We start from the raw sequence: 125,136 nt of genomic DNA, 5'->3' as shown, positions 1-125,136 counted from the left end.
CAAAAGCACTCCTACTACAAGGATAGTTGCAGTGAGGCATACATGTTGAATGCAGAGGAAAACTAGAGTAGAAGCTCCTTTTCAGTTTGCTTTTTCAGTGAGATTTCTTGAGTACAAATCACTTGATTTGTAACTGGAGCCCCATCTCTTGCTCCCATCTTTCCTCAGATCAGAGTAATTTTAGATGATTGCTAAGATAAATCCTACAGGCATGCTCATAATGGGTCCAATCAGTGCAGAATAGGAGCCTATGAATTAGCATTATAAATTAGAAAATTCTATTTAATATAGAACATCATCATCTCTACTACAACAGAGGTATTCCACACAACATCCTCCTATGGGATATATGTAGTCATCCATCTGTGCTATAGGCTCCAGCTGAGAGCATCTGAGCTTAGAATTTGGCCCTGAATTGGAATCTTGCATATATACTAACAATTTACAGTGGGGAAGTTTGCCTGGAAGGTTCTTTGGTTCTTCTGTATTTCTCAGAAATAAAATCCGTGGTCTTAAATATTTGAAAACATTAACTTGCCACCCTTGTGTATGTATTATGATATGGTCTACTGATGCAGTAGTAGAATCTTCCATGTGATCTTGGCTTCCTTAAAAATCACTAGATGAACATCACTCAATGGATCAAGTGAAGCAGATTTGTTGCCGTAGATGACTCCCTCACTTGCTGTAGAAATTGGAGAACATGGAATGAAGAAGGGACGATGCTGGAAGAGTGGAACGAATGCTAACCTGAAGAACTAGAATCTAATTCAGTCTTTCCCAGACAATTCTTGCATGCCACCTGGCAAGTTATTTAAACCAATTTTTTTTACTACATAGACCTGTTTGCTTAAATTAGAAGTCCAACTCCTTCTCAGTTACAGCTGAGGAAAAGAGGCCAGCTCTGTTCAGAGCACACATGCTGGAGTCTTCCCATCTCTACGGCTAAACATCTATCCTCAATTTCGAGATTAAATGCATAAAGATAGAAAGAATATAATGTCCCATGGCATGTTTCTTCTAAGTGGTAAACTCAGAATGTGTGGAATGAGATTGGCAGATGCCCTGAACACTCAACTGAAAAGCATATTAGCAAGCCTTTTGCTCTGGACACGTGTCATGGTTTAACCCCAGCCAGCAACTAAGCACCACACAGCTGCTCACTCACTCCCTACCGGTGGGATGGGGGAGAGAATCGGAAGGGTAAAAGTGGGAAAACTCATGGGTTGAGATAAAGATGGTTTAATAGGGAAAGCAAAAGCCGCACATGCAAGTAAAGCAAAACAAGGAATCCATTCACCACTTTCCCTTGGCAGGCAGGTGTTCAGCCATCTCCAGGGAAGCAGGGCTGCATCTCGCGTAACGGTGACATGGGAAGACAAATGCCGTAACTCTGAACGTCCCCTCTTCCTTCTTCTTCCTCCAGTTTATATACTGAGCATGACGTCGCATGGTATGGAATACCCCTTTGGCCAGTTGGGGTCAGCTGTCCTGACTGTGTCCCCTCCCAGCTTCCCGTGCACCCCCCGCCTTCTTGCTGGCAGAGCACGGAAAGCTGCAAAGTCCTTGACTGCTTAGCAACAACTAAAAACATCAGTATGTTATCAACATTTTTTTCATCCCAAATCCAAAACATAGCCTTATACTAGCTTCTATGAAGAGAATTAACTCTACCCCCGCTGAAACTAGGGGAACACATAAAGCAGTAAACACTCTGAAAACACCACATGCCAATCCAGACCTAGCAGAAACTTGATAGACTGGGCTTTTACTTCTTATTTCCCAAAGGTGTAAATGGAAAACATTCAGATATGATGGCGATAGCCATACAGACTACACAGAAACACACCACAAGGAAATTAATTCTTTACTCAGCGCAGATGCATCTCTGAGGCAGGCAACTGGCATGGAAAATACCAACAGAAAGCATCAGAATATATGCTAATTAATTCTAATACAGGGTCTCGGCTTAATAAAACCTTTACTAGAGGCTGGCCTAGCAGCTCTGTGAGTTATATGCCACCTCTGCAGCAGGCAGAAGCTTATAGCTGCATGCGTCTGTGCATGAAAGTACGTTACAGCACATTAAATACCACAAGCACATTTCCGGCAGCATGTTGTCTCATTAACAAATCTATTTCCATTTCCTGCATGGCCTCTGAAAATAAAGGTCACACACTTTTCAGTGTTTGATCATAGCACCACAAGCAACTCCTTTTACAAGGTTCAAGATTCTTCTCTAAAAGGCAAGATGCCCAAGATGAAGGACAAAAATTTAAAACTAGACAAAAGGCCTAGAGCAAGGACCTGTGACAGTATTTAGAACATAAGACTAAAGCATGTAAATAGGCATGACTCCCTTCAAAGCATGTCCACAACACTTCTGTACACATACCTGGAGGGGGCAGTGTGACACAAAGTATTGTGCAAAGGTACCAGGTAGTGCCAAAGGGCCAAAGTGTTCCTCATTCCCCCCCCACCCGCATGCTTACACCGTCACTGTAAGAAGTTACCGGAACTTCTGCTTCCATAGGATTAATGGTTCTCTCCAGTGCTAAGGAGGGATCCCTCATTTCTTAATGAGTTGCATCTTGTGGGCAATAACGTCAACAATAGCAGTACAATTGTATTAGGCTGATACAGATTCCATCAGAACAGAAGACTGTTGTGGGGTTTTTTTAAGTCTAAGTCAAGTCTGTATCTGAAGTCTACAGAGCAGCAGTGTTCCCTAAAACACACAGAAAAGAAGGAAACTGGCCAAAGAAATTGCATGCTATTGATAGGATCCATGTGGGCTGGACTGTGTACAAACATGCACACACACTTACGTATATATTTTTTCCTCCCTTGTATCTTTCCCTCTGTGTGCGTGTATATATGTTTCTCTAGAAGGAAGTTCCTTCACACAATCAGAAGTATGGGTCAGATTCCCCAGGTGGTAGACACTGGAGTTGTTCTACTAACTTGCGTTCAGACTAGCTGAGAAGCTACCTTTGTGTGTTTCTTTCAAATGAAGTCAACAGGTTGTTTCACTCTCCTCTAAGCCCATGAGTCAGAGTGGGCCAAAGGCACCATTTGTTACTGTGCTATTGTCAGAAAAAAAACAAGTCCTTTTCCACAGTTTATGTTTGCCCAAAGAGATCGAGCATTTTCTCACCTCAACAACAACCTGGTATTCCATGAAGTCTGTTGTAACAGACTTTGCTTTTCCCATTGCTGGGCATACCTGCAAAATCCAGTTCCTAGAAGTGGACATTTTGGAAAGCATACTTTGAGGTGATGCAGTCCTCTAGGCTAGATACTCCCCTGCAGGAACCAAACAGTACCTTAGTATTAAAAGCTCTCCAAAATAATCTTGTTTGCAACACTGTATTAAGAATGCTAAGTGGGAATGCAAAAAGTGGGAAATCTGCTGCAGCCTGATCTCCCAGATGAGTAGGTTGAAATCCTGAGGACATGGCTCTAGTTCACTGTATTCTGAGAGCTGTCGCTGGGGAAAAGAGCGCAGTAGTAGAAGGAACAGAGCAGTGCAACTGACCAGCAAAGAGCTGTGGTCTTTTTACCAGAATTCCCATTTTCAACAAAAATAACAGACATTCATATGAGCTTCTAGTGCTTTGATTTCTGGGAGCCTACGCTAATTTTACATCACTTTTCCACGGATTCCAGAAGCCTCTTATTGAACAAAGGCAACGCTTTAACTCTGATCCAAACTTTGCCTGGTCTGCACTCTCACAGCTTGGTCACAATGTAAGGTATAAATAAAGGTGAATATGACTATCCTGTGTGGTGGTTTTTTTGAACAAACCAAGGGAGATGTGAAAAATAAACAATGCAAATAAACTGAATGCTTTTTAAATTCTCCACATTGTTTTCTTAAGGTGTTACTTGTACAGATGAAGGGTTATTTTTAATTTATGCTTTAAACAAATGCCTGAAAGTTCTCATATGTCTGTCAGCTTTCAACATCAGCTTCATCAATTGTTATACTGTCCCCCAGAGTAATAATGCAAGTGCACCAGGGTGACATCCAGCAATATTAGTTCATGTCACTGGCATTTAGCTTTTACTGTAATCAGTTATGTAAATTTTATATTATTTCCAAATGCAGTCTTGAAAATATAATAATGATTCTGTACTTGTGCTTAAGCTCCTTTTAAGATCAGCAGGCTTTATTTCACCCTATCTTAATCAAAATAGAGTATTTTATAGCCAACATAACTAATTTCTCTTCATCACAACTCAACAAGACTTACTAATATTTGGCAAACAAGGGAACTACGGGTAAATTTAAAAAAAAATAGGCTTCTTAGTTTACATACTGTGTCAGAGCACAGAGGAGAACTCCCATGCACCCTGTTGAGAACAAACCTAGTACTACCTATTTGCCTGGAAAATGCAATAGCTGGGACCAGCCTATCGCCCTATCCATTCGATCAAAAAAGGGGAAACTATTCAAAAGCACTTGAGTAATTCCAGAACCTAAAACTCACTAGTACTATTTCTTATGCATGGGGCAAAACCATAGATGCTTCTAAGCCACAAACACTACATGTTTAAATGACATGCGGGTTTTCAATTTCACCGCCATGATTAGCTTGTTAACAATCTAAGGAAAACAGTCACAAAAATTAAAAGAATTACTCTGATGATAATCTGGGAGGATTGGGAAGAAAATGAGTTGGTACCAAATTATACTATTTCAGAGAAAACTCAGGAATCAGAATGTGAAATCTATTCGCCTGTGAAAAGAATGTGTAAAGAAAATATTGTAAACAAGTGTTTAAATTCATTTTAAAACTCCCATTCCAAACACTTAAAAATGGTATGATGGGAAAGTACCAGGATGAACTGGGTGAACTACTATGACTTTTTTCACCTCCAACATCTATTATTTCCTTATAGAATATTACTACAGTAAAAGTATCATATGTATCTATGAACTATAACCGTACACAAACAACATCACTTTTCCCTCTACATTAAACAAGACTGTTGATAGCCAAAATACTCTACAAGCTATTTTTGCTTCTTTGTTTGCTGTAAGCTATGAAGGCATCCCACCTGTCTCTCTGCTGCACGTACTTGCTTCTAGTTTTGTACAAAGAATTTTGTATTGTATTGCACACATATTAGATCTTGGTTCTACTTTACTGACCACAAAGAACTGTAAATATTAACACCAAAGGTGCCAATGTCTCAGGGCATTTTGATTCTGAACTGTTTCGATTCCAAAGCAAAGTATCCCTGGGAAAAACTTGCCATCGTACACAAAGACAGTACATACATTTCACTGATAACTGAGCTGAATGAGACTTGTGTCAGCTCACAAATGGCAGCATTTTATCCTGTTTGGAGATCAGCTTATTAACAGGGAAGTAGGAATTTTCTTGCCATGTCACTTAGAATATATTATTTATTATTATGTTATTCTTCAGGCTCAGTTATTCACAATGTTAAGTAGCAATCTGTGTTGTGAAAAAGGAGACCGTTGGTTCAGATTTGCTTTCCTCGCTCCCTTCACTTAGCATCTGCTAGCTGGAACTTGAAACTGAGATGGTACAATACAGTGAGAGGCTGATATTCAGCTTGTTCTGAAATAAGAAGCTACCGGGATGCCCTATGAGCAGTACTAGATCCTTCAAAGCAGTCCTGCTAAGCTCCGAAGACCAAACTGATTTACTCATTATAGCAAAAGGTCAATGTGCCAATGGCTATTCAGTGTGGTAATCAAAGAGCTTCTATGAACTGCTGACACAAGATAGCCCTGAATTTTGCAAAACAGAGATAGCTGAGTTTTCTGGGATTTTGACTTGATTCACACTAAAGGTCAACACTCAAATATATTTTTAATCATTTAAAGGCATTTTGTAGATGGGGAGGATCAAGAAGCTAGTACATAGCATGATACAATTCAAGTTCAAGAAAACTATCTGAAGACCTTTTATGGAATTTTAGATCTGCAATGCCTATTGTTTCTTTCACACAGAGCCTTGTACAATTAGGCTCAATATAACTAAGGCAACTATTTAAAAATATCTACTGGTCTACATTACTACGTCTCTACCTGCTAGACTCTAGAATTTACCCAGGTTTATTTCTGTAATGCCTGTGTGGCCAGGGATTTATGGTGCACCATGAAAAATGGTTTATTGGCACTTCCTCAGGAAGTGCTTAGTAACTCATCCACACTCATATGCAACCATTCCCAATTCACTGTGACACTGTACCACGTTAACATGCATTTCCATATGTCCTGAGATCTGTGTGTCTAAAAGAATCTAAGGTGACACATAACTGCAGTTAAAACCTTTCATTACTATGATTCCCTTTTGTTAAAAGTGTGCTTTAATAGCAGGGACCAGAATAGATGTTCCAGTCAGTAAATGAGTAAGGCCTGCTTGGTAAGACCTGCTGCATTTTGTGGTCCCTCCTTGCCCTATCACTAGTCACTTCAAGATAGTTTAGCAGCAGCTGCATAACTACATTCCGGTATCTTCACTGATTCACATATCCCTATCAACATCATTCCATATTTCATTTGAACCACTTCCCATGGTTCACACATACAAGCAGGGTAAAATAGGCTAATAACAGGTATCTATCCCTACTGCATGTTAGCACAGTTTTGTAAAGTAGCAAACAGGCGGGAAAATGATGCAGGGATCTCATCATAGTGATCTTTTCATAAAATTATTATTGTTTCAATAGAAAATCACTTTGAATATTCCACCATGTTCTAAAAATTACTGAAGCCTAAGCCATGTGAGACTTCATTGCTGTACTGTCTCTATCCTAAGCATGGTATTTAAAGTAGGTAGAGATTCCCAGGCCTGCCTGCATTCAGAGCATGAGATTTTACTCTTGTAAACATGACTTGAGTATCCAAGCCCAATAAATTATTAAACTTGTGTGGTGTGTAGTGTAGTTTAAAAAAAGAGCTTTTAATGCAGGACACTCAGTTCTCCTTTGTGCCCCTTCATGCAAGCCCAAGGGAAAATGGCAGACTCAACATCTTTCAGGTACATAAGGGCCAAAACTTTGAAGTACAGGTTAATCAAGACATGCTTGCTGAACATAGGATAATTTTCTTTTGATGGGTAAATGTAACAGCTGTAGTAGATCAAAAGGCTGATATAAATAGCCAGCACATATAGGTACTCATAAGCACGGCATGTAATCATGAATCTTGCTCCCAGATTCGGGACTTAAGCTTTACACCATTGCTATCAGTATTTCTGCATGAAGTTAGAGATTCCCAATACGGTCCTGCTCTAAGGAAACAGAGGTTAACAAGCCTGAATTCTCATTACAGTTTCTCATCTGCATAGACAACACTGCATTTTGCCATTACAAGGATAAAAGGCTGGGACGGAGCCACTCCAGCCATGAAGACAGGAAGGAAAGAAAAAAAAACCTGAAAAGAGCAACTTCAGTTGCTGGGCTGCTGCTCAGTCTGACTCCAAACTTTGCCATACTCATCCTGTCTCCTTCAACATCAAACGTAGCCACAACCAGACTCGTCTAGAGTTGTGGCCTAGGCATTTCTGCTGCCAGCAAGCTGCTATTCCAGGCAGTTATTTTGCTAATGTCTAGAGTCAACCCTGACTGTCAATGTCACCTTGTCATGTGGGAAAATGAGCAGATATTGCTGGTGGTACTGTAAAACCATTAGCAATATGAAACCACAATGTATGTACAAGGAAGGTAGGACTTGGGACTACCTGCAGACTTTACTTCTTCCTGCATGCATGTGCACTGTGTTCTTTTTGTTATTGGCACATGCTGCTTCTATTGTTTGCAAATTATTCTGTACTCGGAGAAACCTACAAACATTTCAGAGTTTTAGCAGTTTGAGGTTATATTTACTTAGCTGGCTGCAAGCCAGCAGGGATTGTGAAGATGCATCTCTAAGGGCTGAAATTAAGGGATGAAATGAAAAGTGAAATTAAAAATCCATCTGACTTACCGTAATCTGGACAGATTTGTGCAGCTAATGTGGAAAAACTCTTCATGCATTGCCTGTCAGTGAAGAAGTCATTCCCGTTCCCAGCAGCACCTTTGTAAGCAAACGGTTTTCAGCAGTTCACGGTTCTGTAATAGGAGAGGCTATTCAGGAGCGCTTACAACCTACAGTGGTTATGCTGGTCCCCTTTTACCCTATTTGCTGTGATAATGTGGCTATCGCTAGTATGAAATATCATATTGCAGGTCTGGACACAAGACTGCTGCAGTAAACAAGATGGTGGGAGAACTCCAACAGCCCCGTGTTCCAGGGACTGCATGAAAAATGCCCTTGTGGGGAGGTTTCAAACCAGCAGCTATACCACTGGTGCCTTCCCAAAGGGAGTACGGGCCAGAAGAGCTAGACTCTCTGCATTCCTGCATGACAGTTAATAGTTTTAAAGATTTTTGAAGCATATTATTAAAATAAAAGCAGAATACATTTCATTTAAAACACACCCATTTTTCCTAACTTCATGCAAAGAACTGGCCCCCATTTCCCTCTCCCTCTTCCCCCACCCTTAACTCCCTGGCTTCTGCAGTTACTATTAAGAGATTTACATTTCTGGAAAACTACAACACTGACTTCTTTCACATTGGCTTTTAAAGCCAACATATGACTGGCAAAGTGTCTACTAGCAAGACAAACCAAGCAAGCTTTTTATGTCTCCAAAGCTAATAAAATACTGCTTGGAGCACAGCTTGCCTTGAGTTTCTGCATGAGCAAAGCTTATTCTGCAAAGCCCAGTATGAGGAGCCGGCTATTTTAATCATCCCGTAGTTACTTAAGCATAGGTTCTCCTGTTGACTTAGAACAGTCTCAACCCAGAACACTAAGCCATAAATACATCTGGAGCTGAGGTTGAAGAAGAGTTAATATTCATCTCTCTACTTTTATTTTAAAATATACCTTTAGATCTCTTGATGTGTAGCAGACATCAGTGAGTCACTCCAGACAGCTTAAAGGTATTTTGGAAAAAGCTGTAAAGTGAGTTTTTGGGTTTGTTTTTCTTTTTCTTTCCTTTTTTTTTTTTTTTTCCAGTCACAAGCATACTTGGCTTAGTTATTTCGTTTTGTTTTGTAAGAGAAGGAGAACTAGAGTTACACGGAAGTTAATGAGCACGTAACAGCCCTCAGCCCCGTAGACAGGCCAAGAGAAACAAAAGGACTTCTGGTCTGACTCTAGCCAGCTATCATGTGTTGATGAAGCTAGTGGAGTGGTGACAAGGAGCCTTTGCATTCATCCTCTGTGCAGCAGCATCAACCGCAGTGAGCCTCTATGCTCAGAGCAAAGAGCACAACTGCACCAGTGGAAGGAGGTCAGTAGTGAGGCCTCACAGCAGTGAGGCCAATTTTTTCCAAACTTCCCCACTTCACACTGCTTTATGGGTCTGGCTGGCTGCAATGTGGAAAGTATGCAGTACCTACAGATATTTGCAAAAGTGTAGAGACAGAAAGTAAGCAGAAGGAAGTCAGTCACACAGTCAGCAACTGAAATCCAGCACGGGGACTCCTGGTACTCTGTCCAGATCACGCCCTTCTACCCTGCCAGCTTAGAACCTAGACAAGGCCAGAACTGACAATGTCAATATCCGAGTGCCTCTCTCTTCCCTATAGCAAGACTTTTGTCTGGCTACTCCTTCAGTGTCTCACATTTAAGCTCTTGAGCCAAGACCATGGCCATGTGTGGTCAATGAAGCAGACAGAGCAGAGGCCAGCAACAAAAATGATCCTGTTATTCTGAGGCGTATTTCTGGCAGGATCCATGAGCGTGAAGCAATGAGGAGAAAGCTGTGTTCCATCTTTAGCAGAATGCCTCACTTTGCTGTACTCCGCTTCTTGACTTGTTTTCTTGAGCCTTTTTTTAACCACACTTTTGGGCTTTCCAGTGTGCGCAGACAGGACAAATATAGTGACTCACAAGCGTACACCTATTATTTGGTTGTTATATAAAGCCCACCTGAGAGCACCATAAATTCACATTTTAGGTCTGCTGGAAACTTTTGCTGGACTTTTGTTCTGGTCTGTTGCCACCTTACAGGGATCCTTTCTCATCCTCCCACACACAAGCAAATCCTCAACATGTTTTTCAATGAGTACAGAGAAACCCTGTTAGTCACAGCAGTGACCACAGAAAAGGTTTTGCCTTTGAGATTCTTTTATTATTTCATACAGCCTTACTAGGTAACCTTTCATAACATAGGATACCATTTGTGCTGTTCATGTGGTGGCAGTGGTCACCACCCTGGCAGGTGACAAGGAAATTTGGTGGAGCCTATTTTAGATACCAATTGTCATTGCACATCATTCATTTAGTCATCACTCCTCCTCCATTCCCCCATTCAGTGACTTAGGTTCTCAGCTGCATCTAATGATAGGGAAAGATCTGAGTCCGTGATAAAGTGGAACCTAGGACAGGCTGATAAATCAAAGATTGTTACCAAAAGACGTGAGGGATCTTTCTCTAGAGGGGTAATGCCATTATTTGGATAACATTTCATGCTTCTCCTCTATTTGCCTTACAAACCCCACTTTAATATGCTTCAGAACACAATCACAGTGAATTATTCTCAACTTTATGCCCCATCTTTATTGCTCAGTCAATACCACAATACAGCACCTCAGAAGAAATACTGCTCTGCACCAAAGACCAAAACAAGATGCTTCTGCTTTACAGAGAGCTCTGCAAATTCTTGCATCTCCATGCCATCAGGCTGGAAGAGCAGAGAGGTACGGTTGAGTGAGCTCCCCTCCCTTCTGCCCCAGCCATGAGGTAAAGACGAGTCGCATAATGTAAAAAGAACCTCTGCTTTTTTTCCAAAAAGGAAACTAAATGGTCATGCCTAGCACTCCCCCCCAAATTTTCATATTATTTTCTGGAAATTCTGCAAAGAATCTGGTATCCTACTGAGGCATGGTGGAGAGGGGGAAAGGGCAGCCTAGAGAATGCACTGATGCAGGAAATGGGAAGCAGGAAGGTGGGCGCATGGCACCCCAGCCCTTGAGTTGCCAACAGCTGGCATTGTAATGACTGGCTCAAGCTCATTAAAGAAGCTTCTTATTGAATTCCTGGCAGAGAAGCAGGGAAGCACTTTGCTGTGCAGAGTGCTGATTCTCTGGCCATGTCTTCAAGGCCCAGGATCCTCACGGGGCTGGCTGCCCTGTTAGGGATGGGCTGCATTTGGTTTAAACTGTTCTGTCCTCAGCGTTCCCCGTCTAGATCTAGGCCTTCAGCAAATCTCACATCTTCCTGTTTTCTTTGCCAAACGATAAGAAGGCAAACATTGAAACGTTGCAGGGATGTAGCACAATATCAAAACACAGATTTCAATAGTAATGACTCAGGCTTAATGGCCTGTCTGCAGAGCTCATTCTCCTCCTGCCAGCTCCCTCCACCCCTGCAGTTCACAGTTCCTAGAAGGTTGAATGGGTTTAGGAACCAACAGTATATTCAAAAAGGATGACTTTGACTACAAAAGGCTAGCGAGGCTATTATAATTATTTCCCATTTTCAAGGAAAAAATCCCAAATATTGTTCACTGAAGATAGACAGCCAGCGGTTTTCCACAATCTTTGGGAAACTTCCCACAGCCCCACTGCAGACTGCTGCTGCCCTAGGGAACGACGCACCTAGGACCAGCATCAGTCACTCCCCCGAATGGGCGCTGGGAACCCACTCGCATACGAGGTGATCCTCATATCCTAAAAGTTATATAGAATAAGCCATGCCCTGTCAGAGCATGCAGCAACCGTGGCCAGTCCCTACACCTATGGTTCATTATAAAGCCGTGTATCTACCTCATCCCTGTGACTGAGAATCTGTCTGTTAAGTCATATTATCTATCAGCACCAAAAAGGTTAATGTTTAGCTTTGTATATACTCAGTTTATTATTCATTGCATATAATCCCCACAGGCAACTAAGTGGATACTTGACAGGTCTTCTTCACAGAAACCGAATGTAATGCCTCGAAATTAACTGGCAATATATTTGGACTTTTGACTCACATGGATGCCAAGATTAGAAATACTTCTCACTGGTTATAGTTACAGCCACTGTAAATAAACCATTCAGTCTGCTGCTTTTATGGGTGCTGCTTAACCTATTCTAAGCATCACAGTTTAGTCTACTATTTAAACACAAGTTGAGTTTCCCAACAGCTGGGACTTGAGGCCAAGCTGCTTTGCAGAAATGTTTTACTGTAATAGGTTAAATTCAACGCAGCAATTCAAGAGAAGTGAATCCTTCTGAAAATATACTCTGAACAAACCAATACATAGACTCAGAAGGAGCCTGATGTGATCTCACATGCTCCCGTAAATCTGTTTGAGAGCTGACTTCAGGGAAGACAGGCTCTAAATCTGAATACTAGTTTGAACAGAAAAAGAGGAGACTGATTCGGATTTGTGCAAGCGGCCACACACAGTAGTGCCTGGCCTTCTCATACAGGAAATGCTGCAGTGCTGCTCCGCTCAGTCTGCCAGTTCCCAGCCCATTTAGCATATACTTCAGAAGACACAAGAACCCTTGAATGTGACTTCACTGGGCTATTCTGCCATAGCAGAAATATTTTTGGGAGAGCAGATGGAAAATCACTAACATATAGGGAATTTCAGAGACGTAGAATATAATTTAGAGGGCAGGGCACTGGATTTATGAATTCCTGCTCTAACTCTGTGGCTTGTAATGACCAGTGATCAGTATCTTGGTTTTGAGCATTATCCCCAATATGAAGGACTTTTTAAAAAGTAGTTCTTACCTTCCAAACCTGCTGATGTAATGAAAATGAGGCAAGAACAAAATGAACACACAGCAGAAAAAAATCCACCATTATGCATTGTGCGTCAGGATACACATTCGGTGCCTTTGCCAAGAAAGAGAAGATTATCTACTGTCCCCACAGTTTATCTAATACTGCAAGGTTCACTTCAAAGCTTGATCTCTGACAAAAAGGAGTTAATATGCAGGTTTTTTAGTAATTATTTTATATCTTGATGTATTCCTTCAAAAAAATAAAATTGATATGTCAATCTCCTCCCAGTTCTTTTATTACATATTTATCATATATATTTATTCTAGGACACCCAAAATACTACTAACAAGTTGTTTTTTTAAGGGCTCCCTCTCGTATACACATTTTCTGGGATCTCTATGTCCTCAACTAGCGATCCCTAAGGTGCGAGTCCTACAGCCAAGAAAGAAGAGTCAATACTAATTCCCAGGGATGAAATTACACCTATTCCTAGACCCCACTTTCCAAATGCCTTTTGAAGAGTCATCTGATGCCAGCAAGACCTAAGGTTTGGAACAGAGCAAAACATCTGCTGTTTCTGCAGGCTAATGGTTTGTCACTGGGAAACAAATGCAAGACTCAAAATGAATTTTGGGCACTTCCACTAAAATTCCTTTTTGTCCCCACTGGAGTGCTTCTGGGTTTCATTTTTAAGTCAGTCAGTCACACTGAACTGCATAGAGACATACACATGCCTGTGCAACACTCAGCCATAGGATTCAAGCCACAAAAGTGCAACAGTAGAAACTTCGTCGCTTAAGCTTAGATGGCAGAAAACAGACCTAAGATCTAATCAGAGTAAGTTGTGGATTTCCAAGAGAGCTATCCCATGGCTGGTCCTGTGTCTCCAGCTCCTTTCTGCCTGGCTGGTTGTGGCTCACCAAAAAACACCAGAATTCATCTCCCAAACTTGAGATGTGTAGATCCAGGGCTTTGGGTTAGTCTCTTCTGAATTTAATGGACCACAAGCCCCTCCAGCTCTCTTAGGTATGCTTCTATGGCCAAACATAAGTAAGGTTCGGGCCTTTGCACTAGGAAGGCAGGCAGAACTGGGATGGCCATACATGATGATTGACAATATGCAGTCCAGCATTTCCATCTATTATTGCATATAATTCTGCTGCTCTCCCTATTTGGAGACCCTCAGCATATTATTTTGTACATCTAAACTGCTCATTAAAGAGTAACAAGTGGTTCAGCAGCTGTCTGTGTTTTCATACAAAAGAACCTGGCTATTGCAAATTGCTTCTGCCAGTCTTGGATCACCTGTAGGAAGCACTTGTAACCAGCCCTGTGACTGGAGCCAACTGGTGCAGGATAGCCCTACGGTTTTCACCTTGCCTGCACGCAATGTTGCACTAAGGTTTGGCTGTGAAAGGCAAACGGGCACTACCTAGTCGGATTAACTATTCTCAGCTTAACCTGTTTGTCAAACAACTAACTGAAAGTATGTGATCTTTCAGTAGGGTAGATATGATATACGCAAAGATACCGAAGAATTTCCTGCATTGCATAGTAATTTAGAAATGCAGTTTTGAGAGACTGGAAGGTCTGAAGGAAGATCATGTCAAGGAAACAAGGAAGTTACCTGAGATAAAAATGCCACTCATAAAATCCCATAACCCGGAAATGGCCAGTTTAACAATAGAGTGACCTTTCTAGGGGAACCAGTGTCAAAAAGAAGACAACAAATAATGAAGCTCTGAACAACCTGTTTTATCTACACTACTAGAGACTCTGAGAGGATGGATTTAATGGCAGTGTGCACTAACATTTCAAACACAGACATCAAGGTTTATATTCCAGCATAGCTCAAACATGAAAACAGGACTCAGTTTAGATTTCTGTCTTGGGACACTGATGCAAACTGCCCGACACCCAAAACTCCTCTCAAGCATTGTTAGGGTTTCTGAGACAACTAGGCTACGTCCACCTGTCAAGGCTGTGCCCTTGGTCTCCAAAATTCCTCAGACAGTCCTGGGGTTAAACTTTTTGCCCACACACAGCAGGTTACCAGTAAACCAGCATAGGTCTGTATCTTTTGTGCCAGAGCAGGCTGCAACGGAGCCTTGCACCTGCCCACTCTCACTGGGCCTCGTTGCCAGCAGTCACCCCAACACCCGCCAGCCTCACAAACCTGGGAGGTGGATCGGTGAGACCCCTCTAGGTGGCACTATGACCCAGACTGATTTTAGTGATTGCAGACGTTGAGTTAATTTCTTATTTTGGATCCAACTGACCACCTTCTTTGCTTATAGTATGCATGGTGCTCCATAAAGAGTCTATTTGTTATGGTCACTTATCCATATGTTTGCTAAAATGTTTTTTTAAAGAAAAGTACCCATTCAGTATCAGCATCTCCCCTGACCTTTAACACTGCCCACATCAAAGCCTTCTTTTCCATTTTATTTCAGCTTCATCTTAGAAGCTAAACACACCAGGAGGAGGGAGTGAGGGTGGTCAGTCAAATCATCACAAAATTTGCAAGTGAAAACTCCAAATGTACTCTCTTATGAGAAGGGCTCATCGCATCCATTTAATGGGCAGGGAGTATCAAATATTTAATAGTGTCACTTGTGCATACTGACTGATCAGCATCCAGGCTAACCAGCTTGCAGTAAGATAAAAAATACCATTCCCATTAACTTTGCAGAGGGCTCAAGTAGGCACTAAAAGTTAACTCTCGTATACCTGCTCATCAACTCATGTATTGAAACTCCTTGAAGAACATGTGAAAGCCCACATTCCCAAACCAATTTCCTGCTGGAATAGATGACTCTTCGTTTGATTCCTGTGTAACTGGGATGATATGACCCTTTCCTGTGCTCTAGCATGGGAAGCACTTTAGGAATTAATTTGCAAAAAAAAAGTCCACAAGATATAACAAGTTATATACAGTAATGGCTGAACACCATGTATCCCGTGGGAAAAACACAACCGGGCAAAGCACAGTGAAGACAGGAAAAAAAGCAAAAGAAATTTTGTCTGAGCATATATTGGATGATGCTGTCAAAACTGTGCAAGCAAGGCCAAAGCAATTATAAAGATACAGGGAGTATTTCCAATTTCTTGCAATCTGGAATTGCTGGAAGTGTATCGGCTTCATTTCTTTTTCCGAAATTCTTGAGTTCACCATCGTGAAATGTGTCTGTTTGACAATGGCAGTGTGATTTAGTAAATAAATTTGGCAATTTGCATGTCAGAAATACGGCTATTCCTGGCAGCCTTGAATCTCAACTGCAGAGCTAATTTAACTTTTTCCATACGGTTTGGAAAAATGCCTACTCTGGTTCATTTATAGTACAAACAGCTTCATAAAAAGACCTACACAACCTATTTCGTATATTGTGTATATACATTAAACATGTATTGACTTACTGCAAATGGTGACAGCGTCACTCGTTACCCACATTTTTCATTTCTTTTTCCTGTGTCTTGTTCTTATACCTATGGTGATCACAGTAAAGGGCATTGCTATGATGAAGTAATTCTTAGAATATCAAATACAAACAGAGTATTTATTAATCCAAAAATTAAGGACAAATTAGAAAACATGAGCTAATAGGAAGTAGCTTCCCAATATGGGAGCCAGGTGTCATTGCTGTGCCTGTCAACCTGTACTTGGAGTTTGGAGTTTGTTCTCTGTGTGGTATGTTATGGACTGGACAAAATTAATAAATGGGGATGGGCTGCTTTTAAGGAAACACTAAGTGGGGACCCAGCAGTCTTTGCTTTTGTAATCAGATTAGCAGACCTCAAAGGTAAGCGAGATAGGGCAGAATTTCCTTTGCTGATGAACTGCAGAACATGTGCTGGCCAACTAAATGTGCATAGCCATTTTGAAAACAAGGATATTTACAGATGAAGATGTTTACCCATGTCCATCTTCTTGCAATACTTGACCTGTTGTCCACTGCAACTGCTACCATACCAAAAACACAAACATGAGCAAGGAGCTGCTCTTTTTAGCATACAGTGCTCTGCCTGAGCGCTGCAGAAAGCAGCACTAGTAATCTTGGCTGGTGGTCATAGCAGTGCCAGTGTACTACATTCAACAGAACTCACGAACGTATCTCGAGGGACAGCACATGTTCAGATGTATCATGGAAAACAACAGAAGAGTAAATTTTCAAACTAAATTAGTATTTTGCCAATCTAAGTTACTCAGGAAGATGGTCTGCAGTGAGATCATTTCATATGCCCTGAGGCATAGGAGAAACACATAGCTCTTGAACAGATGTGATAAGAGGGCTGACTTGGTTATGGACTTGGTTGTGGCACTGCCCAGGTCTAATCATAAATGTCTCCATGACAAGTGTGTTCCCTAATTTTCCTTATCTAGGCCATTTACCCTATCATTGTCTAAGTTCTACAGCACTAAGCCCTGGGAAGCAATGTCCCACCTTTTTTTCTGTTCCCAATTTTACACACAGAGATGGGGAGGAAAAATCGGTACAGAAGAATTTGACTGAAGATAACTGTGGTGATAACACTGCATTTTCTGCCCTTTGAGATATACCTCAAGAAGGAATTACCTGTTTTTAAAGCAGTTCTGTTCATACACTGTGAGACTGAGGTTGTGTTTAATACTTCATTGTGTTTGTCATGTTGAGGTGCCATAGAAACTAAAGTTTCAGTGTAATTTGGAGAAAATCAGCCTGTACTGCAAACTCCTGGTTAGCTAGATCACAGCTGGATGGTGAATATATTTTGGTACCATTGCTACAGGGAACTCTTGCAGCATAAGCCAGCCAAGCTGCACCAACTTCTTGGCTGAGAACAGTAGAATTGAAAGTTTTGCAATGAACTGCTCTGGAGAAAAACAAGGTAAACAAACCTGAGGAACAGAAATAATGGAGCTGATAAGCAAATCTGTATTCAGACCAGATAGCACCCTGCACTTGATCCTGCTTTTAAAAAGGATTCATGATCCTTAGTTGCATCAGGTGAGGAATGCTGCCTGCTAACTGGGGCAGGACCTCAAACTCTGGGGGAGCTCAATTTTTCCTCCAACATTTGGGCCATTAGGCAACCTATCATTCACCCCTTGCATTCTTTTGCCCCAGCTTTAAAATGGGAAATCACAACTAAGAAGAAACAGGATATGGAATCATCTTACATTACAGTATAATTGCACTTCTGCAGTTCCATTCACCAGGGAATCTCACAGCAATACTGAGTCTCCCCTGAAGCCCATGGTCCTGATGGGTGGTTGTGTTTTGTTTTTTTCTCTATTATCCACATTATCTTTCATCCTCCCTTTTCTTAGTTCTACTTACTGCATACTACATTGTAAACATGTATTTTAGTATGGCAAACACCCACAATCACGGAAGACGCTTTTCAGCATAATGAGTTGCCTTAAATTTGTCCTATGCACTTGCCAGGAAGATTACCACATTATTCTGTACGTTACTACTGCCTTGACAAACACCACTAAAGTTAGGAGACAGTGCAAGTTAAAGATTGATAAACAAAATTTCAACCTGACCTTTCACACTGAGGATCCAAATCTAGTACTTCTCATAAGCCCCACCAATCCATGAAAACGCTGCTCTGTCTCCGCCTTGAACTGATGCTATGATGAAAGCCAACTGCTAGCAACCCAGAAGTTCTTAAAGATAAAATAAAATTGCAAGCCCTGTGTGGTTTGTGCAGAATACAGGGAGGTAACAATGTCAGGGAGCTTTTTCTTTTCTTTTTCTATGGCTTGTATTTTGCAATCAAAGAGCTTTCTAAGCAGCTAGCCTTGAAAGCACAAGCACTGCCTGGAATTCCTCCCGAGGGTGTCAAGTCAAACTATAGCAGAAACTGGGGAAGGAGAGGTGTAGGTTGTGAAAATGCAAAAAAGAGCTGAGGGAGATTCTAAGAAACAGAGCATACTTCAGCATGATGAACTTTCCAAGAACATTGGCAGAAAAGAGGAAGGAAAGAGATATGAAAACACAGTTTGGCAGATAGCTGAGTCCACACCCTCCTACACAACAGGGTCTTTTTGTAGAGGAGGTAATTTTCAACTGTAATTGATACCAGCCTTAGCAGCTTGTCAGACAGGTTGCCAGTTATGTGAAGGCTGATGACAAAATAATTTCTTCTACAGAAACCTACAAAATTATATTTCCAAACTTCCGGCAGGTTATGGAAGGCCCTGCATGCCTGATAGCCCACATGCTTCAACACACTCAGCATGGTCCTCTGTACAAACATGGTAGACAGCGTCCCTCTTTCTTGGACAATGGCACTTAAAAAGCCATGCTAAAAACATTTTCACTATAGCTCATGCCCTCTCCCTCGAGATTAAATCTGGCTGAACCAAAACAAGCAGAATTACAATCTAGGTTTACAAAATACTGCCTCTGCCTAGCTGGGAAGGATAGGGCTACAGATGAACAGCGGCAATAGGCCAGAATCATGCTCTACAGCAGGTCCCTACATGGGATCTAGGCAGAAGTGAGCCACGCTCCAGTCAACTTTCTTTTCCCTTTATCAGCCTCATCCATGATGGTAGGAAAAAATAAGCAAGTCTAATAACGTTGAGCAATTAAACAGCAGTTGATAAATAAAGATGCTGAGAATAAAGTTTGACCAATCAAAACTAATACATGCTACAAAGCTGTTGCTGAGATATTATAAGCAGTTAATAACAATTGTAACGTACTCAACTAAAATCAATAGCCTCTCCAATCCCACCTTCTGCTCTTCATCTATCCATGGTGCACTCAGTTTAGGAGGTTATTACTCAATCACCTTCACACTGTGCTCCTCTTTACCCCTCTCCATACATGTCCTGAGCATAACATTAGACTCTGGGGCTTGTTTCTTCATAAATTTTCACTCCTCCCTACTTCATGTGTTCCAAGAGCTTTCAGCTTACAAAACCCCTTCTTGACAAGTTGGACAGTTTTTGTGGGAAGTGTCCATGGTCCCTCTGAGTTATGAACAGTCCCACACACAGCCTCACTCCTCTTCACCTCCCTCCAGTCCTCACAGTGGCCCATTATGCTAAATCACACTGATCCAAAAATGGGAGTTGAAGGAGGCACTCTGAAATAGGCTAGAAAAACTCTACTGTGGTATGGCCCATAAGAGGACAGCTTTTTTAAGCATTTGTGTCTCTGCTAAATAATTTCTGAAGTTCCACATTTAAATTCCCTCTCTAAGTGCTGGAGTCTGCCCCGTGAGGACCTCACTAAAACTGAGGTAATGATCAGTTTTCTGAGGGTGCTGTGACCTAGAGGCAGGTCTGATTACATCATTTGTTTTGGGTTGAGTCTCAGGAGCTTTATAAAAAGCAGTCCTAAAAGGAAGGAGAGAGACAAGGGGAGAGAAGGGCAATAACTCATTAGCAGAAGCTCTGTATGTGTGCATTCCCCTACTTGCCACATATCTACCAGGGAGTTTCTTCAGAGTGCCGAGAAACCTGTGAACTGTCGGAATATTACAAGTCTTTCCTTGAGATGTCAGCCAAGAGCTTCAGTATAGTCACAGTCGCTACTGTGCTTATTTTCTTCCTGAAGATACAACTCTCAGTGCAAGCGCCGTTGAATGGTAAAGTCTTTCAGCTTTCTATTTGATTGTCACTTGTAACTTAGGGCAGCTAATGTATGCAAAAAACAGACACTTTTAATTATTACTACTTCAACAGCATGTTCAAAGTTGTATATTGTTGCAGTCTGCAGTTGTTTGGAGTTAGTGTCCTCATTTCAATTTCTCAGAATAGGTATTCTGATATACACAGGAAAAAGAAATTTGTCCTCTGATTTAGTTTGCGATACAGACTTCTTGCATGCTCAGTATGCCTTGCTTTGTGACCTCATAGAACGAAGCAGAGACTGGCCTTTCTCAGAGTTAGTGGAACCATCACACCTTTCCCCCTGCCCTGTTTATTTTTAAACCAGAGGAAAATAATGCAATCCCTGTGAAGCGCCCCATATACCAGACCTCATTCTCTTATATTTAAAAAGGAACAGTTTCAGGAGGTCAGCACTACCCACTCTCTTTTTAGGAGTTAATGTTCATCTATTCAAGTTGATTATAATCAATTTTCATCCATTCAAGCTAATTACAATCCAGCTAGTGTGATTATAAGATATGAGTGAGAATCATTGTAAAGGGTTGTGTGAGAGGACTTACTCAATGCATATATTCATGGGACGAAAATCCTGAAGGCTCAAGCGTAATCCAGAGCAGTCAGCTTCATACAGAGCTCTGCCAAGACAAGCATTTTAGTGTGTTTTTTGCATGAGCTACATAAGTGGTGGAATTCAAACTTTTAAGGCCACCTTCTTATTTTGGGCATATATCCTCTGAAAAATGGCTGTATTCTCTAGCATAATCTCCCAGCTGAAAGGGCAGAGGTTCCTAGAGCTTGGTGCCTTCCAGAATAACAGAATAAAGCTTGGTCCTTTCCAGGTGTTTTCTCTGACAACACAGAAGGTTTGGAAATGAAAGCATGTGTCAAAAAGATATGTCTTACAATACGTCCTGAAGGGAATGCTGGAGAATTCCTGTCTTAGAATTAGGCACACAGCACCACTAAATGGTAAGAGCTACAGCATCTGCCTGCCTCTGACATCTTCCCAAGTCAGAGACACAACTACCATAGACTATCACAACTAAAACCATTCCCACTTTCCCAGCTCCCAAGTGACATTAGAAACATATTTGTTCCCTGGATATTATCAGTGAAACAAACACACTGGCTCTAGGAACCTCCTCTGTCATGCATGGGCACGTAACTGTGTTACTCATCAGCACTCACCCCAGCATGAACAAAGAGGCAGGAAAGTGCTCACAAGTACAGAGCTGTTGAGAGTTACCTTCTAGATGTGACAGTCTGCCTCATCCTCATTTCATTATCAAGTAGAATAAGGGCAACAGCAACCTTGCTCACAGTCTGAGGATGGCATCAAATCACTTTTGCAGCTCTACATGTTCATGCAGACAAAAGCAAGAAGATTCTGCCATCTGGTCATCTGTTCATCTCCTAAGTTAGATGAAATAAGCATTAAATGTGCCTCAGCCCTACCTACACTAGTTGCTGTTATTGTGCTCATCAGTAAAGTCATAATGGTTGTGAATTGCAGATCGTTAAAATGCTCACAGGTGAAGGAAAATTTTACGTGGCAAAAGACCTTAAGCTTTCATTTATTTTTGTTTCAATTGCCATAACGCCCAAAATATTTAAAATCTTTGAAATATACTGTTTTAAGTTTGTTCTAGGTTATAAAAATCATAATTTTGACACTTTGTACACATTTTAATGGGCAGTATGAGCATGAGCAGAGAGTAGCTATTGTAGTTAAGCCACTATTTCTTCAAATCCTGCTCAGATGAGGATGTGGCTATTTCTAAAACTTGTTGACAGTCAGTTGCTATCTTCATGCAAGTTTTACCTACAAAACATGCAGACCAGAGGATACAAGCACCTCCAAAAAAACTCAGTAAGACATAATCCCCTGCAGAAAGAAGGGGAAGGGAGAATGAGGTTTCTCATCTTGAAATCTAAGACAGTGCATGAATTCTTCTATGCAAGGAACCTGGGGACTTCAGCCAGGATGATTACACAGACCTCATTTTGAAAATCCCAGCGTAAAAGAACAAGGCACACTGGTCCTAACAAGCTGGAAGCAGAGAGCTTAGTGTTCCCAGCACATATCAATACGAAAGAGCTAAGTGCAGCTATTTTGCACATCTCTCTAAAAATTAATCCCAAACATTTCACACAACATTCTTTGGAGAAGAGCTGCATCTGTGACCACACTTCAGAGCACAAGAAATGCAGCCAAGAATCATGTACTGAGCAGACATGTGCATGTAAGGATAAATATTGGCCTGCCTGCATGCATGCACACACAGGCACACTGAGTGTTTGCAAGACTCATAATTCAGGACTGTTTTCTAAGCAGAAATAAAATTAAATTTGCGAAGAGTAAAGATCTGCATTAGCCTGATAACCAAAACTGTTCAGGTCTGTCAGAACAAGCATCTGTAATTAGACAGCAAACTTAATGACTGGAAGTAGGTTTCAGGACCAAAAAAAAAAATTTCAAAAAGAGCATTTAATAAGTCAATACATTTTCAAAGACACGCAGAAACACTTTCCCAAGTTCAATGCCTTAAGCAACAGATGAATATTGATCATTTTAACACTCACTCAACCCTCCAGGGTTCTCTGAGTTACATTGGTTCATGTATCATACTCCCTTTTTTCAAAGTCCATCTATTCCTGTCTGATTCAGTTGGCAAATTCCAGAGCCGCTACACAGAAATGACTGTCCATCATTTCTCAATGTAGCAACTGGCAATCCACTGATGTTTGTCAAACTCCTCAACTAGGCATGACAGGGTTCATTATAGCTACATGCCATTTATACTCCTTAGTTTCCTAAACAGAAAAAAATCAGGGATGCACCTACGTACAGAGTATGTGGCTATTCCACACACACACAAAAAAAAAAAAAAAGATTGACAATAGTTTCACTCCAGGATTTAAGTGACCACAAGAAAGTCAAGCCCTATGAGCAGGATCACAGAAACAGATAATTCTAGTTATAATTTGGGTGAGAAGGGTTCATAATCTTTGAAAGCATCTATGTTTTGCTCAACAACTTGGGCTAGAAAGATAGATAAAAGTATTGCAAAATTCAGTACATGGGTTTAAGTGGCAATTTGTTTCTTTACAGAGTAAGATCAATTTCAAATATTCACAGTAATATTTCCTTTGCCTTTAAACAGGGTCAAAATGGTCTTATATTGGTAAGTACTAATTTGTATATACTAAGCTGTGACTTTGTTCTGTATTTTAAGGACAACACGCCAAATGTATTCTGGTGAGAACCTATTGGGCTCACTATCTTTACCCAGGTTTGGATCTGGCCCATTGTCTTAAAATTTGTTATTCATCCATCAGCTTTCACATCTGGGTGATTGAAAGTTAGTTATCGTGTTCTAAATTGCCTTGCAGAATGACAGGATCTTCAGCAGACTAAGATTGGCCCTACAACTGCAGAGGCTCCCCAAAGCCCTTTGTGTCCCCATCAGTCACAGACCAGCAGCACATTTCAGCCTATTTCTGCAAAGAGCACACCCCTCCCTACCCACATGCGTCTTCATTTTTAAGTAGAGTCAGAGTTCAGCAAGTCAGCTGTATCATGTTGCTGGAGACTTAGCTCCCTGAAAATCCCAGCACTGACAAGGTAGAATAAATGATATTCAGGAAAGCAGTGTTATTTTGGACACTAGCCCTTTATGTCAGCTACTAACCCAGAAGGATCTGATGGCTGCTCAGGAAGAAGAATTAGCTGGAGATTTTATTTTAATTGATCAAATCCTCTGGCCAGTTATTTCATCATTCAGACTAGCGTTTTATATGCCAGTTATTTCATCATTCAGACTAGTGTTTTATATGCCACATGCCCACAGAGAAGTAGGCAGTACTGAGAATCTAAGCAAAAAATTCTTGTTCTTAAGTCTTTGATGCTGCTCCAAGACAACACGAAGAACCTGAGATTGAACTTGCTGCTAATAACTGCTCCCTTTGGCTGTGCTCCAGTTTACCCGACTCATGTCACATAAGCAAAAAGAAAACTGTCAGCTGCATGGCTATAGGTATTAATCTAACTGCCAGTATGCGTACATATACTTCACATTCTCATTAGGAAAAAAAGGCTTGGCACAGTTTGAATAACAAAAGCCTGGGTTTTCTACCTTGACAGCAGCCATCAGATGAACCTAACCCTGCTGGGTAGTAAGGAAAGCAAGACTTCTTTTACTACCATCAAAGTCAAAGTTTTGCCCTCCTTCCCAGCGTAATGCTTCTTTAAATTAGTTATTTCTCTCTTTCTGGGAATTTGGGTACCAGTGTTTATTTCAGAGTATGTTATTCTCAGTGCCCAATTTCATCAATTCCTGTTAAGCGCTTTCATACTGCAGTCTGATTTCTAACATGTACTGGAAGATAGAGAGAAGGTTCACAAAACAGATTCTTATTTTTTTCCTTCAACCACTGATCTTCAAATATATCTAGAAAAAACATATAAAAGCAACTTGAAAAAAATTAAAGTGGCAACTGAACTTGTACAGAATAGTTCTCTTCATATACCTGGAAAAAAGCAGAGGTAGAACATCAGTCTGCACAGAGAAAAACAGCGATTAGACAGACTGCAGTCAGCCAGAAAAGAGCCTCTCCATACTCTCCTACTGAGAGCAGCAGCCTACACCTTCCACCATTTACCTTTATCCCTGCAACACTTTGCAGTGCTTCCCACTAAAATTAAGTCAACAGGAAAGGAAAGGAAGTCAAGCCATTATAATCACAGTGCAGACTAATGTCAAGATGAGGGTCAAGGTACAAGATTAAGGGTGCAGAGGAAATCCGAGTGCTGATTGTCAATGAAAGTTCTATTTGTTCAGCACAGCAATATGTAAAACTGAATGTTGATATAGCATTAGCAGCTCAGGGCACAGTGGTAAAGCAAGATGACACTGAATGTGACCAGCCCTTTTCAGCACAAGCTTTCCAAAGAAATGAGCATTTGGCTTGGCTATCATGGAGACTACTGCATTAGACACAATAAATGTAAAGGCTAAACCTCTTTATTGGCCTCTTCCTTAGCCAAACTGCAGCAATGCTATTTGTTCTTCCTGATTTTGCTACTCTTGTATATTGCCCAAGAAAAAGTGCCTGGAAGAAACAGCACAGGTCAGTCAGCTGGGGTATGAGCCCTCAGTCCCCTCTGACAGACGCTTGCTTTGTGTCCTCTGATGGGCTGCTTCACCTTCTGTAAAATGGACAAAGTAGATGAAGTGTACCCTGAGAAAAGATTTTTCAGTTAAAGAACTAAAATAATTGTTGTGATGAACCATAGCTCAGGACAACATGTGCATGCAGCTTTTGGCAATGTTGCTGTGTGGCTGGAAGGTGCAGGCCTGAAGTCCTCTGCCCCAGAAGAGAACTGGTAGAATTGGAGAGTTGGGCTTCAATTCTTTGGATTCCAGCTTTCTGCTTCTGTTAACGTAATGAAATTGGAATGAAACCAAAGCAGCACAATCACTCCTTGAGAGTGGACAAGTAGCTACAATGGAGAAAACTAGCTTTACAGCCAAGTTTAAAGCAATAGTGCCAACAGGATTATTAATGTGCTTTAGAATGTGAGAAGGCAACTTCATGCTACAACGTAGAAACAAGAACTGTTGTTAACAGACATCAGGCTAATTGAACTTGCAAACTCTTTAGTTTTACTGTTGCCAAATACTCTTCTTCAATTCAGTGAAGTGCTGAGAACCTGTGCTAAGATCCCTCCGCTTCCCCTTAAGAAATGCCAGCTTTAGTGAACACACTGGAACATGCCCAGAATTTCTCATACAGCACTTGAATGGAGTAGCAGGAACAGCTACACGCCTTGGCAATTCCTCTACCTCACAAGCTTCCCTCTGGACATGTATGCAGAAAATACACACATATTGGATATGTGTACACAGAATGGTGTGACTGAGCTCTGCCTGTGCTCTGAGCAAAATGGAAACCGTGCGGTCACATTACTGTGGCAGGGTGCCTGGACTCGCAGCCTTCACTACTAACTCCGCCCTGGGCTCACGGCAGCTATACAGCTTCCAGCTGGCTGAAAACAGGGCAGTGCGCTCTGCTTGGCTGCAAAAATACCACAGACACTCCCTGTGTTACAGACCCAATGTGTTTTACTACATTAGTTTACTTCAGATCAAGAGAACTGGGATACACCATGAGAATCTCAAGCAATGTGAATATTAATTGGTCATCAGAGCAAAAGTCTGTTGGCAACACTGGTGTCTCATAGGCCTGTTTTCTTCTTTTTTTTAAGTCAGCCAGTGTACACATTCTGGGAGCAGACATCACTGTTTTTCCTGTCCTGCATCACCAGCAGCGCTAGGGTGCGGGGCTGGTTGAAGGCTTAGGCATGGAAAGCTAAAAGCTATCAACGGAGGTGATACGATGGACGCATGCAGCCACAGTGCTGAGGGCATTTTGCTCAGCTCACTGTGCAGCTGGGCAGCAAGACTATGCAAAGAATTATTACTACTTTATTTACAGACATCTTTTATAAAATAGCCATGAGGGCACAGCCAGGCTCAGGGTTATTTACAGCGTGGCAGAGACACATGGTCCTGGAAACTTATGGACCTGTCCTGCAGCAGCCTACAAGCTGGATTTGAGCAACCTGAGTTGGCACTCCCTACAGCAGGGAGTGTTCATGGCTGCGTTGGGAGTGATGGAAGTAGAAGGCGTCCTACTTCCACCCATACCAACAGCTCCATATCTTAATTTGCTCACTCTAACAGCTGAATAGTAGTGTTGGGTGGGTAGGACAGGCCCATGGCACAATTATTGCTCTGCTGACACAGTCCTGACGGGATCCTCATAGCAGCAAACATTGTCTGAGATGCCTGGGTCTTTCCCTTTGTCACAAATGTTGTCACCAAAATTAACTACTCAGATATTTTTGCAATACTTCTTATGTTAATACATTTTGGGACTTGTAGTACAGGCCAATCTTAATACACCTACGTGCTATTCTTTATTCAGTAGTGATCAGACAGAGCCTTTGTAAACACAATGTGATTTCCACTGAGTTTATCTGAATGTACTGGCACCGAAAAAGGAAAATCTGGTTCACAATCAATCATTCTTTTTCAGCAGAGCTAGCTGAGAAATGCCTTCCAGCTGTGTGGTTTATCTACCATGGAAATCTCAATTTCACATATGCAAACCCAAGTTGCAGTGAGCTCAGCTCTTTGAGACAGGAGTTTTGAGGCACTGAAATTAGGAAGACTATGTGACAAAAGGCAGAATTTCTAGAAAAACTGGTTTGGTACCAAAAAAGGGTTTTTGTTTGGTTTGGTTGGGGTTTTTTTGATCGAGCGGGAGTGAGGAACAAGCAAAAACTGCTGTAGCTTAGAGGCCTGTGAGTTGCAGATTTATGTCAAGAAAAGGGTAACTCCTAGTAAAGATCAAGGTGCCTAAAGACGCAATAACTACAGCATTTTACGGAAAAGACAAAAGTTTCCCTTCTGGACTGCTGATGCTGATGTGGAACTTCCCATACTCTGTTGCCAACTCTTAAGGGCATTCAATTCATCCAAACATAGCACTGCAAAAGTGAGTGGTACTTCATGACATGGTTTCCACGGGCTAGGACTAGACTTCTATTTTATGCATCAATTAAAAATTACCTATTTAATTACCAAGTCTCCAAACCTATGACATGTAATAAATTAAAGTCTTCTTGCAAACTCACTATCTTATCTGTGCACAGAAACCCCAAACCTTTTAAAATTACTGAGGCCTTTTTACCATAAAGGCTTCTCAGCAATTTTTCTGACATTGCTGTAGTCTTAGCTCCCTGGAAAGTGTTAAATTTCAGTGTCATTGTCTTGCACATCTAGTTTCAACCTCAAGAAACTATAACGTCCTGCTATATCCTGATACATATTTTCCTAGGAAATACTCTTGAGTGTGTATATCCCATAGTATGGAATTTATGCTCTTCTGGATGGATCTGTTATTTGCCAAAAAATATGTAGAAGACAGTAAACAGTCTTCTATAATGTTGGCATAACGTTTATTATTTTAAAAAGAATTTCAATAACTTTACGATAGTACCATGAAAATCTAAGAGGAGAGAAATTAACATGATTGGCAGCAAAGTGGCATCAAAGACATAAGTAACAGTAACATCAAAGCCTACTCATACTGAAAAGCACTGATTGAGTCTGAGTATCCACACTGCAAACAATGTCATGTGTTAACCTATGTCCTGAATAATCTTTAAGAGCTTTAACAAGGAAGTAAGTCTGTCTTCAAGCACCAGAATTGAACTTTCCAATTCCGCCACATGCACTATGTTTAAATCAGATTTACTTCCACTATCCATATCCTTGGAAACTGTCTTTCACATTAAAAAGTGTGTTTTAATAATATTCTCCTGACTGTTAATTTTCCTTCAGAAAAGATCTGAACTTCCTTTGCCACTGATGGCCCAATCTAACACTAGATTCTGGCATTCATGATTCTTGGAAGATGTTAACATACTGGAGAGACTTCAAAGAAGCCACAAGCAATGTTACAGGTTTGGAAAACAAGCTTCTAAATAGAAGACTCACGGAACTCAATCTGTTTCATTTAAAAGAAGTGAGAAACTATGTCCTCTATGTTACAAGTACTTCTATGAGGATCAAAAGTGTGCTAACAAGAAGCTCTTCGAATTTCTAAGCAAAGGATTAAAAGCAATCACTATCTAAGCAAAGTCAAAGCTAGACAAACTCACAGTGAAAAGTAAGCTGCCAAGGAGAGTAATTATCCATTGGGCACTAATGAAGTATCTTTTACTGCAATGCTTAAAGGCAGAGTAGATGTGTTTTCCCTTCTGAAAGATATGGCCTCACTGAAGTAAAAATTAATCCAGGGAGGTCCAATGGCCTGCGTTATACAGATGAGGCTGGGTGATCCCAAAAGACCATCCTGCCTTAGAAGGAATCACATTGCATATTCAGAGTCAAGGATAAACACAAGTTGCAAGTACCACATCTGGTATTTAAATCCAAATGGTCTCAGCTTACAGCTTGCAAACAGCTGCTAGCTATTAATGTGTAATTAAATCAAAGGCACAATTAAAAATTTCTTGATATTATCTATTCTTTGTAGATTCTGCATAGGGCAAAAGATGTAATGAAGAAAAGTTTTGACAGAGTTTGAGCAAGTTATGGCAGGTCAAATTATCATAACACCTTCCATTTCTGCAAAGTAGCTTTTCACTGTGGGCTATGCCGTCTTGCTAGATAGAGCCAGACAGTTTGTACAGTAAGGAAAAATTTATAAAGGTCTGGCTTTCTGTGTACTGAAAAGTATGGAAACTTTCCTCTGTCAACATGAAGTCACTTCTTTCAGCAATTCTCTTCAGAAGGCTGGAATAGCTGTGTTACTGTGCATATGCCTGTTACTTCCATAGGGAAAAGTAATTCATGTCAGTAAATAATCCAAATACTGTCACATATCCAAACACTACTTGTCACGCTTGTGGGCTCTGAAGAGAGACAATACCGTCACGAGAGGGTCAGAAGCACTGTGGCTGGCTGTGGTACTGCTGCCTGCAGGCCTAACCTGGTAAACTACCAGGCCTACAGTTCCCCAAGAGTGTAACATCAACAGCAGTTGAGATTGTCAAAAATAGAGGGGCATTAAAGTGTCTCTTTGGGAGATTTTTCTTGGCATTTGGCCCTTTTCTATCTAATGGCACACTGGAAAGATGAAATAAAGTTTAAAAAAAAAAAGTCTTAAAAATTCAGAAAAGGCTCCTTTTCCAGATTTTGGGTGAAGGCTGAAACAGGGGAGGTTTTATATTAATTGCATAGTTAAGGCTTGACAAATGTGTGTCTCTGTTAATTTACACAGGTCCTGATGGAGAGAAGGCCTGGCCAAAGAAATACCCATTTTGTGGAGGAGTATTCCAATCGCCAATAGATTTCCACAAAGATATTCTCCAGTATGATTCTAATCTCTTGCCTTTAGAATTCATAGGCTATAACGTGCCCTCCTCTGACCAGTTTACATTGACCAATAATGGTCATTCAGGTAAGGGAGCTCAATGACAGCACGGGATTGAGAAGGAAGGAGTTGCTGGAGCTCGTGATTTTTTATTTCATGGGTGAACTACTTTGATTATCAGATTAAACTAAACTGTGATGATGAAGCCTTCACATCAGCATACCTACATCTACAGAACAGGCTAGGGAAACTTGGGAATGTACTAAGTACAAATGGATTCACGGTAAGCCAGATTGACTGTGGTTTTTAAATAAACTCTAGGCATGTCAAAATTAATTCATGAGCTTTTCTTATAGCTTTGGTTGGAGTGCTCTGAAACTGTAGAAATAGGTTTTGTGATTCTGTTAAAAAGAGATAAGCTCATAAAATGTGGGTGCAATGGGTGTCTGACATTCCAGTCTAATTAAAGCAGCTCAGCTGAATTACATAAGGGAGGTGGAGGAAGGAGAAAAAAAAACCTAGGAGCACCATTCTGTTCCTTTGACTTGAGATAGAAACCTCTTTAGTGCAAAGCAAGACAGACAGATAAAAAGACAGAAAAATAATTAGAAATAGCATACAAACATGCTCTCCACTGTAGTACTAAATCAAAGTGTCAGTACAGTTGGTAACAGCAGAGAAGATGCAGTCTCATAAAGGTCTACTATATTGACACAATATACAATACCAGTAAGCTAGTCCACCATTTTTTGTTCCTTCCTGAAACATTTGAAGACATAGGAAAAAGAACAGTTACAAGGCTGTCCTTCTTTGTATCCTCCTCTATTGCATGAGCATCAAAAGAACCCATGCTATAAAATGGCCTCTGCCTCTGTTCTTCTCTGGCATGTTTGGTTCAAAGATACCCAACATGCAAACATCTCTCTTTTTCTCACTCTTTCAGTGGGGTAAACAGGCACTGTAGGACACTGTAAGCTATTCTTCAGCATGGGCCAGCCTCTAATGGCATGGTTCCTGGCTTTCCTCTTGATTAATTTCTGTATCACAACCAGATTACTTTAGACTAGGAGCGGCTGGAACACCTTTTCTTTATGAACCTTCTTTTCCTAAGAGCCTTTCTTTGCCCTGAGTGAAAGACTGTACTATCACAGGTGGATGTATTAGGCTGATGTAAGTGACAGGCAATAGGCAGAGAAGGAAACATTGTCACTGGGGACCTTAAGGGTGCTAGAGAGCAGGTGGAGATAAAATAACACCACTGGGAGCCTGTCCTTCACGTAATAGTCACACAGGTAAAAGCAAATTCGTCCTAGAGCCTATGTCACTAACATTGTCAGATCTTGCCACTAGAACAAGAAGTTCGACTACTTGCTAATGAAAGCCAAGGCAAAAACATATCCCCCCCAGTAAAAATGGGAATTCACTTCTAAAGCCAGTGCCCTGCTAGAAAGCAGGGGACATGCAACCCACAATAGAAATCTCACTCAGATACAAACCTTAATTGCTCTGAGTAATGAAAAATTAGCCTCTGTTAGAGTTATTATTACACCATCCGCTTCTACCTCCTCTTATAACTAGAGAAGAAATCAGTAGGATGCTTAGTATTGTGGTATCAATCATTCCTACTTCACCAGCCAGCTAATCCCAATACAATTAACTACTTCAGGTAGACTGAAAACAGTAGAACTCAAAAAAACCTTTTCAGCACTAGCATAAAAATACATAGGTTTGCAGCTGTTCCTTCAGTAAGGTTGTGAGCCATGTTTCCCCTGCAAAGCATGTCTGGGACACTCCAGAAACAAATTGTATTCACCCTGGAAAATAATAAATTGCAAAGAAATCTCTGATCTTTACAAAAACTGTTGCTTTATGAAGCACCAAACCTCTCAAGTGAACAACTCCATTTCTGCTGAATTAAGAATTACTACTGCAATTTCTACACAAAAATAAATAACCCAGCCTGTCTTCCACACTGCAGAGCATTAGTGAGCAGAAGGGAGGGTAATGCATACAAAGGTTTCCCTCCAGCATGTCGAGAGGAAATGCTAGTTCTAAAGGGCTGTGATTATCTTGCTGGTTGACATCAATACTCTGGATTTCAGGGGGAGTGGGAAGGTTATTTGGTTTTGCCATATGCTCCTAATATACAATTAAGTGGCAGAGGAGTTCATTGTAACAAGAGTGTAAAACTACCATGAGACATATTAGTTTATTAAGCCATTTTCAACCATTAAAAGGGGACTGAAAGAAGGCATGTGAACCTAAGTTTTGCTTCAACACATTAATAACTGTCTCTTCAAGAAGACTGAGATAATTTTGCATTCTTCAGGGAGAAAAAAGAACAATTCTTACATTCAATTCCTTTAGTTTAAGAAAACAGAAAAGGGGTATATTCTAAATGCTCCTGAACTGCCTAGAAAGGGTTAAAGACAACTACAGCATTTTTCTCACACCACAGACTGAGGTGGATTTGAGTTAAGAATCTGCTTTGTTCATGCTCCATACATAATATATAGTTAGACACAGTATTTTTATTTGCCCTGTGCTTGAAAGCTGTGGTATTGTTTGCTCCCATCTGGTTTTGGTCTGCTTACAGTGAAAATGTATCTGTCACCTACTATGTGCATCAGAAACCTCCCATTTGAATACACTGCATCTCAACTTCACCTACACTGGGGAAACAGAAACAAGTCAGAAGGCTCAGAGCACACAGTCAGCGGGAAGCACTTTGCAGCAGAGGTAAGACAAGCTCAGGTCAGGGAAAGAAACAAAGGCTGGGCAGGTCCCATTGTTTCAGTGGGATCTTTATCTTGGGTACATGACTGTAAAAGGCTGCAAGGTTCTAACCCAAGTATTTATGATTTGGGTATGTACTATAATAATGCATTGTGCACTGCAAAAAGGATGGACTCAGATGTACTTCACAAAAATGCCACAAGTCAGGAAGACTGAATTTAGGTTCTAAACTCAGGGCTGGCACTGGGTCACTTGAGTAATTTCAAGCAATTTGCTAGATATTTGACACCTTGGTTCTTCTCTGTAAACCAGGTATATCTTTTAGCTGCACAACATTGCTTCTCTGTCTACCTTCTTCTATCCAGTGAAGAACTATTTGTTATCTTTTCCAATCCTCATGATGGATTTGGGAATAGGTTTTGAAAAGCAGTGCCAATCAGATATTGACCCCAAAATGAGTAAAAGGGAAATCAGTCAGAATAACTTGCTTCCATAACAGCACTTTAGGAATCCGATTCTTCTCTAGGTAAATTTAACACGGGGGTTTGCATTCTAAATATCGGAGAGCCCCAAGAGTGCTTAGGGGTTACTTTTTCAGAAAAAAATTACTACTACTACTACAGTCAAGATGCCTTGAAGCTGAAGCGATTGATCCTCTTTCGCCCCCCATTATGGTGGGCGGGGGGTGGTGGTGGGGTGGGAACTCAGCTACAGCAGGGCTGGGAGTGGGAGTTCCAGGATCTTTTACTTTTCTCTAAAAAGATCTTACCACTACACCCAGAAATCACTGAAGGATCCCGTTGTATTGTCTTAGCCTAAGGTGGCTGCACTGGTCCTTTTTAGCTGTGAAACAGAAATGTGAGCATGCCCCAGATGTTACCATAACATAGTGTCTCCTTCTTTGTAGCTGCATATCGTACATTATAACTCTGAGAAATATCCAGACATAACATCAGCAATGGACAAAGCGGATGGACTGGCGGTTTTGGCTGTTCTTCTTGAGGTAGGATGCAGGACCTTTTTTTGCTTTTAATCAGTAAGTCATGAGAGGCCTTTAACATACAAAATTACCTAGATTACTTAACGGTGCTGTAGCTGAATAAAGGTTCTTCCTTTTCTCTTTCACAAGAAGGGCCAGATTCCAGCAGCACATACATGAACAGCAACAAATTTTAAGAAAATGAATTCTGAGTATTTCTTCATGTTTTTCAGTAAATTAACTTCAGCTATGTTAATCAATTGTTGCATTCATTTACAAACTAAAGATTGGTAGAGTTTATAAAAAAACAGACAACAGTGATTTTCAAGCTTACTTACTCAAAACTGCCTGTTGTAGCATGAAGCAGTTTTAACACAGCAGAGAGGCATACACAGACACAACCCTGGCTTTGGCCACTGTATGTAATTAGGATTTGACCACAGTCTTCAGGTCGCAAACTTCTCAGCTTATTTGAATCACAGATTACAGTAAACAAGTAAATTCAGTGCCCTTTTCAAGATGACAGAAGGACAGCTTTCCCATATTCCCCACATACAAGCAATTAAAGATAATAATGATCTCAAAGAAAAATTTTTAGAAGCTTGTATAAATATAATTCTCCCTTTTCTTGAGGATTAAAACTCTTCAATAAGGTAACTATAAAGATGATTTTTAAATGTGAGGATTTTCTGCACCAGAAAAAAAATCCTGAAAACACACAGGTTTTCACATTTCCATCAAAAAAGTGAAAATGTTCTAGTTAGCAGACAAAGCTCTAATGCTCATTAATATTATCCAAGCTCACTTCCTAGCAGCTCTAAGACTTGGACAATAATTTTGTGCTAAATTTCAGTTCATCTGGAAGTTGCAGCTTTGAAAAGCGTCAGAGTAGTATATTATGCTAGGGAATAATACTGGGATTCTGGTTATTTCTAACCAATGGTGTTTAGAAATCAACTAAGAGAACAATGGAGATTAGGCTTTTGAAAAACTCAGCTGGTGGCTATTACAGTTGATCTAAGGACACCAGTTTACTATGTCTGGTTGTCAGAGGAGTTGCTAAGCACCAACTCTAAAGAATTCATAAAAAAGGCATTGATTATTAGACTGAAAAACTGCTGGTAGCAGTTGAAAAACACAGTCTTGTTTGATAGCTGAGTTATAGCCCTTGCCAACGGCCCTGGAGTACCCAATAGTGTCATTCTTTATCCTCCTGCACTGTGAGGAGCAGCAGACTAAAAAAATGTTTGTGGGTGGAAAAATGTGGCTTTAACTAGAAACCAGCAGATGATCTGAGAAGCCTGTCAGTTGAGAACTTACGTCTGCAATGTTCTCAGAGGAAATGGTTTCTCTTCATTCACACAGCGTACTGAACAGGCAAGGGCATTAGGGCCTTTCAACTGCACATGAGGTCTACACTACAGTTGTTAAGATAGCATTATAATAAAGCAGCTCTAATAGCTCTGGAGAGAGTAAAAGCGTTATTGGGGTTCTGAGGATAGTGTTAATGTTTTGAGTACAAAGAGTACTTATGCCATTCTAGTATACGAGTAGCTGGACAGTGGAGACACTTGCCTTATGACAGAGGCCATCAAATACTGCTGTCTGCTGTGTGCAGAAGCAAAGACTCATGTTCAGACGGAGGTGATCTGCATAGCTGCTAACAGTCTGCTCATTACAGATTGGACTCTTCAACCCATCCTATGAAAAGATCTTCAGGCACTTCCAGAACGTGAAATACAAGGGTGAGTGGCTATAAGCCTGCACTGGACTGAGAATGGCTAAGAGTATCAGATGTCACCCTGAGAGGGATTAAACCAGCTGAAGAAACAGTCCAGAAGTCCAGGCAAACCTGTCACAAACTGTGAAAGACTTACAAATGCAGTGCATTTCTGTGAAGAGTGTATGGCTAGCATGCACCACGTGTTTCTGACTGGGCCTTATTTCTTGTGCGTTGTGGTTTTTTTTGGCTAACATGGCCACAGTTTATCTTACAGAATTCTGATTTTGTATCTAAGACAAGATTTGTCTTAGAAATCTTTGTTGTAGGAAACCTAAAAAGCTGTATTCCTTTTTAAACTGGGATCATCTCTGTTAAAATGTATTTTTCTTTTCCTAGTGATACGACTGAAAGCATTCTACTTACTGAAAAGCAAATTCACTTCACTTGGTACACTACCTGTGTAGTAATGATGCAGCATTTAACACGAATCCCCTATTTTAGATCAAAGGGTCCAAGTCCCTGGTTTCAATATTCGAGAACTGCTTCCTGACAGACTGGATGAGTTTTATCGCTATGAAGGATCCCTGACAACTCCTCCTTGCTACCCTAGCGTTCTCTGGACAGTTTTCCGACACCCCGTTAAAATTTCACAAGAGCAGGCAAGTTTAAATACAGCACGTGTTTTCCTGATGGTGTCTGCTAAAGAACAGTAAACACATATTCTCGTTTCTGGGATTTCTTTTATGTTCCTGTAAAACTGAAAGATGACCATTGCTAAAATCCTTTAAGTGGGAAGAACAGCACAGAACTGACATAAATCAATATCCCATTACATTTGTAGTTAGCACATTTTCGGTGACCAGAATAAAAAAAGGACAGACAACTGCATAGCAATTGGTATAGTATCAGCTTGAAAATCACAGTCAAGTGAGACTAATTTCTGTTTTCACTATGTCCTTAACCCCTGCTTTGAGTCTTTCCATGAGTCACTTCCAGATCATTTTTGTTCAGGCTTCATGTCTGAACCCTATTCACTAAGTATTTGAGTGCTACTTTGATCCTGACTGACTTAGGTGTGAGAGGTTGGGTAGATGTTAAGTTTCTAAAAAGCATGTGATGTGTTATTTGACAATTTTGAATCCCCTGGCTTTTCTCCAACTCACTTTTTTTGCGCTCACCTAATTAACTTTTTTTGTTCTTAGGTGGCCACATAGACTAAAAAACTCCCAATAACTATCTTCTGATTCACCTAATTATAAACACAGGGGAAAAATGTTATTACCAAAATCTCTGATCAAATTACTGCATGCTCCTTGCTATGAAAGTCCATTCTTAACTCTGTCCACTCTGCCAAATCACGCCTTTACCAAAGTAGAGAGTTCTTTCATAAAGTTGCTTTTAGTAGTGCTTAGGAGTTAGACTGTGCTAGAGAGAACATGCTGCAAAGGGCCACCATGTTTCCTACCATCCAGTTTTCCTGGTGGATAATTACTAAGCAGGATTAGTTTTCTCAGGACATAAACAAAATACAGGTATGGGTTTGGAGATGTCACACTGTTTACACATTATTCTGCATGTATTTGGTCTCACAGGCCATGCAAGACTTAAGTAATACTTAATGTATCCTCTTCCCTTTGACTACCCCATTGCAATCAAACACACACTCTCAGTGATCACATACTGGCATTGCTTTTTCTGTATTCTGGGAGCTGAACAGAGTGCTTCCCTTTATAGTTACTGGCACTGGAAACAGCCATGTACTGCACAGAGAGTGATGACCCAGAACCCCTGGAAATGGTCGATAACTTCCGAAACGTTCAGGAATTTCATGAAAGACTGGTTTTTATCTCCTTCCGTGAAGGTAAGTCGTACGAACACTTCTGTGCAAAGAAACAGTGCGCAGTGATTTGTGTAAACTTGAAATATGGAAGTGGCAATCCTGTTGCACTGTACCGCTACAAAAATACAGCAATCTCATTTTCCTGCAGTTCACTTTGTTCCCTTTTCTTCTCTTACTGTACTGTTGCACAGGCAACTGTACAACAATAAGGTATTAAGAGAGTTTATAAGAAGGGTTTTTTCCACAATGGGTATCAGGCAAACCTTGCAACCCTTCTTATCAAAGGTAAGGACATAAAAGAAGGAAGACATGTTTGGCCTCGTCATGCTTAGCAGAAATACTTGCTGTCACTCTAAACATTAAACAGTTCTCTCCAGCTGAGCTGTTTCAGTCAGTATAAGTGCTTGAGCTGGCCTGTCTCACCAGTGACACTTGTTGGTTCTCAGCACTATCAGGGTTGTTTTTATGCAGACCACACATTTGAAGGGAATCAAAGGGAATCACAACTTTGCCTTTGGGGGAGACTGTTTTTGGGAAACTACACAGAATCAGAAGAGGTCCTTGAGGAATTCAAACTTGACAAATAAAAGTAATTCATAAATGAATGAAAAAAATTTGCCATCTTACGAGGAAGAACTGATTTAAAAGCTTAATTACGCAGTGTTACACAATGACAATGCATGGCGGGGGGGGGGGTGTTTTCCACAAAAACCTGCATTTGTGGTGAGAAGCTTAGCTGTGCCCCACAGTAAGGCATTTGAGTATACTGCTGGTGCAAAATGTATTGTTCCAATTTCTGTGTTGTCTTGCAAACAAGTTGTGAAGCTGGCACATACACTGAAGGCAGATGAATCTAGGCAAGCCACTACACTATTTGAAATTGAGACTAAAAGATTTTTAAAAGAAAAAGCATACTTCACAAAAAAGATTGGCCAAGCAGTAAACTTTCAAATTAATAAAACATGTTAGCACATCATTTTAACTTTGCCTGCTAGTTTCTTCACTGTTTAGATGAAAGAATGGAAAACACAGGAGTTGTCTGTACTGGGAAATTTCACGCAACAGCCACTGCGGGGAACAGTTCTCCCTGCAGGCATACTGCAGTAACTGTTCTTGCCATTCCCCTCTGCAGACAGCCCCTTTCATAATACATCTTTTCTAATATAAAGCCGTAAAGGAGAAAAGTGAAAATTTGAGATCAGCCAAAACAAATCCCACACAAAACACTTCTCTGAAATCAAAGATGATTTAGAGATTTAGATTTGTTACCAAAAGTTGGCTGGTTGTCTCTGCCAGATTAGCTGCATCAAAACTCCCAACGAGAACAGTGTGGAGCACCAGCAGCATTTGGCCCTTCTTTGAAGCTAATCTCCATCTTTGAGAGAAAACCCAGAGACAATTTCAAAAGTCATTCTGTGGCTGCGGACCATTTCAGTTCTCATGGAAACACTTTAAAATCTTTCTAAAGCTTCCCGTAAGAGGACATAACTGTACCATGAAGTTTCTTTTGAGTGCCTTCTCTGGAATTATTGCACATAACTTATTAATTATTTAACTATGTTGATGCTACTATCCTTGCTACTTAAACACATTTCTCTCATTGAGTTGTAATGATTTAGATTGTCACTTCCCTGTATTTTTACTGGAGTAAAAAATATTTAACAATTCCAAGTGGGCTGACTATATGGCTTGAACCACAATCCATGACTTCCCATTCTCCAGTTCTGCATTAAATCTCTACGTTTCATAATCTCCAGAGCTCCAGCGACAAAGGCTACATCTCCTTAACTGCTGCGTCTCCTGACTTTTATTTTATTAATCATTCTATCTGCAGTTAACATAGCAGATCCTCAGGAAAAGCCTTATGGACCAGGTCTATGAAGAAGGGCAGACTACAGTGCTAAAGGCAATACACAGTTTTCAGTGCAGTTCAGGGAGCCAGGCTACCTCAGCTTCTCATTTCTGTACACTCAGCAGAAAGCTACTGACTAGAAAAACAAATATTTTAACTTGCAGCACAGAAGCAGGGGCAGTGATTTAAGAAGAGATGGGCTACTTCCCAATTTTGAGGTGCAGAGAAACAGCATAACATATACTTTTGTTTAACATACGATTAAGGAGCCGAAGATGTTACACCTGGTGAGTAAAGTCATCACTATATGACTTTGTACTTTTTACTGAGCATCTTGAAAGATGCTCAGGTTCTCAAGGACCTTCCTGTCTGTACCAGGCTTCCAGTTTGTAAATAAAGGCCTAGGAAAGTGACTTTCCCCAAAGACAGATGAGTAGTTTTCATCTCCCATCTTCAGTCTGGAACCTAGGAACACATTCATTCCAGATCTCAAAAAAAAAGGTCCCTAAGCCTGTTGAGACTACAGTGCAATGCACTGTAAGCATCCACACTAATTCTTTCCAGTCAAGCAGCTAAAGCATTTTTCTGCTTTCATTGCCATTTCTCCATTTACCTTCTTGCTTATTTGCTGCTAAAGGTATCTTATCGTCTTTCCTATTACTAGCAGGGGAAATTGCTAGTTTATTTTAGTTATATCTTTCCTCTATTTAAAGCTACCATTTCTGCTTTGAATTACGGCTGAGAGAAGTCTCAATCATCTCTTTTCTCATTTTAATTTGTTCATAGCTTGGAGCCCAGTTTCAAGGTCTAAAACAAAATACTGAGTACTTGTTGGCTACTGTAATGTTGCATCAGTCTGCACCAGCTCACGTGTTATCTAAAAATAAGATTTTTCCCCTTCTGAAAGGCCATGAATACCTTTCTGCTATGCATGATGAAGAACCCCTGCAATCTCTGCTCAAGTGTAGTTCTCTGCAGTAATAACCTTAATCCTATTGCTTCAGAGTCAAGAACAAAGAACAACCTCCCTACCAGTTTATCAGCTAAGAAAATGGATTTGTTTGTATTATGTTGGTAACAAGTGGAAAGCTCATTTCTTGACTGTAATATGACTTTGCATTAGACAAAAGTTATTTCTGTGACTATATGCAACTGACATGCAGGGGCATATACAAGTCACACTTGGGATTTTGCTGGTTCTGTTCATTGATTTCTCATTGTATACTATATAAAGCCATAATCATAATATTCTCTTCTATCTTCATGGCTCTTACCAACCCTGTGCCACCACTTGCAGAGTATAATGGTTATAGAATAATGCCTCAATTTAATCTCATTTTAAAATGAGAACTACACTAGTAGTTCTCTTGTTGCTAGATTCTAACGAAAATATGTAAGCAAATTAGAGGTTTACCAAATCATGAACCATTCTTAATAGCCCCATAATAACAAACAAACTGGTATTAGTTGCACAAACAATATTTTGAGTAAACTAAAAGATGGCTAAATAGAGAAAAAGGGAAGGAACTACAGTATGTCAGTCCTTTTTCTGCTTTTGTGGATTGGCCAACTAGAAATATCCCTCTCCCTGCTGCATTCTTATATGACAAGAAAGAGGGTTAAGACTTCCTTCCCAAACCTCCAATCTCAAACACCAGCTGCCAACTAGAGAATTAGTTGGGTCCATAATGGCTATTTTAGCAATCTTCTTCAAATCTCTGCTCAAATCAAATTATGTACAATGATTTTAAACAGCTGAATCAGGATTTGCAATATGGCTGCCACGTTTCTGAGACTGTAAGGCATCCTCTGCAGGGTCTTTCTTAAACCCATGCACAAACAATCTACTATAGCAATGCCACTTGCAGAAACACTTCCTGAAGTAAAAGAAGTTCTGGAGTGAGCAGCTACCTTGTTTAAGACCAGTTTACTGTGGAATCCTAGAGATCCAACTTTTACTTTTTCTGCCCTCTCAATTTGTCAAGATTCAGTACCTGGGGGACTTGCAAGGGTATGTTGCCGATTGCTAACCGCATCTATGAGCCTGTGATTTTCTGAGCGAGGCTGGTCAGTTAGAAATGAGAAGTGCAGTTTTCCATCTGTTTCTTAAGCTGACCTTTCAGCATCTGACTACCTTCTCTCTGTAAATCATACTCAATACTTAAAAGGTAGAGAGTTAGAACCCATGATCCCAGTAACTGATAATCAGATACTATGTTTTTCATCCAGGAATCTCTAAATGCTTCACAGAAATAGCATAAGCATTATTATTTCCATCTCTGGGGGAAAATTTGACCCAGATGTGACTTTCTCAAAATTGTTGCTGTGAACCAGTGCCAAGAATAACATTTGGCTCTCCCTCTGCTCAGCCACATTATTTGGCTCCCATGCAGAGGTGACACCAGCTATAAAAGCATTTTCAATGTATCTTTAAAGTTGGCATGACCTACCAGAGTTGTATGGGTTATTGCCCATCCTGCTGTTCTCACCCAAGAACTGGTCTCTATGGCTACGAAAGGTATTACTCAGTGCTACTTTAATAGAAACCCCACTCAGTCTAAGTACATTTAATTACAGAAGCTCATTGACTCTATCAGTGAACCATAGAAAAATGTTCTACCCATTTCAGAAAAGGTATTCATCACCCCTGTAATCTCACATTCCACCTACTACAGTCACAAAGGCTTCCTCACAGGTGCAGCCCCTCACCTCAAGGGGGAAGGAGGGGGGGAGCAAGGAAAAAAAAGGGTTCCTGTCAAAGCACAATTAAAGTGCACCTGGTTGCTGGCTGCCAGTGCCCAGCCTGATGCAGCCAGGTGTACCACAGGTCAGAACAGAGCACACTTATTAAGAAGGGAAGAAGAAAGGAGAGGGCATACACAGTGGTATGGGCCAGTGAATCATACACAGTGGCTTGGGCCAGGCAACCACAGAAATTTGGGAAAGAAACGCTGTTGTGCATACCCCAGGCCCCTACCTAAGCAGGTTTTCAGAGCAACATTTCTGCCTTTTCAGTGTCAAGACTGAGGGTAGCCATCTTCACCTGAGCACAGACGCCACAAGATGGGGCCACTGAGGTGTCTTTTGTATCAAAAATGCAAATGACTGACGCATTCGGTCATCCGCATTTTGATGCCAATAATTAAAATCTAAATTCATGCTTACTTTTAACAAATACTAGTATTTCACAATGTCTCTAATCTTAAAGGATTATTCAGCAAAAATCAAACATGTTTATAATGTATTTTGCCTGCCAGCAGTCTATTCCAATAGAATCGGCTTCACATAAATGCAGCTGAAATTTATTGCAATGTTCAAATCTTCCACTGCCCACAAGTTAAATGGGAACTGGTGTCTAATTTTGATTATAGTACCATGCTGAAATACTATCTAACTAAATTTTGCAAGAAGGTCTCATCAAACAGAAATGCCTCCTACCCTTGTGCTTCAAACTACAAGCTCTTTTGCTACAATTATCTATCTGGTGTTATATTTTGTTGTCTGTTTGACACACCTTTACAAAACTCCCCCTTTTTTAAAATACAGTTTTTCTTCAACTCAATGGATTGCACACTTCTTCTGTTCAGTTGGACTTAAAATTAATAAAGCATTTAATGGGTTAAACGGGATAAGGTTAAACCCCAGGTTTTGTATTTATTTTCTCAACGGCTGATTTAATAAGAGAAAATATTTAGATGGAATACCTGAAATATGTCAGCCTCTCTCTTACAGGGTTCTGATGTTGCTTAGAAAGAAACAGTCATTTGATAAAATACAAAAAATAATGTGTAAATGACTTACGAAAATGCAGTTAAGAAAACAGTGCTTACCTTCAGGATCTTTGGGAAGGCCAAAATAAATAAAAATATTGTCATTGATAAAAATACATATTAAAGTCATTATCAAAGATAACATTATAATGATAATGCTTAAGATCTCAATGCAAACATGAGATCACTTGGTTCTTCATACTAATATCCCAAATTCATTCTTACCTGCTTAGATGCCTTTACGCAATGTTCTCAACAGCAAAGCACATCACTCTTCAGCTGTCCACATTCAGTACTGTTCTTCTACCTCGAAAAAACAAAAGGCATCAAATTTAACATCCTTAGTTGCCTGGGCTCAGTTCTTTGGTTTTCTTCTTATATTCCAAAGAGTTTTTTCATCTGCTACGCCTGTGCCTGCATGTTAGCTTTTTGACTTCAGTGGGTGTCTATATTCACAGCATTGTGAACTGTGGATCCAGTTGTGGGATTAGGACCTTCCAGTATACATCTGCGCAAAGTTATCCATTCCATAATTGCAAAGTGGTATAAACAGGCTGTAAGAAAGTCACAGATGCAGAATGAAAATGTTAGGACAGATTAGAGACTAACCTCCTCTCAAGTAAATGAAATTAACTGTTTTGTATGCTTTCCCTCTTCTTCTAGGTTTTGTTGTTTCTGTTGTGATAGTCTGCATTCTGGGAGTTCTCATCATTCTTGCAGTAGCCTTCTGGCTACTGAAGAGGAAAAGGTAAGATGTCCGGCTGCCACATCACAGGAAAAAAAGTCAAACCAATTTTTTCTTCTGACATGAGGAAGTGCTTCTGTGTGTGAAACCTTACACATTTTTTTGAATTGGTAATGTTTGACCTTTTATAAGATATGGTCTCTTCCTACAAGCCTTGATTTGTTTTTATCACTGTAGATGTTATTCCTCCTGTATCACATACTCCAAAGTAATTCAACTTTACTGACAGCAAAATATGTTTATAATGCTAAAAGGTCTCTACTTGCTGCAACCTTTGTGCCACAGTGGCCACCATTCTGCCATTCTAGGAATGGTTGGTTTTTGTGAAAAGCAACCATATAAGGTTGTTTTTCCACGAAACAATGATTACTGGGACAGTGCTTATGTAAACCCTGAAAAGATAAAAGGATAGGAAATAGGGAATTGTATGTGGGGAAAAATACAAAACCACTTTCCACTCTAGGTACTGACTGCTCCCACAAACAGTTAGGAAATGAGGATCCCTTTCCAGACTAAGTGGGACAAGCAGGCTGGGTCGATAACAGACTTAGCCAGTTTTTCTGTTTCTCAATGGCCATTTGTTCTTTTTCTTGTTCTTTTTGCTAGCATTGCTGCTCCTATTGCTTTTCAAATCCTTTCATTTTTTCCTAGAACAGTAAGTGAAACAAGACCCGGGGAATGAAGTTTTAGAAAAAGCTCTCCCAAAGGTCACATCATTAAAGGGGAAGAAATCTATACTGACGAGAGATCATTTAGCCAGACTGTTTGCCACAGAAGCCAAATGCTGGAAAAAAGACTAAGATTACAAACTTTCCTACAGACTGATCCCTTTGTGATCAGCATTGACTCTGCCACACAGAATGTGTTCTCCTGAAACATTTGTAACAATAAGCTACTGTGACATTTGCAGTGGTACAGAGAAAAATAATCTCATGCATACATAATGGACCATTTTAAGCAATCAATAGTGCTTTTCCTTCATTGGAATTGTATTTATTTATTACATTTGTTTTATTTCAGCTGCAAAAAGGGAGGCGAAGGCAACAGAGGAGTGATCTACAAACCAGGCATGTACAAGGAGGAAGAAGACATCTCCAAACTTTGATGCCCTGCTCTGTCACAAAAGCCCCTTTTTCATTCATAGCACTGATTTATTTTGCATTGGTGGAACACATCTCTTGTTCCTGGTTACTGATAAGCCTCAAGAGTGCTCTAAAAACATAACAGCCAAAAGTCTTCTGTAGCCCTTGTTCTCTTGTCTTCCAGGGAGATATGATCAGCGAACACTCCTGAGCTAAATTCCCGACCACGTTCTCTTCATCTTTGCTGCTTACTGAGTCTGGGTCTTCCAATTGATTTTACAGTCAATCCTAAAGTCCAATTTTATGGTTTGTTTAACACAGATTTTCCCACAGGTATTCAAATCTGAAGATACTCATCAAGCTACAAGCACTCTTCCCTGCTAAATCAAGGTATTGGCTTTAACATCATGAACATAAACAAGAAAAAGGGCAATGTGTATTTGAGATCAGAATTTGAACTAGCTTGTTCAGCAGATACAGTTTTTAAAATCACAGCAAATGATGCCAGTCCATTCACCAGTGACTTTGTAACAAATGCAAGGGGAAAAGACAAGTGTAAATGCAATGAGAGCCACATGGATTGTTAACAGGGTTCAAACCGAGGAACTCTGTGCTGAAAAGACACTACTGCTAGAGGAACAGCTCACTTTCCAGTTATTGCACAGCCTCACAAACCTGTTAGGGAGGTCAGCCTGTGTCTGTCATTGGAATTAGAGAAGCATCTTGTCTTATTATCCTGCTCTTATTTATAGTGTGTGTCTGAATGATGTGGAGATAACGCAACTGCTGGGGCTTTTAAGCAGACTTGCCATTTAAACATGAAATCTTGATTGATTTTAGAGAATATATTACAACTGCAATTATACAGTAGATGGTTTCACCAGTTTAGTTCTCTGAATTTAGTCATTTAATTATTACAAAGTAATCAAAATTATCTTTTCAAGTCTCATAAGCTAGATATTCTTGAGTCATGCACTTTTGAAAATGAGAAGCATAAACCTAACTGTGTTTCCACTGAAGACAATGTGAAATGTCACTGACTTCAGAAAGAATAGGGTTTAGCCAGCCTAGCACCAGATGTATACAGAATTCCTCTTGAATTTGACATCTAAAGAGAGAGTCTGAAATGCTTGTACTTCAGTATACAGGCAGGAAGTGATTGAGCACAGGCTTACACCCAAAATAACTTCAGCTCTGAATGCTGCTAAATGCTACTGGGGAAATTCAAATCTAAACTTTACACTTAGATCCACTTTACATTCAGTAGCACCACGACCACATCTGTGGTTTTAAATAAATAAATTGTTATTGTATGTGTTTTCTCCTTTAAAGATGGCAGATGCATACTTATGTTTTAGATTCTTCTCGTTCTGCCCCCAAGAAAAGTGTTTGATGTCAAAAGCAAGCTGTGACAGTGAAAGAAGAAACAACTTATTAATAATTACTGTACGTGAAACTTAGGAGCATAATCTTACAACTAAGTACATTGCATTTGCCAGCATTTTTTATCTTGCCTAAACAAGCACATAAAGATCATCTTGTAGAAATGTCTGAAATTACTTAAAAAGCAGCATTTGCGTGCTACGAGGAACATTACTTACTCTTTGAATACACGTGTTTAAAGACAAGAAGAGATAATAAATTTTTATGATGTTTCTTTGGTTTCTCTTATTTCTTCTAGAAGAGTAACATTTTAATCTTCAGCTCAGTTGATTAGAAACATTGATCAATCACTTTCTTTTGCATGAAACGTCCATGGCATCTGTAAAAAGAAGCATAAAAACCTCAGCCAAGTACTATATGCTTACTGTGAGTAGTCTCACATTACCAGCAAACATATTGCACATTAGGCAAAAAATTACTCCTTCAGAACTATTTCTTAAGCAAAAGAACAAACTCAAGAGGGATTCACACAAATCACATTCCTGCTACTCCCATTTGTAACACCCTCTAATTGCATGGAGTCCTCCTATGAAAGCCACGCTGCCTTTGAAAACTCAAGCACATGGGAATGTTTGTTTTTCTTTAATACTGTATTAACAGTTTGCACTGCCAGTGGTCCCTGAGCTGAAAGAATCCAAACGGGCCCTTCACGCACTATCATTTAATAAACCTATTGAAGTATCACATTTTTTTAAATACTTTCCAAGACATTTCTTTTGTCATTCTTATAGGTACAACATTTCATATGTCCGGAAAAATAAAGCATGATCAGAAAGGACAGATGTAGTTAACACACTACCCTAATAAAGTAAATCAAGTTACAAAAATCACAATTCACTCCTTTTTAAATTGAATTACTCATTTTTGAGGCTCCAATAGCAGAAATTAAGGTTACATAACTTAAGCCAGGAAAGAAGTGAGAGAGTTAGATGTCACACGGGGTGTAGAGCTCTCCTTCCATTTCCTTGTGATAGAAGGAAACCCATTCCTTTGTGTTACAATGCACCTGTAGCATAACTATATAACCTCAAGTCCAAACTTAAGAGTTTTCACTTCCTGTAAGCAAATATGAATATCCTCAAGGCGGTGTTTTACTGACTGCCTTACTTCCTGGTTTAGTCAAGAATCTCTCCTCTCAGGAAGAGGTTATTGAAATAGGAGCTACCAGGTTTTCTTTTGTTCTTTAGAAAGCAAAGCTTACTTCAGGACATCCTATCATAGTTTACATAACAAAGTTGGAAGTCAGCTGGTACACCTTTATCCAAACTGGTTGACCAATCACAAGACTATTCTGCTAAAAGGTGTGTACAGTGGGACAGTGATAAGTATCTTATTTTTACATTTTCTCCACTGTGAACAGTGTAGGGGTACAACACCTCTTGCACAACTAAGCGTATTTCAAAATTTGCTCAGGAAGCGTCAAGTCACAAAAAGTTCTGCATGTATCATATCTAGTGTATGAAAACAAACCCCAAAGGATTACTTTTAACATATACACCTGAAAGTTAATGCCCAACAAAAGCAAATTTTAACTTCTGAAAAAGCATATTAAATATAGAAGCTTTAAAAGAAAAACAGGCTTCTTGACTTCAGCTACAATGGTGGAAGAAAATTGAGTTGTTTTGCTACCACAAAGCTTACTGTGTGGATGCAAAAATGTTGTTTTCATTAATTCTGTAGCAAGGTCAATACATTAGTTCTCACCTAAGTTTAAGACGTAGTCCTCACTACATCTAACTTTAAATCTGTTACCCATAGTTAAACATATAAATTTAATACTGAATCATTTGTCTTATTATTGAAGAAAGCTACAGCTGAACTGTTAAGTTCTCAGATGTGTGATATCGATGAGGTTTGAATTGTGCATTTCAAACAGCTGCCTGACAAAAGGCAAGTTATGAAGTAAACAAATATTGATTTTTTTCCTCCCACTAAATTCAAGAAGACATCAGTTGCTCTAAATGTGTAGAGAGATTATACAGGATATTAGACACTATCTGGGATGCTGATGAGCTAAAAGGCATTCACTGTCCCTGCATAACAAGCAGCGTTTCAGACTCTGAAGGGAGAAAGTCTAAGTCCCCATGAGGATGAGGGTAATAAAGGATGGCACAGTGCGGATGCAGGAAAGTCTGCAGTATGTAACATGCAGTCCTGCAACATGCAGCGTGTCAGCTGCAGCCGTCTGTCCCAGAGTTTCATCCACTGCAGTGCTCAGGATCAGCAGACCCAGTAACACCAAACTGAAGGAACACACCAAACTACAAATACACATGGGAAAATCAAGTATGTCCCACAGCTGGGTAGACGGATACCCAGAACTGGACAACTGCTGGGAGGAATATTCCCCTCAATTTTCACACTACAAATAAATCATCAGTTCGTACCTCTGCTCATTTAGCAGCCTGATAATCTGCCCCACTTTCCACTTCTCCTACTGTCAAGACCTTAAGGAAATGAAACTGCCTGGTGAACTCACAAGAGCCGATGCCATCAAGTGGCTCAGAACAACCAGCGCCACTGTCAACCATTGCTTTTTTATTATTTCCAAGTAATCAAATTTTCTGAAATTCTAAAACAAAACTGTAAATAATTATTCTTATGCATTGAGTATATTGTGAAAAATCAGTTTATGACTTAATTGTGGTGTGGGGTTTTTTTTACCACAAATACAGCTTGGGACACAAAAATTCAAAAAGACACTGTGAGTCTTCTATTATTACCTTGCAAGGAATATTTAAATCTTATTAACACTTTATTTTATTTTCCTTGTTTTTCATTCTGCTTAAAAAAAGACAACCATTTTTCTTCATCACTAGAAAATGTAAACTGGAGCTTAACCTACCCTACAGATCTCTTTAAAAGAAGGCAATTTTTATACGTTCTACATTTAAAAAATGCCAGATAATCAGAAATATTACAGAAAAGTAAAATCTGACACCCTGTTTCAGTTGTGGCTGCCTATTCAACAAGTAAATGTTTACAGACAGACCTCAAATTCCGTGTACTTTCATTAAGCCCAAGGAAAGCAAACAGAAGACTTTGTAACACACACACACACACACACCATTTCCCACCATGTTCGTCCTTCAGTCAACGAAAACCCACCAGTGACTGCTGGATGGCCTTACACGGCTGTCTAACACTTGGAGTGGATGTACCCCACTGCCAAGAACAGTGCAGGCTGACACAACTATGTATCCAGCACCAGGATACGCAGAGGATCCGTTTCTTTAACGTGAAGGTGCAAGTATGTGCTTGGCTCTTCACAGCATAAGTAAGAAGTAACGAAGCGACGGTGGCTTGCAAGCCTTGGGGAACCAAGCAGCTCACACAACCAGTTAAATGTTTTGGTGGTACCGGTTTTAGGTAACCTGATTACATTAAAAGCCTTTCTTGACCATCCCAGAGGCTCTGCCCATGTTCGAACCTGGAACTGTAACCCACTTACTGCATAGCTTTAGACTACTTCTCTCTTCACTACTTTTCCTGAAACTCACAGAGTTGTTCTATAACTAACCTAACTCGTTGCACCCCGTCCACTCATAAAAAGACTTTCTACCACAATATGGCAGCTACAGTTTTAGAACATAGTTCCTCACTGAGAAAAGACTGCTGGCCAGCAAATCAACACCTGTTATTAGGATCATTCAAAGTAAGTAATTGTATTGATAAAACACATTCCTGTGAATGTTAAATTCTACTTTGCCATTCTTTCAGTTTGAGCTATTACAAAACAGTGTCAAAGCCATTTTGCAAAAATGGTTTTACAAGCCTTCCTATTTCTGACCAGCTAAACAGAAAAGTGGTTAAACCAGAAATAATACCCATCACTTGTACCTAAGTCTTCATCAGCACGAGTAGTGACAATATACTAAACTACCACGTAGCTTTTTAATGTGAAATTACGAAACAAAAGTTCCCCAGACTACTTTTAGCCTGTTTCACGAAAGTGCACGAAGTTGTTTCTGTGGTATCCTAGGACTGCAGTAAGATACATAAATGAGTCCCTGTTTAACTCTCCTCTTTTCAATTCTTAGTACAATCATTGAGAAATGTAAAGCAATTGTCCGTGGATGAAAACCACTATACCTCAACTGAAGTAATCTGTATCATAACTCACATTAGCTGCAGATACTTACCTAGACCTCAGGAAGAAAAGGAAGAGAGACCGTCAAACAAGTCTACATTTAAAATGTGCATTGTTACCAAATCAGATCTCATTATCAAAGTCAGTAAAATAGATGTAAATTAACTTAAAACTAAATGTTTATGACAATTTAAAAAAAACAAAACTTGGAAATCTTGCACATTCTCATTAATATATTACCTTTATTTGAACAAAGTATATATATATTGCATAGTCTCAGAAAAAAAGCAATAGTTCCAAAAAAAGAACTCAAAAGTCCAACTATTTTGTTCTTTTAAACACCTAATTAACAACTGTTACTAAAAATAATATGCAAGACAAACAGTTTCTGATTCCAGAGAAGTAAAATGGCACCATCTAGTGACTTACAGATGAGAAAATCAAGTCCGGAAAGTTGTCATTTACTTCCTCACAACACCATGCATTCAAGTTTGGAAACAACAGCAAAAGGAAACTGAAAAATAAACATGAATGCTGGAACACTTACTATAGAACAAGGAATTGAAAGTCAAGTGTTATTACCCAAGGATTATTTTTCTACCAAACTAGGTACCTATCATCTTTAGTATAATAAAATGTTTTTGGAGGAACATACAATAAAAATTTAATAGCCACATACTACTGACCCAAATATCTTCCCAGGAAAGCCAAATGCTTTTTAAGCAATGGCAACAACAGCTTATTAAGGAGTTTTCTACCAGTTAATGATAACACACACAGCTGTCAAAATTTATAAATAAAAATCAACTAATTTCAATGCATCTAACTCTTCACTGATAAAATACGGCAGCAGCCCCTTCTTTTCAATTAATAACACCACATCATATTTGCACAGGCACCGTGATCCTACATGATTATCTTCACTGATTCACATTTCCAGCAGATTGCCTAAAAGCTGCCAGCATAGAACATTTCTAAGCTAGTTTTACAGAACTAAACTTTAACTGCTTCTGTTACACACATTGCATACATTTTATAAAATCTTCCAGGAATTCATGCACTAGAAAAATATAGACAAAAGCAGGATGTTTGCTACTCTCTGTATTTTTTCTGCTGTGCTTTTCTTAAAGGGATATATTGAAAAAAAAATTTAGTCACATTTTTCTCAACAAGTAGTCATATGCCCCCTGGAGGACTATCAAAGAGGGCTTTTACTTTAGGAATTGCTATACAAAAAGTGGAAGAGTGAAGGAGGCTGTGCAGTGGAGATTCTACACTCTTCAGACATTTCTCACCAATGTTCCCTTTTGTGTTCTTTGCTCTCTGTGTGTATTTAATAAATACAAAGAACAGTTTCTTGCTTTGCTAGAAAAGTTAAAGTCTCTAGCAACTCAAAAAAATCCCCACCAAAACCCACCACTCTAAACTTTTAGGGTATCCCACCCTAAAAAGTGGGACAAGTTGAAGTTATAGCATCAGGGAATTATCTTTTTCTTACACACTGAGACACTGAAAATACTTTGTGAAGAACATTACAGTGATCTGTAGCTCTGCTGGCTTCTCACTTATCCATAGCTCTATGGCAGGGCAAAGAATACTACCTACTCCTAATAAAAACAAGATAAATAAGGTTAACTGCTTATGCTAACAGGGTTGAAAGCTTTTAAGAAAAGCAACAGACAGGAGAGCTGGCATTGCTCCATACTGTTGCAATATTCAGCAAAAATAAGTAAAAAAAAAAAATCATCACGGAAATCACAGAAGAGCAAGCTACTACAAACTGCTACAGGTATGGACCATACTCCAAAAATACACGGCTAAAATCCTGTCTGGTTAGAACAAGCACTGGGTCAAACAATTCAATTTTAGCCACTAACTTCAATGTATGCAGCTGGCCCAGATCAAATTATCTTTCTATTTCTATGAACCACTTCACCACACAAATATCTATTTCAGCTTTAGCAGAGCACAGAAACATGTATTTGAACAGACTGTCCTTCCTCTTTCAGAACTGATTTCAATTCAAGCTGAAATTTCTGCCTGCAAGAATGGTCTTCAGCTGACACACAGTAAAAATGGGACTCTTGTAATCAGTCGTGAGAACACCTGCAGAGCTCACTTGTATGATTTTCAAATTGTGATTTTTAAAAAAACCCACAAACTTTATTTGCAAATATGTGGGGGTATTATTTATAAAATTTAATTGTCACTTGTTTTAACCATCATGGAGACAAACACAGTGGAAGTCCACAGACTCCCATTTGAAATGATGACTTTTCCAATCTCAGCTACAGATACAGTCATGGGACTAAAACAGCAAATGCTTCTGGTCATAAAAAGCAGTAAAGTAAGGAAAACACATGTTAAGAGTATCTTCTGATTCTAAAATTTTGTATTAATACCTTGAAGGAAAAGGCATGCAAATAATTCAAAGAGAATACATGAACAAATATGCCTTTTAGGACTAGCTGTTACTGTATTCTGTCTTTAAATTGGTTGCACTAAACTTTTCACAACCTGATGTTCACATGCTGAATTAGTAACATAATTAAAAAGAGATACATTAAACTGCCCCCTAAAGTTAAAAGGAAAAATGATAATTTCTACTACTTAAAGCCTAATAACAAGGGACTTCACTAAGATGTAAAGTTTAGGACCCTGCACGTCTCGAAATAAAAGTAGCAGAAAATTTCAGAGGAAAACTTGCTCGTGTTCTAAACCTCGCTTTTCATGTAGGTGAACCTCTCTGCAGGGGAGCCTGAGCTCACTTGTTAGAAACCACTGCTCTAGATCAGAGCAGACAGACTTGCCATGGAGTCTCTCAAGAGGCACTTAAGCATCTGACATCTCCTTTAAAAACAGAAGGAGCATAAACTTTTAGATATTGGATTAGCGAAACTAGTGAGCATGGTAGTACGTTACCAGGGTATGGAGGTCTTTTTATTTAATTTTATTAATAGATGGTATCACTTAAAACATTCTAACTACGGTAAATGCGCAAAGACAGTCAACATACCTCTATAGCTGAATCTTTGATATTTAATGTAATGTAATAATTGGCACAGTTGTCATAACACAGTCTTCATCTTGGTTGCACAGGAAATGCTTAGGGCACTCTGACTGACTTCATACTTTTTTGTATGCTACAGACACAATCATGTCTTCACAAAAGACATGCAATGCACGTGTCTGTCAAAAAGCTGTCAAAAGTCCAGTGGAATCAGGTAGCTAACTCACTGGTATGGAGGAATATGCACTAATCAAAATCAGTGTTGGTCACCTTTTTCCCAAAGCAAGAAGATTTTGGCAAGATTTTTGGACCACACATCAAAGTTTTCACTTGTTACTTGGAAACTGAAAATAAACATAATATCTTTTTCTCTTGGTTTAACATCGGAAATGAAGCTCTTGAAAGATAATCGGCAAAAACAACCTCGTTATCATTTTGCACATATTACCTGAATTATAAGAAACTACCCATAAAGAACATTTACTGTTTGAGTTATTAAAGATTACACTTCTGTCATAAATTGGTAGTTTCAGGGTAATTAAGTATTACAGAATGCTACACATGCAATTTCAGGTCAGTGAAACATGCTGTTGCTTTTGCACTCAACCATAGTCACTCATCTGACATTCTATATAGCAGTCACAAGACAACATATCATGATATCAAAGGCTACCATATGACACTGCAACCCACTTCTCAGAAAACTTACCTGACTCTACAAACTTTGTGTTCTCATCTAGGCAGAATTTAAATGAAGGGAAAAAACTCTTTTAAAGGTCAGATTAAATATTTCATTCTATATCCCTAAGCAAAATGCAGTCTGAAAAGTTTATTATCATTTAATCACTTTGATCTTTACAGAAAGAGCTACAGTGCCATAAGTTGAAGAAAACTGGCACGCACTAATAACAATAACTCATGAAAACTTCCAAATATATGGTTGAAAAGGAGTTTGCTCTAACACAAACTTTTAATGAAGAGCCATGAAAAATGCAATATAAACGACTTTTCTTTAAATTCTCTTTCTTTCTAAGAGGTGGCCCTTTACTATGGAAGAAAGTTCAAGGGTTAGTTAATAGGGCTAATGCTATTAGCCCTATTTAATCTCCAGTTTGCATCACAGACTTAAACTTAAAAATTAAAGTTCCTAAGTTGTATTATTTGCTTTAAGGCTGCAATAATTTTATTTTCTGTTGTTAAACCTAACTCTTGAGAAAGAGAACTGCTGATATTGAATACTATTAGCTACTTGTCCAGTATGATTCCACACTTAGTAAATCTCCAGTGAATGGGAAATAACACAACTTACTTCAGAAGTCTGTTGTAGGTAAATTGGAATAGTTCTAGAAACACCATTCCAAAGATGAGCACGTTTCTCCATGCTGATGCTTGATGGCTACCACCAATTTGCACAGCAACAAACCACACAAGGGAAGAAAGCAGCAGGGAGACCAGTCAGATAAAAGCCTTTGAATCAAAGAGGAGGAACCAAAAACCCAAAGAACTGTTACACATATTGCACTTTCCACTAGCATCTGAAATTTCTAATAAGGATCTTCATGACGCAAATAAATTGGTTAGAAAGTTGCAGAGTAAATACCACAAAAGAAATATATTCTAAAGAAAAGTGCATTTCCCATGACAAGAAACTATTTTTTAATTTTAAGAAACATTAAACTAGCAATTTCATCTCTGATGTGGACAGGGTGGTTAAAAAACAGTTAAATAACTCTACCCACTTATGCAAACTACATTACTTCTGAAAGAGGAAGGACTAGCCTAATTATGCTGTGTGAGAAAATACAGAAAAGCAGGACCAGTTTCTACAAACACTTTTGGTAAAGTCTGTTTCCATAGCTATAGTCCTTGGGAATACCTGCTAGGCACCAAAAATGAAAGAACAGTAACTTGAAATGAATTAAAAAGTGCATGTGAAAACAGAGAGCCTGCCTAAACATTGGATGTGGAACAGGCCCAAGCTGGTGAGCACAGGACCGCGTGCTGTGGGGGCTCGGTGCCAGGCCTTCCCCAGCTGGGGCACTTTAGACACCTCTGCAGGGCACGCCAGCCCGCCAGGGCAGCCGGAGCAGCACAGAGGCTGTGCACCCCTGCACCCGGGGTGCTCACCCACCCGTGCCCACTTACTGTAACGCAGCATTGGGAGCTTCCTCACAAATGCCTCACGAGTAACCAAACCTCAGCCACCACCACGTAGAGATCCCCGTTTCTTTACCTCCGCGCACTACAGCACAGCAGTGAGGTGTCCACACGACACAGCCTGTGCCTGGCACCCCAGCGATCTGCCCCGGATGAGTGACTGAGGGCACGGGACACGGGGTTGGGGACATTTATGGCCAACGGCCACAGCTGCGGAGGATCCCTGTGGGGACCCTGGGCGAAGGTCCCCGGCAGCCGCCCGGGCCTGCGAGGCCGTGCTCCAGGACCACGCGAAGGCTAGTTTTCTGGGGCAGATGTGCCCGGACCCACGCAGGGCGACCGGCAGCCCTCACCGGCACCCCCGGCCGGTGGGTGTGGGGTACCCGCGGCAGCGGCCCCTCAGAAACGCCTGAGGAGAGACCAGGGCGCGGGTGCCGCCGCCGCCATCTCAGAAAATCGCCCTACCCGTAGGGACGGCCCGGCTATGCGAGACCGAAACCGCCGCACAGCGCCGACTGCTGGGCGCGGAGACCAGGCCCGGCCGGCTCCGGGCCCGGCGGCCCCCCTCATCCCCCTCCCGGCCGGCAGCACGGGACGGCCTCCGGCGGGCCCGCTGCCCCCGAGGGCGCCGCCTGCCGTCGCACCGCGCCCACCCGTCGAGGAGGGAGGCGGCGCGCGGCTCCAGAGCGCCGGCCCGAGGGCGCCGAGCCCGCGCGCCGGGAAGGCGGCCGCTGCCACAGCGCGGCGCCGGTCCCGGCCCCGACCGCCGCTGAGGCGAGGGGCAGCTGCCGGCGGCTCGGCCCTGCCCGGCCCCGGAGAGGGTGCCCAGCGTCGTCCCTTTCCCCGGCGGCGCCGTGGGGTGGTCGGTGTCCGACGCCCGGCCCCGGCGGCCTCTCTGCCCCAACCCCACTTTGCAGGAAGCCGTGCTCGGATCCCGGCACCGCCCGTGCGCACGGAAACCAGCGCGTATTGTGCCAGAAAGGCGGACGGAAGGCAACAGCCCTGCGTGCGCTGCCAGGGCTGTGGCGCCCGGCCTCCGCGCTCTCTCCTCTGCCCCTGAGGGCGGGGCCGCCGCCTCTGCCGCTATCCCCACAGCCCGGGTGGTTCCCCTACACCCAGGTGTGCGGCTGCCCGCCGCGACCGACCTGCCGCCACGGCCGCCTCCGGGCTGAGAGGGAGGGCGCTGACGGCGCGGGCCGGCGCCGCTCCCCTCAGCCGGCGTGGGGCGGGAAGAGGGGTCTGGCCGTACCTACTGCGGCGGCCTGGGAGCGGAAACGGCTTCTGTTCTACCTTCTGCTTCTCTGGGTTTTTTCCTCCCCTCCCTTGAAACAGATAAAGTATCTGCAGACTAACGCAGCAGCGTGCACTAGCTAGGACATGGCAAAGAACAGTTAATTAATTAAACACACACTATTTAATTAAAAACACACTATGCCCATACCCATACTTAGCACAGGGAGGTGCTTGGCCATTTCCTAATGTCAAGTACACTTACCACTGCTGTTCTGGAAAACTACTTACAAACAGTATTTAAGACACAGGTGGCTGCCTTTTTCCTGCACTTTATTGGTTCAGAGCACAAACGTGCGTTTTACAAAATCATTGCATTTCAGGTGAGGACGCTCAGCAGCGGCATTCAGTGGCATTAGACATCAATCTCATGGACAGAACTTGCTCAGGCTTCTCAGAAAAATTCCATCCATCTAAAATACATACTAGAGCTAGTTAGTTGCTATGTTGCCTGGGGAAAAAGAAAAAGGAGAGTAACAGGATTTGCAAATAGCCTTGAAAATAAATTAAGCATTCAACTTTTCTTTAGAAAGAAGGCGTTATTGACATCATAATTTGCACTCCACTTGCAGTTAAGCAGGTAAGTAACAACTTCACTTTTCTAAATTTTTCCAGAATTCTTGTTCACTTTAAAGTCAGTATAATGTATTCAGTAGTACAGTTCAAGTTACACATGCTTTCCACAATGCATTAAACTTGTTAATTCGTCAGACGAGGAAAATGCTCGTATCCTGCTCAAAGCATACAACTTTTTTTTCACAAACTGAAAGAACAATATGTACTGAATATGAGCTCGGGGGAATTTATAACATTTGTCCACACCAGAAGCTTAGTGCTAATGTGCTCTGCTGAAGACAGTTTAAAAAAAAAAAAAGACAGCAACTACAGAACACCCCAGAGCACTAAAAATTCTCTTCAGCATTCCATTCCACACCCTTTCTTTAAACCTTTAGATGGCAAGAACAACATTATACAATATAAAAGCTTAATTTAGGTATTCCTTGAAGATGAAAATAATTTTTGTTTAGAAAGATTCTAAAATCTTACATTGTATTGATTACTTCGTATAGTTCAAGAACTCTGAAGAGCCACTAGTCAAGCAAGATGGAAGAAGAATCATTTAGGAAATCGGCAATTTACCAGATTGTAAAAGCTGGATACATTCTACACATGTACCAACAACTTGCCTCTGGTCTACAAGTGCGCACTATTTGTATAGTAATTGCTAGTCTGCAAGCAAAAATAGATCCAGGAACTGTAATAAGTCACCATTTTTAAGCAGTGTAAGTATGCCAGCTATTTCCTTTCAACAACTGGAGCATGCAAATGTATTTAAAATGTTATTGGGATGCAGATGCATGCCACTAACTTCTGTGAGAACTGAAGGACTTGCAGAAGTGATTTTAGGACTGCTGAGCATCTAGAACCAGTTCAGATCAAGGGGATCTGTAAGATAATGGTCCTAAAGCAGCAAACTTGTCTGCCAGAAGCACTCTGGGGAAAAAAAAAAAACCCACCACAAACACAAAACCAACAAATATTAAGGTGTAACAAGAATCGAACTCCAGCTTTCTGTTGCTTAAGGTAAAGAGACAATACGTCCTTTCAGCTAAATACAGTTTATTAGATGAAAGTGTAAAAAGCATAACCTTTAGAAGCTATTTGTCATCCCTGTGTTTCCCATTTATTCCCTAGGGTGCCCACTTGGGTGTGCCAACCACTAATCCACTTTTGTCTTGGGTAGACAAAAACATTCTTTCCTTAGGCACACTAATTTTCATACCAATTGTGATTTACTGACAAAGCACAGTAATTTGAAAGGCAAGAACTATTGATAATATAATAGCCAACAGATATTTCTGTCAAAACCCTCAATATTCAGTATTGAAGGAAGCTGGAAAAACAGTATTTGCTACAGTAATTAATGATATTTGTGCCTCAGGTTACTTAAGAGTTATAACTTCTACATAACACTAATTTAAAACAACAGCAGCAAAAATCTTAACAGCTTGAATAGATAGTTCTTAAATCAAATTGGAGATTGTGTCTTGTTATCTTTACTGGCATTGCTCAGAAATTACTTTGGAAGGGTATTTAATGACACTAGCTGTCTGGAAAAATGGTTCCTTATGAAGCTGAAAGTCATTGAAATAATACACTTACATTTAAGCAATCACTACAGGAATAGAGGATATTTCAGGAAAAATTTAAAGAACAATCAAGTTTAGGAACAAGCAAAGGCCATACAAAACCCCTCATAGTTTTCCAATGAAGTTAAAGCAAAGCATTACAGATGCAACTCAGCTGGACACCTTTCCACAACAGATGTATCAAAAAGAGCAGAAATGCCAACTGTATAAAAACTACATGGAATATTTCATACAAAATACTCCAAATACTTTTCATTATGTAACTTTTATTTGACACACACACTGTGGTAAAAAAGTTCACATGGAATAATAAAACCATCGGAGTGTGAAGGGTTTTTAGGGCTTGGGTTTGGTTTTTTTGTCTATACACATCAATACACAATTAATGATTTTGTTTACAAGTTAACCACATAACAAGTTCACTTTATCTGCAGGAGCTTTTCACATTACACCTTTATACCGGAGATAAAATGTGCTTAAACACACACAGTAGAACACTTCTATTTCAAAATTAAGCATCTTCTCAAGGACTATACTTTTTTAATTCTTAATTTAGTAGCTATATAGCATTAAAATAACTGTAATTGAAGTTTTAGTCGCAAAAATGTTCGTAAGGCCATAGGAATGCACTAAAATACTTAAATTCACCAGAGACAAGAAAAATCAATGGAAATCCTGCTTTTGTGGAAGAAGAAAATACAGGTTTTATTTATAAGAATGAGAATGGCATAAGTAGTTCAGTGAATGGAGGAGAAGAGAGACCTATTATCACCTACAGACCAATCTTTAAGTTTAACATTGCAAAATTTCAGTTACATTAATAGATAACCAATTAACAGATGCATTTTCACAAATAACACATTTAAGCATTTTACATACTATTCATATACTTTCAAATCATTATCCATTCACAATATTTCAATGTCATATGTATATTCATGACTTCTTTATTCACTTGTGAAAATGATCCACTTAATTCACTTGACTTCAGCAGACTAGTATGGGAAAGGTACTTACAATGGGAAATATTTTCTGTAAAAAGAACTACAGGTCTTACAAGTCAATTAGCATTTTTAAGACTGTCCCCCAAACAGAAAAGTGAGCTGTGTTAAGTTTCGTGAGTGGTTTAAACTTTAGCAATAATAGAACTTCCAGACAATAAGTAAATCAAATATTCTATATACACTCAACAAAAACTTCTTGTGCATGTTTGCTGAGCACAGACTGAAAGCTAAAATTGCAAAGCACTGAAACCGGTTTGGTTTTTTTTTTGTTTGTTTGTTTTTTTTAACCATTTAGAAAAATATTGGTCAAGATATAGTGCACAGACATGCGGCTGAGGGATAGAGTCCATAAAACTCAACAGCATAAGCAGCATTTTTGTTTTATCAAAATCCACCAAAAAATGTCTGCCTTTTCCAAAAGGTTAATGAGAATTTCTGGAACAAAACAGAAATACATTTGTTGCTTAATGAATAATGATTATATGACTTTAATTCTAATGGACATTAGAATACTAGCTAATTGACTGAGGTATAGTTAAGCGTCCTTCAAAATTTAATTATATAGTCGTGAGCAAAGCAGCAACAGAGACTGCACAAAACAATCATAGTGATATTAGAAAAGCCTGTAGTACCCAGCATCTGATGCGTAGGCAGAACATACCATATATCATCACCCGCTTGTCTAAAGGAAAATATAGCTAAAAAAATTCCCAGTAAAACATACAGCTGATTTGCACGCTAAGATACAGCACATTTTTCAATCTCTGACAAGGCAGACTGTACACAGAAAGAGGTCTTTACTGACCAAAAGTTAGCACACCGATAAAGTGCAGCCACTCAGCCATTTAATACTGCTGGAGAAAAGGGGTGGGGGCAAAACAACAAAGAAAGAGAGAGAAATCTGCATTTTACCTTATCCATAAGACCACATGAAATTAGAATTCTTCAGTTTCAGCAGGGGACAACAAAATTGCATTAAATTCTTCTACAAATAGAAAAAGATGAACTTTACATGAACATTAAGCAAAGTGAAGTATTTACTGCATTATTTTATCATGCATAAAGTGAATTTCCTATGGTCTTACCTCACATTTATGTACAGTTTAGCACAGCTAAATGTAAGAAAATAGCAATTTTTTTTTCTCTTCCCACCCCCCCCACCCCCCCCGACCAGATACCCCAATTCGCTGCTGCTTCAAGAAGCACTTCATAGGCTCTACTACTTACAGGCTCTTTCAAAGGGAAGTTCATGGAGACTAATATTGAATGAACATTTAACTGCACAGCGAAGACAGGAAAAACAATACAAAGCATTCTGTAAACGGTGCCAAACACAGAACATGTCAGTTTTGGTTTGTAGACAACCCCTGAGATAAAAATCAAAGTATTACGACACCAAATCAGTCAGAGGTAAATTACTGAAAATAAACAACATTCATAATTGGTGTCACAACACTTTCTGTATAGAAGCACTTTTTTTAACCATACAGTAAAACATAACTGCTTTAGCCTGTCCTAGAAAAACATCAAGGGTAGACAACAGAGCAGTTAGGGTTGCTTTGTTTTTTTCACTAAACCTTGCTGCCATGAAGATTCTTTTGTTTTAGTGCAGCAACAGCAGTTTATGAGATTCCCCATCTAGTTATAATAACTATTTCTATTAAACTACATGCGGGGACAGGTTGATAACCACTTAAAACTTTATGGAACCAGCTACTAATGTTAAACCTTTTAAAATCAGCAGTCTTTAAATCTAATGCTACTGGCCCGTTCACTTTCAAAATATTTACAACAGACCCAGAGATGACGAATTCAGTACCTGACACCACAAAATGAAGCGGTTATCTGGGTTAACAACCAACTCACTGTTTACGACTCTAGACAATGTAGTGAAGCAAAAGCAAGCACGTCAGACGTTAACTTTGACAGTGACAGAATGCACCTATCCCCTAACAACAAACATACCGGACACAAACTTGTAGTTAAAGCTTACAATGGTCCAAGTTTGGCACATCAACAGAACTGAAGCACCTGTTTTCATTGCTCATTGGAGGAAATTTTTCAGAAGACAATAAAAAAAGTAGTAGAACAAAGACTAGGTTATACAATGCTCAATTGAGTAAAAAAAGGCAACTATCAATTCTGCTTCTAACAGTCTAGGTCACTATACCAGTTTTTGATGTAAAAATAACTTAACTGCTTGAGCAGACCAATGAGGGCTTCACACATTCAGCATTAACTGCATAACTAACAGTACATTATAGCCCCAATGTGACCATTTCCTTCGGGCCAGACTGGATAAACTTTAGCCACTTGCACAGGAAGCTAGTTTTTGGACACCTCTGTGGTCAAGGGTCAATGCTCACAGACATTAATGAACTATCCTTAGAATTACAGTAGAAATGGAAGTCACCTTTAGAAGCAGTCATTTCTGAACAAACGAATCCACAAAGAGGTTACTCAAAACTCATGCATTCAGCTTCCACAAGCCACTTAAGTGATAGTGATGAGGCCAGTTTGTGAGGACGACTTCAACTCCAGAGAGTACTTCCTCATCAGAAGCAAACAAGGTGCAGACAGTTTGAGCTAACGAAGGGAAGTTAAGTGAGGAAAGACGCTGTGTTTATTCAGATAACTGAAAGGTGCATCTGTGAATCAGACAGTGACTGGCAATTCAGAACACAACTTTGCTAAGCCTGGTAAAGAAAGAAAAGCAACATAGTACATTCAGAACAGAAGCCATAGCTTCTGCATGAACAGATTTGTGCATCTAAGAGACAAAACCCATACAAATATTTAAATGCCAATTGTTAACAGTAATTCTCATCAATAGAGTGTCAACATCCATACTGCAGTCATGGCCACAAGTATACAGCATAGAAAATAATGGAAATGAGACTTAATTTTATCCCTGGCTCTTCTGCTTGAAAATAAATTTGTTTAAAAAGAGCAAGAAAAACCTGCACAAATCTGCTAAGAATCTTTCTTACAAGTCAAACTGTGCAAATACAAATGTAAGATTGTGCTGTAACAGGCAGTAAGAGGCCAATATGGATGTGCAAAGTTAAAAGAAACATAGCAGCTTCTGCAACAGGCAATAAAACAGAAAGTAAAAAAGGAAACAAGTTAACTCTTGCATTTGTGTCTCCACTTCATAGCTTCCGTATCTGAGAAAGAAGAGCCTGACAGGTCAATAGGCTTAGTGAGCAAAATCCACTTGGTATTTTGTGTATCGCAGTCTACGTTCAATGGAGCTCTCAGCAGCAGCTTGGTGGTATTATTTCTCAGGCTTTGTGACCCTGTGCTTTCAAAGAAGCAGAAGTTCTAAGTGTGCTGCAGTCTATCATTAGAAGTTCATCAAAGTAGCGTGCATCGAAAGAAGCTGCTCTTCTTAGATCGGTTTTCTGTTATTTTTACTGGCCCACCTGCCCCTGATGAACTGTTGTCATTCTGAAAGAGAAAAAGAGTATCAACATCATAAAATGCAGAAAAAAAATAAGTCTAGCTTTCCTAGTTTCACTCCCCGCTTCCCCCCGCTTGTAAACCAATAAGCAAAGCAGAGGTTTGTTGCAACTTGAGCACCTCAATTATCTAGACTGTTAAATCACTCAGTAAAACTGCCTACTTTAAAAAGAAACACTTATCCAACAATCCATATCTCAAGTATTAGCTGAAGGAGTGACTACATAATTTGACGTTTAATAAAGCCGGGATCACATCATTACATTTCAAAAGAATGCATCAGTTTCAGGCTGCCTAATGATAATGTTCATGAAAAATAAAGAACAATTACACACTGATGTGTAATAAAGTGTGATAAAGCACTGTTTGCTCAAATTTGATGTAGCATTCCACTGTAATCCCCAGGAGTTTTTTCGTAGGGCTACTGCTCAGCCAGTTATTCTAGCAGTCATGCTATAATATGTGTATATTATGATATAATAATATGCCAATTGGAAATACAAACCATTTTTCTGTTGAGCTTTGTCATAATGTCCCGTGCAAGTGTGAAAAATGCCTAGTGAGGAATGAGAGGAAAAAAAAAAAAGAGTTAGTCACAAGACACATTAAAGACAAGATAGATTTGGAGTAGCCAGACACCTCAACAGTACAGTGTTCTGTAGGCCACTGCTAGCACTTCGAGCTGCAAGGCACTCTATGTACAATAGCTGTTTGCATAAAACTGCAACAAGCATGCTTTAGAAGAAAAAAAAATGTTTTCTTTTTAGTCTCCACCCTTCCAGTCTTTGAAACAGGTGAACAGACTATCCCATCGCATACCTCTTGGGAAAAACAACAAAATACAAACCTTCTCAAGCAAAGGTTGCATACACTAATATTTTATTATTTTTATTTGCCAAACTGTACTGTGCATCGCAACTAGAAACTCACAGAAACGTTTGAGGATGGCATGCCTGGGAGTTCACATTAAGGTTAGCTTGCTTTCTGTCCTCCAAAAGTTTCGCTCCTTGGCCAGCTATAATGTTATTTATGCTACCAACATCCCTATTTAAAAAAACAAAACAAAACAAAAAAAACAAACCCAAAAAACCACACACTGGCAAATCTCAGCATCTTCAGACTTCAATATATGAAGGAGTAAAGAAACTTCTGTAGCAGAAAAATCCTGCAATTCTCCAGAAGCAAGACTTTAGGCTATCTGGAAATACCAACAATCCAAGGACAGCTCCAGAGTGTAAAAAAGCTGTCATCATTTCCCCTCTCGTGTTCAGAATATATCCAAAGACAGACACTCATTTAATGCAAATAAATCACATCAAATAAATTAATTCACTGCTGATCACAAGAATATCACAGTTGTGTCATTTCCCTTAAGTTAAGCATTTGGTGGAAAAAGCACTAAATCGTTACTTGCTACATGCCTATACCAGCTGCATTTTTTAATGCTTTCTTCACTATTCATGTGACAATTTTTAAAAAATATTCAGATAGCCAAGGTGTTTGGAGCAAGCACAAACTAATGTTGTACATTTAATGACCTACAGGAATTAAAATGAAATTGCAGGTCATGTCTTGAAAGAGCAAGTCAATCATCTGGAGGAACTAATGAAGAAGACAGGTACTTTTTATTAGGAGACTATTGATATCCACCATTGGCATTAGCTGCTAACATTCACACTTCCGTTGCCTGCTTTAAGAATCGCAATGACACTGTGAAAATCAGGTCAAACACTATTCCAGATGCAGCACAATGCAAATAAGTCCTTTCTAAATGTATTGTTTAACAATCATCCTGCAATCAGGAAAAAAACCACTTGGCTGGCACTGCATCAGTCATGTTATTTTAAAGTAACAATCTCTTTAGTTTCTAGCTGATTTGTTAGCTGCATGATCTGATTCAAGTACATGTTTGGAGGACTTTTCAAAGGTATCCCACCAATACACATGGAACGGTACAGAAACAACATTTAAGAACAAGTCTGTCTTGTCTGAATGAATGAGTATTAATGTAACTGCCTTTTGATATCATATTATTTTCTTGTCCACGGTTTTCAGAGAGTCAAGATTCTCCCCCCACCCTCCTCGAGATGACAGGAGTGATTCATGGTAACATAGACTGGAGTTGAGCTACTCTTCCTTCCGATTCTATTTCTTCATGGTCTCATGAATACGGATCTTGTGTTTTTAACACAAAATTTTTTTGCAGTAAACCAGATTGCAAGTCTGTGGAGAGAGTATTTTAAACCTTCTTCCTCCTGTAACATCAGCTTATGACAGCCTATGCTGATGTTCCACGTTAGCACACAAATCTTCAGTCTCATCTACACAGCATGTATTTAGCAGCAACCTGAAGGCTCCTTGACACACTAGCACGTTATTCTGAAAGTAAAGAATCTTGAATACAAGTTCCTGCACAAACCATTGTTCTAAAATTACACGTATTCCCCGTCCAAAAGCCCTTGCAATTTAAGTGGCCAGGCACAGAAGTCTAAAGCAACTGTTTGCGACAACAGTAGTAAACAACTCTGTTAACACCATTTAAAAAACAATTCCCGACACTACCAGAAAACAAAAAACGCTGGATTTTTACAGTAGCTCTTTAAATATAACAGGATTGGTGACCCAGGAGCACAGTTGGGACTTCAGGTCCCAGATAGGTCAGAAAGCCCAACAGATCATGAAACATGCCCCCATAGTAGTAGTTCAAGAAACACACCTAAGCGTTAACACCCATCTCTTACCTCTTCCACATTTATGCTGGATTTTGCACTTGTCTCCAAAAATTTGATTCCGTAATCAATTGCTAACTGGAAGAGAGGTTACAGTTTTTCAGTGTTTTTGAAGTTCCTTTCTAAAAGGAATGTTTCACACAGGTTCATAATAGAATAGATGCTGTATGGTGCAGCAAACTTTAAAAACAAAGCCAAACTAGTTTAATTTCTGCTTTTCTCTTGCAAAAACATTAAAGTTACTGGACAATTAGACAAAATATTGGAACAGGCCATACCCTTGTGTAAATTCAAAACTAACAAGGTGATTAATTGCTTACAAAAAGACTTATTTAGGACCTAAAAGAACATTAAGATAGAATCTTCATTGATACAGATTTATGGACGAGATGACTACATACAATCATCCTGTAAGCTGTGTTACTAAGAACTACACTATTTTAACTCTGTACCTCATAGATTAGATAGTATTCTTTCTTTTTGTTCTGCAGGACAATTAATTACTTAAGCTTTAATAACAGTACTTATGACAAGAGTAAGTAACCACCATGGTGAATTGAGTACAACATGATCAAACTACATACAAAGCTTTGTATAGAGATTTAGAATACTTCATGCTATAGCAAAGGTCAACATTCTTTACAGGATCTTTCCCTCAAGACAATAGTGCCATTAAGTTTATTCAAACTTGAAGACAGTCAAGTGCTATTTAAAAACAAAACCCCAAACCTGCCATCCTATTATATATAAAAGTCTCTGAAACAAGAGGTTTGAGGCCCATTATCTCTCATGTGCCTAAATGATACCAAATATCCAACAGCCATAATCCTAAGAAAAATAGGCTTCTAAATAAAGTCAGTCACCAAAGCTTACCTTCTCCCCTTTTTCTTTTGAGACTTGTCTTTTTTCATTCATATCACATTTGTTACCCAGGATCATTCTTTCTACATCTGAAGAGGCATGCTGAAAGAAGAAAAAGTAATCTCTCAGAAATAAAGTGGACCATTATTTAAAAGAAACTTGTGTCAAACTCACCCACAAATGAATACTTTAATTTTAAAAAGTTATCTAATGTGAAGGCATTACTGAGAAACAGAGTGACTTTTGAAACAGGCGATTTAATATTTAAATATTAAAATAACTTGGAATAAATACTCCTAGATTAAATTTGCCTGAGTATTGTTACAGATCAAATATGGTATCATGAGCTCTCTACCAGGCTGCACACATGCACAGGCATTTGGCCATTCTGGAAACGTAACAGTACACACTTGGAAGTAAAGTAGTGCATGGACATCTGGGGTATTTGGCTGGACTATCATTATGTGGTACATTTGCATTTTTAAAATATATTATTAATAAAAGACTACTTAAGTAATAATCTCTTCGTTGAAGTGCTCTCACTAAGAGAACTTTTCTAGCCCAGTCACTGTTGGATCAAACTGGTCACTAATACAGGATTTTTGCTTAAGAGCCAAAGAACAATACTAGAGAAAAGCCCATGGATTTTTTTGTTTAAGGAAAAAACCCAGTAAGATTCTGTTACCTAACTACAGCTTCACTAAAATTAAGGTTTCTTCTCTAATTTCATAATGACCTATCCGTACTTGACAGCATGTCCCATTAAATAACTTACAATAAGTTAGCAGGAAGGAAGCTTACCCAAGACCAAATGAAAAGCTCAAAAGTCTCAAATCGGACAAACACACAACACAGTAACAACTGAAATTAGACAGATCTGTCATCATCTCAGTGAAAGGTAGACACCCTAAGATCTTGCTCCTTCCCATTGCTTAGACATACCCAAAAAGCAAAAAAGAACAATAAAAGTCATATAGTAAGAGCAGTTTTAAAACACTTTATGCTTACTTTATAAACTTATGTTTTCTACCTTCTATACCTAAATGAACGAGAGAATATTCTCTCTGTCAATAATCACTGTCGCATTCACTGCACAGTCTAACTTGCCCATATATGTTGGCTACTGTAATGAAAGTGAGTAATTACTTGAAGATTATTTGTCCCAGGGAAATCATGGAAAAGACGGAACGAGTGAGAAGTGCCTTCCAAAGCACCTACCTCTTCTATGTTTCTTATCCAGTTTTTTATGTTGTCAAAAGACTTTTCATTTGTGATGTCATACACCAGCATAATCCCCTAAATAAAATTAAGAAAATCTAGTTAGGTGAGCTAGCACTACTGGTTGACTTTTGATGTATGCTGTTGGTTTGATCATACTTGCAAGAAATTCAACGTACAACTCATGCGCCTATAATCCTTTCTCAAAGCATTATGCTATTGCTGAGAATTTACCCAAAGTATTACTGTTTAACATCTCTTGCCACTGGTAGAGGTCAAACACACCACCTATATGAAGTTCTTAAATTATTAGCCTATAGTCAGGAAAAGTTTAGAAATTCTGCTACAACAGCAACCAGGACCCTATTGTTAAAGCCAAGTTTAGAAGCAACAGCTTTAAGCAGTCAAAGATGACAAACCTGTGAGGTCCAATCTGCTGGGCCCCGTAGATACTTACAGCGAAGATGACACTATGTGCTCTCCCAGAAGCTTTAGCTCTTTTAGGCAGTTATGTAAATATACTAGCACGGGCTCTCAACAATTAGCAAAGCATGGGAAACCACACAACAACTGCATTAAGGACAGATTGGCAGGTTCGCCTCCGTTCCTTATTGCCTTTCCAATCATTCCTCGTAGGACAAAGAAAAGTCCTTGGCCATGGACTAAGAGGTGGGGAGAAGACCATGTCACTGCCAAAACCTTTTTAAGTACTAGAAAGCTCTAACAGAGCCACAACCATTACTGTTTCTCCCCATCTATATTCCGTAATAGTGGAGTTATTTGGACCCACAGCCAGCCTACCAATGGAACAGATGTGTTCATACACAGTGATAAGAACATGTAATAGCAGCATCGCTAGTAATCAGCAAGTTGAAATGAACAGTGTCTCAACATAAAGTATCTCGAATCATTGCATTAAGAACCATTACAAGCACTGGTACCACAAAGAGTGCAAGCTCTAAGTCAGTTATTTGACTTCAAGTCATTCTTAATGGAGGAAAAAGTAACAGTAGCTTCTGTAGGTGGTTGTATTTCTAGCCCAGTTTCTGCATTCGCTACTGGCTGAAGTAAAAGCAATTCAGTGAAATAACACTTTCAATATTAAAATAATTCATTACCTACTTTTCAAACGTTTCGAATGTTTAAAGGGGTTGATTGCAGTAAAAAAACCACACTCATCTGATTAAAGCTTGGCAACTTAGCTTCTTATTATAATCTACAGAAAATTTAATTATATTTAAGACGACAATAGGGCTTGAAGTTTCATCACAAAAAACAGGACTAGACAAAGTACCAGCAGGTTTAAAAAATAAAAACCAAAAAACCCCAAGACAAAACAAAAAAACCAAATACATGATATAACCTTAAGAACAACAAACCAGTTACACTAGTTGTGCCTAATTTTTTTTCAAGTGAGAGCACTCACCATGGCTCCTCTGTAGTAAGCTGTTGTGATTGTGCGGAATCTCTCCTGGCCTGCTGTATCCCTAAAATTCAGTGAAAACAAGTATTTGTTGGAGGTGATCTTTACACTCTCCTGTACTGAGAGATGTCTTTTTTTATACAGAGTAACAATGTATTGACGTTCAACTCGTTACAAAAAAAAAAAAAACCCCCACATTTAGAAGCTGTTTGCACAAGTTTCTTTCAGCCCTCAACATCTTCCTCGCTCCCAAGCTATCCTACTTACATCAGTGGCTACAGCAGCATCATAAATATGGCACAAAAGCGTTTAAGTTTTCACACAAGCAATAAAATTCAGCACTACACAGCCTTCCCTAGAAAAATTTAAAAAGGCAGCTCCAATGCATCCAAGTCCTGTATTAAACAAAAATTAAAACATGCAGCAGTAAAATATTTTAGGATAGTGCATTTTCATATACAGTTAGCTATTAAAATCAGCCGCTATACCTTAAGGGTGCTGATATTTTACCCTAGATGACTTCAAAGCAGTTTCTGTCTGTGAGTGAACAAGAGGACCAAGGTGTCTGGCTACTAGTCACACCTTGGGGGAGCTGAACCCCAAAAGCCTGACAAAAACCAGCTTTTTGACTTACATTACAGACAGCAAATTTCTACCAACCACTTCTGGAACTTCACTTCCTTAGCCACAAGAATTCTGGCTCACACGCAAGTATCACAACTATCTTTTCTAGAATTTGAGAAATCGGTAAAAGCCCTACATTCACCAGTAGCGTTTAAAGAGTTGGGCATGTGTCATAATGCTACTTCCAAAATATTCATCTGCTGCTATGAGGAGGCTCAGTCTCTACTAACCCACCATGCAAGAACAGGAGCACTGTCACTCACCTGTGCCTCTGGGAGTACAACTAGGTATCAAAGTATCAGAGGAGGTTACATTTTATTAGGTCACATATTTTAGTTTACAGTAATACTTCTTTTCCACACAGAATAGCTAAAAGCACATTTAAGAGGACAGCTTTTGATAAAATGGGAAGTTGCTGTAACGTTTGCATGTGAACAGGCTACTTCCTGTGCTACTGAAGCAGAACCAGTCCAAGAGCAAGCTAGAAGAAAACATAAACCTTACAGACAGTCAACGAATAAAAGGTATGAAACTTCTACACCTGGGCTCAAAAGTTAAAGTATTCCTGCTCAAAGATTAATTCAATACTCACTGAAAACTTAAATTACTTTGGAATACTTACCATATTTGTAGCTTGATTTTCTTTCCATCTAATTCTATTGTTCTGATCTTAAAGTCGATTCCTGCCAGAGAAAGAGATACTTTAAGTTTTGCAATAAGTGAAAAGGAAGTGTTCAGTTTCCTTTTGACAATTTGGTACAGCTAACATAGGCAAAAGAATTACTCTGAAGTTGTCATTTCTTCCAAACACTAGGAAGTGCTGAGGATGCACAACGGTTTTCAGCTGCATTCAACATGCCAAGGATAAATTATTCTGCGCAATGAAAATAGACCAAACTCAGACTCACTACTAGAGTTACTCAAGATTATGAGAGGAAGATTTGATCTCAAAATTCTTCCATTTTACACCGATAAGGTCACTAATTCGAATGTATATTTTTCTCAACTTTTGACTAGTCCTTGCAGTTCAAGTCAATTCCCTAGAGCCTCTGCTGGCTCTGAGGAAAAAAAATACATACTATCACCCCTTAGTTCCTTTTCAAAACGGGCATCTACTTTTGAAAACTGATGTCAGACATCACAGTAAATGGTAAAGCATCACAGGAGATAAAAGCCATACAGAGAGTTACTGAAGGTGTCTGAAGTAGATCACACATAGCACTTTTTCAAGAACACCAGTTTAGGAGTAACTTAGATTTTCTAGGAAGCTCCAAAAGGTGTCAAGAAAATACTTCTCTCCTTTTACCCGCTTACACTTCCACATGGTACCCATCAGTTCAGAGATTGATTTAACCCATGGGTGCAAAAAGCAAAAAAAAAAAAAAAAAAATTCAGAAGGGCTTAATAATGTCTTTTAATGTTGAGAAGGACCAAACAGATCTACAAATCAAAGCAAAGACTTCCAAACAGACTGTCCTTTACCCTGGACTATTTTAACTTTTGCATCTCTAAACCTATACTATAACACAGCTCAAATTAAGACTGCTCAAGTCCCACTATATGACTGCCAGATTTTTGAATTCCAGGACTGCCACCCCAATTAATCTGTTTTGAAATTAATGGCCCATTTTTTCTTCACTGAATCTTAAATAGTTACTTGATATTTAGTCACAGTTTGTAAAAGATCTGGGGGGTAGGGTAGGTTATTTTATTTATTTGATTTCTTCTTTTCTCAGATGTAATCTAAGTGACAATTATCAAGAGTATCTTAATTGGGAAAATGCTGTTTCTAGCTTTAAGAATTTGTCCACCACTTAAAGAGGAAGCTATGGGATTTTTTCATATACTACAGTAATATTTGATTATGAAATATGGGCATTCATTAACTATTTAACTTTCATTCTTCTTGCATGTGATATTAATAGTTTAATATACCAAAAATACCAAGTTTCAGCCACTTAATCTTGATGTGCTAGGGATACATAGTCTAGCCCATTAGTTAGAATGCAAATTATGAGCAGAAATACCACATCAGCACTTTTAACAGCGTATAAAATTCATCGCACTAATTTAAAATGCTATGACTACTGCTACAATTGCAATTGCCCAAGATTCACTAGTAAGTCTACAGGCAAAAAGATACTTTCATTAATTCACATTCTTCTAAAAATTACAGAAGCATGATGTGGACTTTAAAAAAAAAAAAAATCCTTATTATATGTAACAGAAGTTTGGAAAGTGTTTCCATTTTACATTCGATAGGATTTTGCGTCTCCCTTGTAAGGGTTTTTCTCCTAACCAGATGCAACACTTGCTGAAATCACAGGCAACCGGATTCAGGTCTGACAACAAATGACCTTTGCTCTGAATAGATTTTCTTTTGGCCTCAAAGGTTACAAAGCACAATTACAGGATTTTCTGGAAAGGGTATCGTATCGTATCATGAACAGCAGCAAATCAAATCAGTTTTAAGAGCTCCTTTGTGTCTAGGCCCGAAGACTTAGAGTTAACAACTATAGGGAAAACTAGGTTCAGAGACTACTGGGGTTTAAAGATAATTCTGTACCTACCATCAACTACTGAAGCTAAGACACATCAGCATAAACAGTGAGAGTGTCCTGTAGGGATGGTTTTCTGACAAAGCAAGCTTACGCTGCAGTTAGATACCTATGTGCACCAATCCATGCCTTACACAGACTGGTTTCTTGTGGTTAGTCATTTCCCTCACAGCACCAAAATGATTTATACAGCCATGCCTTTGATCACTTCTAAAACTCAGGATCTGCACAAAAAATATCTTATCGGAACTTAGGATTTCTAGCAGGAGCTTAACCAAAAATCTCAAATAAAGATGAATTTCAAAGCTAAAAGAAGAATATAAAGGTGAAGGCCATAAATACCTTTGTTATGGTACTAAGAAGTTCAACAAATGCAACTTTTTAGAGGCTAAAATGAACTAGAAACTGGTGCTTCTTTTGTTCTTTCACTTCAGTAACAGGAAGTGGTGAGCTTGCAAACATTGGTAGAGCAAGCCTGGTGACATGTGCTACCACTTCCTGCCAACTACACTTGCACAGCTAAGTACCAGCAACGTTTTGGTTACAGTTAAATTTAAATTACACCATGTAAGACCGCCAGTGACTATAGCACTTCAAAAGTAATTACTGACAGAAAGTTTCCTTTCCCACTGAACTCTTGTTTTGCACAGTCACACACTGGGATACAAAAGTTTGAAAAGATACTCAGGTCTAATAAAGAAGAGTCATTTACAAATCTGAAAGTCTGATTGCAAAGGATCACACAGCTTTCACAGTTTTAAAATGCAATGTGCAATGCTGTTCTCTCCAGTGGGGAGAAAAAGCCCAGAAAGAGTTGGATGCCCGTCTGAAGTTACATTTCAGAAGCTTTTAGAAAACACAGACCCAGATTAATTCTTCGAATGCAAAGGCTAACAGGATAATTATTTCTAACTGCTAAAGCAGAGTCGCCACACAGAAGTCTGACACACTGGTGTTCACCTAGCAAGTCAGTACGTATTTGGTAGGGATACAAGAGCATCTGTTGCAGGAATCACAAACTTGCAGTCTACAAGGATGACGTCCAAGCTGAGACCCAAACCGCGCACTGGTTAGAACTCTAACTGCTTGCATTTCCCTTGCAGCATGGGGTAAAAGCAGCCGAGGGCTTATTGTCCTTTTCAGAGCCTTGCTAACTATAGGCCAGGCTGCATCCCCACTCCTCACTTTACTGAGGGCATTTCCTCCGATAGTTCCCAATAAAACTGTCACAGCATACGCTGAGCAGAGAAATCTGCACACTAAGAAAAAGTCTCATTAAGTAGCACACAAAGCCTTACACAAAAAACCATGAGACCTGCATGTTGCCATATTTAGCTTGTAATCACTATGCAAAGCTAATAAAATTCCCCAGCTAGGGTATACCATTGTCCAATACCACGCAGCCAAATATCAGAGGCCAGGGAGGCTGGCCTCACCTAGGCCTCTTTTGGTTTAAGCCAAGAAGTCATGTTCATTCTCGTACACCAGAAGCTCTTCTGCCATTACTTCCTCTTCTTCTTTCACCACTCCGCTCCCTAGTTACATGTTTCTTCTTATTCCAGCCAACCTAGGCAGATTTTACCCATAACTAAGCTGTAATGCAATCATTTTACAGAGACATTGGGACGCGTTCCAAAGAGCTGCATTACAATACTAAATATACAGGACTGCGCAGCACAACATATTGAGGGGGTCCTTTTCCAGCTTTAGTACCAATGATTTGCTACTATGAACCTTAAGAAAACTAGTCTGAGGCAATTCTTAGAGGAATGTAAGAACAAGCTGAGCAGAGATGCTGAAAGTTCATTTTGCTACTTTAGTTTTCAGAACAGTAGTTTACTCTCAAGGCGTGTGTGTTACTCTCTTGTTCTCCCCTCATCCACAATTTTAACCCTGTAGCCATCAGACCAAGTATCTCAGGTTTTTCACTGCTACAAAATCAGTTTCAGCTAGGTCTCCACTACAACTTTTCCCTACACAGTACCACTGTTTGGACTTACAGATTGTCTTGTTTCTTCTTTTAAACAAAATTTCTGTTGCAGAAAACGCTACAGCACAAAGAAACCAAAGTATTCTGACTACAGCAAGTAAACTGTTACAACAGTACCAGCAAATATTTCCAAAAGTAAAGGTGGCTCAACATTAGTTTGCAGCAGCTGGACACATGAGAAAGCTGTATGGTCAGATGTCAACTGCTGTTGTTTTTAACTCAGGTTGATTTAATAGGTCTCCCATTTTAATAGGTTTCCCATTTCACCAAGTTCACTCAGTGAATATTTTTCTGGTGCAGCTGTAGCAAGAAATCAGCCAGGAAATCAACCCCTTTCAGGATGCAAATAAATGTCAATCTCTGATAGTGTACACTAGCCTGTATATCTACCACAGCAGAGTATTTCTCCATCTCTGGCAAAGCAATACTTTATTAAAAAAAAAATTACTACTCAATGTATTAGCATTTTAAATGGTTTAGTTGTTTTTTGCTTGGTTGTTTGGGTTTTGTTTTGGTTTTTTTTTTAAATATACAAGCCAAGGGAATTTTAAGAAGTGATTAAACCAAAAAAATGGGTAAAGCTGCTGTGAAAAAATTAATATCCGATTCGCTTGCTAGAGTCTCATTTCAGACCCACCTATCAAAGAACGTAAAAGATGCACCACAGTATCAGATCTTGTTTATCAAACTAAAAATTATGAGATCTGTTTTGCATGACCTGCACATAAAAACCCATCCTCTTAAAGAAGTTATCTTCCTACTTATTTAAATTTTACCTTACTCTTTTAAGTAAGAATGGAAGAAGTAAAACTAAATGGAAATAGAAGATTTTTCCAATGGGATTCCCTGATAAACAGAAACTTTGTGGTACTTATCACCATTAGACAGAGATCACAATAAAAAGGAATTCATTACAAGACGGGGAAAGGAGTCAAGGTACAAAGTCTCATGACCCTTTTGAGCAATACAGCATCAGAACAACTGGAATTTATGCATCAACTTTCAAGCTGGGCTCAGTCCAACTTCACAGCATTGGTCCTTCCTGTCCTACTGTGTGTGTATGTGGGGTTGTGAAGGTTTTGATTTTTTTAAATGGGCAGAGCTGGAGAGGGAGAGAATTTTGCAACTTCTTTACTGCAAGACAACACGCAAGAGTCTTCAAGATGTAAAAAAGGAAAGGAAAACATTTTTCCTGCAGTCACTCAGAGTAAAGGCTGAATTAAAAGCAACTTAGAAATGAGCAATCAGATTTGTAACCTACCTTCAAAGGAAGTGAGGAGAGGCACCTGAGTGAAATTCAATAAGCTTCACCTTCAGTTTGTTGAATTCTAGAAGTACTCAGAAAATACTTCTCCCTATAGGCTTTGCTTCTTGTGGACAGTAAGCAACTAAGTTGCATAGATGAACATCAGAACTAGTAAGCAGTAGTACTTCTATAGCATAGCTGTAATAGCTGGGTTTGTTCTGCTGATTCTCCAAAGGATGGGTTTGAATTTGAAAGCGCCATCACAAGCCTGTAATCTCCAAGATACCACAGCAGTATGCGTATCAAAATTCACTGCTGCCAGTGCATTTGCTTTTCATTATACTTTGAAGAGTCGTAAGCCATCGGTACTGAAGGACACTTAAGCGCTCATTTACACACCTAGCTTGCCACAAGATGACAGACGCGCAGAGATACCAGCACTGATCACACACAAGCTTTGTGTGGACGCATGAACAGAGCTGAAGAGTTTCGACATCTTCCATGCAGATTCCAAGCACAGACAGACATACAGGATAACACTCTTCCAGAAACTTGTTCTTTTCCATATGCACCCATATGCAACAGCTGAGGGACATCAATTTGTTCCCACAGATTTTTCCCACAAGCTTACCTAGGGATTACTATTGGTTTTGTTTTCAGCAGTAGGTATTGTAGGGTTTGGATTAAATAAAAAACACCATGTAAAAAAGCCAGCTGTGTAAGGTAATATTTTCTAGTGCTACATCAGTATGGTGTCTCAATCTATAAAGGTAGATAAATTAAGCCTCAGAAATTTGCTTTTATATTAGATCTTTCTTAAAGGATTTTGGTAAACATAAGAAATGACCAAGTAGGAAACAAGATCAGTGTAAAAGGCAGGGTGGGGATCACTTGCAACACACCAGTGTGTCATACAGCCTCATGCAAAAGAACAAAGTCTAATCATTTTGAACTTGAACATTTGGCTTTAGTCCCTAGTAACATCTGCAAGGCATTTTCAGATGATCTCAGCAATGTCTTGTATCACTATGTAAATTAAAGACTTAGTAGTCTTTTATTGCGACCATTCAAAAATGCAGCAGATTAACATGAAGCAACACATCAGGGTGAAGGTCAACATTTTTTAAAAGTTGTAAAGATAAATTCATTTTAGAATTATACACAAGTGCAACCAGTTTTATTCATCCCCTCACAACTTAAAGGGGCAAAGCTGGATTTGTCCTTTAGGAAGGAAAATATATTCCTTCTGGATAGCCCATAAGAATCCACAAAACACTACTAAATTCCGAGTGGGCTGGATAGGCTCCTTCAGGTTAACTGGCCTTTCTTCATCTTACTATTCACCCATACAAAGAATCTAGTATCGGCATCCTACACAATGATACGCAGAGCAGCAGCATCCACCTTGAAAGCTATTAATACAGTAAGGTTCTTAAAGTTTAAACACACTACACTGGCAAAATATATATCTACAAATGGCTAAAGTAGGTGAGGCAATAAAGAATGTGGGTGCCATGTGTATATATAACATAAGGCAGTTTCCTGCTCATAAGACCTTGAAACTTACTACCAAGATCAGATCAATGCTCATAATGCTAAGCAAGCTGCCAAATTCCTTCAGCGTGTGTCTCCTCAGCTATGGTACAGCTACCACTCTAAGCTTCCTTTCTTAAAATAAACTACTTTCTATTTAAAAGAGAACAAGGGATTCAGAATACAACTTAACAATCATCAGAATTAGACCAACCTACACTTTGTAACATTCAGGTTATTGACGAAAAAAAAATAACAACCTGTAATGTAATAATAGGTCTCAATAAGTTCTCAATAACCTATAGTCTAACCTGATCACCATACTAAGATTTGAGTCCAGTGCTCTTCAGCCACTGGTGCTCCTGTGAGTTCTGCCACCACATCCATGCATTGCAGTGCTTCAGCGTGAATACTAGAAGATCCTGCAAAGTGAAATTCTCTTTTCAGCATTTTGAATTCAGAATTTACAGATTGCTTTGAGCAGCTTTTGAATTGCATGATTTTAAACACCAAAAATACTCAATCCAAATGTAAAGACTATAAAACAACACAGTAGTAGAAACTTATTACTGCTTGGCAGCAGTAGAAACTTATTACTGCTTGGCAGCAGTAAAGTTACCAACTGTCACAACAGCCCAACTTTAGAAGGGCTGGGTCCCTGCAGAATGTCTTTTAGAGTTTACAATCTAGGTACTACAGCTCAAAGAAAATGCACAGAAATTAACCTATGTCCACCTCTTGTTCTGTTTTGAATGTAAAATAAGCTACACTTGATGGTAACTCAGTTTCATCTAAAATAATTTTGAAATAAATTAAAATTGCACTACTGATACAGACAGCAAAGTTTGTTTATTATAAGGATTATTTATAGGCTGACCATCTCTAAGAGGAATGTACTAACTTAGCTGCTTCGACAACATATTCCTCTCAAGCCAATATGCAACTGGAGAGCAGCAAGTATTAAAACCAGCTAGACTTGAGTTGAGGCTACAGTTTTACAGCTAGCTGAAACTAGGGTAGGTCCTGCCAGTGAGGAGTCGCAACCAAATCATCTTCTCTTTTGATCAGGTTAGTTTTCATCTGGGTGAATTCCATAATTCACCTTACCATCATCTGTAATGATGACTGATGGCATAACTTAGACAAGAGCTACATACAGTCACAGCGCTCCTCCTCAGAGTAGCGGACCACAGAATCCGTTAAACCAATCATTAAATTAAAGCCCAAGTTAATACAGACCAAAAGGTGGCCCACAAGTAGCTTGCAAGCAGCTCCAGTGTGGACCCTACACAAGGATATCACCTGACCAGCTGCAGCTCCGCGCTAGTAGAGGAATTGCTCTATATTTCACACTTCAACTATAGCTAGATATGGAACAGAAATGGCTGCAAGGACCATTCTCCATCTCCCAAGGACCCAACCCCAATACTCACTTAACCTGTAATGCAGCAATGGGAGATATGTGCATCTGTATTTGTGCATCATCTGTGTATCATCTACTTTGAAACTCTTCTTTCCCTCAGGTCTCTGGGATGTGCAGCATATGGCTTTCTATCGCAGAAGAAAAAAAAACCAACCAAACTTTGCCACATGTCTTAATGGGTAAAACCACCAGAGTTTCCCGTTTAGAAGGTGGCTTAGGAATACAAATATTTGATTATTCTTTCAGAAACCCAGTGCTTAATATGAGATGACATGTGATCAGTCCTCATCAAAAGCATCACTTAATAGGTAAAGACCAAAAAAACTTGAAAGTGGAGCCCCCCTCAAACAGGAAAAGATGATCCTGAATCTCCTGCCTGTAAATCAGATATCACAGAATCACAGAATCACTAGGTTGGAAAGGACCTTTAAGATCATCAAGTCCAACCATTAATCCAGCACCACCATGTCCCCTAAACCATGTCCTGAAGCGCCACATCCACACGTTTTTTGAACACTTCCAGAGATGGCGACTCCACCACCTCCCTGGGCAGCCTGTTCCAATGCCTGACCACCCTCTCAGTGAAGAAATTTTTCCTAATATCCAATCTAAACCTCCCCTGGCGCAACTTGGGGCCATATGTTTGTAGATGTAGGAACCATGTAAAATGCTGTCTTTAACCAAGATAACTCTAACTGAATATTGCTGTCAGGAAAAAAAAAAGCTCACTTCATCCAAAAGTTAGCATCTTGAGCATTCAAAAGGTTGAAAAAATGCCTTATTCAAAAAATCCTGTGTAACCAACACAACCTTGCTACCATGACTTAAAGCTCATTGTTCACTACTCATATCATCACTTCAGTTGTGATGATGAGAACAGGTCAAAAAGGTTAGGTTTGGTTTTGTTCAGTAATTTTTGGCCCACATGAACCTGTACTGACCGTCCAGTGAGAAATGGAGATGCCACTTTTTTTTTTAAAAAGCCTCTTAAAGTTCTAGGGCTCCCACTTGATCTGTATGTCTACACTGAAGTGGTTATTTACAATGAAGAAATAGACACTTTTGGGGGCCATACCATTGTATGTTTACAGCAGAAGAGCTGCTACATGAAAAGCAAGCATACAGAGTGTACCACAATTCACAAAGCAAAGGAAGAACTGGTAAGTCATTGATCACTTAGAGATAAAAAACCCTTGCACAGTACGAACAATGCACTTCGTATCGTCTATTCCAACAGTACCTATGACAGGTACTGCATACATATCCTGTCAGCTATTAAGCCAGTTATGGAAGACTCGATTGGAACAGCTAGTATGTACAGTTAAACACTCCTACTGCCCAATAGCTTGGACTGCCAAGCACCTCCTTGAGAGATTCAGGGATATCAAGATAGGGTCAGAGGCAAAGGGAAAAAAAAAAAAAGTTGAAGTGGATAATGTTAGACTGAGTGGGTAGAAATTACACATGACCACTATAAAGATAGAAGTAATTAAAAAAGATGAGCAGTGATGGAATTTTTGAAAGTTATACCCCACCCATTAAACAGATGAGACTTCAGAGGGCACAGACCTGCTAAAACTGGAGGGAAAAGTATATAGAATAAGGGTATTACCAGCAACATAAACAGAGATAAAAACACACAGAAAAAAAGCACACATCAACAATGGTAGCAAGACAGTTCTTAGCTTTGTAACTGATACTCTGTCCAAAAGGATCTTGGTTATCCATGGAAATCAAAACGTCTCATCCAGGAAGAATTATCTTTGTTAAGATAAATCTTCTAATCTAGGAGTTTCAGTTAGAGTCTGAAATATGGTCTTATTTTAGAGGCAAGCATGTAAAGTAGCTAGTGAGGCAGCAATATCAGGCCAAAAGTCAAAGCAGAAAGTTTAAAGTTACTGAAGTTATTTTTAAAGGTGGCAATCTCAACAGACTTTGGGAAAATCATCTTTATCTAAGGCTTTTTTAAACCCATGTTTTTACATGGGGGTAAGTATGTGGGAGTTTTTTTGTCTGGGAAGCAAAGGACATGAGGGAAAAAGGGCTGCTTTATTTAAATTCTTACATGAATGACCAAATAGGCCTTTTTTGAAAGACTTTTATGACCTAAATTAACAGGCAAAACCACATAATTTATTAACGAAGGCCATACTTGTCTTTCTGACACATAACAGTTTTCTTTCCCCAATTATGCAAGGTTCTTTTAATGGCCGCTTCATCTCCTTTTCCTGCATTGCATGTTCTAAGTACTCCTCTCTAGTCAATTCTGCTAAGCCAGAGAAGTTCTCCCAGCCAGCAGTTACTCTGACCTACTCTGACCGTATCTTCCTCTTTCCTTCAATGCTTGGGTTGACACAGATACCTTACTTCATCTTTAATCCCACCAGAAGTCACACCATACAGACAAGATATTTTCTTTCAGTAAAGGAAAGCTGTTTCTCTCTGGCAGAAGAAAGAAAGGAGGATTTGCTGGGGCGGTTGGGGGGGTGGGGGTGGAAAGCAGCGTATGTGTTCCCTGGCTGGCAGCCACTTAAGCTTTGTCCAATTTCTTAAACTCAACCCGTTCTTCCAGAGTTCCAGATTTGGTGCCAGACGCCTATTAGTGACCAGTCTGCTTTACACATTCTTACATGTTGCCATACATATAAGAGAATGCCACGGACATTCAGCATCAGGCTTTTTTCTCTGGTGCCCAAAGCAGTAGAGTCTGCACAGCAGCAGCAAAACTAAAACGTATCGTCTTAAACTTGGTCAACTATTTGATGTCCCCAGAAGAAGTGAGGTCTTCTGAAACGTGCAGTACTGTAGTTGCCTTGAAAACTACATACAATCTAACCAAAAGCACCATAGCTTACATTTAAGAGGAAAGCTTGCTATAAACTACAAGATTAAACTGATACTACATGCAATTATTATTATTACTCTGCTTGTACAAGTGTCTTACACAGTGTAACTCCACTGAAGTTACTATTATCCATAATTCATTCACATTAGAAAAGGATCAAATCTATTTTATGTATCTACAGTCCACTTGAGGGACTGGGCGCTTAAGCTACCATAACATCCAATTAAAGATAAAAAGTAATATCCTTTGAGTTACAAACACACACCTAATTTATCTCACAAAACATGAAATAAAGCATCACTATAAATATTGCATGTATTCTTCGTCACTTACTCTGAATTTTTGTTAAATTCTAAAGTAAGTCTGTTCAACATGTATATCTACTAAGATGATGGCCTACTGCAGGACTAGGAAATCATTCCAAAAAAGTAAATAAAAATCTCCCAAACAAAAGCTATATGCCTTCAATACCTCTCTCGAAGCATGTATCAGTCAATCAATACATTTGTTCCTGCATTCATTCAATGTTAGTCTGTGTTCTTAACTTTGTATTCAAACCAAATCACAAAAGCAGCTCCAAGCTGCCCTCCTGTCACTCAGAAAACCAGATAACACATAACCAAGATAGACTTCCATCTGCCAGTTAGAAACAAGCATAAAACAGTTGACATCTGTCACACTGTTTCAGAGTAACATGCAACAAGAAAGCTGCAACAGCATTTTTAATAAAAGCCAAACAATCTCACTTACATCGTCGGCCTGTTGCAGAATACAGTAGGATAATGCAATCTCATCAGTAGATGAAAAGTCAAAGTCTAAGATGCCTTTTGTTACCAACTAGGTATTAATAGCAAACATAAGGTCACAAGAGATACAAACTTTAATGCTTTTAACCTACGATGTCTCCAACTACAACACTTTCTGATCAAGATAACATCTTGCTTACCACCTACCACATACCTTGAAAATGGAATAATTCTTCCAGTTTTGTATTTACCTCCATAATACTATCTGCCCTTTTTCCCATGTAAGCCCTTGACCTCCTTCTCACACTGTACTGAAGAGATACCCAAGTCTCAGATCCTGCAAACCTTGAACATACACTTCCATTCTGTAGGTATGAATAATGGTGCCACCTGAAACACTTAAACTAGTCTCACTTCAAAGTCGTACTTACAATTTGTTTATTATAATGACCATTAATAAAGTACTACTAACAACGCCTTCCTGACTCTTCCCTCCCTTTGCTCATCTACCATTGATGTGTGTTTTCTTCTATAGCTCCTACCATCTGGAGAAGCCCAAAAGAAATTGATTGAATGAGGATAGGGAATGCTGAAGTTTAATGGAAGGGTCGAAAAAAACCCAACAAAGCAACAACCAACCTTTTGCCTATCATACAAGTAACCATGGGGAAGAGGAGTAAAAATACTCAGTGAGGCATAATTTGACTCAAGTACACTAAAACAATTTCCATTACACATTATAGACATGGAAATTGCACTGCAAAGGGGAAGTTGATAATTTTGCTTGTCAAAGGATTTTCATCGAAGTGTTCAAAGGTCAGCATACACGTGCTTGATTGCTGGAGTAGTGTCCTATTTTGCAAGATGTAGGCTAAGGAAAAGTTACTTCTGTAAAATCAACAAATTGTTTCAACTCTCAGATACAGTATACTATCTTGTGTGGGCAACTTCCTGCCACCTGTTGATACCATCTTGGATTAAGAAAAAAAAAAAGCAACAAATTTTGTTTCAGAGTCAGCAAGCCTTTGTACTAAGTCAGAAATGCTATCAGCTAAAAGATATGACTTTACTCTCATAGAAACCAGGTTAAGCAAAAAGTTGAAAGGAATGCAAAGAATAAACCTTATTATTTGGAATGATAAACCCAATCCAGTTTTAGCAGATAGCACTACTTGAACAGCAAGTTAAGACTGCTAAGTTAATGCTTCTTAGTCTTGTACATTGCACTGAAACTACTAGCAAAATGCATATGAGATACTCCAAGATAAGTTTTGCTTTAGGAGCTGTTGAAGTGTCAAAATGAGCTGACTCAACTGCATTTTACTTTCCATGTAGAACTGTGCAAAAGCAGAAGTTTCCACTCAGGAAGCAAACCAAACAATATAAGCTTACATAACACATTCCCATTGCAAAAAAAGTTTTATCCCATCTTAACGGTAAAAAGCTGATCCTGACTAAGGACCACAGCAGTATTATGACTTGTCAGTCCTTTCAGGAATTTTCCAAACAGAGTTACAAAGCCCGATGTGAAAAATTTAAAGTTGCCAGAGGCCAAGGACCTGACTTGCCTGAAGTTGCTGAAGGCCAATCTGTGTTTTCACAGATTGAAAACACATCACTTAGAATACCCAAAAGGATCATCTGAAAGGAAGACTGCTGGTTCACTTCTTATAATGTGGTTCACTTCTCATAATGTAGCGAAGTTTGCTAAAGGTGTTAGTCATGCCAGGTAGCCCAGACAAAGACAGAAAGACTCTTACACCAAGAATTAGAAAAGTCTGATAAATTATAAATACACATGCACTGCACTTTTATCCTCCTTCTTATGCAACCATTGGCCACAGGACACCAGGCTAGAAGACCTTGCTGTCTGAATCAGTACAGCCATCATTATAACATGACCAAAGTCTTGAGGAGAAAAGTCAAGGGACCACTTGCAAACCTCCAAGCAATCTACAAGGATGTAGCTTTACAAGCATGTTTTGCATGACAGCAGAAGAGAAGGGAATCTGCAAAGTATGACAAAAGCGTATCATGCAAAATGACAAAGTAACTACAATTCATTATTGACTCATTTCTATAATATGAACATTGAGGCCAAGTAAAACAAATATTCTATAATAAAGCAGTATTTCCCTATCCCCCTCCTACTTTCTTTTTTTGCTTTTGGAAAGTGTTTCCATTGCTCTGGTAACTGAAGTGTTGTGGTTTAACCCCATTTAAAATACTAACCGGAAATTACAAGAAAGATATTTGGTGCTTAGATATGATGTGGGCCCTTTCATCATGGCAGCAAACTTTGCTTACATTTCTTGATGTAGAATCTGAGGAAGAAGTGTTGAAACAGTTAAAAATTTAATCCCATGTAGTTAGGAAAAACCTCTAAATGATTCGGCTCACCCACAAATAGCATTTACACACATAAGATTAAACAATAAAATTTGATGTCAACACATCTCAAGGATATGCCTTCTCAGACTTCTACAGTTAAACCAACCCTGATCTTGTTAGTAGAGAGACAAACTGGAGGAGAACTAGGGCATATAGGATCATGTGTGCTAATGAAAATCACTGTTATAACGTGTGTTCAATTTACAATAAGTACCACCATATTGCAGGATCCACTTTTTGAAGAACACATAAACAAAACAGCCTGGCAGCTTATACTTCAGGAAGACTCAGTGTACTCAATTAGGAATACTAATAGGGAGACCTTAAAACTTAAACGGCCAGGGATGCCTGTTTGGGAAAAGCATCACATCCCTGTATCTCCCTCCACACCATGGTTTGCTATGCTTTATCGGTCAAGGAAAAAAATCAGAATTATTAAAAGTGGAATGTCCCTAAGCTCATCAGATATATTAGTTATGACTGTCAAATCAACTAGTATTGATCAGTCAGCATGCACTCAGAGAGAGTCTTCAAGAACAGATTAAATCTACACTATTGACCTAAAAGTAATACAAGTAAGGAAGACTGAAATAAACCCAAGTATTTTTATTTAAGTATATGTCAGCACTTTATGAACAGTTTCACTATTTCCTGCACTGTCAACTTTCCTGTTTGTAGCTCCTTTGCCAAAAAATAAAGGGGACTGGAAGAAACAAATTATAAGAAGGGAAACGTAACTGTGAAATCACAAATACTGCCTATGGAATCAGAAGCATGCCTCAATTATTAGTATGCTGCTTCAAGTTGAAAAGTCTTGAAAATAAGACCCTTGTGAAAGCAAATATAAAGGAAGGAAATGAGAGAAAATCTTATATTTACTGAATAAGGTAAGAAAAAACAGCATCGCATTCACAATCCTCAAGACTTCAAAGTGAATCAGGGAGAAAAAGAAATAAAGGGGCTAAGCAGTTCAAGAAATGTCAAGAAATGGTTGGATGACAGACACATCCATTTCATTAGCTATCTCTTAGAGGTATTTTATATTTAGCACAGGACTGATGTAGGCTTTTTTTTTAAAACTATGCAGCATTTATTAATGTATTTTATTAAGCCTTTTATTCTACTACAGATACAGCAAAATACCTTTTTAGGTAAAATGCTACTCAGGCCTTGGTTAGCTGGTGTTGATAGAGCATTTTGAAAATGCTTGCAGAGAGAAAAGGAATGTGCCACTTGAATTATTCAGAAATATTTTTTTGAAATGCAGAAAATCTGTTCTTAAAGCATTAGAAATGCCAGCCATACCTCATATAGTCAAAAATCACATCTGCCTAAATAAAAATTTGTTCCTTCCCTGTGCACCAAGTTCAGCACAATAACACGTCTGAAAAGGATACAGCATTCAGGTAACGTAAAACAAATCACACGTTATTCCACCTCATCTTTAAATCAACTGCTTTCCAATAAGGAGTATACTCATTCTCTTAGTGTTATTTTTCAAAGCCAGCATTAGTTTTGCCCTCCTATATGCTAGAAGCCTTCATTGCGGTTCATGCCTTCATTGTGAAAACAGTGTACTTCATTTTATTTTAGAAGTGACCTCAACTACGAGTAGGTAACCATAAATCTCAATCAAGTCTTGTCAGACTGAGATTTCAATTCAGCAATGTCTCAGTGAAGCACCTGAAAATTTTGCTTCTGTTTAACTCAGTAGATAGTATCTTAAGACTGATAAATCTTATAGAAATATAAGCCACAGCAGTCTGTTTTGATATATCACATCTCATTGTCACGAAAAGAGGTTAGATGAGCTCTAGAAGCTCCTTTTCACCACCAAATTTATAACCAAATTCAACTTTTGTCAAGGAGGTTCCTCTATCTAGTCACTAAGGAGCTTCTAACTCAGGTGGACTAAGGAGCTTGAACTGAACTACTCCAAATCTCAAAACCGTGAACTACATGTGTATGAATACGCACAAGCATTTAGGAGAGTGGAGAAAAGCAGAGAGTTAAACTATCTGCCGAGCGGTTTAGTCACTGTGACTACGCAGCTCAGCATGAGCCACAGTTAGCTTAAGCAGCCCAAGCCCTCTTCCACCTTCTGAAAATTTACATCTAGAGATGAAACCATCAATAATGGAAGAGCAAGAAAAACCGACAGAAAGATCACCCTGTAACGTCACCCGTGCGAGGTTCTGGATTTCGCCCGGGACGCGGTCCTGATGCAGTCCTGCACACGCCATTACTTAGCCCCACAGAAACACTCCTTCCGCTACCAGCAGAAACAACGGGCGAGCGGCTCAAAGGCTGCGCGCTGCCCAGGCCCAGCCAACTGTTGCTGCCGCCCGGGCGCAGGGAGGCGCCGGGGCCGCTGGAGCGCCCGATCGCCTCCCGCGGGCCCCCGGCAAGGGCCGCGCCACCAAGCCGCCCTCCAGGCCGCCGCGCCGGGGACAAGCCCGTCCCCCGCGCGGCTTGCCCGCACCGGGGCCCCGGCTGGCCCCCCACAGGAACGGCAGGAGCGGTGCTCCCGAGCGCGGGCGGGCTGGACTCCCGCTCCTCCCGCGACCGGCGGCGGCGCCCCGGTGCTTCCTCCCGTACGGGGCCCGTAACGGCCGCGGGGCTCACGCCCACGCCCGCGCAGCGGCCACGTACAGGCCGCCGAGCGCAGCAGCGAGACGGGCGGCGCCCCACCGTCCCTCCCTCCCGCCCGCCCGGCGGCTCCTCTGCCGGCGGGAGGGCCCCAGCCAGGACGCCCCTCGCCCCTAGGATGGCGGTGGCCGGCCCCAGCCCCTCACCGATGGTGGAGATGAAGGTGGTATTGAAGGCGTCCTCGCTGAAGCGGAATAGCAGGCACGTCTTGCCCACTCCCGAGTCCCCAATCAGCAGAAGCTTGAACAGATAGTCGTAGGTCTTCGCCATCTTCCCTCGGGCTCACCGCCACCGCAGAAAGCAGAAGGGGGCGACGGCGGGAGGGAAGCAGGGAGGGAGGCAGGGAGCGAGTGAAGCCCCGCCTCGCCCCTCCCGGCGCCCATTCACGGGGACGCAGCGCCGTGCTGCGTCACGGCGCGCCGGAAGCACCCCGCGCCGACGGGAGATGTAGTCTGCGGGCGACGGCAGCGGGGAAGCTGCGCGGCCCTGCAGGAGCTCCGCCCCTGCCACCGGCTGGAGCCGCCTAAGGGGGCGGCACCGCCCCCGCAGCCGCGGAGCATCTTCCCGTTAGGAGGCTTTAAGGCGAGGGCTCTGGTGGGTGCGGCCGTCGTGCGCGGAAGCCGCGTACTGTGTCCGCACGGGGAGAGCGGCCAACTCCGCGGCTGCCGTCCCCTGCCCGGCGCTGCCGGAGGACCCTGCGGGCACCGCGCTGCCCCGCCGAGCCAAGCACTCTCACAGACGTCATCTTTGAGGTTGAGCTTTAAAAACCTACGCGCACTGACGCTAAGTTCACGCTCGCCCCGTTAGGTCCGAGAGGCTTTGCATTCTTGCTGCGCAGTGGCAGTAGATGCATGAGTCGTTTACGTAGAAACACTGGCATCCTGAATTTAATGACGCTTGGAGAATTGCTGTCACTGAGCGATCGGATGGCCTTATTCTGCAAGGGACTGGGCTAAATTCTGTTTTGGAAACTAGCTAAATTTTGTAAAGAGTCATGTATTTTATCTGCTCGAGTGACGCAATAAATAACGGCAGAATACTGCACATCACCAATAAGCACAGGTGAAACATGAGGTGTATGTGGCCTCAAATGTTTACGTGTCCCTTTGGGAGTGTCAAGTAAGAAATAAACTTGTTCATGCAACAGAAAAGTTATTTTCACGCAGTCTGAAGTAGCACTAAAAACGGGGGCATTCTAGAACAACGTGGCTATTCTAGAGCACTTCAATAAACACTTTTCCCCATCTTTTCCACTGATAATTATCCGCTGGTGTGAGGCAGCCTCATTATGTATTCATTATGCTGTGTTCCTCACAGGATGTCACGAGGCACTATAGAACTAAATAGCATCACTGCAACACTTTAAAATGACAGGGAAGAGCTATTGCTTTAATTTAAAAATTGTAGCCTTTAGGCAAGCTATAAACAGAAATCTCTAGCTGTATAAATCACTACAAGAGTTCCCACTTCCCTCTTAGGAAAACAAAGGGAAAAGAGCCGTTTTCCCCAAATCGTTCACTGAGGGATTGTCATCCTGCAAGGCCTGAGCTTCCTTTTCAGCTCCCCCCAGGCTTCCCCTCGCCTCTGTGCAGGCACGGCCCTTTGGCCGCCGCTGACCAGGGCACCACTCCTGCTAGTGGCCCAGCCGGACACCCTGCTCGACAGCCGCCTGGAGTAAGGCAGGAGTGAGGTGCAGCGTCGGGAGGCCCTGAGAGCCCCTGTGATTCCTCCTTAGCTGCAAGTGTTTCAAGCACCCTCTAGATGGGATTGGGGGGTGCAAGTGTGATTCAACCACCTAACGGCAGCGCAGAGGCATCCGCTTGTAAGTGTCTCCCATCTGCAGCCAGATCTATTAGTTACTGCCCAGTCTACAGCTGTAAAAGGTTCTTTCTCACTTTTTTGTGGTCTTAATTTGGCAAATATATAAGCTGAGTTCTATACGAATCAAACAAAATCAGTTTTGAATATTAAAGCTCTGTCCTACATGGTTAGCATCCATATTCCAAGCACACAAAAAAAATCACTCCATGACATTAACCTACAATTTGATGGGGTAAACCAGGGATAAACTAGTCTAACGCCTGGCTGCATTTCTGCAAAGTATTCTGAGGAATCATGCTAAGCAAATGCATTCGGCCATTATAAACCTTGAAAAAGCAAAAGCTGTTCTGCTCCTCATCGTTAATTATTCCAAATCTTCCTTGTTAAGGGTCTCAATTTGGCAGTGTTCCTGGCCAATACATGTTTGTGTTAACAAACTATCAAAAATCCAGTACCAGATCTGATGTAAATCTGTACAAGGTGAATTCAGTAAGAGCTTGTCATGAATGCTAATCTAACTTCCAGTTAATTGTTTCAAAATCTAATTTTATATCACAGGTGCTGTGTTGTCATTTAAGTAAAAGTTTCATTGTTTGTTTGATTGAGACCTCTGGGAGACCAGGATTATCATCTGATAGAGCAGAATCAAGGCAGCAAAACAAGGATGAGGGAATTGAAGGTTCCTTGGGTTTTTTTTTTACACACTTGGACACCTCTGCCCAGTTCAGGGTGGAATTTGGAAGTGTGGCTGCTTGTTTCATTTTTGTACCGTATAATTAGCAGTTGGGCTGTTTAGATATTAAGATGGGTTGTTACAATATTTATTACAAGATTTAAGGTTATAGTTGATAATGGCAACCTGGCATTGAAGCAGTCAAGCCAAATTAGTTAATTATTTCTAAACTAGCATGAATAATCTGATTATAGGAAACTGCAAATGAAAAACTAATATCTGACATGTTTTCCTGCATCTGTATTTTCAGAGACATGAGTTGCTATGTACTGTAATTACGGCCATACTGAAGATTGCTGCACAATCGTATTTCAGCACTGAAGAGGGTAATTTTGGGGTTAATACTCACTCTTCAGTTTTATGGAACAAATAGGCTTCCATATGTCTCTGGAGCAATATGTTTGTGATCGCCATCTGTTACTCAAGAGTAGTTTTATAGAAAAATAATGCAAATTACTTCCCTCTTTAATTACACTGGTGCTTTGCAATATTGCGTTCTGTTCTGATTTGTAATAGTGCCAGTTTGCCAGATTCAAGGGACAGATGTTTACTTAACCACGAACTTTAAAAACAAGATATAAAAATTAAGAGTTACACTTTTTTTATTTTCTAGAATACGGAAAAACTGTAATTGTACAATTGCATACTTTGCAATATGTTAGTAAAACTTTGAGGAGTACTATCAAAGCTGTTAAGGCTCAATAACCAAGCCGCTACAACACCTGCTCCATGAAAATATGTTGAAGCCCAGTTTTTGTTATTGCACTAAATTGGAAAAGGCAACATTATTATATTATTATATTGCATTATAGTCAAATAGATCAACTACAATTAAACATTTAATTTTTTTCTGACATGGGAGAACCACTGAAGGGAACACTGAACATATAGGAAATAGAAAATGTTTGATACTATGGTTGATGTTTTGTCACGATGTAAAAGCAGACAGCACTGCAACAGTGTGACACTGATTTGTACATTTCAAAAAAGCAGAATTTTAAAACCCTTTACACCCCTAAATGACTGCTCTAACAGTTTGGCCTGAATACCAGAGCTGCAGCTCATCCAATAAACAGATGTCGAGTCCCAACCAAGATAGGGCAGAATTCTGTTAGTCACTGAGGTGTACGTAAAGTGCATCTGTTAAAGCACTCAGTTTAAGAAAGGCACTAATACGAATCAGGAAATGCAATTCCTCCCTCTATGCAAATGCAATAAATTCAACAATCCTTACATACACATTAAAGAAACCAGGAAATACTTCTGACTAGTTTATCAACACCTACATTTTTAAGAAAAAAGCAGATTACATTCCTACTTCATTCCCACTCTCATTTTTACTTTCTCAAATGACAGACATCATTACTTCTACCTTTCATAAATACTTTTTTCCTCTCAGAGCAAAGGTGAAACTGGTTAGGTAAAAAGAGAACTGTGTGAAAATCTGTCTTTAATCAAGCTCTTTTGTTCAACGCATACGAAACTGTAGGAAATTCTACATCTTCATTGTTTAAGGTTTCAAAAAAACAATAGAGTTTAAAACATACTGGTAGAACCAGGATCCTGGGGGTTTTTTTTAATTTTTTGGATTAGTTGGCACTAATTGGAATCCACAGGTACAAGTCCTACAAAAGATAATCTTATGAGGCAATCTTACCCCAAATGCTGCCTAACCGCAAATCATTAACGTGAGCTTTGCTCCTTAGCTTTTGGACTCTGCCAGCTAATATGATAATATTTTTGATATATGTCTTTAACAACCCTGGTTTTCGCAGATGCCTCTGCAATTTATTATTCTTTGATGACCATCATGTGACACTCCTTTAAAAAAAGTCACTTACTCCCCAGTTCCAGTAAATATGTCTTTTCATGGCACGTAGACACGTCTATGGTCATTCTACACTTCGCCATACTGCATTTGATATGTCACTATGTCCTGCTTTTAGGTCCTAGCTTTAAGAAGATCAATGCATAGGTTTACTTTTTTTTTGTCTTTACAAAGTACAAAGTACTCTGCTTTACTCTGGTGATCTGAATGTATGAATTTTCCATATGTATATGCTGCAGAACTTCATATAGAAGAGGTTGAATCAAGTCATTACTGGAAAAAAATAAAGTATGTACAGTTCAATTACAGAAAGGAAAAGCACTGTAAGACTCTTACTTGTAAGTTCCATTAATTTCAAGGTTTGCTATTACGGCAGTGCTAAAAGTGGACCTTCTTCAAGTTCCAGTGCTAATCTAAACTACCTCAGCATAAGTATATTTAAACCAAATGACTACATGACATGGTCTACACCATTAATTTATAATCAATTAAAATTATAATACTTATTTCTGCAGTACAGGCAAAATCACAGGCAGACTGCATTCCAGATCAAGCAATACCACTTGAAGTGAACCTACTTATTTTGAGTGCAGCTTAGAGCTGGTTAGTGTATGGAAACCTAAACAGTCTTGAAGATTGTACTACAGAGGCACCCATCCACATGTTAGTATTCTAGACAAACCACTACAGGCATTAATAAGGTGAATTTGTTCTCTTAAAATCAGCCAATACTTCCTCAGTGACCACATTCAGTTTAGATGAGGTTTTGTAGTAACCCCTCCAAAAAGCCTGTATTTTCGTGACATCAGATAGCAAATCCTAAGGACCCACCCAAACACAGCTGCAGAAGGCCACAAATGGAGCAGAACATGGTGCTACTCAGCACCAGGTGTCAGCGGGTGCTCTGCCGCTACCTCGCTGGTCGCCGGGAGGGCTTGCTGGCTGTACCAGCCCAGCAGGAGACCACCACAATGCATGTCATCAGAAACACGGATTCAGCTTTTAAACAGCGAGAGGCTGCTACTCACAATGCAGAAAACAACTCCCAACTGTCATTATGTTGTTTTTAAACATCTCCAGATAAGCTTTGGAAATTTTCTGTCGTCATTCTAGCAGACAGATGATGTTTCTTGTTCTTTTCTCTAAAATGAGACCAAAGTCTTTGTTTGCTGGGAGAAGGCTGGAAAGGGGAAGTCATTCTCTTTGACCTGAATCTATCCCTGTCTCTGTAGGCCACACCACTGTGGTACAGACTGCATTTCTCTCCTCGTTAACCTGCAACTTAAACTCAGTGCTGCTTCTGAAGAATATACTTCAAAAAAAGCTTCAATCATAAGATTGAAGATGATGCATTAGGATTGACTGATTCAGCAGGTCACTGAACTACAAGCAGTTACGAAAAGGAAATGAATCTCCAAGTAAAACCAAAATAGAGAACCAGAGGATTGTGTCCAAAACACATCCTGTTTTCAGATCATCCTGTGTGCCCCTCCTTCCACAGAAACCAGTTTTTAACATAAACTGTGACTCTGAAGTCTTCCTCAAGCACCAGAGGGTCCTTGCAAGAAAAGACATTTAAGAAGGGAAAGCTAGAAGGAAGAGGTGGAGGAGGGTGGCACTTCAGCAGTTTTTTGTTGGTGGTGCTTTATACATTGTGAAGGTATTTTCTTAAACAAAAGAAAATCTCCTTCAGATTCTGAATCAAGACTTCTGAATTAATAGATTCTCCCCTTTCCCTTCTGCTTGCAGAGAAGTAATCTATGTTTGAAAAAGACTGGATGTTAGTAGGAACAGCTAAGACTCAAAAACTGACTCTGCACTGACAACTGGTTTGTGTTCCTAGCTTCACAGGACAGCATGCAGAGGAAAGTATAAGTCAAAGCCTTTCATATTAAATTCCCCGTGGTACAACAAGAAATACTTCCAAAATACCTCTATCTGTGTGTCATCACCTCTCCAGCGCATAAGGAAAAAATGCTAACAGCATTACAATGTTCCAAGACAATGGCGAGAAGAGGAAAACCAATATAATGGCTTGAAGCTCTACAACCCATGGGTATTATTCCTGCAGAATAATGTAGGGTTTTGAGGTGGGAAGAAAGTATTTTCAAAGTTGTGTACAGTGTCAGCACTGGAGAGGCCACCCCAGCTTTGAGAATAATGTCAGAAACGCATGCCTCTATAAAACTTGTATCTTCATTTGTGCTCATGGCAAACTTTTAAAATATTTTTCGCTAAATGCTTCAGTTCTCTCTTCAAAAAGGATGTGGTTCAGCACACTGCCCGTTGTACATTTTGGAAAACTCATGCTAAGCAACTTTCATAAGGTCTGTTTGTGCCACTTACTGGACTTCCAGTGAATTACAGTTTCAAATGTTTTGGGCTTGATTAAATTAAATCCAAGAGTCTTCACAGATTATATTTGTGATTATTTTTATTGACTTACAGAAAGAAAACTCAACCTCTTACTAAAAAATTAATAAAAATGGTTTTTTTTGCATTCCCACTATCTGCAGTATTTTTGTTTCTCACAGGTTCTCTAAATCGGTTTAAACACCTAAATGATAACTAACTGAAATCCTTCGGCATTTTTCTTTTTGACTGGGCGGGGAAACTGCAAAAGAGTAGGCACATAGGTACAACTTCACGCAATGTGTCATTTAGTATGAAACGACACACGAGCGACAATTTCGTCAGCATCTAATATAAAAGCAGATGGGACTTCTAGATTCCATTTATTACCTGAAAGTACCTGTGCCCTGTATTAATCTGTTAGAGCGAAAAACGAGATTTTTTTGGAAAGAGAACCGCAGGCATATCGAGACTCCATCTTTCTCTGTGCTTCATCAGTTTTCGGGTGCCGCTGAGAGCGAGCGCTGCGGTACTGCCCTACCACAAACACTGTAACGGCCATTACAAAAGCTCTCCCGCTGCTTTTTCCTCCAAGTGCCGCTTTGCCTACGAGAAAGCGGTGAGCGCATTCCTGCCAACCCGTACGCAAATCCTCTGCGGGAAGTTACCGGATCACGCGCAGCCTCTCTGCGCTTATTTCCTCACCGGTCCGAGGCAGATAAGCCGCGTTAGGTGCCGGGAAACGACACGGCGGCATTTTTCCAAGTACCGCACGCAACGCTCCTGCGAGTAAAAGACTCCCGCCCGACTTCCGGCAGCCCGCCCGCCGCCGGCGCCCTACGCCCGCCGCCGCGGCAGCCTCCGGCCCAGATGCCCCGCTGCCCCCGCCCGCGGCGCAGCCGCCCCCGCCGCCGCCGAGCCCCGCCCGCCCGGAACACCATAGACCCGAGTCCGCCGGGCGCCCGGAGCACCTCGGGCTGCGCGCCGCCAGCGCGGCGCTCCCTCGCGCCCGCCGGAAGCGCGCGGGAAAGGGCGGGCGGTGGCGACACGGGGCGGCTCCGCGGCAGACATGCCTGTGAGTTGTTTACCCGCGCAGGCCGAGCCTTTCCGGGGGGCAGGGACCGGGCCAGCGGCCGAGGGTCCGTCCCCGGGGGCCCGCTCCCGGCTGACGCCTTGGTACCGCGCCTGCGGCGGGGATGTGGGGTGGTGGGAGGGGAGCGGAGCGGACGCGCCCGTCTCCGGCCGCCGCCCTCCGAGGGAACTGGCGGCGCCCAGCCCCGTGCCCAGCGGGGACGGGCGGGCGAGCTGCCACCAGAGCGGGCAGACGCTGCGGTCGCTCAGGCTGCTCGCCGCTCCCGTCTCACCGGCAAATGCCGGTGCCCGGGAAGGCCGGAGCGGGGTTTCGCTATCCCCGTCGCCCTCAGCCCTGCCGGGGAGGTTGGCCCTAGCGCTTGCGGCCGCGCTGGGGACCAGGCTCAAGGCGGCTTCGTGGCATCCAGCCTGTCCGAGCGGCCTCAGCGCTGTTTAACAGCTGTTGTGCAGTGCCTTTTCCCTCTTGTCCTCCCCAGCTGGCTAAAGACCTTGTGCACCCCTCCTTAGAGGATGAGAAGAAAAAGCACAAAAAGAAGCGTCTTGTACAGAGCCCAAACTCCTACTTTATGGATGTAAAATGTCCAGGTACATATTTAAAATGTTTATATCTCGCAGAAGGAATGAAACTGATTTTGTATGCGGTTCATCTTCATAAAAGGTCTTTTTTTTTTTTTTTTTACCTTAAATGTGGTTTATCTGTTCTGTAGGGAAAAAAGTCTGTATATTGCTTTGGGGTTTTTAAACAATAAAAGTGTTTTCCACCTTTTTCAAAAGTTAAACAATCAGCTTTTTATTTTCTATTCTAGAGGTCTGTCATGAGATTTTGTTGGTTTTTTCCCTTTATGAAATCCTGGCAAGTGGGGGGAAAAAAACAAATTCCAGATTTGCACATCTAAGAAGTGAGACGAAACGGATCCTTTAAAGCATTCATGGCATAAGTTTCAAATAGAAGAAAACATTGTTTTCCTCCTTTTGGAAGTTGTTTGATTGTGGAAGAGCAACCAGAAAACCTTTTCACAAGGATATATGCAGGCATACTGGGACTTTTCACATAAAGCGAAACATGCGCAACTGCCTTTTTCACATGTTGCTTTTAAGCAGCTCCCATATACAGAGGTTGTATTTAAGGTGTTGCCTATGTCTGCTTTTCACACATTTTCATTACTTTGGCTCAGAAACACCTGCATAACCAACTTCTTTTATAAAATAACCCATGGGATTTTCTAGCGCAATTATAAGAGCATGCTCTACCAGTGAGCAGCTTCTTTGATCAGCACAGCTACATCCACAGCAAGGCACAGAAACTGTCAAGTGTGGTACCTTACCTCCTAGAAACTACTGCAGTATAAGAAGATTGTAACAGTAAGAAAATGCATAGACTTACTTACAATAGTGATCATCCTGACTAGAAGCAGGGAATTGTTGCTGTATTCAGGTTTTCTTACTATCTTATTCTTTCTTAGTAGCTTAGATTTCTAAGGAGATCTGAGACACTGTTCTCCATCTAAAAGTGAGGTAAATTCATTAAAACTTTGAAAGTAAAGTGTGGTTACTTTTTAAAAATGCATAGTTGCAAGGCTAAGCCACTGATATATTTTTTTTTTTAACTTTCTTCAAACCAGCATACATGCATGCATTATACTAAGACAGAATTTATGTCAACATAGGTCATTGGTTATCTTTATTATTGTTGAATTAATTGGTTACTAAGTTTAAGGGATCTATAGAGCAAAGTGGGCAAGCTTGTATCATGACCAAGTCCTAAGCACAAGGCACTGAAAATACCAGCCAGCCTTTATGCATCATTCAGTGTTGTTGGAAGTTGCTTCCTAGTTACTGAAAGGGATTGGGCTTGTTTCCCTACAAAATGCACAAAGGTAAAAACTCATCAACGTGGAAGTTCACATTCATGGGGGCAGAACAGTATTTGCTATGGTTAGATTTTAGCTGCTAGCTGTTTTTTGCAAATAAAGATTGGTGCAGTTGCTACTTGTGATTTAAGCAAAGCAGAAATCTGTTCTGTCCAATAGGACTTCTCTCTACCCATCAGTTCTCCTGTCGGAGAGAGCTTTCTGAGGACCTTCCTCACAACATACATTCTATCTTAACTTTCTGGTCCCCACATGCTGAAAATGGAATCTGTGCTCAGCTTTATTTATTTGTCTATTTTCTATATCCACATTCAGATTAAATACTTCACAGGTTTTTCTCTCTCCAAAAATTCCTCTTGGCTAATTAAAAATACTTTTCAGGGAAAAGAATGAAAGCACTGAAAATCCCTTTGTCTAAGCCCTGTGTGAGAGTGATTTCATTTCTTAAGTCATAGAATTTAGGAGTTGTAGACAAGTGTTGCTGATGCCTCTTCTTCCATCTGGAATTAGTGAAGTTACTCTGTGCAAGTCTTCTCGTTTAAATATGCTGCTAGCTTTGTAGAATGCAAGCAAGCACATGCCCCATGCATACCAATTATTAAACACAAAGCAAACACAATTTGAACAGCAGTGTTTGTAGTCACAGCTTCCAGACTTTGTCAACAGCAGCGTTCTACTATTACAAGTTAAATATTTCTCTAGCTAGATGGGTTCTTCTATTCAGCAGAGAAGGTTAGTCCAGAACTCCTCGACTTTTTTTGCAGGAGACATATTACAGGCAAATTAGGGGTTGTCAGCCATGAGGCTATGTTGATTTCATATGAGGAGTCAAAACTTTCAGTTAACTAACTTGCTTTCATATGCTTGTTAGTAAAAGCAAGTACTTCAGACCACAATAACAATGTTTTGTTTTACTTGGTATGCTGTGTAATGAAATATAGATCCATTTTTGGACAAGTGTATTTAGAGTATCTGAGTCAATTACACATACAATAAAGAAATCATGCTAGAAATACTCAATGGAAAGTTTAATAATGCTGTTTTCCAGGATGCTACAAGATCACCACTGTATTCAGCCATGCTCAGACAGTAGTTCTATGTGTAGGGTGCTCAACTGTTCTGTGTCAGCCTACTGGGGGGAAAGCAAGGCTCACAGAAGGTAAGGGGTAATGTTTAGCAGCCTAAATATATACTTAGATGAAGGCATTTGTGTATTTATAGCCTGTAAATATTTTAATTTTCATTTTGAAAATTTTGCAAATTGCTTAGAGTTGGCTAGTAAAAACATTGTTAATGGGCCCTGAATTGCAAATTTTTATTTAGATTCTTGTTTTTAAATGGCTATGGCTATAGATATGCCAGGCAGCTAAGCAGCTACATTGTGATCAAACACTCGACTTTAGGTGCTTTGATCTGTCATTTCCTTTAGCCTGTCTATAATAAATACTGCCTATTTAATTCTGAGCTACGTTTAGCGCATTAAAAAGCACCATTAAAGGAGTAGGGTACTTTTGCCAGGCTAAAGCGATTCTGTGCCACTGCAAGTCAGTGGGGGCTGGCTTGCTTGCTTGTTTTTAAACAGTAATACTGTAAGGCAGTTCCCTAGCTCATGTTACTTTTTTTTTTTTTTTAATTATAAAGGAACAAAGAACTACTGATAATGATATACAGATAACTGGTATAGCACCAGTAACTTGAAGTGCAACCCAGTGTCTGGGATATATGAAAAACACTGGAAACACTTGAGAGCTTAAAAAAAAATTAAGTAACAAATCCAGATTTTATTCACGTTTTGTTTAAAGGACAAAAGGTAAATATATATGCACATTACAAACAGTATTGCTTATACAGATGTAGTTTATATGAGGACAGAATACCTGAAGTAAGGCTGTTGAGCAGTTGAAAAGGTATCAACAGTCCTAGCAGCTGTTTCAATTTGAGGTTTGTATCACTAAGGGATGGAACAGTAGACTGAAACTTTAAAAGGCATCTGGAAGAAGAGAAATAGTACACCTTAGCATTATTTTAAGATGAATTATGACAGCCATGTTATATGACAGCCAAAGTGCTAAATCTTTACCTCCTGTGGTACTTGAAATTTAAATGTATTGCATGAGTTTTCCTACTGAAGTTGGGTGGGCAATTTTCCAAAGCAGTCAAACAATTTAAGGATTACTCATATCTATACTCATGTGATTTTTTTACAGGCTGTTCGTTTAGGAGAAAGCAACACTGAACACTTCAGCATGGGGTTTTGGATCTGTGTTCCTGAAAGCCTTCGCAGTTTAAAAATGCCTGTTAATACAACAATGTAATTACAATTGATTTTGTAAAAATTACGTGCTACTAGTGACTAATGAGCTGGAATCTCTTTTTCAATAAATGATTTGAAGTGCAAGTTTTTCCTGGAAGTTTGCAGACAACTGAGCTCTATTTTTATAATTTCACTTTTAAACATGGTATTAGTAATTTGGTGGTGTCATTTAATATAAAAACCTTGGACTTGCTGCATTCTTGCCCTCATTAATCATCAGGTAGAGCAGCGTAATGCATATGGTGACAGAACCTGCTCTAAGAATGCATTTTGTATACTTTATTACTGCAACCACCCTAACTGCAAGGGTTGCAAAGGCTAGATAGATTTAAAATGGCTCATTTGCTTTCAACGTTGCTTTAGTCCCTTTATCATGTTGAGTGGTGATAAATAAAAATATAAAGTTACTCAGTTATGTTCAGCTGTTTTTCTGGAATGCATGTGTTTTCCCTCCCTCTAATCTGGTCTCAAAACTGCCTTTGGTATTCTATACCAAAAAAATAAAAAAAAAAGTGTCTTTTGCAAAACACTGAAACCACTCTGTATAGAGAAGGCATATGGTATATAAGCAACAGTAAGTCAGCAAACTATACTAACAGCTGTGAATGGTATCCAGTCACTAAAACTAGTACAGCAAAACCATGCATATTTTCAGTATTAAATACTGACATTAAATAATTACCTTTTTGCAACAAGGAAACAGGTTTGGAATTAGTTTTTAAAAGCCATTCCTTTCTAAATGTCTGTTAAAAAGTGGCTTTATTTTTTTAAAACCATTAAGAAAACATTCAAACAAAGTCTTACATCTTTTATTTTACTAAATAATGTCTCAAGTTATATATCAATATCTCTTTCAAAAGTATCAGGTGTCTTAGTGAGCTAATTATTGTTGGGAATTTCCATTTAACCTATATTCTTTTTATGACTTCTAAAACTTGTATTTTTCTAGTCAATAAAAAAATCCCCAAAACCTGATACTACAATTTGTTGTATTTGCAACATGAGTTTTATTTCTGTTAATTCAAACAGTGAACACTTATAACTACCAGATGCAGAAAGTAGGTGTTTGATACAGAAATAGATGCACCAATTTAGTGTCCATGCCTTTTAAGAAAAGTAGTTTTATGTCAGTGCCATACTCTGTTTTCAAAATAAAGGTTAAATTAAGAGCAAGTTTATCATGAAGGCTGCTCTTCATTGACCAGACAGTTTCCCACACTTAATGCCAGTCCATCAAATAACTAGTTTCAGAACAAAGATCAAAGTAGCAATATGAATTCACTTGTGACCTGAATACATGTGCTAGGATCAGATTCCTAGTCTCCCGTATCTTTGGCTTCTCTTCCTCCACCCTAAAAGGTAAGAACTCATGATTAAGTAAATATCAAATCACAGAAAGTCAGTGACCCATTTTGTTCCAGGTATTAGAAGATGCAATTTAGACATCGTAGCATCTCCAATACTGTTCATGTGACAACACAGGTTTTTTAAAAGCCTTAAGTTATGGAAGATACTGTATGAAGAACATGGTATGAATATAAAAAGTTGGTGGCTAAACATACTCCATGAGGGGAGTGAGACAGTGTCATTAATATTTTGGTATTGGAAATGCCTTAGACACTTCTTGTTATTCACTTTCATATATACTCCAAATACTTACATTTATTAGTGTTTGATCATATGCAGACAAGCGTAATGGTAAGCTTACACCTCATTCTGAATCTTTGTCTAAACCCAAACACAATGGTCAGCAAGTGACACTTGTTTACTCTCAAGTATGCAAAATGGTTTTCAAGAACAGTAAATACCATTTGCAAAACAGATGCATCATACAAGAAAAATATGTTATAAATCCTAAAGTAACAGTGTTACTTTTCAGATTTTCTGTATTTAAAACATTCTATTTGGTCTATTTCTATTCGTGTATTCTTCAACATGAAAACAACTCGGAACTACTTACTCTTGTTCCCGATGTAAAACAGGCAATGACTTCTGCTGCTGCATGTTTACCCAGCTAGTAGGTGCTCAAGACTCAAGAGAAGGAAAAAAAAAAAAAGTTGCTATTGTAGAAGACACTCACCTCCAGTACTTCTGCACTGGAACTGTCAAACAATCAGAGACTTCAGTGGTAGAGTAGGTAATTTATTGCTTGAACAAATGAAAGTTTGTTCAGAAAGGTTTTCTCTGTTGTCTCTGCTGATTTGACATTCTTGAGAAAAGACAACCCATTATTACAGAATAGAAAAGTGAAGTTTTGGTGAGTGGGACACAAAACGCAAGCAAATAGTTTAGATGCAAGCTTTTACTGGTTTAAGGCACAAGAATTATTACAATTATTAAGAGTACTAAACCAGTCCTACTAGCTTCAATTAAAAATGTAGGTAAAACACTGACATCTCAAAATACTAAATTCCCTGCTTTGTCAGTCTTGGGTAATAAATGCTATCATAGGCATAACTGGGAACAGAGATTACATTGGGTTTCATCACAGGGCAAGTAACAACTATGAAGTTAATACCAAAAGCACTAACTTGGGAAAGAGGCAGGTATGGCTATCTTCTGCTAGCTGAATCTAAGACATCTTGTTCCTTAAATTTAGAGCAGAGCTGCTAAACAGTATAGGGATGTAAGTATTCCAACCTTTCCTGAAGGATATTTTATTTTGTCTCAGCCTGGAAATACTGTCTGATGTAACTGCAGGGGAAGTGGGGTGGGGGGGTAAGTCTCGGGAGATCATGGAGTTCTTCCATGCCATTATGGAATATATAAAATTAACATATTCAGATGTTACTGTATTCCTATAGTAAAATCAAAGATTAGAAAATCCTTCTTTGGAACTCTATCACAATTTTGTGTCAACCTTGTGCAAAGTTAACTCCTAGAGGCAGGTCTCCAAATGGAAAAAAAGTATGGTTTTCAAAATAACCTCTTAAAGTCTGTGAGACTTCTACTACTGGCTTCAAGAATGGGCTTTAACTTTTATTGACTTATTTGAGTTCCCAATTCCTTTATCTAAAGGAATATCTACATAACAGAATACAGTGCCATTTCTGGCTACCAAAGTCAGCATGCGTATCATTCAAAAACAATGAGTTTGACAGCTCACGATGTTGTGCTACTCAGGCATGTTTGACTGTGGAAATACCCTTATTTCACAGTAAACTAGTTTCACACATTCTCTGTGTCCAATAAAAACGGGAGAGAAGGCATCTAAATAACAAAAAAGTTTTTTTTACGTACATTACTCTAGCCTCATTCTTTTCAAATTCTTAACAATCCACAGCTCTGACAAAAGTGTACTTCTGGTATAAATCTGCATTCCGGAGGTAGCTTCAAGATTTGTGTTTTGTTGTTTTTTTTTCCTTTTTAAGCAAATAAGAAAAGCGCTATGTGAAAATATAAAAATCAACAGTAAAACCATTTTTCTTTAAAAAGTAATACAAACAGTTTCGACAGACAAGAATTGCGAGAATAACGAATTACGTCTGTGTGTGCTCAAATGAAGATGCAAAATCTTTCAAAAGTTTCAAATTTGACTGTTACATTCTCCTTTTCTCCAAGTTAGGAACTTCCCTGAGAGATGAATTTCAGTTACACATAAGTTTAGCACCACTAGCAGAACTTAATTAAGTTAATTTTTGAGGCTTTTTCTTTACATATTCTTAGTGATCTTGGAGTCCAGTTACACCCTTCTCCATTTGTTTTTCATGTTTCAGTACAGTGAGTTCAGTTACATGTATCCCTTTTTTTTTTTAATCTATATATTGTGCCCGTTTTTCTTTATCAAATTCCCTTGCAATCTTTAAGGCAGTGCTGTTGAGTGAAACTGATTGCATATTACAGATAATGCTAACAATTACTCCTCTAGGTGGTGCCACTAGCCCAGTGTCTATAGCTTCAGAGTCCAGCTCTTCAGGAAGAATGAGGAGGACACTACTCGCCCCCACTGCACCACCCGTATGAGATGCATAGTGTCTCTGCTGTCTGCAACAGCCACATTGTTGTTTTTTCTCTACTACAGCCCAAGCCATTGCGTATTTACCATCCCTGTCCCACGACACTTCTGTTTTTGCCACTGGGGTCCACATCATTGCGACTGTGTCTGGTTTCAGGTACCCCGGAAGAAGCTTGCCGTTAGTGTTTTGAAATTGTCCAGCTTGATAACTGTATAACAAGGCATTTCCAAATTTCAGAAGGTCACCTACCGACGACAGAAAGCCACCACCAGCCCACTTGTAAGAGTTGTCCACATATGGTGCATTCACCAGCCGTCCCTTTTTGTTGTAAACATAACACCTGGAATTCAACAAAATTCAACAAAATTCAACTTGTCATTCTCAGATACTATACAAAACTACTTTAAGCTACCCTACCTTAAAAGAGCAAACGGAGCATGTACAAGCTTGTTCTCTTGAAACTTTAGAATTTTTTTAAATACTTTTTTCTTAAATATGTTTCTTGCAGAAAAACCAACAAGAAATTCAGATGGGAAAACAAAAATTAAAGTGACTTCTTAGGTTAAGGAGCTTAGTTTCAATAAAAGTACTAATCCTTCTACTTACTCTAAGGATATACTAAGAGTAAAGGCAATATACAAATCAGAGATGTGACAGAAATCTACAGATCAGCACAGGACTTTTCTTAAATCCCTGTACTAGATTTAAAGCGGGGGGGGGTGGGATGGCAAGCCTACTATCACACAGAGATACACTCCCTATCTAGTCCGTACTTATATTGGAAAACTTTTAGAGAACCTCTGAAAACCGTAATACTGAAAGTCAGAGATTGAAGCAAAGAGAGAGAGACGAATGGTCCAAGACTACCATCAGCTCTGCCAGTGACTTGATTATCTGTGTCCCTATAGTCAGTTTTTCAATCATAATAAAACCTGTTACAAAGACAATGAAATGCTTGAGTTACATCTCTAAAATCTAGAACGTGAATTTTTAAACATGTTCATGTCAGGGAAATATAGTATCACCAAACCATTAAACAAACCACAACATGTCCGTATGTTCTAGTTTAATGCACCAAGCTAGCTATTTGTGGAAGCAAAACCATCACTTCAGCATTTCAGTTTTGCTTAACAGTAAGTTAAGCCCATAAAGCGCCCCCCAAAATAGCATCTGTCCCAATTCTTTCATCCCTACCATATTTCAGTTTATAAAAGGTTTAAAATACACACATATATTTAAAAGAACTTGACTGTACAAGCTTGATAATTTATGAGAACATCACTAGCATCCAGATCTATAGCCAGAAGAGCCTCTGAAAATTTGCAAGCAAAATACCAGCACAAAGCATCTTAGAACACAGCAGTAAAAACACTACAAACTGCTCTGCGTGCATATACACATACACACACTCTTTAAATATACACTTTTATGTAAGTACTATAAACCTTGGATTCAACACCTTCATCACCATTTTCATTTTTTGAGAGCATTTGAGAAGCCAAACTTTTAAAAAGTTTGAGTTTCATATTCATGAGCCTTTTTCCATAACCTGCTTTTGTGATTCAGTTACAATTCTTCTCCTGCACCAAAATTCAGCTGGTGAGTCAATAAATCAGTTTCAGAGCCCAGACAGGTAGGTCAATAAAATAAGGCTGCAGAGAAAGACAAGAAACTCTACCCTTATACACTACATTGGAATGGATTATCCAGTTACACAAATTTCTCTGAGTTTTGGGTGGGGGTTTTTTGGTTTTTTTTTTAAGTTAGTAAAAAGAAATCAATTAGTAAAGCATGTTCTATGTTAAACAGAATTTTAATTCTGCTTAAAATTGATACTACAATTTAATTTATGAAAACCTTGTGTTACTGTGAGACTACTACAATTCCACAGAACTCTTAGAAGTCAGCGTATTGAGCAAACCAAGGTAACTATATATTCTAACACAATCTTCTAGTTACTCCTTTATTTTACTCTATTTACATTTACCTGCTTATTTGTACTCAAAATAAATGCAAACTTCATAGTCACCCCTGCCACTTCACCCCATATATACTCTTATAGCAGGAAATACTTATCTGCTATTCCATAATTTTACATGCCAATTACAGAACCAATGCCATAATGCTGACAAAAAATCAGTTACATGACTAACTTTGAAATAACATAAACCGCTTCATTTAAAAGCCTGAAAAAATTCACGCATTCTTAATTCAGCTGTCTTAATAAAGAGAGAAAGAACAACAACTGGGGGGGGAGGGGTAGAGTAAAGTTTCATCCTTGTTTACCTTGCTCTGTTATATATCATTGCTTCATTGTCATCTAGTACAGTTGATAGCATATCCAAATCACGAAACATTTTTAGCATATAATCTGTAAATTTTTGTCCTGAAACTCTCTCCACAACAGCGCTTAAAAGAGTAAAGCCGTATGTTGAATACAAGAACTGACTACCTTGAAGAAACAGGAGAAAGGAGGGAGAAAAAAAAAAAAGTTAGCCGCTTGATGCTTAAATGAAATCTTGAAGATAAAATTTAAGTAAACACGTGTAAATAAAACTATGTATAGCAATAAGAAATCAGTTAAAAGATTCCCCCTTCATCCCCATTTTAATATGATGTGAATCACAAGCTTATGATACTGGGCCCTAGGAATTTCTATACTGCAGCAAAGAAAGATGCTTGCTAAGTGCAGGTAGCTCTGAGAACAGCCCTAAAATACTTTCAGGGATCTGCATGTACAGCCAGGTTTCACGCCAAGATGTGAAGACAGACATTTAACGTCCTTTACACAAGATTCACTATACCAGTTCTAACAAGGATGTCTGGATTTGGAAAGCTGAAGCAAACCATAAAATTACTTCTTAAAAGATGCTCACCTACTGTGATTTGTTTCTGTGTGTATACCCTAGAGATGGAAAGACAAGGGTAGTACTTGCTCAAGGTTGTCAAAGGTCTTGATCACTTTTATCATAGTGTTTCTGGTTCTAGTTTTCTAGTTCTAGAATATCCTTAAAGATTATATGAACACTAACATGCATATTATCCAAGACAAAATAATTTATTTACAAAACAATGTTTCTTTTTTTAAATCTCATTCTTGCACTAATGCCTTTTATGAAACATCTACACACCAAGCAACTGCCGAACTGCATAAAGATCTTACTTGAAATGGTTCCTAGAACTCTTCAAGTGGTAAGTGGTTAACTTCTCACCCTTCCTACCCCTCTCCCCTTAAACGCATATTATTTGCTGTTTGTCAGCAATGTGTATCATTTGCCTGTTAATCTAACTGGTTTAGAATTTACAGATGAAACTCCTCAAAATCCTCTCTAGAATTAATTTAAGTAATTCCAGCAATAAATAACTTCATCTATTCTGTGATTCCATGGTCTTTATATAGTGAGGTGCTAAACAACAGCTGAAAAAGTCTAAGTTTTTTTGCTTTTGGTTCACATCTAGAAGGCCCAGAGCACAAATACAGGTCGGTATCCACTTTTACAAAATACTTTGTAGACACAAATTTGTTACCAAAATTATAATCTGCTTTAGCATTTATAAATTCAGTAACCGGTACATTTCACAGCACCTACTGCACTTCATAGAGCTCCTTGGAGAAAAGTCTATTTCTACCTGAGGTCCCACTTTCTCTTCTCCCCTGCATTATCTGGGACTCTTTGTACTACTTTTTAAGACTTGGCTACATCACATTTTGAACTTGCTGGATTATGGTACAGATACAACATTAAAAGTCATCTATATAAGAATCATTCTTTAAGTCCACAGATTGATAAAGATATCCATACAAGACTGTTATCTAAAATTGAACTGATAAAATCCTCATGAGTTCAGTCTTCAAAAGTTACCTCAGTTTTAAGACAGTTACATGACCAGATGGCTTCTGCAGAACAGCCCAAATACTTCTTCATTGAGCTTTTAATGGGGCAAGAAGGGAAAAAAAGAACAGGGGGTGAGGGGAAGCAGAACAAAACAAAAACTCCACACAACCACTCTTTACTGGACTCTACTATCCTCATTGCATGTAAAACAATTTGAAACAGAAATGTCATCAGAAGGGCATATTTTGGTCTAAATGACTAGAAACTCACCTGGTTTAAAGAATAAAGGATCATTTTTAAATATCTTCAGTGACTCAATCACGCTTTCAAATTTTTCCTTCAAATAATACTCCTCTTGCTCAAATTCTGCGTCTCTCCTGCCAAGTTTTGAATTTCGGCTTTTTACCTCACCTTCGTGTTCTTTCCTTGGTTTAACAGAATCAGCCTTTTCAATCCCTTTGCCTTCTTTTTCTTTTTGTTCTTTATCCTGATGGGGTTTTGTCAGTTTAAATGCTCTGTTTGCCTTTTCCTTTTCTTCCTTTACTTTTCTAATATCTTTTTCATAGTGACGAATCCCACTCAAGTGTGAAACTAAGAGTCTTGTAGTAATAGCGACCTACGTAGAAAGGACAATATTTAAATGTGAGCTCTCTTCATTAAAGATGTGATGCACACTAAATCACCAGAAAAGCAAAATTCAACATGACAAGGAACAAAGATATAAGACCTTTTAAACATCATGTATCAAGCCCAATTAAAATATATACATATTTACGCACACATGACATACTTGATGTAAAACTGAAGATCCAGATTTCCAGTATTGCTTTTTTGAGCAGCAAACATCAGTACTTGTCTAAATAATTTTTGGCATTTTACAGGAATAGGTCCAGATACGGGTACCTGTACACATATGGCTATGCAATGACAGGAACAAAAATCAAAAAAAGGTTACCAATAAACAATTACATACCTTTTCACCCTCGTAGACCTTTTCTGGAAATTCAGGGACATACTTCTGTACTGGAGCATCTAAATCCAGTTTCCCCTCTTCCCACAATTTAGCAACAGCCATCATTGTAAGACACTTGCTAATACTAGCAATTCGCATGATTGTCTCTGGCTTACATATTACACGATTCTCTACATCGGCATAACCCAAACCTTCAAGAAAATAAAAACACCATGGTAAATATTTTGCACAGAGACATGCTGAATTAATTATTTGCAATGAATTAGATTTACTGGCTCCTTACAATATTTTTCCTCTAGCTAAACTGGGACATAAAGCAGTAGACTATCCCTGCTCCTGCTTCAATTAAGTTAATAACATTTTAATGTAGTAGGAACAGTTAATCAAAGCCCATTGTATTGGCCAATGCCATCCTAAGTTACTGATTAAGACCACAAAACAAACCTAACGATAAATGAAATAGAAGATCAAGCCAAAATTTACACTCCTGAGGCCAAATAGTCAATGCAGAAAAACTAAAGAGATCAGAATCCAGATCGTGAAATAACTGACCGACAATCATAAATACTCCTTTTATTGTTCTGAACCAATGGTTGAAAGAGTAAAAGGTCTTATTTTATCAATACAGAAGTTGAGAAAGCAAATCACTCACAAACTCATAGCAATTACCGAAGCTGTAAAGCTTCACAAAACAGTGGTGTTAAACACTACGTTTCAACATCACTCAAGCATGACTTCAATTAAAAGACAACTTAATAGTCTCCATACGAGTGTTTTCCTATGTAACCAACCCACAACTCTGGTAGCAAGAACTGGAATTCATAAGGCATTATCAAGCTCCCATACTAGTTTTCATTTTGAGTTAGGTTTGAAGAAACCGTGCAAGTAATGTTGCAGCATAAAAAACAATGAAATGCAGTAATGACGTATTTGCACTTTTCAGTACAAGCAAGGCCTGCAAGCAATGCATGTCTCTCTATATAAAACTGTAGTCTAATAATGAACTACACAGGAAAAAAAAAAACCTTGCCAAAACACAAGAAATAAAACAGATGACATGTCAGTTGCCCAAGACCCTTTCTTTTACATTAAGTGTCTACTCAAATGTTTGCATGGTGCTTGTGAATGCAGATGTTGTACCCCTCAGTGAAAATCCCTTTCAAATCTCCAACCACTCTCATCAGTTTAGCAAGAAAGCAAGTTTAGTACCATGGTCACAGAGTATGTGCAACCTACACCTGTTCCTGTGTTTTCACCCCACAAAGAAGGGAGGAGGACAACAAAATGTGCCAGAGGTCTGCTAGAGCAATGTTACCCACCTCCCAGCTGCCTTACTCAAGGCAGGGATACAGAAAGCTCTGCCATGGCTTATGCTCCCACATGTAGTTATCTTGCTACTGGATCTGGCAGTCCTGGTGATAAACTACAACCCTGGAACTAGTTCCCTCAGGCACTTCCCGCATGTCAAAGAAGGGATTCTGCAGAAGTCTTACAAAAACTTCTGCTTCCATTGCCAGGTAATTTAAGACCAGAATAAGCTATCTGATTTGAGAAAGTGTGATTAAGTTTCTAGCACAATTTTCTTACTAGGCCACATTACAAAAGGTACCAAAGACTCTCCAAATCACTTCTGTCATGATGAAAGAAAAACTAAAACTTATGATCAGCTTTATACATATATAAAAGTTAATGCAACAACAGACTGTCAGAAGAAAGTTAGTAACAATCTTGCTTAGAAACGGTTTTGGGTTGGTTGGTTTTTTTTTTGAAAGCCACACTAATGCAATATGTTGTCCTTTACTACTACCATTTAAGTTGTCCAAAAAAAACCCTAAAAATTTTTGGGTTTGAAATTTTGGTTTTGAAAATGTTCATATGAAAACACATGAAAATGTTTCTGAAAACAGACACACAGTTTGGTGGGGTTTTTTTCAATAAACATCAAATGTCTACATGATACGAGCAGTACTGACAGACTATTTAACACTCAACTATGTGACCAGAAAAACTACTTGCAATTGCTAGAAGGATGACACCTGTTAAATCTCAGTACCTTCCCAGTAAAAATCTACACCTCAGCCCACAAATAGGAGACAGATCACCAAATGTGAGCCGTTATTACTTTGACTATCAAGTAAGTTCCTGTGGGGAGGACAGTTCTTTACCTCCTATATACAACTCTACCAGACCACTATATAGCTGTATGTCTACAGTGTAAGTATATTCAAAGACCAATCTGACAAATAAATGGAAGAAAGGTTCTTAAATGTAACTGTTGACATACGCTAGCACATTCAGGAAGTTAATAAATTAGAGATTCCTGGAAATTACTGAAGTTTACCACGGAAAGTATCACTTCATACTCTCTAGGCACCTGTTTCTGGCCACTGTCCAGAGATAGGACATCAAGTGGATGAAATGCCACCCTGATCAGCGTGTCCAAATTGTTAATTTTTGAAACATTAATTGCTTTCCAACAGCATGCACAACTACTACTCCCATATACTAACCTTCTGACCAGACTTCCTTTCCATCTACAGAAACTCCAACTAGCATACCTGGAATTCCTGCTTCATCCTGTCAAAAAAAAATGGGACAGAAGACACTAAGAAGGATCTTTATGGTTAAAAAACACCTTCTCCCAAACCCTAAGCATGCAAAAGCAATCCTACAAATACACCTGCATATTGTTGTCACATTGCAGTTGAAATTTTGTTAAATACTAGTTGGGCTGAAGTGGTATAAACTGCTTTTGGAAAGTAGACGTTTTAATCCAGCATCTGGGAAAAACATAGCTAACAACAATAATAATTAAAATAAAATAATTTAATAATCTAATTAAATTAATTATCGAGACATGCAAGAAAAACTCAACAGAAACAAAATATTAGAGTTAATATGCAACGTGCAAACTGCAAAATTTCAAAGGACCTTCAGCTAGATTTTCAAAGTAACTACAACGTGCTTTTTAAACAAGCCCCTCACCTCCTTCTCTCCTTCCTACGGCCTGTAAGGCCTTCCCTTGTTCTCAGATACCCCGTACTGTACCATACTTCCACCAGCTACCCACGTCAAGCTCTGCCTGGCCTAAGCTTCCCAAACACTGACGACCTTCACTGACACTACACTAAGAAGAACACTAACTAAGTATTCTGTAAGAGAGTTGCCGTGACATTCAGCGATTCATTTGTGCTCGCTGAGCGGGAGCCCAACGAGCACCCAACAATAGCTGCGGGCGGCGCGACGGGGCGGGCGGGTGCGGCTCCTCACCGGAGGGCCACCGGCTCGACGAGAGGCTCGGCGGGGTTCGCCCTCCTCCTCAGGCCGCGGGGCGGCTCCTCACAGCACGGCGCGCACCGCACGCCTGGCGGGGCCCCCAAAAAACGTTCCCGCCACACAGAGCTTGACCGAAATCTCTTGCAGCGATCGCCAAGTCCACGGTAAGGAAACACAAGCCCACCGCCCCGCCTCGCGGAGGTGAGGGCTGGCTCGCACAGCGCCAGAAGAGGGGCGAGACCCCCGGCACCCCTTCAGACCCGCTCGCTCAGCACCTTAATCCTCCGCAGCAGGTCCCTGCTCCTCTCGATGGCCGCACCGAAGCCCCGAGGGGGCGACAGCAGATTCGGATTCGCCTCCGCCTCCTGCCCGCCATCAGCCTCGCAGCCCGTCGGCGTCGGCACCTTCACCCCCAGCGCCAGTCCCAGCGCCAGCCCCCAGCCCCAGGGCCTCGCCCCGACACCGCCGCCCCCTCGCCGGGGCGCCAGCAGCCACCCGGCCCGCCCGGGGACCACCGCCCGCCGCAGGGCCCGCGCCAGGCCGTACATGGCCGCGCCGCGCCTCCTCACCGCCGCCGCCTCACCGGGTGCCCGCCAGGCAGCAAAAGCCGATCCCGCGCGCTCGCTCGGCCGAGCTCCGAGCGTATCGAGCGCAGGCAGCAGCTCGTCTCGCGGCGTAGCGTGGCTCCGCGCCCCCTAGCGGTGAGGCTGGAGCCGGGGCGGCAGGCGGGCAGGGGCGGGCAGGCCGCACAGGCTGCGCTTCCCGGCGCCCCGCAGGGCCTGTCCCGAGGGGCGGCAGTGGGACCTTGCCGGCATGCGGGGCTCGGGCGGCCGCCGCGCTGTCGGGAACCAGCGGGAAGTGGTGGCGAGGAGGACAGCGCAACTCGCTCTTCCGCAGCCTGTGTAACTGCGGGTTAAAAAGGGGCTCGGCCTCAGGAGCTGCCGGCCGGTGCCGCGACCTGGGCCCCCCTCCGAGCCTGGCGAGCAGCTAAGGGAACAGGCCTCCAGCCGGGGCGGCGGCGGGTCCCGTGAATCCTTCCCAAATCCTTAGAAAGAAAGAATCCTTAAAAAGAAAGATTTTCTAGCACAGTTCCTCTCTGCCGGGTAACTAGAAGCCCCGCCAGTCCCCCAGCGAGCTCATCACCACCTTACCCCTTCTTCCTGATGGAAGCGAGTTCATTAACTCCTGCCAGCACCAGCGCGGCTCTGGCAGAGTAAGCTGGTTTTAGACAACACTGTCATTGCACTGATGTAGAAGAAAAGGATAGAGAGAAGATGAGGATACTTCAAGCCACAACATAATTTCTGATCTTAACTTTGCGCTGCACAGCAAATGATTGCAGGATCAAATGAAAAAAGCCTGCTGCTAAATGTATGCCAGGCAGAAGTAAAGCAGGGCGAACTAGGCTGGCACCAAGATAAAACCTTTTAACTGCAAGTTCAGCATATTTGATCTAGATTAATGAGGAATTGCTTACAAACATTGAATCTTCTAGTGCTGGTTTTAGAGTCAAGTTCCAGCTTAGAGCAGTACCAATGGCACAGCAAGCATTTGCTCACAGAAATTATTTTTCCATGTAGTTGCTCTCTAGACAGAGACTACAGAGAAGACAACAATGCCCTCCAATTGATGCTTTGTAACTATCTCAACACTTTCCACATACTTGGTTTCCAATAAACTTTTAATAGCTCTCTCTAATGATTTGAATGTTTACTGAATAGCAAGCTAAAGAGACTGAAGAGTGACCAAATAGTGTCAATATTACTCAAGAAGGCAGAAGGAAAGGTTTTTCAGTGCATCAGCAGATTCAGACTGACAGAGAAGGGCAACGAAGCTGGTGAGGGGTCTGGAGAAGAAGTCTTATGAGGAGCAGCTGAGGGAACTGGGATTGTTTAGTTTGAAGAAGAAGGGGCTGAGGGGAGACCTTATCGCTCTCTACAACTACCTGAAAAGAGGTTGTAGTGAGGTGAGTGTCGGTCTCTTCTCCCAAGTAACTAGCGATAGGACGAGATGAAATAGCCTCAAGTTGCGCCACGGGAGGTTTAGACTGGATATTAGGAAAAATTTCTTTACTGAAAGAGTGGTCAGGCATTGGAACAGGCTGCCCAGGGAGGTGGTGGAGTCATCATCACTGGCAATGTCAAAAAAACATGTAGACGTTGCACTTCAGGATATGGTTTAGTGGGCATGGTGGTGTTGGGTTGATGGTTGGACTTGATGATCCTAAAGGTCTTTTCCAGCCTTAATGATTCTATGATTCTAGATTCTATGACAGGTTGGCAGAATGTCAGCTAGATCCAAGCCCTGTCCAAGGATAGGTCCAATAACCAGGACTCTTGTAAGCTTTGCCAAGCAGATAAGTCTGCAGATTTGGGATCCTCACATCAGCCTTTTATGACAATTAAAGAGATTGTATATGCCTAATGCAAAGGCACATTCAGAGCCACTCAATGCTGTCAGCAGAATTGTTAGTCCATATGTCTAACTGGAGCATCAAAATATCTTCAATAGTGTGAAGATATCGGTCGTCCCCTTCCTATATGTCACTGCTGTGAAATTACTAACAGCAATGATGCAAGAGCAGATGATGTTAGGTCCAAAGAAGGTTAAAAAAAGCCCTTATTGACAGTTCTTTCTTTTTTTAGAACTCTTATTTTTCTTCTTTTGGATTTCAGACTACCTACTCCAATAGTCCAAGTGCAAGAGAGGAGGACAGAGAGGGACTAGTTCACATAAACTAAGCACGCCACGGTCCAAGATTAATAGAAAATTCTAGAGGTAATACTAAAAGCAGAAGAGCCCTTGGCATAATACAGAGAATGCAATGGGATCCAAACAGTTGAGAAATGTTCATAGTAGCCTTTCTTTTTAGCTGTTCGAAGTCAGTCCTCTCAATGGAATGCCTTAGACTGGACTGTTCTAAGGACCTTAAACCCTGCAAATCACAAATAGATTGACTGGGATGTATAATTATTTAGCAATGCTGAAAACTCCTTGTGCAGAAAGCTCACAGTGTCCAGCCTGATGGATTGTGCAGGGGTTTGCCATTTCTTTCTCATAGATTTTCTAGGCTATTCAGACAATGACTTAAACCCCAATGTATACATGTTGAAGGATTCTTGAACAACAGCTAACAACCTTTAATAATGGGCACTCCATAATGTTACAGAAGTTGACAGAGAATACAACAGCTTAAAAAATGCAAAAAACCAAGCCCTACCTGTAAGCAAAAGTGGGGAGTCTGTCCTTTTAGAACTCCACATATGCTGTGCTAGGAGAAAATTTTGAGATGCTAACCTAGGGAGTTCAATCTCCGTCACGTCCGATGATATAAAAACCTGCAGGATTTGGCAGGAAATCAGGCCAAATAGCTTTCATGCAAAGTCAAATGCAGACCAGATGCTGCACTTTTCACTGCAGGCATTTATTTCTCATTAGTATTTTCTCAATAAAACTCCGTTGCTTATCACTGTACAACTTCCTATCCAACTGGTACAAGATGCTGTATTTACTTTCTCATAACTCATTTTCACTGTGTTAAACTGTCGCTGGAAGCATTTTGCAGCAGCATTCTCTGCATTCTTACATCAATCTGTTCAGTAGGAACACTCTTCAGCATCACACTTTCGAATGAGCCTAAGCCAGAAATGGATCTTGCCATTTTTCTCTGATTGCCTTAATGAAGAGCTTCGTGTTAAATCCAGTAGCACAACATAGCCTGCTGTTACCTGTTGTATCTTCCTCTAAGCTGATGTTTTTGTTAACTTTGAGTTATGAGGCTTATAAGATTTTGAGTATTTTCTACTGATAGTAATAGAAAATGAGCAAGCAGTAGGCTAATCCAATTCTACATTTAACAAAAAACCCCAATGTTTTTCTTCTATCCTTGTCCATCAGTCACTTAGTAGTATAGGGACATACTGTCAGCTGTAATCCATCTTCCTTATGTAACACAGCCAGAAAGGTCCATCTGGAGACCCCTCTGGCACGATGGAAAAACTCCACATGGTTTAGCACTAAACCAGCTGACTTTTCCTCCTCTGCCTCCTCGCCAAGTTGTGCTTATCAGGTTTGAAAAACCTGTGTGAAGAGATATGCCTTATTTGGATGATAAAGAACAGCACAACACAATGGGTCTCTGAGCAAAGCAGGGCTGTGCTCACTTACCTCAACGTGGGCCAGCTATAGAGTCCCACCACCAAGAATCCCTTAAAGCTTTATAGCCTTTGAGTAAGACAAATACCAAAGGCTCATTAAAGATTGTACCTTGTTCAATTAAAGATTGTAACTTCTGTAAAAACTTCTGGAGCTAAAAATGTTGAATCTAATGGAAAATAACAGACAAAAGCTAAAATTGTCAAAAAGGCCTGTAATTTATATTTGTACTAGATAAAGAAAAATAGGAAAGCAGCAATTAAAAATATTATCTATGTTTGTATACATAGATATAGGGGAAACAGATGTTGATGGAAAATGCAAAGAGTAAAGGGATAATGATTCACTTGATCACACCCGATGTTTCTACTCCCAGTATAGGAAAGATTTTAAAAAAAGAACAAATTCTTTATGAATTTGAAAAGACTACAAATAAAGGGAATGCTAGATATAGAGAGAAATCAACCTCTGCTTTCTCTCTTTTCAGAACCAATTTAATTTATTTGAGAACCAAGAGAGAATTTTTATTCCTCTCTGGCTTGAAGCATTCGTACAGTAGGTGGCAGCAAGAAACCTTATCCGTTTAACCAGTTGTTAGCAAAAGGGGTGGTTCCACTGCGGTGGGATCTCTCTTGGTTGTCAGTCTTACTGAATTGTTTTTATTACAGACTCCTCACCCACGTACATTTTTTATTTGGTCTTGGTCAGTACTGCAGTTCTCAGAGTATTATTATTTTCTTATCAAATAAGGTAACACCTGCCAAAAACCAGGCATCCCTTCCCCAAAAGGTATATAAATAGGTGCATACTCACAGCTTTATTTTGAGATTAAAATCTTCCCCGAGTTGGGGGTTTTTTCCTAAACAAAGGTCACAGGTGGGTGAATTCTTCGACAACTTAGCTGAGAAACATTAATCAGCAACAAATCTTTAAACATGTAAGATGTCTGGACCAGGATAAAAAGTAGCATTAAAACCAGTGTGTCTGTACACACTGAGATCAACATGTGTATCATCAGCTCTGCTTGAACTATGATTCAGATATTCGTTAATCTTAACTTCTTGAGGAGTTTAGTTAAACATGATGTACTTTTTCTACACGACACGGGAACACTGATCCTGTTGTGGTCACACCAGTAGCACAGTCGTGCCACGTCCATGCCCCCACCACAAGTTAACAGACAGGACAGCACAGTGGTGGTCCTCAAGCTCAACTAGTAGCCCAGCAGGGCTGGCCCACTTGTGCAGCACCACAGGTTGGAGACTTTAAACTCCCCCCCTCCAATACACACACCGTAAAAGGAACATAACTCTCCTTAATTTACTCCATTTTCCTGTGTACTTAGGATGTGTCACCTGGGGATTGTTTACTTTCAATAAAATAGAATATGAAAGAGTTTTATAGTGCCACATTGTTACTGCCTTGGTTTTACAAGTTGCATGCAGTCTGACACAGATCCTAGAAACAACAGGATGGGAGTTTGGGAAATATTTTGCATGGCAGAGAAAGGAATGCTGAGAAGACCATGCTGTGGTTACAGACCAGCCAAAGGGCGCACACATCTCTTTTTCTTCTTTGCAAAAACATTAGTTTTGAAACTCCAGTTTCTCAGTGGTAATTTCCTCATACTTTTAATTCAGGGCCTACTTTAAACCTCTTGGGACTCAGAGGAAAAATAATTGTCACCAGTTGAAAGTAAGTAACGAAGGAACATTTGTGAAATACATCAGTGTAAAAAAAGAAAATCACTCCTCCACCCCCCCTTCCCTGAAAAAGAAAAAAAAAACAAACACCCAACCATACAGAACTATTTCCTGTTTTTCCTGAAGTTATTCTCCGGGCAACAATCTCTTCGGGTAGAAAACTGTGCACAGAGAGGACTGAACAATTTTGTCCTTGAGAATGGCTTCACAGTTATCATCAGAACTCAGTTGCTGTGTATAACCTTTTTACCCTCTCCAGCTTTTCTCCTCACTCAGTGGGTAGAGGTACACAATACCAAGGAAAATGATGGCTTACATAACCACTACTCACACAATGCAACAGGTACCAGACAGCATCACTGTCTTTCCAAGTACATCTTTTCAGACTGAAGTATGCTGCTTTAAAACAAAGTAACGAATCACAGAAGGTGTAAAACACCTAAAAGATTAACCATAAGGTACCACTCTGAAGCTCATAAGCCCAAACACAATTATGAAGTGCAGGCACTTCAGAAAGCTTTCCAGCTTGCTCTAGGAAGAGCTCCTCACAGTTGAGTGACAACTATGTCTCTTTCCCCCCTTCTCTCCAAAATATAAAGCTCAACAAAATGAACAAGTCCCAGACAACTATGCGTCAAGAAAGGTGGCAGTGAGAACTCTGACTGCCTGACACAGACTGACTTACTCGGCAGAGAAGCACACCAGGCAACTGCATTCAGTCATCCTGACGTGCCAGGTTCGAGTGCCACCTCCACAGCAAGTGTCTACAAGTCAGGAAGAAAAACAACAGGCATGTTTGCTTTGACAGATAGAGTAGCAAGAGGAAAAATGTGTTTCCAGATTTTGTATGTGAACTTTCAGGTATATCCCTGTGTGAAGAATACAGTCCCGATTTGCATTTACTGTCTTTATCTGTTGTTCTAGATAGAAGACTGTAGATCCCCCTCAGTATCTATTCTTCTAGCAGTTTTTCCAAACCATTCAACATTATTTGAAGCTCCAGCACGTGTTTATACTGGTAACTATTTTCATAAGCAAAGGCTTCTCTGCAGTTCACGCCACATACTCATCCAGCTATATGTGCATGCTGGTTACCAGCCCATTTTCCACACATTCACTGCTACGGCTATCCATTCTAGTGTGGTTTCACCTACCTGTGCTGCAACTACAGCTTCATTTCGCTCTGCAGACCTGTTCTGTGCCACTAAAAATGCTCTTTGTGAGAACTGAGCACAGATAGCTTGAGAAACTGCACAGGCTAGTGAAAAACAGGAAAAGGCCTCTTATCAAATTAGTAACATCTCGGATATTTGGGTGGAGGCATTTGGCACTGGGCTTGCGTATTCTTATGGGAGTGGGTCCATGCATACTATAAATTCAATTCCTTTGCTTTCTATTACTGTTCCCAAGTTGAGGCATGTTTCAAAAGAGCCTCTCTAAAGATGTGTAAGCACACAATTACGATACGCTACACAAAACACTAAGAAGGGATTTTACTCTATCCCCTTTCCATACATGTAAAATGAGAGTAAATCAAGTTAATGGCTTTTACACAGATTTGTGTTGCAATAGGATCATTACAAAAACTGATGTAGGTATTTCTTTTGTACCTTTGCATGCAGAGCTATGGGAAACAACTAAGAAAATCTGAAAAACATCATTACTGAGGGAAGACGACTGCCTGGGATGACTGACTTCTGCAGTAAGCACTAAGTGTAGGACAGTTTGTCCCTCCTACCACTTGGAATAACCCATCAACTGCTTGAGTTGGAAATAGTATAATTTATTTATTTGACCTTGAACCGAACCAAAACCATTTCCATGTTTTAGATGCTATACATACTTTCTGGTGTATAGCAGTGTAAGTCAGCTACACATGCACACACTTAACTTACAGTCATACTTTAGTGTGATTAACATTATGCAGGAGAACAGTTTTACTACCTTCATACTCATCTTAACGTCTGCCACTCAGCTTGGATTCTTTTCATCCCTTCATCTTGAATAAAAACAACCTTGCAGTGTGAAGGTAAGGAACATATTGATGCATGCTCCAGAAGAGAATCAAGCTCAAGGTGTACTGATGCTGGAGGGGGAAGCTGTGCTCTACTTAATGGATGACAACGTATTTTCCAAATGGCGTAATGAAAGCTAACAAGTTCCTACTCGACTTGGTGCCTGTCAAATTTAAACAACAGGTGTGAGAAAAAAGCACTTCCTATACAGTCAGCTGGTGTTCTTGTAAATTCTCAAACAGGAAAATAAAATAGAAACAGAGAGAAATCCCCATGTTGTCTGAGAAATGTATCTATAACTGAAACAAAGTGACATGCTTTGTTTTGCTGTTCACACTGCAGTAGAGGTTACTATTTCTTCATTATTGCTTCAAAGGCAAAACAGACATGGGGAAGAGAGGAACCAGGAAAACAGATTTCAGAGCTTTCTGCTTTTACTATAGTTTAAACAGGGATTCCGGAATCTCTTACCTTTAATACAGTATGCAGGTGTCCTACTCTGATCAAAATGAACTGCTCAGTGCCTTTGAACATCAGTCTCTTTCTTTAGAAACCAAAATATAGCATTGCAATCCTCACTGGGGACAGCCATTTGTCATACCAAATGTCACAGCAGCTAAAGAGCCAGCAGCTTTGATGCAAGAGAGATCTTCTCATTGCACATGACTCTATAAAAGCTCAATTCTACAACAGTGAGACTTTGTTCTAATGGAACTGTTTGTTTGACTAAGGCTTAGTCAAACAGGCAGACCTTAGCTGTATATAGTCTATGTAAGTGTATGGCCAAAGTTGTATATGCACTTGTGTAGTCTGGTAAAATGACCTTCTTTAAAACAACTCAGCTAAAATGACACAAACCCCTATACAATCTGCACTCAATTTAAACTTGCATTTTATTGATTTCCTTAATTAAATCCAAACTGTTAATAGCAAGTGATTCACAAAATCAATGGATCCAGAGTAAACCCTCCCTATCAGTTCTTTTGCTAGCTGTAGTGTTCCTAATGCTAGCAGCACATACACTGATGGGAAAGCAGAGGGAGCAGTCAATAATTGCTCAAAAAGGCAATGAATGATCTCTGCTTCTCCTCCACAGACAGACACATACAGACCCGCGTGCTTTTTATTTCAATTTACAACAGTATGTCTCAGGACAGAGTGCCTCCCATGGATTAACAACCAGTTTCGGTCCCTTGGGCTGCATCTTGTATCCACAATCCTTCCCAGCCAGTTGTTAATCGCCAGGAAATGCCTTGCACTCAGACATGGCTGCATGTGAATGTAATAAAAGGACACACACACACTTGCTACATGTTTGCGAACTGCTGAAAAGCAGCAAAAAATGGTGGATTTGTCTTTTTTTTTTTTTTTAAAGTGTCATGTTTTCCTGGTTAAGGTAATTGATAATAAATACCATACAGAAATTTAACCCACATTCTGCTGGTGTGGCGAGAACCACTGAGAGAAAGGATTTTAATGGATTTTTACAGGAAAAGCTCCTGCATATTGTACTTTAAACCCAGATGAGTGGTGACAAAGAACTTGCAGCTACCTAGACTTTGCCAGCCACTTTCCTCTGTGGTGGAGGAATGCGGTGGCTGCAGGAACACAAGCAGAGGCTACAGAACCAGGACAAGGCATAACTACATGTTGGCATTTAGAGGAAGAAGATTCATTTTCCTGTAGATCACCTTCATGCTGTCTATACCCTCCTGACTGGCCTTTATCCCCCATGTGCAGTTCTGTCTTACCATTTCCCTTTTAGCTGCTTTCGCACCTAGTTCATCTTCCAGATACATTTTGTTTTTCTGGACAGCCTGCACAAATTATATCACCCCTTTAGCCTATTTTACAGTCTACATGTGTACAATAAACAAACAAGGAAGTACAGCAATCCGGATTAAGTGGAAAGAAGTCTGGCAGGCTCCTCCTTGCTGGCTACAGATAACCATAATCCAGGAAAGACTTTGAAGCATTTTCCCAGGCTATTTCTCCAACTAGCATTCTTGTCAAGAGAAACATGCAAACTATTTGTGGACCTGCAAAGAAGCGCTCTATTTTTAAACTGGAAACTCACACACATCTCCATGTTAATATCAATACCAATGTGTCCTAAGCAAGTTCAAACAACTTACCAGAGCTTTGCATTTCACCTTCCTGAACATTCTTTCACAAATTCTACTGTCAAGACACCAGACCTGCATCATTTTCCTCAATGGAATGGACAACTATCACTAGGTGTTAGGCCTTTGCAGGTTTTATCTGAAGTTACACTGTTTGCCATGAGGTTTGGCTGAGACCGATCACATGGACATTTCCTTGACATTTCTCTTTGAATCTCAGGGCAAAAAATGAAAACACTGATGAAAGGAATAATCCCAAGCAGCAGATCACGGTCAGGCCCTGGAATAGAAGGCATTCAAAATACTTTGCAGGATCATGGCCCCAAGTATGTTTCATCCCTTTATACTCATGATCCATATATGCTTGCTGTACACAAATGAGAGAAATGTTCCCACAACCGTGCATGCCAGTATGTTATGACATGTGGTACTGTCAGTTGCAGCTATGTCTGCACGACCTTTTTTTTGGGTGTTGGCTCTATTTTTTTTAATGAAAAAGATGCTGTTTAATCTTTATCCAGCCATTCCTCAGACCAACAAAGGGACAGGAAGAAACCAGTGCTGAGGTACCCTTAAAGGCCGTAATATTAAAACCCCAAATGCTATGCAATGTCTTTTCATTTCAGTGCATTATGAGTCAAGAAATAACAAATGGGAAGGAACGTTTTTTTACGTGTCTGTAAGACTTCTATCTGCTTCTGTTTCCCATTGTTTCTGCTCTCATATAAATTAGCTAACTGGGCTATCTAGATTGCTCACTAAGCTGCTGTCATTGTGAGGGGTAGCCTGCCTTTATGTAATTCGCAGCAACAGCTTACGAATTGGCAAGGCTTTGACTTACAGAAAAACTAGACAGGTTTGCAACTGAAGCCAAGAAGATTATGCAAACTTGTACAGATTTTCCATACCTTGGAAAAAATACAACACACACATAAGAAAGTGACACGGCTTCCCTCTATTAAACGAACTATTCCTGTGTGCATTTTCAAAAAAACTCCATGAACAAAAAGCATTATCCCTATTTTCTGTACTGCTTTGACCTTTTTGCTGCAATTCCCACGTAATCTTTCATCGATGCTCCTGTTTTACTATTAAAAAAAACTCAGAAATTAAAAAAAACCACTACACCAAAATGAACACCTGAGGAAAAGATACTCTATTTTCCCCAAGTGCTGAGTAAAAAGTATTTCCCCCCCTCCTTGTTTTAAATGTTTTAGTTGTCTCATCACTTTCTTCTTTTGCTGCTATTAACAGACATTACAGCAGTCATAGACAGCACAGTGTAACAGATACTCCTACAATATTAACCGTATAGCAAAGTTTGCCAACTTAACCCAGATTTTGCATAGCATCAATGACAGCAGAAATTGGTTAATATGCACGATACCTTACAGATTCATATTTCTCACTCAGGTGCTAGAGCTCTGGGAGGCAGTGCTCTATAGGTACAGGCTACTGCTTTAGCCTTGTTTCTTAAAGAAAAGGGATTTGTATGTCATTCTTATTTCTGTGTCTCATCCCATTCAACAACTCCTGAACCGATTGACTAGTTTTCACCACATAGAACTCTAAAAGCAAAATTACATTTCTGCAAGTTTTGTGAACATAAGGAACCATGAAGATATAAAGAGCATGTCTATGAGCATCCTGATGGAAGGAAAGGCACACCCTGCAGCATGCCTTGCACGTTATTAGACATCAGGGAGCAAGAGACAACACAAATGTCTCTGTATCTGGTAAAAAGAATCATTGCAAATTTATAACCAACCACGAGACATGAATCTGCAAGAAGGCAGGTTTTGCCAGTTCTGGTGCTCTCAGAACTACTCATTTCATAGAGAGAGGACAAGTCACAAAACAACCAAGACAATTACATAGCATGACTGCACAGTAATGGTATATTTCAAACTGCCAAATGTGGTTTTGCATTGAAGAAAAGGGTGAGTAGTTCTCCAAACCAAGACACACATCTTGAGGAATGCTGAATGATGCAGGGTTCTGTAACTTAACAAATTTTAAGAGGTAATATTTCGGGCAAAGTAGTTGGGAGGAGAAATTCCCCTTTGTTTGGAATGGGATTAAATCAGAGCCAAATTTATTTCTTTTTACAAGCCAATGCTTTCTAGTTTCACTGAATTTTGTCTGATTAGGCACTGCATGCAAAGTATCCATAATGGGTAGTGGCTTATGATAATATGGTAAAAACAGTTTTTCCTGCTCCAGTAAATACATCCATATGCCTATTTATGTGTCTGTTGCTAGTCAGCAAAAAAAGCTACTTGGTGTGGTTCACCATTATGTTCACAGCTCTCCTTGGAACTGGAAAGCTTTTATTTACCTATTACGAAATTTTGTGGATTCATCTGCAACAGTGCACTTTGGGGAAATCTATTCTACAGATTTTTTCAGATTAATACTTACCTCCTTACTTGCACATGCTTGCCCTATTAATGGTGACATGATCTCGTTAAGAGACATTAAAACCACAGCCGCCTCCTTATCCTTACACACAGTAAGAGGTGAATTCAGTTCCTCAAACCACAAAGCAGTTTGTGGTCTCCTGGAAAGCGAGCAATTATAAGCGGCAAACAAAGGGTCTGACCTCATTCAGACACTTTGTTTAGAACCCAAGCACAGACCATAGGACCATAAAAGCAATCCAGTGGAGCCGGCAGCACGCTCAGCTGCGTAAGACTCATGGCCAAGTGTCAGGAACCCCGTTTGACTTCCAGTACAGCCTCCAGCCCTCCGGGTGGCCTTGGGCCCTACCCCACACACAGCTACCCAGCACAGCACTCCCTATTGGAAGCAGCCCTACTGACTCCAGCAGTGCCACTTAAAGCTGTGAGCGCATGGAGGCTTGAACTCTCAGAGCCCAATTACCTGACATATTATCCTTGTGCTAAGGAATGAGAAAGAGATTAAAATAACTTATCTCTGCACAATTGTTACTTGGAGCTTTAGATTGCCAGCCTCCAATACAAGCTTAAGGCACTACAGGAGCCTTGTAACATGTATTTTGACTCCCAAAAACACTTAAAAGGGAAACGGGAAGCCAGGGATCTCATCCCTTCTATTCAGCATGTCTTGGCAGCAGTCAATGAATCATGCAAAAGCTTGTAATGTCACTGAGTTCTCCCCTTTATAATACAATCAAAAAAAGGCCAGAGACTCACACCCATACATCTTCCCTCTCCAACTC

The 125,136-nt window shown here is 40.1% G+C and overlaps 4 protein-coding genes across 4 annotated transcripts; 2 read left to right on the top strand and 2 right to left on the bottom strand.

Annotated features, from left to right (window-relative positions):
- Positions 1-20,253: 20,253 nt before the first annotated feature.
- On the top strand, positions 20,254-45,067 carry CA12 (carbonic anhydrase 12; the record flags this gene model as incomplete). The annotated part of the gene is made up of 10 exons (XM_082005081.1): positions 20,254-20,344; positions 23,534-23,554; positions 30,225-30,404; positions 32,914-33,056; positions 33,961-34,056; positions 35,714-35,777; positions 36,257-36,414; positions 37,490-37,616; positions 43,881-43,965; positions 44,983-45,067. 10 exons carry the CDS (start codon positions 20,254-20,256, stop codon positions 45,065-45,067), a joined length of 1,050 nt encoding a protein of 349 aa, XP_081861207.1.
- An 18,273-nt stretch (positions 45,068-63,340) lies between these two features.
- On the bottom strand, positions 63,341-88,156 carry RAB8B (RAB8B, member RAS oncogene family; the record flags this gene model as incomplete). Its single annotated transcript, XM_082005235.1, is given in 10 exon segments — positions 63,341-63,412; positions 63,414-63,487; positions 63,614-63,638; positions 64,156-64,206; positions 66,392-66,457; positions 67,253-67,342; positions 68,459-68,536; positions 69,885-69,945; positions 71,128-71,188; positions 88,033-88,156. Coding segments are annotated over 10 exon segments (702 nt in total).
- An 8,122-nt stretch (positions 88,157-96,278) lies between these two features.
- Positions 96,279-99,819, top strand: LOC309409238 (small ribosomal subunit protein eS27-like; the record flags this gene model as incomplete). The annotated part of the gene is made up of 3 exons (XM_082005360.1): positions 96,279-96,297; positions 98,632-98,742; positions 99,791-99,819. 3 exons carry the CDS (start codon positions 96,279-96,281, stop codon positions 99,817-99,819), a joined length of 159 nt encoding a protein of 52 aa, XP_081861486.1.
- Positions 99,820-103,564: 3,745 nt separating this feature from the next.
- On the bottom strand, positions 103,565-112,486 carry LACTB (lactamase beta; the record flags this gene model as incomplete). Its single annotated transcript, XM_082005440.1, has 6 exons — positions 103,565-104,193; positions 106,140-106,301; positions 107,956-108,305; positions 108,663-108,853; positions 111,173-111,239; positions 112,214-112,486. 6 exons carry the CDS (start codon positions 112,484-112,486, stop codon positions 103,650-103,652), a joined length of 1,587 nt encoding a protein of 528 aa, XP_081861566.1. The 3' UTR covers positions 103,565-103,649.
- Between the last annotated feature and the right edge of the window lie 12,650 nt (positions 112,487-125,136).

The sequence above is a fragment of the Phaethon aethereus genome (assembly GCF_964289735.1).
Source record: "Phaethon aethereus genome assembly, chromosome: 12".
NCBI lineage: Eukaryota > Metazoa > Chordata > Aves > Phaethontiformes > Phaethontidae > Phaethon > Phaethon aethereus.
The sequence above is the reverse complement of the archived record's forward strand: the minus strand, read 5'-3'. Positions and strand labels throughout refer to the sequence as shown.